General features: G+C 45.6%; 2 protein-coding genes across 17 annotated transcripts; both read right to left on the bottom strand.

Annotated features, from left to right (window-relative positions):
• Positions 1-33,034: 33,034 nt before the first annotated feature.
• On the bottom strand, positions 33,035-88,182 carry SEC16B (SEC16 homolog B, endoplasmic reticulum export factor). Of its 6 annotated transcripts, XM_040446687.1 has the most exons (27): positions 74,615-75,093; positions 73,579-73,676; positions 72,176-72,529; positions 70,471-70,583; positions 69,364-69,454; positions 68,512-68,620; positions 66,776-66,920; positions 65,720-65,871; positions 65,288-65,349; positions 63,852-63,987; positions 63,153-63,383; positions 57,475-57,572; positions 55,483-55,564; positions 51,122-51,239; positions 49,810-49,921; positions 47,558-47,663; positions 45,769-45,909; positions 44,609-44,719; positions 43,285-43,357; positions 41,679-41,951; positions 40,876-40,940; positions 37,721-37,873; positions 37,454-37,549; positions 37,014-37,119; positions 36,805-36,884; positions 34,753-34,851; positions 33,035-34,117 (listed from the first exon to the last, which is right to left on the bottom strand). In XM_040446687.1, the coding sequence occupies exons 3-27, from the start codon at positions 72,469-72,471 to the stop codon at positions 34,049-34,051; spliced, it is 3,117 nt and encodes a 1,038-aa protein (XP_040302621.1). In that variant the 5' UTR covers positions 72,472-72,529; positions 73,579-73,676; positions 74,615-75,093; the 3' UTR covers positions 33,035-34,048. The 6 variants fall into 6 exon arrangements, with proteins under 6 accessions (XP_040302621.1, XP_040302620.1, XP_040302624.1 ...); XM_040446686.1 differs by lacking the exons at positions 73,579-73,676; positions 74,615-75,093 and adding an exon at positions 87,872-88,182; XM_040446690.1 differs by lacking the exons at positions 73,579-73,676; positions 74,615-75,093 and adding an exon at positions 87,872-88,182 and having other exon boundaries at positions 43,285-43,354.
• A 14,277-nt stretch (positions 88,183-102,459) lies between these two features.
• LOC121011889 (quinone oxidoreductase-like protein 2) lies at positions 102,460-132,858 on the bottom strand. Of its 11 annotated transcripts, none has more exons than XR_005781832.1 (12): positions 132,727-132,856; positions 132,530-132,638; positions 130,355-130,451; positions 128,336-128,394; positions 127,712-127,777; positions 126,823-126,932; positions 125,961-126,042; positions 120,946-121,127; positions 116,649-116,877; positions 106,284-106,331; positions 102,725-103,165; positions 102,460-102,595 (listed from the first exon to the last, which is right to left on the bottom strand). XR_005781832.1 is itself a non-coding variant. In XM_040446680.1 (11 exons), exons 1-11 carry the CDS (start codon positions 132,774-132,776, stop codon positions 102,935-102,937), a joined length of 1,263 nt encoding a protein of 420 aa, XP_040302614.1. In that variant the 5' UTR covers positions 132,777-132,856; the 3' UTR covers positions 102,460-102,934. The 11 variants fall into 11 exon arrangements, 5 of the variants coding, with proteins under 5 accessions (XP_040302614.1, XP_040302618.1, XP_040302617.1 ...); XR_005781837.1 differs by lacking the exon at positions 102,460-102,595 and adding an exon at positions 115,293-115,731 and having other exon boundaries at positions 102,858-102,885; XR_005781836.1 differs by lacking the exon at positions 102,460-102,595 and adding an exon at positions 115,293-115,731 and having other exon boundaries at positions 103,110-103,165.
• Between the last annotated feature and the right edge of the window lie 10,836 nt (positions 132,859-143,694).

Genomic DNA, 143,694 nt, shown 5'->3' with positions numbered 1-143,694 from the left:
AATAGAATATGGAAAGGAAAAAATTTTGACCTTACAATGGAGAAAACTAGCAGACGTCACCGAGTGTTCAAGGTTAACATTTACCAGTGATAAGTCATGCTGATATTGCTACATGATGAGAAGCACACTTTACTTCTGGGGTGTTCTCCCAAGAAATGCATAAGCCCAGTCCGATCATAAGAAAATAGCAGTCAAACCCAAATTGCGAGACGTTCTACAAAATGTTTGACCGGTACTCTTCAAAACTAAGAAGGTCATGAAAAACGAGGAAAGGCTGAGAAATTGTCACAGATCAAAAGAGACCAAGAAAAAAAGAGAGAGACTAAGAAGAGAAGGCAATTGACCACAATGTGGTATCCCGACTGGATCCTGGAACAGTAGAAGGACATCAATGGTGAAAAAACGTGTGCAATCTGAATAAATCTGTGGTTTGTTAACAGTATTATACCAATGTTAATTTCTTGGTTTTGACAGATGTGCCAAGTTATATAAGATGTTAACATTAGCAGAAGCTTGGTTAAGGGGCCATGGGAACTCTCTGTAGTGTCTTTACAAATTTTAGTAAACCTGAAATTATTCCAAAATAAAACATTTGCCATTTACAAAACAATTTCAAGGAAAGCTATCAGAGTAAACTCGTATCAACTAAAACTGACAGAAATTAATGTCTAAAATATACATGGAATTCTAGGGGTGCCTGGGTGCTCGGTTGGTTAAAGGTCTGACTCTTGATTTTGGCTCAGTTGTGAGCCAATCTCGCAGTTGTGACATTGAGCCCTGAGTCAGGCTCTGCACTAGGCGTGGAGCTTGCTTGAAGTTCTCCCTCTCTCTCTCTGCCCTTTCTGCTATTCATGAGCTCTCTCTCTCTAAAATTACAAAGAATAATAATAATAATAATAATAATAATAATAATAAATTACTCTGAAAAATTATACAGAGTAGAAGCAGTAAAACCAAAAGGCATATACTAAAGTACCCTCATGTAAATCTAAAGATCAGACATTTCGGGGCGCCTGGGTGGCTCAATTGGTTAAATGTCTGGCTTCGGATCAGGTCGTGATCTCGCAGTTCATGAGTTCAAGCCCCATGTCAGGCTCTGTGCTGACAGTTCGGAGCCTGGAGCCTGCCTCAGAATCTGTGTCTCCCTGTCTCTCTGCCCCTCCCCTGTTCACTCTCTGTCTCTGTTTCTCTCTCTCAAAAATAAAGAAACATTAAAAAAACTGTTAAAGATCATACATTTCAATGACATATTGTCAACACATTAGGATGCATGTTTACTATACATGAAGGAGACAATAGGCGTACAGATGGGCATGAAGGGGAGAAAGACTATAATAAACTAACCCAAGTGAGAGACCATGAACAGGTGCATGCCATGAGCTCCTCAGGATGATGGCTGCAATTCTTTGCATCTAAGGCCCAAACTAAAGAGAAAAGGGCAGAGGGCAATTCTGAACACGGACTTGAGGAGATTACCTTTGAGCTAACGGCATGAGTTTTAGTGTGGATAGATGTGGGAACACCTATATTATCTGCTCGGCAGCACCCTTTTATTTTTACAGACTGATTACAAAATAAGTCATTTCTTAATGTCCAGATAAGGAGGGCATCGCAGAACTTGTTTTCATTAGAGTAAGATATACCCCACAGCATAGCCTGACACTCAAGCGTAATTGTTTCCAAGACCTTTACAAATCTCCCCAATTCACTATATCACATAAGCTCCCCCATAACATGCATACACAATGGGGGAAAAACACTTTCTTTGAGCGGCTGGGGGCAGGGTGTTAGACTCATTCACCAACACTACACTCCAGCATCCCGGCCAGCAAGTGCAATTTTAATTCATGCTTCAACAAAAATACAAATCATAATATATTTTGAACCTGGAGGGTCATTTGCAAATAATGAGAAATGCAAATTCTACATCAATGAAAGTCCAGAGAGTGCTATACCATCATGACCACTCCGGTGCCCTGGAAGAGTTACTGCAGCTTTTTTTAAGTGTTTAATATAATTTCTGAAACAACAGAGGCCGTGAGCAAACCCTGCTCATTTTGATTGACCATTTGGCCTGTGGCTCAGACCACTGCAGCACTGACTCGAAGCAAATCACAGAAGATTGAAATTCTAAAAGAAGCTGTTGATTTCAAAGCTCTTAATGATTCAAATTTTCAATCAGCAGTTTTTTTCCCAGTTCATTACCCACAGACTCTGTGGATCAACCAATGTGTGCAGCCCATCTCCTCCTTAATTCCTCTTGTAATACAATCCTGTCCATCACGTTACCCGGCTCCGAAAAACAAAGCCAAGATATACATGTTAATTTGACCTTCATTTGCTTTGGCAGGGTTCCAAAAGCATGGGAAAGAAGGAAAAACACCCCACCATCTCAGAAAGCTTCTAAAATGAAGCTGATCAAAGCCACTGATTCCTTAACACAACTGGACTGGTGGGAAATTGAACGTGAGCTGGCAGCTCCAGGTGAGACAGATGAGAGATGCATGAGAAAAAAAGAGGGGAAGAGGAGAGAATCTTCAGTCAGAATCGTGTCCATCCCATGGTGACATCCTGTCTCGGGAGTCTGGAGATGAAAATCACTTGGCTTTGAAACACACACATGCTATTCAGGAAAGCAGTCGACAATTCCAAGTATAAAGGGGGATACGGGAATGGGTTCCTACTGTGTAAAATTACATGTTATTGAGTTGATTGAGTTGTCATTCAGAAAAGGTGATTTTGGAAATGAAGCTAGCGAGGAAATAAATAAAGTAGAAATTCAGATAAGATTCACTCAAGTCTTGCCGCTGGTATCTGTGAAATCAAAGGGTTGCAGCTTGTGAAATAATATGATTAAACAATGGGGCTGAAGGTCATTCCTTATTACCCTTTTCTGTAAATTATCCCATTTCCTCTTTGGCTCAGTGACTGTCACCCAGCAGAGTGGCTTGCTCACTGACTCACCTGGAGTTACAACCAGCCAGACCTTGGTAATATTAAGAAATCCCCACGTTGTCTTAAAGGTCTCCTAGAACCCATTTCCCATGTTCCATCCCCAACCATCACCTACCATGACCTCCAGCCTTCTCAGTGTCCCCCCCAAGCTGTCAGGCCCTGTGGGTTGACAGTGAATGGGAGATGGAGGGACCCATGGCCCAGCCTTAGGGCATCTGGTGAGCTAGTCAACAATAGCACACAGCACAGTTTCTAAAGGTGGGTGACAAACTCCTATTTCGGTGGGATTACCTTGAGAGCCATGGGAAATCAACTCCAGACTGTGTCTTGTATGTAGTAGGTACTCCATAAAAATGAGTTCAGGGAATGAAGGAACTGGTAGTTCCTGAAAAAGCAGGAGTCAAAGGGAAAAGGCAACAATCAGCATCCAATTCTGACAGATTTGTCCAGAGAAATGAAATCCCAGCTGAGGGTGAGAGCAGAAGGAATGAAGCTTAGCTTCCTGGGGGAGAGAACTGGCAAGGAAGTGGCAGGTTTCCAGGACTTTATCCAAGGACCTGAGGGTTGGAGCGGGGCTCTGGTCCCAGTAGGGACTGTGAACGTGGGATGAGGTGAGCTCAGCAAGCTTGGAGGAAGTGCATATGCACACTCATGGTCTGCTGGGGCAATGGGCAGGGCCAACCGGGGAACGGGCAAGGGGCACTGCACAGGAGGGGACCTCAGCGCCTGCCCCAGCTGAGTAGGGCCCAGGAAGACTGCTGACCCAATGCTCCCGTTTACATCTCCACCTTTCACAACTGGCTCTCAGGCTCGTATGCATTTAAGTCGTGGACTTCCTCCTGTAAGGTATTTAACGCAAGAGGCTTGCTCTCGTGGAAACATCACGAAGGAGGCAGTTCTGCCATGCCCTTCATGTGCCCTCAGACAAAGCCACTTAACTTCTCCAACTCACAGGACCCTCCTCATAATTGAGGGCAATGATCCAACTTATTGGAGTGTTTGAGGATAAAGAGGCCACTATGCAAGCGCTCCCCAAAGAATGCAGCTATTTGTGTATTTCATGTTGATTTCGATGTTGAATTGGTCAAATTGAATTTTCCGTAATTCTAAGAATAAAGCTTTCCTTTCAAGAAATGTGAAGCATCAAGCAAGCAAAATGAGTTTTGGAGGGAGCCAGAGAGGCCTTCTCTGAGCCCCTAAAATCACACTGCAATTGACGTCTACCCAATCCGGCACAACTTAATCAGGCTCTGCTTGAAGCCTGTGATCGGCAGATTCGTAAGAAGTACAGTTAAGTATCTGCTGGAGGGCATGTAAATAAAACCTTCACTGAGGTAAACAGTTGTTCAGTTTTACAGCCTATTCACCTGTAACTTTTACGCTCCATTATGATATATGACTTCTATGCATTTGGAAGTCTTGAAACATCGTTCTGTGTGGTGTCCTTTAAGTGACTGGCTGATAAACGGATATTTTCTCACTAGTTTTCAAGGCCCATGAAAGCCCTGAAACTGGAATGCCACCCCTAACTACCCATTAGTGATCACGGTAATTCCTCCTAACAGGATGTGAGCCGGTTACCCTGACAGCCTTAATCGCTCAGGGCAGAAGGTTGGGTGGGCAGAGGAGGGGCCCATGATTCCATCACGTCTAAACCAAAGGCCGTGTCTGCCACTGGTGTGTCACATGGTGACAAAACATGGCATGGCTGCACTCTTAGCACATGGCCCGCGTCACAAATACAAAGAGGTTCCAGGAAAGAACTTGGGTGCTATAAACAGCACCTGTTACCGAATCAAGTGACTGAACCCTCAGTACTCACCTTCTGCTGGTTTCACACCAAAATGACTGTGCTCAGCTGCTCGACACAATTCTAAGGCACAGACAAGAAAGTCAAGTGTGTTTGTTCCCCTTCCTGCTGTCACCTGTGAATGCTTCTGTGATGGAAGGCGAGCCCCTTCTCCATTCTGGGGGAAGAAGCAGTCCACGGCTCAATAACAAGTTGGATCCAAATTTGACCTGAGAGACTGTCGGTTGGAATCTGCAAAGGGTTTTTAATAGAAGTAACGTTATAAATCAGAGTTTGAAATTGTTACCATGTTTATCATAATAACAATAGTCCCCCAAATGTTGAGGGCTTTTTACTTGTAAGAAACTGTGCTAAACATTTTCCATGTAATATTCATGAGATACAGCAAGCCCACAACATGAAGCTTACCCCTTCCATTCACAGATGAGAATACTAAGGCTCAGAGAGGCTAAGGAACTTGCCCAACATTACGTGCTCTTGAGCACTCCTCCATACTCAGTGGAGACCCTTGTGTTCTTCAGCCTTCCATATTTCCCAAATTTAAAAATGAACAGTTTAAATTGTACAATCAGGAAGATATTTTGTCAGCTTTCCAGGGTAGCCCTCAAAAATCAGTGTTTATTATATATAGGTGATTTGTGAGGACACGAGTCTGTGCAGAGGACCAAGTGACAGATGAGAAAGAATGTGGAAACCTGGGGTACAGGAAGAAGTCAGAGACAAAGGAAAAGAGAGAAAGCGAATGGAAATGGAAGAGAAGAGCACTTCGTGGAAGAGAACGTGGACACATGACACATGAAGATAAAGGGAAGGGCATTCCAGGCAGGGGGTGGGGGGGCGCTGGTTGACTGAAAATGGGGAGAAGAAAGCTGGAGAGTAGAGATCATGAAAAGGATCTGCGGAAGGAGGTTGGAGGTGGATGGTGAAAGCTTTGTGTGTCAAATCCAGAATGTGGGTGGGAGGAGGTGGGGGCACCTGGGTGGCTCAGTCGGTTAAGCGTCCGACTTCGGCTCAGGTCATGATCTCACGGTCCGTGAGTTCGAGTCCCGCGTCAGGTTCTGTGCTGACAGCTCAGAGCCCGGAGCCTGTTTCAGATTCTGTGTCTCCCTCTCTCTCTGTCCCTCCCCCACTAGCACTCTGTCTCTCAAAAATAAATAAACACTTTTTACAAATCCAGAATGTTGGAGTCTATTCCATCTCCTGACCAGTGCCACTTTCCACCTCACGTGAACTCCGTTAACACAAAAATATAATGAATGTTAGAACTGCTGTCAACAGAAAGACCAAAGAAGAAATCATTGGCATCTACCCAGACCAGATTTTTTTAAATGGTGAAATTACTCAAAAGTTATATTAAGAATCATCTTTTCCTTTGAAGTAATGAAAAAGACGATTTTCACATTCTCCAAATACTGACGGTAATCCAGTACATTAAATTATTACAAACACTCAGTGTGCGTGGTCACAGGCCAGGTCTTCCGGTGTGATTATTTCTTATTCTGCATGCCACCCTCAACATCCTGACACTGTGCACTCAGCAGGTACTCAGTAAACACTAGGGACTGGAGTTTCTGGGCAAATCTCCAACCTTAGCAGGTAACTGGAATATTAAGCAGGGAAACTGAGGCAGGAGCCCAATTATGAACTCAGCGGCATTTGGAAAGGCTTCCACTTGGAGCTTTCTCAGGTATTCAGAGCTCAGCCCACCACAACAAAGAATCGAATGCCACAGGGGCTCCTGGGTGGCTCAATCAGTTGAGTGTCCAACCTCAGCTCAGGTCATGAGCTCACAGTTTGTGGGTTCGAGCCCCGCGTCGGGCTCTGTGCTGACAGCTCGGAGCCTGGAGCCCCGCTTCAGATTCTGTGTCTCCCTCTCTCTCTGCCCCTCCCCCTGCTCACACTCTTTCTCTGGCTCTCTCAAAAATAAATAAACATTAAAAAAGAAAGTTTAAAAGAATTGAATGCCAGGCACTCCTTCTGGTGCCGCAGAAACACACACTTGCTGAGTGTCCTGTATGCCAGGCTCTTGAAAAACTTAGTCTCCTAGCACTTCCTTCATGGTCAAAATTAACCCAGGAGGAGTGGAGCAAAGCTTATAGGTCAAGGGCATCCATGAGGCCTGTGCTAAGAGGCTGATGGGAAAGGAAGGGAGAGGCAGCAGGGACGAGGGCAGGGACCCTCCTAGACAGGACACACGTGGTCGTCACCGGTCCTCCACAACACCTAGTCCTGAGAAACAAGACAGGATGTTTATTTCAGCTCTGATTTGTTTTGACCTTGTGCTAAGGGAACATGTGATCACTTGCTAGCCCAAAAAGGCCAAGCCCAAACTACTACCGGACTTCATCCAATCCCAGCTGCAGGAGTCATGGACAATTTTCATCTTTTGTTTTTTGTTTTTTTTTCTTTCAAAAACTCCACATTCCTTCCACTTTGGTCCTCTGTGCAGTCTCCTCCTTCTGAGGGACGCATTCTTCCCACCCTGTTCCCCTGTCCGCCTTCACCTGGCTTACTCAGTTCAGCATTCGCCTGCTGGCTTAAATAGGACTTCCCAAGAGAAGCCTTTTTCTCCCAGATCAGGTCGAATATCTTGCTCTATACAACCCATAGGACCTGTTTCTCTCCTTTTTTGTAACTCTTTGCACTCTTGTAATTATTTGTCGTCTCCCACCCCACTAGACCTTGAGCTTTATAAAGCAGGGCTTGTGTCTGTCTTGTTTCCCACTATATCCTTTGTATCAAGCCCAGGACCAGGAATAGAGCAGGTGCTCAGTAAAATACCTGAATGAGTTTGTGAGTCTGAGTCCCATCTCTGTGGAAGGTCAAGTTTCTGGGAATTTGCGTCAGTCCGTTGTGAGTTCCTAGAGGCTGGGACAGAGCCTGATCCACTGTGTAACTACAGTGCCTGGCCTTGCTTATAAAACATTAGAGAAACTCAACTTAAATGTGGGGGGCTGGGGGCCACCTGGATGGTTCAGTTGGTTGGGCATCTGGCTCTTGGTTTTGGCACAAGTCATGATTTCGAGGTTCAGCTCCATGCTGCCAGGGTGGAGCCTACTTGGGATTTCCTCTCTCTCTCTCTCTCTCTCTCTGTGCCTCTCCCCTTGCTCTCTCTTTCAGAATAAATGGATAAACATTTTTTTAAAAAGTGGGGGACAGGGGAAGGGAGGACATAGGATGAGATTTCCACACACCAATGCTCCCCTCTGCCCAACCCCAGAAGACCAACTCGAATTTCACCCCTACAGGAAATCTTCCCCTTCCTGCCCCCACCCAGGAGGCCCAAATCAGCATCCTCTTCCCAACTCCTACAGGCTTTCATGGCTGTGCCATATTCGTTTGGCACTTGTCACTCCATCTTTTTATGTCTCTCTCACGAGCTCCTTAAAAGCAGAAGCTGTGTTTTCTCCTCTTTCCTTGGCTCCTAATTCCCTGCACAAAGTCTGTGCTCGATATATGTTCATTGAGAGTTAATGAGAAATTGAATTTGCTTCCAAAGAGATTTTTATAAACTCCTTCCCAGGCAGATTGGAAAAATAAGGTAGATTTTTAGGTGTGTGGGAAAGCTGAGTGAAGGGCTTTCCGGAAACAGAAAGGTGAACTATGTGAGCCCCTCTCCAAGCCTTCAGTTCTATGAAAATAAGTGTCCTATCGATACTACAAAAATGAGAAAATGCTCTTTTTGTCTTCCTTCATTTTAGACAAAGCCTGGCCTGTTAGGTATACTTAGGTTTCCAAGCGCTCTGGAACAACAGGCCGCATTCTTCACTCTGACTTCAAGCAAACACAGCAGACTCTTGCCCTACTGAAGACAGATGAGCAGCCTACTTGGGAAAGCGGAGGACGGGTTCCCAGTGGCCCAGGAAGGGTCAGCAGCACCCCAGAGGTGATCCTGTTGCTTCACAGGTGGGGTTTGGCTTCCATAAGGATCCTTCCCTGAGGTTCTGTCCCCACACCTACCGACTCGCTGCCCTGGCCCAGGGATGATGCAGGAAATCTTGCTTGGCCTTTGCACCACGGTTCCCCACCTTACAGGGCTCGGCAAAGCTTCTCTCTGCCTTCCCTCATGGGCAGAAACAGGAAAGGCCCCCTCTGGGGGACCCCTGGGTGTGTTGCTAATCCATTCGCCGGCTTCCATGTCACATTTAATTACTCACTCAATACAGAATTATGTGTCCTGCTACTCCAGGCTAATGAGATGCTGCAAAGCCCTCAAATTGAGGATTACAGAGTGCAACGTGTTGTGCCAAGGTCGGCGGAGATTGTTCTAAAGCTCTGATTACTACACGATCGCCTTCTCTTTAACCTGAAAACCTTTAGTTCTCATTTTTCAAATGGATAAAATTATAGAGTACTTTGGAGGAACCAAAGGGTGTTGCCCGGTTGTTTGTTTTAACTACACGAAAGCCTTAGTGATCAATACCTAAATCCTCCAAGCTGCATCAAGACGAACTCGCCCTCATGCTCATCTCCCAATGGGGTAGGCTGACCTTTGCCTCAGGAGAGTGAGAAACTATAACCTCTTGATGGCATGCTGTAGGGAAGTAATGCCGGGAGTCAGATAGATGCTGTTGGAAACATATCGAACAACGCCTGCATGCCTACCGAGCTTAATAATCAGAGACCCCGCGCAACCCTTTTATTTCAATTCCTCACCGTGTGATTCTGTCACAGGGGGCAGAACCTTGCATCTTACCCAGAGGACCTTGCGTCTCGGCATATTTGCCCTGCCCACGAAACCAGAGTCGTGGAGAGGCGCCGGGGTTTTACTGTGCACCCCCTACACCTGTGCCTTAGCCGCCAGGTACGTGTGACGGTTGAGCAGTTGAGACATGACTGCCCTGCACTGAGATGTATTATAAGCATAAAATACACGCCAGATTTTACAACTTAGGACTTTAAAATGGCAAGCTCTCAGATTCATGATTTTTTAAATATTTGATGATGTATTGAAATGAAACATTTTGGATATATTGGGTTAAATCAGGGTTTCTCAACCTTGGCACTCAACCTTGGGGCCACAACAAAGGCTGTCCTGTGCCTCACAGGAGATGTAGCTACATCCTGGGCTTCTCCCCACTAGAGGCCATCAGTACCCTCCCAGTTGTGACAACCAAAAGTTGCCTAATGACATTGTCAAGTGCCATTACTAGATATTAGGAAGTGCCCCCTGGGGGGAAAAATCTTCCCTGGATGAGAACTACTGGGATAAGTAAAATATATTATTAAAATTAATATCTATTTTCCATTTGACTTTTTTTAACGTCATTTCTAGGAAACTTAGAATGACACACCTGGCTTGCATTTGTGGCTTGTATTGTATTTATGCTGCATAGTGCTGCCTCTAGACGGAGCACCTGGAGAACAAGGCTCTCATCTTTCCATTGCTGCAACACCAATGCTGAGAACAGAGACCCCCCCCCAGGGCCCAGCAGGGGGCAGAGGGGCAGGGGCAGACCCACAGTGGGTAATGCTTCCAGGTATGGTTGGCAGGAATTGGCCCACAGAAGACACCCGGGAGAGTAAGAGGAAGGAAGTGGGACAAACACCAGAAAGGTCAGGTCAAGCCTACAGGTGATTGAAGGACACATTTGCAACATGTCCTAGAGTTTGAGGAAAACAGAATTCTTAGTAACTATTGTGATATCACTGGCTGCCTCAGATAACGTATATCCCACTGGATAAAGGCCACTTCAGGACCCCATGCTCTCTTTTAACTGAGAAAATCTTTACTGGTGTCAAAACAGCAGAAAATAATGTATCATTTGGGGACATAACATCTCATTGAGCACACAAGCTCTCAAGTCCCCTTGCCATGTTTTCATTTTCTGTTTTCCATTTCTGACCCACCTCGCCTGCCTTTCTTCAGCTGTCGTTTTCAAGTCTGGGTTCCCCTTCCCACCCATGGCCTACTCAGACCATGAAGTCCTCAAAAGTGTGTTGTTCTTAAGGCACCCAGCATACCTCTCCACCTACCATGTGCTCCCATGCTATTCTGATATGGCCGGTCACATCTCACAGCCTGTGAGCCCTTCTCTCTCACTACCTCCTCCCCTCCCTAAAATCGTTCCCTTCTGACTCTTCTCCTGTTAGAACTTGACATAGGTACATGGCTCATGGATGACTACAATTGCTAGTGCCAGGACCTCCCATCACCTCTAACAAGGTTCAGGACTCCTGTCACATAACCTACCCGGATGTCCCCATGAAGGGAAAGAAAGTATAACATCATCACTTTTTCCATTAAGTTCCCTTTGACTGAAAGTAACAGAGAACTCCAACTCAAAGTGTCTCAACAAATAAGACAGGTATAGCTCCAGTTATTTGGGCAACATAATGACATTATTAAGGACGCAGAAGCTTTCTACCTTTTTTGCTCCGTCATTCTCAGAGTGCCCACTTTGTCCTTAGGGTTGCTTCCTTCATAATCCCAAATATCTAGTAGTCCCAGGTGTTCCATCCAGAGACAAGGTCCAGAGGTAAAAAGGAAGCCATCTCTTCCCCATGTTGCGTTTGAAGAGTGGAGAAACCTCTCCTGTAAGCCCCCAGGGGACTTATAACACCTCATTGGTTAGCACTGTACCATGTATCTGTGTCTAACCAATGACTAGCAAGGAGAATGGGATCACCATGACTGATTTAGACAGTAGCGCTCAAGGTATGGTTCTCAGACCAGCCGTATCAGCATCATGTGATGCAAATTCTCGCTCATCCCATCCAGACATACTAAAGCAGAAACTCTGAGGGTAGACCCCAGCAACTGGTGTTTCAACAATCCCTCCAGATGATTCTGGTTCACATTAAAGTTTAGGAACCACTGGCTGAGACCAAGCAAGATTTGCTTCTTAAAGCTCACCTCCCTAGAAACCTGTGGTTATGATGAAGGAGGGTGTATGTGTAAACAAAATCAGGGTTCTTTGGCCAAGGAGAAAGGGGCAAAGAATTGATAGCCATCTGCTATCATCACCAAGGCAATTTTTCCCCTTTGACTGGAAAAGTACCCTTCCTATACTATAAGCTTTAAGTGCACATACCCAGTAACCATTTTATGGGTGGTTCAAAGAACGTTCTTGGAGATCCTGAGAAGAAACTTGACTAACTCTGTTTCTGTACAATATCCAGCAAACCAACAACCCTTTGGCAATGCAGATGTTTCATACTATCCTCAGGACAATTCTCTAAATTATTTTCATTTTCATGTTACAGATGGGAAGACGGAAGATCAAAAAGGACAGAATCACACAGCTGGCAACTTTCAGGACCAGGATTCACTCTGTATATCTTCTGGCTCGAACTCATTCACTCCTTTCACCGTGACACCAAGTGAGACTTGGTACTTACTCCCAAGTAAACGTTGCTAGGCAGAAACAGCTGTAACCCAAAGCAACCTGGGTCAGAACTCTGAAGGGGAGAGGTCTCCTGCAATCAAGTCTTTTAGAGAGAAAGCATGACTGTCTCCATGACTTTCATTGGTATGGTCTGCTCTGATGTGAGACATTGGAACTCCAACTACAGGAAAATCTGACAGAAGAAATGGCAGATATTTTCCCACCACTGTTAATTGTACTGCAGAGAGATTTTGCATGCTTCTGCCCGAGAAAATGAGCATTTTCATTAATACCATAGATTTGATGAGTGACCTAAAGTTCAGCAAAACAGATGCTGCCTTGATCACATTGAAATTACCTAAGAAGACATTTTTCTCTAGAAAATCCAAAAGATTTTTTAAATTTTATTTCTTTGAGCTACAGATATGGATGATCTTTAAATCCTGAATCTTAAAAAAGCACACACAATACACATTAAAATAAATTTCAACAGTGGCTTTTCAGCTAGGGGACCCAAGCTGTAGTGTTCTTGACTAGCCATCAAACCAGGAGCCCAACCCCCAAAGATCACATGGGGTTCCTGGGGCAACAGAACCCAAGAAACAGGGCGGTCATGTTTCTCAACCCCAGGGACTCCAATCTCCTCGCACTGTAACCATTCTACAACCCTTCTGGGAATTCCCTTCAGATCCAGGGAGCACTTTTTACTAGAACAGCACTGCCTGAGACAGAAATCCTATGAACTCTTTTACAGCCTGGATCAACCCTATGCGATCCTCAACAGGCATCCAGAGACCCAGAGAGCACAAAATGCCATGTATTGGGGCAGTTCCAGAAGAAAAGGACTTTCACTGAGAAGACATGTAACAAATTTCAATGGAAACCCTGAATAAATGTCAAGAGTGACACTGTCCTGATGTCCCTTGTCCTAGGATTCTCAAAGGAAAACGGTCACCTCCAGAGTCTCTAATCCTGGCCCTGCTGCTGACTTCCCTCTTCTTTCTGTGGCCTCAGTTGACCCAACATGATGGTCTCTGAGCTTTGCTGTTCTCTGAATCTGTGCTGGACCAGCTCTCCAGCTCTGGATTCCAGCATCACTCCAACCTGAGGCGGCTTAGATCAAATGCACCTGCTCTCCAAGATGCTGTCAACAAGGAGAACTTTCTTTTTGATAAAGAGAAATCCCTGCTCCAGCTGCACTGGGTCCTGGCACATCTGCCAGGTCCTGTCCCTGACAGAAGTCCAACATCTTCATGCCGGACCCCAGGTGGAGGAGAGCACATTCGGCACCTCAGCCCCACAGGAGCACAGGAGTTCAAAGCCCCAGAAAGAGCTCTGCGTAAGCTGGGTTCATGAATGCTTTATCATTGTTCTGCTGAGCAGTTACCCCCATACCAGGCAAGTCAGAACAAGCCTTCTAAGCCGTGGTGATGGATGTTCGCAGGAAACCCATGGGAGTTATTAATATTCATGTTCCCGTCATACTTTCGCAAGTAACAGAAGCTTGTTTTCTGTAACACATCATTAGGTGAGGAAGACAAGTGACCTCCTAGAGTTTTGAAGCACAAAGGGTGGTCACCCAAGACCCAGAAGGGATTGAGGAGAACGCAGGCAAGGTGAGAAGGTTGAAGGTGTTCAACTTTCTCATTTTGGAAACTCCCAAAAGACCCTTTGGGCAAATGCAGACCTTGGTGGGCCCCTGCAGAGCGAGCCCTTGTGGAATCTGGGGCCGTTCATGGTCTCTCCCCTCGCACAGAGGATACTAGGAATCGGTACGGGGTGTCTAAGGTCACAAGCTTTGAGAGCACAAAGTGGGGAATTGGAATACCTGGGCTCAGCCATCATCCTGCCTGCTCTAACGCCCCGGAGGGGCCCCAGACTCAGATCAAAATAGCGGGGAGTCATGACGGTCAGAGTAGAGCATTTAATGAGCTCAGGGGAGACCAGGTTCCCACCCCCCCCACCCCCCCGCCCAGCCCCTCAGCAGGAACGGGAGTGCAGGGAAGCAGGAGGGGAGAACCGTCCAGCAACTAAAAGAGCCGGTCAGTGGAGATGGGCAGCCGAGCGGGGTTACCCAAGGTCTCTCAGAGCTGCCCGCTGCCCCTCCCCACGCCGGGAATGCCTTAAAACGTAAGCTGTTTCCACACACCCATTCCCACCTCACAACACTTCCCACACTGCTCTGTAATTGGGGGTGTGGCCTCTTTGTGCCTCTGTTCCCTCATCTGCCAAAGGGGCAAAAGAGCAATGCCTCGTTTTGTTGTGAGCAGTAGGAGAGTTAATGCTGTGTATGTGGACGTGCCTCAATGGCACCTGGCACACAGCTGTGTGCTCCCTTAAATGTGAGCCATCACCATTATGACTATATTCCTACGATTTACGCGTCCTTTTCCCTCAGCAGACTGGGTTCTCTGGAGGCAGGAGCCAGGTCTCGTTGTATCTGTGGCCCCAAAGCCCAGCACGGTACCAGGCACAATAAAGACCCGAATCAATGAATGAGTGGTACATGCCCTAACCCTGCCATGGTAAGAAAGGCCTCACTCCACCCTCAGGCAGCCCAGAGGCCTCGCTTCCTAATAGCATCCGGTTAATTCATTCAACAGATAATTATTGATCACGGGCTCCGAGCCAGGCGCTATCCTGGGTCCTGAAAAGACAGCAGGGGACAGACATCAGAAGACTCCTGGGCCTCATGAAGCTTGCCTCTTATGGGAACACAAATGAAACCACAAAATGAATTTGTAAAACGCAGCACGTTAAATGTGAATCTACACTATGGAGAAAAACTGAATGGCAAGAATGTTGGGGAGCAGGGATATTCAGTGTAACCGTAGCTCCCGGGGGAGACCTGAGAGGGGTATCCTTGCAGTCAGCCAGGGAAGGAAGGATGTGCCAGCCGCGAGGATGCTGGGGAACAGCCTTCCGGGTAGAGGGAACCGAAAGTGCAAAGATCAGCTCATTGTCACCGTGTTCTGACAGGTGACGCCTCAGCTATCACAGTCCTAACGAAAGTGGAGAGTGTTTCCTTCAGCGCCTGAGTGGTCAAAGTCAGATTATGGTACGGAGTTTTCCCGCAAAGTCGAGGCACAAATAGAAACAGCCCTTTATTAACTAATGCGTGTTTGTAGAGTGAAATAGGGTTTCTCAGTCTGATGAGGAAGGGACACTCCTGAAAATTCCAGATGTTTCCACCTACAGGTCATAAATCTCTTTTTCCTTCCAGATATACCATATATACATATTTAACTGATATATATTTTTACATATAGCCTAGTGCCAAACCTGGCACATTATAATTGCTTTAAACGCTTATTCTTGTTATTCCAATCTCATTCCCTCAACTTCCTCAACTCCCACTCTTCCAAAATGCCACAAAGAAGGAAAAACACCCGAGGAGGCTGTTGCCCCATTGCTACTTGGGAGCATGGGTGGGGAGGGGGAGGAAAGGGATCCTTGGCCACTAATGTACGTTTTCTGTACCCGACTGTGAGCAGCTTGAGCGTACCAATCTCCAAGTTTGTGATGATGCCCAGCAAAGGATTGCCACTAGTAGGAATTCAGTAAATGCCTGATGAAAGAATAAACGGAAATGACAGTGCGGGAACTGACATGTAACGGGGCACAGTGCTGTCGCGGGCTTGTTTCGAGGAACCCCACCAGGCTCCTGCGCCAGCACGAGCCCGTGGCTCCCACAGAGCGAGCCTTGATGGCGACCCAACATCTCAGGGGCTTAACTCTCTCTCAGTCTCGTGTGCACCCTCCCTCAAGTGCCACCTGGCATTTCGGGTGGTGAATGAGTGGCAGCCCACAGAGGGGGGTTTGGGTGATTTTACTGCTGTTTAGCTTTGTTGGCATTTAGATAAATCATCCCTTTCTGTAATTTTAAACTTTAGCTCCGTGTTCTCAGAGAAGATGTAAATTATTAAACAAAGGAAAGCAACTCTGGCTTCAGATCAGATGGCAATTAGCATCACCTAGCGCTGAGAAAAGTCCCTTCCTGGGGTCCGTGTGTCAGCGTAAGGAGCTCACGGTTTGGCAACCACGCTCAAGTTCTGGCTGATATTAATCTCAGATGTGCCTGCAACCCAAAAAAAACTCATTGACATTCACGCTGAGTAAAAGAGGGGGGAAAAAAGAAGAAGAAGAAAGGAAATCTTGGTGTAAGAGCAGAGAGAACTCGCGTGAACCGCTCATCTTCTGTGTACCATGTATGGTACAGATGTCTCATTTTCACGTTTACATCGTGAGGAAAGTGCACAATCTTGGGTTTGCATGCAGTGAAACGGGGTTCACGAAAGCTGAGAAACCCACCCAAAAGTACCCAGAAGGGTACCCAGCCGGTGGAAGAGCTGGGAGTGGAACCCAGATCTGCTCATGCTCAGCTGCCTCATGGGAGAAGATGGCACGGGACCCCACAGGCGGCCACAGGGTCACCTCGAAGGGCTGGCGGGCAGCAAGCAGCAATGTCCCGGGCAGAGTCTACGTATGGGCCACCCCCTCCGAACGAGCACTCTAGGAAGGAGAAATGAGCCTTCACACATCTTAGTGACATCAGAATTCTTTCCTCCCTGTGAGGAAAGGAAAAGATGTCCTTCAAACTGAGCAAAAGTCCCGAGGTCCTCGAGCACTGTGTCTCAGTCTTTTCTTCACTCTGGTCTCCCCACTTTTGCATGTATTGTGTCTTCCCTATTAGATCGTAATCTCTATTAAATGTGTAGGCATAGAGATGGAAATATACATCTGATATTCCCCTTCAGTGTTCGAACCAGCCTCATCCCCAACAGTTAGTAAATATTTGTTGAATGAATATTCTTATGTAAAACATATCATAGAAATAAAAGATTATAACTGATCCACCTAAATAGGGTTCAAAAAAGAGAAGCCTTTAAGCATTGATTTTGTTTTTCTGATTCCAAAATTAAATCCCCTCTTGGAATTCAGAAAGTGACAGGAGATATTGACACTGGAATATGGGGAGGGGGGGTTGAATTAATCAGATATCAAAACAAAAATCTGTATGTACTTAAGAATCCCTCTGCCCCTGTCAGCTGCCTCTTATGATGAACGATGATCCTCATAGAAACGGGGGGAAGCGTGGTTTAAAAAGGTAAATAGAAGAATTCAAAGGACACCATCAGAAAGGCATGCAGGACTTCCACATCAGAGTTCTAATTGGCCAGACAAATGTTAACAGGAAGAAGACCAAAAGCCTGCATGGCAAAAGACCCTCAAACTACCCAGATGGAAATGAAATTCTGAACCATGAAAGCCAGAAAAACTGGGAAGAAAATACTGCTTCAGAGATTCCTGGTAAGATCCTTTTTTACCCATCTGGAGAGGCCACACACACAGACTGATGAGAGTGTGCCTGGGCCTTGGTAACCTTCCAACGCCCATTGCTGCCAACTGCTGTGCCCTTGGTCCTAGACCACCTGCCTGGTGTGACACAAGCCAGAGACGCCAGCTGAGCATCCCACGACCATCAAAGTTCACATTAACCAGGTGACTTCTGAGCCTGAGGAAGGAGCCAGCTCAAACATTTCACTTGGGATCATGCCAAAAAGCAGCTGTCTAAATAACAGCCCCATAACCAGCTCCAATAAGATTTCCCTCTGGATGAGAAGGGTCATTCAAGCTGCCAAGAAATAGGCTGCGTGGCAGTGAGAAATATTCAGGTAAGAGACATGGACGACGTGATAAAGTATCTTTCTTCCTTAGAAGTTTCAAACCTCCTTAAAACAGATTTAGAGAGGTGCTCTGACATAGCTACCCTCTGCCATTCTATAACTAACTCGCTTTTATGAAATAGTTAGAATAGCTATGACTATTGGTTAGTCACTATGTGCCCAGCACTGTTTTAAGTATTGAGAAATGTTAACTCATTTAATGCAAAAAAAACAAAACAAAACAAACAAAAAAACAAAAACAAAAAACGAAAAAGATCCTATGATGTGAGAAATGGCATCACTTCCATTTATGGATGAGCAAACTGAGGCCCTGGAAGGTTAACTTGTCCAAGATCACAGAGCTCCAGAGCCCTCACTCTTTCCCACTACATTATCCCATATCTTATATTAGGATCTCAGGGAAAGCCTCTTACATTTTCACCGCACTTGCTGTTATTGACGCAGACTAACCGTTCTTTCCTTTGGGAACATGCCTGTGTTCTGAGGATTTACCCAATTCAGCAAATCCAACGAAACCTTATTCAGCGTTTGCCAGGAGAAAAATCAGGGTTAGATGCAAGGACAGGCTCCACCTGGTGGTGGGACTCAGGGCTGTCCTCACTGCAGCTCATGCGGGACATGGCTTGGGACACTACGGAATCATGGAAAGTGGAATGGCCCGTGCAGTGAGCAAGAAGTTAGATGCCCTTGCATCCCCGACCCACTCTCGCTCCTCCTTATTTAGTCCCTGATTTTATTTCCAGATCGTGTCCTCATATCTGGTTAGCGTGATGAGTTATGCCTCTGGCTTCCTACCAACTCTCCTCTCCCAAGTCTCTCATGGACATGACTCAAGCCAGCTGTGCTCTGGGCTATATTTCCCTAGATCTTCTCCCTGTGAGATTCAATTGTCCTTGCCCTCTTACCTTCACAGAGAGTGGTCAAGACTTGTGGGTGGGCATCAGGGAAAGGGACCCAGGAAGCCAGTTTGAAGTCCAGCCTTTGAGCTCTTCAGGAGGCAAAGACAACACTGTGACTCGCATGTTGAAGCCAGCTCCCCCAGGCCATGAGTTCCACATGGAGATTTTGACCAACCCCTGTAGGAATCAATAGTGTGCTACTGTCTGGCCATGTCCTCCACACAAGTCTACCTCGAAACCAGTAGTGGTGAAGAGTGACTGATTGGGGATTATGGTTTTTAGGATCCCACACCCATGTCCACCTCCATCATGGAGATGTCTTAGAGATATGAGGATCAGTGAACCATGGTCCTTCTCTACCATTAAGGAACTTACAATCTAGAGGGGATATAGACTTAAGTGTGAGTAGTCAAATATAAGTAGACAGGGAACACAGTCTACCTGGGAACACAGGGGAGGGCATGGTGGATTTCAGCTAAAGCAATCAGAAGAAGCAATCAGGATTAACAGGATTTTGAAGGCAAGGGAGGGAAGCACATTCCAGGTCAAGGGCACAACACAAGTGGAGACTATGAAGCATGAAAAGCATAATAGGGTTTGGAGATTATCAGTGATTGAAGCATTGGGTGTAGGAGAAGCTCAATGAGAGAAGAAAGTGACCCCAGCCCATAGAAAACCTTAAATGTCATATTAAAGGACTTGGTCTTTGCCCTTTGACAAATAAGCAGACATGATAGGTTTTAAGTATGTATTCTCTGAAGAATTTTTACCTACTTCTCCCTTGAACTTGGGACTAGCAAATCTAGCTGCATAGACTTGACACATCTCCACTTATAATTCCCACACACATCTCAGACCGAATATGTCCAGACCAAACTCGATCTTTTTCCCACATCTGCTCTTCCTGTGGCCTTCCCCCAGTTTCCTCCTTCTAGACCCAAAAATCTAGGTTGTACGCCTTTGTTCCTCTCACACCCCAATAGCCAACCCATCAGCAAATTCTGATAGTTCGACCCTGAACATGTATACAGAATTCCACCACTTCCTACCACCATCCCCACAGCCACCACCTCGATCCTGCCACCATGTTCTATTACCTGGATGGTCACAGTCTCCACCCAGCAACCAGAGTGGTCCTCGGAAAATGTAGGTCAGATCATGGCAGTCACTCCTCTGCTCAAAGCCAGTAGGAGTTTCCCTCTCCTGTGGAACAGAGGCCAAGGATCTTACACTGACCTCTATGTCCTATATGACCTGCCCTTGCCCCCATCTCTGAGCTCTTCTACTGCCCCTTCCCTTTGCATCACCCTCAGCATCCTGACTTCTCAACTGTTACTCATACACCAAGCATGCCCTACCTCAGGACCCTTACACTTGGCATTTTCTCGGCCAATATATCAAAGACTCCTTATAAGGAGGAGGCAGAGAGAGAGAGAGAGAGAGAGAGAGATTTGACAGAGAAGAGAAGACCATGCAATAATGGAAGCAAGGCTGGAGCAATGTGGCCACAAGCCAAGGAATGCGGGCTGTCCCCAGAACCTGGAAGAGACAAGGAACAGGGTCTCCCTGGAGCCTCCAGAAGGAACCAGCTCTGCTAACATTTGATTTTAGCCCCCTAAGATTCATCAGGCTTTTGCTTCCAGAACTGTAAGATAATAGATTTGTATTGGTTCAAGCCACTAAGTTTGTGATCATTTTTTTACAGCGGCAACAGGAAACATACCACCAGGGAGCCACAAATGTCTGTCACAAGTAGAAAGGACACTGGACAAGGATTACAGGATCTACAAGAATCCTTTTACTCTTAAAATTCTAAAAACCTAAAGGAGCTTAGGGGTGCCTGGGTGGCGCAGTCGGTTAAGCGTCCGACTTCAGCCAGGTCACGATCTCGCGGTCCGTGAGTTCGAGCCCCGCGTCGGGCTCTGGGCTGATGGCTCAGAGCCTGGACCCTGTTTCTGATTCTGTGTCTCCCTCTCTCCCTGCCCCTCCCCCGTTCATGCTCTGTCTCTCTCTGTCCCAAAAAAATAAATAAACGTTAAAAAAAAAAAAAAAAACCTAAAGGAGCTTAAAAAAAAAAAAAAATCTTATGACCTCTCCTGCTTCTGGCTCCTTCCATGGCAAGATGGTAAAGGCAGAGGCCAGCTCTGTGGCAATTCCTGTCTACTCAGCTGGGCTACTTTTGTAGCAGCAACTTTAGCAAACACTATTTCCAGACCTGACATAGAGAAATCGTCTTATTTTTTTAAGAGCATTAGCTTTCCTAGCTTTTTCTTTCTTTCTTTTTTCCCTGATGGGAGGAGGAGAAAGAAAAGACTTCATGCCCCGAAGTAGAAATAATTACCTTCAGGACTTCAAGACCACATTCCCACTGGTTATGCCATCCTGATCAAAGTCAGTCATAAATGAAGCACAAACGGTAGCCTTCTATTCACTATTTCTTTAAATAATCTTTCTGCCTCTCCCCTTTGAGGAAAAACATTTAAAAACTGAAGACTAGTATTACCCATAATGATAATGTTTCACATTTATATTCTCAAAGAGCATTAGCATCATTAGGCAGTTAATGCATAGGACACTTCTCGCAGCGAGGCAGGTCAGGACTGTCATTTCCTCTTAGGACAGGGCTCTGGAGTCCGTGAGATTCAGCACTCACTCGTACAGTGTCATCCATCAGTCACAGAGCCAGCGCAGGAAACCGGGTCAACAGAATCTCACATCTCTCCGACATGTGTAGAACCATGAGTGGCCAACCGCCTCCAGAAAAGATTGTGTTTTCAAGAAAAGGAAAAAACCAAACAAACCGGTTTCTCAATCAGGAACAGGATTCAAGTCGTCTGTTCCTATCCTTTAGGGGAGGTAAGAATAATAAACACGGCACAGACGACAATATGAAAAAGCCAGGGCTGTGCTTTGTGGCGTAGACGGTAAGAGCCGTGGGAATTCAGAGAAAGGAGGCGTGACTGTGCAGGTGTGCCTACGCAGCGCTTTCTTTTCCCACAATTCACACCAGCTAGAGTGCTCAGAGCTCAGAGAGGTGCTCTGTATTTTCACCACGGGGCACGTGTATGTCCCGCCGAAAGGCAATGCAGCAACTACATGTGCAGCAGAAAAGAAAGCATGAGACATGAATCTACTGGCCTCTTGGCTCCTCTCTTAGAGCGACTGACCTGGATTTCAGAAATCTCTCATAGCTTAGTGATGGCATTCCCACAAGATTCATGTGATCCTGCCCGGATGCCTGCTCTGAAGAGACAGGACAGAGACGTACTTTAGCACTTGACAGGTCTTAGCATTCGCTGAAATGAGCCAGTTTTTCCCCCCAACCAAAAAAAAAAAAAAAAAAAAAAACCCAAAAAAGTGAGAGACTCAGGAAGTTTTTGTTTTGCCAAGTTAAAGCATAAGTTAAAATTTTTTTAACTTTTTTAATTTATTTTTGAGACAGAGAGAGACAGAGCATGAACGGGGGAGGGGCAGAGAGAGAGGGAGACACAGAATCAGAAGCAGGCTCCAGGCTCTGAGCCATCAGCCCAGAGCCCGATGCGGGGCTCGAACTCGCGGACCGCGAGATCGTGACCTGAGCTGAGGTTGGACGCTTAACCGACTGAGCCACCCAGGCGCCCCAGGGCATTTTTTAAAATGCCAGTGTCCATTACCATTATTTTAAAAAAGAAATGGCATTTCAATGTCAAATAATGGAGAAGGACCCAATCTCAGAAATCTGAGAGAATTCATGTTAGCTCTATGAAAACTCACCGCTTCTTTTTCTCTTTTCACTGAAGAAGGGCTAAAACTTTGCAACGCTCTGGCCACAGCAGCAGACCTGTGTTTGGGAATCTCTGTGTTAAAGGCTCCTACGTCTCTGACAGTTCTTGGTTTAGAGACCTCATTTGCCATTGCGCCATCTGTATGCAAATTCAAGGAAAGCCACGCGTTATACGCATTTTGCGTCTTGAAGCCACAGTGACAGGTGATGGGTGCCTGCAGAGGGTGGCCACTGAGAAAACACTTTCTTTTCTATTCTTTTTTGAAGTATAGTTGAAGGAACACTTTCATCCATCTACCTGGCCACTCATTCATTCCTTCATTCAACATTTATGGAGCACCTACTGAATGCCAGGGACTATTTTGGGAAACCCATGGGAAAGCAACTGAGGAATTTTCAAGGCTTACTGACACATAAATCATGAAACAAGGAGCCAACGTTGCAAAATTCCCAAATGCCACAAAAGCAGCGCAGAGATGAGCAGATTCAGAGATGAGGGGGTTTGGGACCCAGGGAAGGAGGGGTCGGGCAGCACCCACCAAAACTCCATTCCCATTGTGCACACCCTGGTAACGACGCTGACAGCAGGCGCATCTTCAGATAAGGCAGACAATGATACATCCCACTGTTCTAATTCTGGAACTGCTATGCCGCCTCATTAATATGTGAAAATGTGTTAAAAAGCTGCTGATAAACAGCTGCACAGAGGCAGAAATAGTGGCTCCCATCACATTTGCAAGCTTTATTGGCTTTCAAACATGGCATGAGAAGCAAAGCTTTGCCTGCATGTATAAACTGGGTAATTTGCTGTAATACTCCACTTTATTGGTAGACGTTTTGCCATATCATGTCTCCCCAACCACAGTTTCAGGACCCTTCTGATTTACACAGCTCTGTTAACTGCCTCTTTCTTAGACAGAACTGTCATACCGACCAGCATAGTTGTTTTAACCTTCCAATTTATCAATAAAACGGAAGACTGACTGGCTTCCATGCATTGCACAATTTCTAATAACAGAATTTCTATTCACTCGAAGAGCATTTGATTAAGGAATTAGATGCAAGTTATATATAAATCAGTGCGGGCTTTGAGTCAGCTGAGGCCACGGAAAGTGCATTTCTCGGGCGGGAGGAGTAAAATTTTGTCCCAGCCCAGAAGCAGACCACGAGTTAGCAAAGAGGCTCGTCTGAAATGCTACAGCCAGAGTGGATTTTCCTTTCTTACCACGCTGCTCCCCAAAGCCGGGGCTAAAGCTCCAGTTTGCCTTACCTGGGGATGTCTCTGTCCTGTATTTCTCTAGCTACACTTCCCGCTGGAGAAGTCCCCAGTCAAGCTGACTTCCAATTACCTCCTTTCTCCCCCCACCCCTCCCCTTTCACATGACCGATTGATGGCCTCTTCAGGGGCCTCCTGAATGCACCCATAACAGGGGACAGCCACACGGAGCTCGCTGAATTGATTTCCACCGTGTCCCCATTTGGGCCGGGCCCATACAGGTGATTTTCATCACTGACCTCCCCTCAGCCTCCCCCATCCCACAGAGGAATTTCAGTCTGTTGGGGCACCTTCCCTTCTGGATAAATATTACACCGCCAGCTGGCAGATGCTCCTTTCCTTCTGGGTTGGGGATTATGTATTTGTGTCATTTTTATATTGTGTTTGTTTTCTTGGCAAATGGCTTACTTCTCATTATTGGGTGGCATGGTGGGGAGAGGAAGGCTATAACTCTAGGGGCGTGTTCTGCTTGATAAAAGGCAGATAATAAAAAGGTGGCTTTTTTTTTTTTAACGCACAGAGTGCCAAACTATATAATTTAACTAAACACGAAGAGCCTTGGATCCTGCAATTATCCAAGCAATATCCAAACAGTGCTTAGAACAGGGCGACTTAGAAAGGGGATTTTTTTCTTAGGGTGCCTGGATGGCTCAGTCAGTTAAGCGTCCGACTTCGGCTCAGGGCATGATCTCACAGTCCATGAGTTTGAGCCCCGCGTCAGACTCTGTGCTGACAGCTCGGAGCCTGCTTTGGATTCTGTGTCTCCCTCTCTCTCTGCCCCTCCCCTGCTTGTGCTCTCTCTCTGTCTCAAAAATAAATAAAAACATTAAAATAAATTTTAAAGAAGTGGGATTTTCTTTTTTAGAAGAATTTAGATGATTCGCTTGGCACATTCATCTCCTTTCCCCTAGCTCCCCTGGACCCCGTCTGCACCCCCGGAAGAGTGCAAAAACAGGCTCTAGGGCAGAGTGTCCCCCCCACCCCATCTAGAAAATGGGAACGCTTCCTGGCAATGCCAAGAGTAGGGAACCTTAGAATTGCAGATACGGGAGGCCTAAGTTAAAGCCCGGGGTATGAAATCTGACCTAATTAAGACACTGCTGGGGCAAAGCATTGCAACAGCAATTATACCGGCTGTAAAGGGGTGAAGTACCTTTTAAAGCCAAGACATTCTTCTGCCAAAATTTGGCACCCCTGAGGGCCAAATGAAGAGTCGTAAATGCAGGACATCCCTTCCCTTGACCTCAAACGGGGGCACCTTTCTTCCATCAGCTGCCACAGAGGCTGCCTGCGTGGGGGGTCTCTGCAAGGGGCCCCGGGCTCCTCCTTCCAAACATCTATCATCTCTCCTGTAGACAGTTTCCCAAAAGCTTCGGCGATCCTCTCATTTGGCCTCCCTTACAAAGCCATTCATTCATTCACAGATTTTTTTTTCACATGTATTATATACCAAGACCTGTCCCAGCTTCTAAAGATGCAGAAATGGATCAAATTCTAACAATAAGATGACCCCATATGGCAACCTCTAGGTCAGACATAATTTGTGGGCATTTCCTTACAAACAGTTCTGAGGTTCTCGTGATGAGAAACGATTCATTCAGGTCTATTTTGAATTTTGAGCCTGGATTAGGTACCGGCATTGTGCAAGGTGCTGGACATACAAAGATGGGTAAGTTACATCACCCTGTCCCTGAAAAGTCACAAGTCTAACGTTCAAAACAGACATACGCATAAACACTCAAGATAATGAGTAATATTCCTCAGCTGCACATGGGAAACAGAAGAACAGAGTTTTACCCTGGCTGAGACAGCACTGGAAGGCTGGGAACGAGGGTCAGTGGTCCTGTTTGGGTTTGCAGAACAGGTGCAACCACCTTAAACTAGGTGAACAAGAGGTAAGAGCCTCGGCTCTGGGGCCAGAGTACATAGGTGCAAATCCCAGCTCCTCCACTTATTGTGTGATATTGAGGAAGTTACTAAACTCTCTGTGCCTTTATTTCCTCTTCTGGGCAGTGAGATTAATAAATCCACCTCGATGAGTTGTTTTAAAGATTAAAGAAGAGGCACCTACCACAATGCTTCCCAGCTCCATCACTGACTGTGCGATGTTATGCAAATTACTTGAACTCCGTGCTCAGTTTCTTCAGAATACCCACTTCATTGTTTTTTTTTTTTAATTTTTTTTTCAACATTTATTTATTTTTGGGACAGAGAGAGACAGAGCATGAACGGGGGAGGGGCAGAGAGAGAGGGAGACACAGAATCGGAAACAGGCTCCAGGCTCCGAGCCATCAGCCCAGAACCTGACGCGGGGCTCGAACTCACAGACCGCGAGATCGTGACCTGGCTGAAGTCGGACGCTTAACCGACTGCGCCACCCAGGCGCCCCCCCACTTCATTGTTAAGAGAATGTAATGACAGGGGCGCCAGGGTGGCTCAGTCGGTGGAGCGTCCGACTTCGGCTCAGGTCATGATCTCACAGCTTGTGTGTTCGAGCCCCGCGTCAGGCTCTGTGCTAACAGCTCGGAGCCTGGAGCCTGCTTCGGATTCTGTGCCTCCCTCTCTCTCTGCCCCACCCCACTTGCATTCTGTCTCTGTCTCTCTCAAAAATAAATAAACATTAAAAAATTAAAAAAAAAGAATTTAATGGCAAACACATGTAAACTTACACTCTTGTATCAATACTTAGCACAAAATATTATTATTATTATTATCAATGCTTTTATTACTAGACACACACACTCAGGGCGCCTGGGTGGCTCAGTCTGTTGAGCTACTGACCCTTGATTTCTGCTCAGGTCATGATCCCAGGGTGGGGATTGAGCCTGCTTGGGATTCTCTCTCTCTTTTTCCCTCTTCCCCTCCCCCCTCACGCATGCTCTCTCTCTTTAAAGAAAACAAACAAACAAAAAACAAAAACAAACAAAAAAACCCCACACCCTCATTGCAACAATAAAAAGCTTTGCATTTTAAATTGTGTTTTCATATTCAAAGGAAGAGCTCATCAGCCTGAAAATCAGAACTTTAACTAAGGGGATTTGGGAAAATTGATTAACCTCTCTGGGCCATGGTCTTTTCATGGATAAAGTTACCCCTCCAGAACCTTCCCAACCACCTCCTTCCAGGTAGGCAGCACCAGAGTGCAATACATCAATAGCACCTGGGACAACTCTGTGCACTCTGAGAGCTAGCATGTCACTTTCATTTCTCTATCCCATGGAAGGTGCTAAAAAATGTTTGTTGAATGAGTGGATCCAAGTTTTTGACTGACAAGTTTGGGGACACTGAGAAATTCAATTAACTTACTTCAGGTCACCAGTTCAGCTACTGGGGTGGGAACCTAGAATGAAAATCTTCTTTTTTTTTTTTTAATTTTTTTTAATGTTTATTTTATTTTTGAGACAGGGAGAGACAGCATGAACAGGGGAGGGTCAGAGAAAGAGGGAGACACAGAATCGGAAACAGGCTCCAGGCTCTGAGCCATCAGCCCAGAGCCTGATGCGGGGCTCGAACTCCCGGACCGCGAGATCGTGACCTGGCTGAAGTCGGACGCTTAACCGACTGCGCCACCCAGGCGCCCCACATCCACTGCTTTTAAATTGCAAACTACTCTAGTGCATTTAAAAACCGATTTAGCAAGTGTCAATGTATCTCAGGTTGTCGGCAATGTACCTGTTAGACAAGCTCCTTCAATTGGATCCTGACTCAAGATATTAACTGATGTGCGTTATTGGGATGGCTAACACCATCTGTGGCGGGAGGGGTGGGGGCAATTGTGGCTGTCTGCAAAGAGAAGACGCTGAAAACTAACATGAAATCATGACTATGGGGCTTCCATTTCTTCCTTCATTCAAGGGTATTTATTTAACTATCCCAAAAGTGGCAATAAAATCTTGAAGCCCAAAACTCAAAATGATTTCTGCTCCAGGACAATGAGATCTTGGGACCCTAAATCATGATTGTAGAACGCAAGGACAGTGGAAAATCAAAACAAAAAACACTTGGTGATCATCTTTTACACTCCAAAATGGGCCCCTGGTACGCAGAGACAAGTTTTCAAAGTCAAGACCTTTGATTTCCAAGAACCCGGTGTGCAGGAAGGCAAGAAAGTAGCTAAACTTTCCTAGCCAAGTGTTTGGAGTTATTGACATATGATCTGTTACATCCTGTTCTAGTACGTGAGACTCCATGGATATCTACATAGTGTCAGCCACTTGGATGACGCTTAATGAAGAGGCTTCTAAGTAATCCTCTCTTGAGAGTAAACAGTAATTGTGAAGAAGAGGAAATGTAAGGCAGAGGTGGAACTTAGGTGAAGAGATACACTCAGAAGCCATCTTCACGCGATGGCCGCCCCATGTGTGCACACACACAAAATCACACACAGGCCCCACCTCGCACGCCGCCCTTCAGAAAGCGCCACTGCAATAGTCAGTCTTTTCCTGCCTCAGAATCGTGCAAAGGGCAGGAAGCAACAGGGGATTCTGGGGCAGCCTGGCAGGTCAGAATCAGATTCTCTCTCTTTCAGATGCCATTGCTCCACGGCGCTTGTGATCACAGTGCACTGTTACTCCTGTTCCCTCAGACTTCCCGCACACCCACACCTCGATGCCGCTTTAAACTTTGACCAACACATTTACTATTGTATACGCGAGCAGTGAATTTAACTTTGATCTTAGCCTACGAGAGGTGGTGCAATTTGAACATATGACGTATTGGCCCCCAAGTTCTATAAATAGATGAAACCCCTATATTATTAAGGGGTACCGAGGTACTAAGTTCCTCAAACATGATTTTTAATGTTTATTTATTTATTTTGAGAGAGAGAGAGCACGAGCGGGGGAGAGGCAGAGAGAGAATCCCAAGCAGGCTCCAAGATGTCAGCACCCAGCCTGACGCAGGGCTCAACCCCATGAACCGTGAGATCATGACCTGAGCCGAAATCAAGAGTCAGGCGCTCAACCGACTGAGCCACCCAGGTGCCCCCGAACACATTTTTAAGTCTAAAAGTTCTTATGTTATGTAGTAAATGCTGTGTCTGTATGTCTGTCTCCCTCACAAGACTAAGAGTATTTTAACGGTCGAGGCTAGCATGCTGGGAACGCAGAACAGTGCCTGAAACGTCATTCATTCAATTACTGTTTGATGAATGACTGAATGAATGTACGCATGGCCAGGGGCAATGTGGCTTCAAGCCCAGATTCTGAGGGCTGGATTCAGACTACCTGGACTCTAACCCCAGCTCCCTCCTTACTAGCTGTGTGCCTTTGGACAAATCGCTTAATCTCTCTGGAGTTTTCTATAAAATGTTGCATAATACTGGGCACTTCACGGACTGCACTTCACAGTACCCGATGCAAAGGAAACAGTCAAGAAGTATTATTGCTGTTAGTGAAATTCGGAGTGTCTGGCCATTGTAGCTACCAGGAGACTCCAAACATTTAGGTAGTTTCACCCCCAATTCTAATCAAGAAAACCCCATTTTGTGAACCTTCATTTCACAAGCTGAGGCAGGATTTAATGGCCTTCCAGAATGCGAAAGAACTCTGGGCACAGGTGGCGGCAAGCAGCTGTTCTCCCATTTCCACTGAGGACCGGCTGAGAGTCTTAAAGAGCCACATGAGTGATTTGGGTATAAAGTATTAGGAATAACTTCCTAACGTCGAGGGTGTGAAAGTCTAGGCTGCCGAGGAATCCCCCTCTCTTGAGATTCTTTAAAAATTGGATACTTAATCGGCTCTAAGGCGGATCAAGACCAGGACAGCGCCTCACGTTCAAGTAACAGGCAGTTTGTACAGGTCAGTCAGGTTTTGCTGCCGTTGACCTAGTTCCAGCGAAGAGCTGTTACCCAGAGATGCGTACAGAAAGGACGAAAGCCTGGGAAGCAGATTCCTCTACTTAATGAGGTTGTAACAGAACATTTCACTGTGCTGTTAATCCTCATTCAAAATAACTTTACATCTCATAAAGAAACCATTTCTGGAGGACCTGAATGGGCAGTGGCTGATTCAGGCGCTCACGGGGAGCCGGCAGCGTTGGGGACCACGTTTGGCTGCAACCTGGGGACCAGGTAAGTGGCCAGCACCCTGTGGCGTGCAGATCGTGATCTGTGCAATTTCCAGCTTCAGTTGGCAAACAGAAGAGGCGAACATCACTTCCATTCCACTCTCTGGGAAGGGGTGGGAAGAAATATCAGAGAAACCCCAGAGAGCGCTCAGACCGAAATTACGCCCCTATTGTTCTTTTCAAGCCGAAGACTGTTTTGCATATTTCCTCTTGGGAAGATAATATTCCGATTTTTGTGGAGAGGTGGAGGCGGTCTCTTGCCCTTCGTCTTGGTTGCCCAGAGGAAGAGACCAAAGAGAAAAAAAAAAAAAAAGATTTCTAAGGGGGAAGGAAAGCTCGAGGAGGCTTTGATCCTGCACAACCTGAAGCTTGAGTTAAGGCTGACAGGGGAGTAGATGCAGGTGACTGAGGAAGCCTGGCTGGTCTGCAGTTTTGTAGGCATGTAAGGGGATTAGACAGAAGGGCTGGAATGGCGATATGTGATAAAGACACTTAAATGGGAATTTAACGGTTTGTTCTCTTCCAAATTACTGAACATTAAGTTTAAATGTTTTCATATAAATATTAAATTGTATGTATATTGCAGGATCGCAAATTTGCACATCACCGCTCAGTTTTTTAAGGAAAACGTAGCATCTTTGTTCCCTGTAAGTATTCTTTGTCCGAGCCTACACCCCATTGAAGAACAGGGGAGGAAACACACTTGCAGGTTGATGTCTCAGGCTCTTCCCTTTGAAATAGTGTCTGTGGGTAAAGCTTTCCCTTAGAGAATTCTGCTTACTATCTCTCTCCCCGCCATGGCTCATGGTGACGGGAAGGCAGGCCTGTGGCTGATACAGTGGGCCCTCTGCAGGTGTCTGGCTGGGGCACAGCCGGCCCCTTGTGGCCTTCAGGGACACCGAGCCAACCTTCCCTGCTGGGGTCCACGTGCACCAGGCTGCAGGGCGCTAGAAGCCCTGCCTCAGACCTTGACCGTCCCTGAGGCCAAGCTGTTAGGACTCTCAAGTCATGTGGGACAAGTTGCTAGGCCAGAGCCAGCTTCCCCTCAGACCCTGCAGCCTCTCCCAAGCTACAGATAAGGAAGAGGCCACAAGCCCCACGCTCTCAGGCTCCCCAGCCCTGGAGGCATCTTTTTTTTTTTTTTTAATGCCTTTATTTTGAGAAAGAGACAGTGTGAGTGGGGGGAGGGGCAGAAGGAGAGGGAGACACAGAATCTGAAACAGGCTCAGGCTCTGAGCTGTCAGCACAGAGCCCGACCTGGGGCTCGAACCCACAAACTGCGAGATCATGACCTGAGCTGAAGTTGGACGCTTAACCGACTGAGCCTCGCAGGCGCCCCCTAGCAGCAGATTTCTATCACAACCTGCTCTGCTCCCCAAAGCTTCCACCTTCTAAAGAAGGAAACAAATACTTTCCTCTTACAGCTGCACTTGCTTTGTTTCACCAAAACTGGTTTCGGCCAGCTGAAGCTGTGAAAGAATCATGACCTTCAGCAACCTCCCCACCATCACCACGAGTAAAAAGAGCTGATAAACAACCAAGAACTCTGAGTGACCCCGGTTCATCAGACCTCACTGGACCCAGCTGAGGGCTCTTTCCTGCCCAAGAACAACAGGACTTGTTTTAACCAACCATGTACAGACTAATGGATGCACCTGACTTTGCAGAGCACAAGCTTTCAATCATGAATTAGCAAACATAGCATGACGGCCTCCCTTTCTAGTGCATAAAACCCCCTGACTTACCCTCGGAAAAGTAGTCCCTTGCTGGGTATCCCTCTGCCCAGGAAGTAACTCAGCTCAGTGCTTGCTCTGTTGATGCTTTACTCCTGGCTTTCCATGGATAACGCCAACGGGAGGAGGAAGTGAGCACACCAGCATCTGCTGTCTCTGCCTTCCTCTTCAGCCCTCACTCTCCTCCTCTCAAGAGCTTCTTTTTATGGGGTAGGACTTCCCTTAAGCCCTTGTTCCCAGGGGCACTAAGCCACAGGATCTGGCATTGGTGGCAGATAGGTGCGTGAAGAAAAACTCAGTAATAAGGACACTGAATGAAAAGTAGTTTTAAGTTCCTGTTCCATTACCTATATCACGAATGAAAAACTGACCGTTTAGGGGCATCTGGGTGGCTCAGTCGGTTAAGTGTCCAAGTTCAGCTCAGGTCATGATCTCACGGTTTGTGAGTTCGAGCCCCGTATCGGGCTCTGTGCTGACAGCTCAGAGCCTGGAGCCTGCTTCGGATTCTGTGTCTCCCTCTCTCTGCCCCTCCTCTGTTCGTGCTCTCTCTCCCAAAAATAAACATTAAAAAAATATATTAAAACAAATGACAGTTTAACTTGGTAGGCAACAGGACAGTCTAGATTTTACTTATTATATTGTTTACTAATAATTTTTTAAACCACACTTACAGAGTGCTTGGTTCGTTCCAGGTACTTTTTTTTTTTTTTTTTAAACGTTTTATTTATTTTTGAGACAGAGACAGAGCATGAACAGGGAAGGGGCAGAGAGAGAGGGAGACACAGAATCTGAAACGGGCTCCAGGCTCTGGGCTGTCAGCACAGAGCCCGACGTGGGGCTCGAACTCACGGACCGTGAGATCATGACCGGAGCCGAAGTCGGACGCTTAACCGACTGAGCCACCCAGGCACCCCTCAGGTACTTTTGTAAGACTTTGGTTCTCATTCTTGCATGTCCCTATGTGGTAGCTACTATCATAATTCTCATCCTCATTTTATAGTTGAGGGAACTGAAGCACCAGTCAGTGAAATAACCTTGCCCAAGTTTACAAGGTTGAGCTGCCTTGAGATCCGAGTCTGGGTCCTGTGAAACTCACACACGACTGCCATCGTACCGCCACTGGGTGTCAGCACACCAGAGTGAAGGAGCAGCAGTCTTTTAGGGGAAGTAAGGAAACAGCATTGACTGAGGGCCTTCTCAGTCTAGAAAACACTTATGCAGACATTTCCTAATTTAATCTGAGAGATGAATAAACTTTTTAGAGAACAGAGTATGCAATATTTAGTTAATGGAGTGACTGATTTGCATCAGAGGCGCTTTTGTCCATATTTTTTCAATTGAAAAAATAACACTAGACTTGGAAGTTAAGAGGCTCAGTCCCCAGATTCTTTGTTAACAAAGGGCTCTTTCCAGCTATACGCACCTTATCACACAATGAAACCATTATTAGAAGCACTTCAGGGATGAATGTGCTCTGGATGCTCTCTCCCTCTGCAAAAATCAGCCAGAGACAAGCATTTGCTATAAAATGATCTGGTTTAATCGCTATCATAACATCAGAACTGTACTGCATTAGAGTACAAAACCTGTATGTACAATTACACATACAAAAAATGTTCTTTGTGAGGAGCAATTTTCAGCAAATCTGACAAACAGCAAGAGTCATTCCTATTTTGGGTTTGAAAAGAGAACTGGAAGCTTCCAAGATGTTCCCCGCCTCCCTCTGGCTCCCGTGACCCTGCGAACATCAATCCGCAGAGGCCCGAGGTAGGAAGGGCGGGGTTAACACTATCAGGCACACGTTCTCCTCTCTCAGGGAAGGGGTGCATTTTTAGGAAACATCCCCCATCATTTATTATACTGATGTTCCATCCATCTGCATCACTAGGTTCAGCGGTTACCATGACAATATGATGCCTATAGCAATCTAACTTGATAGCCAGATGCCAGAATGTGAAAAAATAGGACCAGCTAAGAAAGTGAGAGAAATATAATTAATCTGAAGCACATAAAAATGTGCACAAAACTAGGACCAAGAGGGAAACTGCTGAAATGTCACTGTGGAGGGAATTATGACAGGAAGCAATAATCAAGTTTCAGTATAAAAGCTCTGCTAACTAGAGGCACGAATCGGTCCATAACTAAGACTGAGGAACCAGTCAAAGTTAGTTGCGAATATTGCTCTGAGAGCCTCCCCCAAATAATTTCCTGCCTCAGAGCCTAGTGGGTTCTCATTGATTCCAGCCAAGGGGTTCTTAACCTTGACTTTCCTGAAGATCTGAAGCCACCATCTTGAATCTCCCCCATGGCATTCTGCTCACCTCCGGTCTGCTATTCTACCCGACTACTCTCCATCATTCTGAAGCCAATGTTAAGAGACTGGACTGAGCTGTGTCCTAGAAGACCCTGTCCTCTTGCCTTCTTCGTGACAGGGGAGGCAACAGGCCAGCACAACCCTCTTGGGGACCCCAATATGGCAGAGGGGCTGGAGATCAAGGAAGGAGACCAGCTTGGAATGGGTGTGGTTTTCATCACGGCTGGGTTGGATAGCGGCGCTGGGCTAGGCGATTCGGCCGGTTCAAGCTAGTAGCCATGGAGAGCTGGAAAAGAATAATCGTCACATGAGATTATAGCCCCAAGCAGGACTCCATCCAGGGCTGGCTAGCAGGACTGAGCTAGGGGATCCTGAACACGCGAGCTGTATGTGGCTTCCTTTTGTGATAATCTAATTAGTTACTTTCACCCAATACCTCTTGGATGTGGCAGAAGAAATTCAATTTTATGAAGGGGGGAGGCCAACTCAGCACATTAGAGGATCGGTCTGCCCCAGGTCCCTGAAGAGCAGGAAGTTTAGCTTCTCTCAAAGGTTGCAATGATCCCCTCACCCCCCGGTTGGAGTAATGGTATTTCCATACCACCGGTACCAACACCAATGTGTCTCTCAAAGTCTCAAGACCTGTGAAAGGTCAAGAGTCGTATCACTAATAACGACACCGATTGACCATTTTCTGTGTGCGGTCCTTCACATACATGCTCCCATTTAATCCTCACACCTACCCTGCAAGGTAGCTACTACCAACCCCACTTTATAGATGCAGAAACTGAGGCTTACAGAGGGCAAGTAAGGCATTGCTCAAGAACTCACACATGGCAAGTGGTAAACTAGGATTATAAACCTGGATCACCTTCATCCAAAATTTGTGCTCCTAACCCGTCTCCTTCGGGGCTTCCTTACCTGGGGGACCTGAGATGGGTTGTAGAGAGGAACACTTCCTTTCAAGGGGGGTGGGGGGAGCAGAACACCAGGGTTGTAGAAAAACTCAGAGGAAACACCCTGTGATGGAAATCAATAGAAAATCCTATCAATCACCATTTCTGATTCCAGAAAATCAAGGGCTTCCCTGCACATCAACTTTGGTCAAGAGATGCAGATAGAAAGGGATTCTTGCTAGAACTCAGGTAATTCAAGCAAACAGCCATCACCCACGTGGGCACAGCCAACCCTGGATGTAATGTCATATTCTCTGAGAGGCCTAAAATACTACAAGAGTGCTCTAACCCAACCACAGGAAATAAAAATGGTTTCCTGGCAATTAGCATGAAATTTGTACCGTGTGCAAGATTTATCAAGAATTTACAGCCCTCATTAAAAAAAAAAAAAAAAAAAAAAAAAAGAAGGGGGGGGGGGAGCACCTGGGTGGCTCAGTCAGTTAACCATCCAACTTCAGCTCAGGTCATGATCTTGTGGTTCGTGGGTTTGAGCCCCGCATCGGGCTCTGTGCTGACCGCTCAGAGCCTGGATCCTGCTTTGGATTCTGTGTCTCCCTCTTTCTCTTCCCCTCCCTTGCTCTGGTTCAGCCTCTCTCTCTCTCTCTCTCTCTCTCTCAAAAATAAACATTAAAAAAAAAAAAGAATTGTGTACAGCCCTTGCCAAAGACACTAATGAGCTCTGGGGAAGGGAAAGAGGCAGTTCTCTAGATCTCACCTGAGGAAGTTGATATGGGAAGTTGATATTGTGTCCCCTTGAAACTTCGTGTGTTGAAATTCTAACCCTCCCAGTACTTCAGAATGTATTTGGAAGCACTGTCTTTTTTTTTTTTTTTTTTTTAGGTTTATTTGTTTACTTTGAGAGAGACAGAGTCCAAGTGCAGGAGGGGCAGAGAGAGAAAATCCCAAGCAGGCTCCATGTGTCAACACAGAGCCCCCAACAAGGGGCTCAAACCCACAAAACTATGAGATCGTGACCTGAGCTGAAATCAAGAATCAGACGCTTAGCTGACTGAGCTACCCAGGTGCCCCTGAGGTAGTGTCTTTAAAGAGGTGATTAAGGCAGTGCCTGGCTGGCTCAGGTGGTAGATTATCTGACTCTTGATCTTGGGGTTGTGGGTTCAAGCCCCACCATGGGTGTAGAGATTATTTAAAAATAAAACCTTTAAAGGGGACCTGGGTGGCTCATCGGTTAAGCATCTGACCTCCGTTCAGGTCATGATCTCATGGCTCGCGAGTTCGAGCCTTGCATCAGGCTCTGTGCTGACAGCTCAGAGCCTGGAGCCTGCTTCAGATTCTGTGTCTCCCTCTCTCTCTGCCCCTCCCCCACTCACACTCTGTCTCTCTCTCTCTCAAAAATAAATAAACATTAACTTTTTTTTTTAAATAAATAAAACCTTTAAAGGGGCACCTGGGTGGCTCAGTCGGTTAAGTGTCTGCCTTCAGCTCAGGTCATGATCTCACAGTTCATGGGTTCGTGGGTTCGCGGAGCCTGCTAAGGATTCTGTGTGTCTGCCTCGCTCTCTGCCCCTCCCCCACTCATGCTCTGTGTCTGTCTCAAAAATAAAGAAACATTAAAAAAAGTCTAATAAAACCTTTAAAAAATTAAAAATAAAATTAAAAAATAGGTGATTAAGGTAAGATGAGGTCACTAGGGTGGGCCCTGAGTCAGTATGACGGGTGTCCTTGTAAGAAGAGAAAATCTGGACACCAACACACACAGAAGAGCCACCATGTGAAACCACTGCCATCTAACAAGCCGAGAAAGAGGTCTCCGGAGAAACCACCTCTGCCCACACCTCCATCTCAGACTTGCAGCCTCCAGAACCGTGAGGAAGTAACTGTTTAAGCTGCTCAGTCCGGGACATTTGTTACGGTGGCCCTAGCAAACTGGTGCAGAAGTTCTCTCTGATTCCCCAAGTCAGACCCTCACAAGATGGCGCCTCCAGCCCACCCCGAGTGTGCAGTCCTCACACAGGCATCTGGTGGGGCCCCAGGCTCCAGCCCCAAGACAGCTCACCTCAGGCCCAGACAAGCGTCCACTGCCCGTGCCCTCGGCCGCTCCCTCACCGGACGCAGGTCCTTGCACTCCGCCCTCGCCTAGAAGACAACGAGTGGGAGCTGTGTCCACTGCCCAGGGCTGAGGAGTCCCACTCCCAGAGGCACCCCCAATGGCCAAGGAGCACAGAGAGCCCACAGACAGCCCAGAGGGCATGCGGTTGGCGGTACCTGTGGCCCCAGAGAAGGGGCCTCCTGGCAGAGACTGGGGCTCTGGGAGAGATGTCAGTGAGAGGCCGGGCCCGGCCTGAGGGGGAGAAGATTCTCCGGAGGTCTCCTGTTTAGTGGAGAAAGAAAGGCAGTGTTGGTGATGCCAGTGGTTAACAAACTCATGCCGGCGGCTGTATCCCCACCATGCCCTCAACAGCGGCCTCAACCTGTGACCTGCGGCCGGGCACTCACCCCAAAACTCCACTTTCTTCCTGCCACTGCTCTGTTCAATGATCAGACAACCACTGGCCCCCTAAAGTTAATATTCTTCGTCCTAATTTTTAAGACCCTTCATCATCTGCCTTTGCCAATTGCCAGATGAGACCTCCGGGCCTCAGAGGTTCTGAGGAAACTTCCTCCAAAGGGCGGAAGCGTCCCTGCCCTCACACCCTCGTGCTCACCTCAGAGTCGGGACTGTCGGACGAGTCTTCTCCAGAAGGGGATGCGTTGCTTCTGGGCTTAGAGCGAAACCAGCTGAACCAGCCAAACCCTGAGCTCTGGAAGGGAAGGGGGGAGATTTAAGGCCTGTGGTGCGCTCCTCCGGCCGAATAGATTAGCCGACCCCAGTCTGATGGTGGGTTGTCAGAGGCCCGGCCAAAGCCCAGATTCCCAACCCTGCCCCCCAGTTGGGGGTGGGGGGAATGATGGCAACAGGACAAGACCGCCACCTTTGTGTTCTCTTTCACATCTCCTAGCTTTTCCGTCTGTGCTGGATTTAGGGAGGATTTTTTATCTGCCTCCTCGGAGGATTCCTCCTCATCCTCCTTGACTGAAACGGTGGAACTCTCAGAAACGTTTCGTGATCTGGGAATCAGCGGCACCTAGAATTAAAGAAGATAAGAACTAATATTTTCATAGCACTTGACAGGCCACAAAGGCAAATTACCAGCCCCGCTCAGTACATCAGCAGGCAGGCCTTCCAGGATCACACCTGACTGATGAGGACACACAGGGCTGAGAAGTGGTTTGCGGAAGGTCTTAGGACAAGGCCAGAGCCCAGTCCCAGTCCCCGTGGTGTCCCTAACTGGATGGACTTTTGGCTGCCATGCTACCTCCCCACATCAGATTTCCACAACGATGCCGAGGCCTGGAGCAGAAGATATGGAATGCTACCGCTGGAGATGAAGAGAACAGGAAACCCCCCGTGGGGACCCACACACCCAAGAGGACAGAGACCGTAATACACTGGCCCTAACTCATCCTAGAGCTCATTCCTGGCAGACTTGCTCAAGATCAACCGTGAACAAATGCACCAGAGGGCAGCAAAACGTGTCCATGCGCCTTTCTATTCGTGTGCGTGGTAAAATATACATAGCATGAAGTTTACCAATTTAAGTATTTTTAAGCATACAATTCAGTGACGTGAGTACATTCACACAATGTTGGCTAACCACCACCAATATCCATTTCCAGAACATCGGATCAACCTCAACAGAAACTCTGTGCCCATTAAACACTCCTCACTCTCTCCTCCCCCAACCCGCTAATAGCCTCTACTCTTTTTGTCCATTAATTTGCTTGTTCTAAGTACCTCATATAAGTAGAACCATATAACGTTTGTCCCTTTGTGTTATATTTACATTTTGTATTCAAAAAAAGGCATAGCTGGTACAACCTTTGGAAAATGCTTTGGCAAATCTAGAAAAAGCTTCATTTTTTAATTCTGAATATAGAATTTACTGTGTAGTAAATACCGTTTCCAAGCACTTTACATACAGTGTTTCATTTAATCCTTACAATTGTCCCACGAGGTGGGTACTATTGTTATCATCCCATTTATATAGGAGAAAACTAAGACACAGAAAGATTAAGCAACCTAAGGCCACAGAGCTAGCAATTGGCAGAGCAAAGATTCCAACCTAAGCAGCCTCTCCTTCTAGAAATTTCTCCTGACTGAATAATTCAAGAAATAGACCAGGCTTACACGTCCATCACTAGAATGTCCACTGCTGTGTTTTACATGTGAAGAGAAGGGAAGGGGAGGCAATATGCAGTGAGAGAGAGAGGAGGAAAGAAAGAAAAGGAAGCGACGCACACTTGAAATGTTTAACAATGCGGGAGTGGTGAGCGAAACTTGGGGCTCCTTCCTGTGGCCTACAAAGCCGTGTTGGTCTGGCCTCTATTTCCCTGGCCTTGCTCTCAGCCCCTTGCCCCCCACTGTCTACACACAGTGAGTCCCTTGCTCCTTCCTTCGCCTACCAAGTGAGTCCCATTTGACTTGCTACTCCCTCTTCCTTGAAGGATCATTCCCTAGACACCTCCCTGGCTCAGGTCGGCCCCCCATTCTGACCTGTGCTCCAGGCCTCCCCAGAGGTACCCTTGCTGGACACCCCATCTCAGGTAAAATCCATTATGCATACAGCGTTCATCTGCAGTCACCTCCACTAAACCGAAAGTAGGATTTGTCTGGTTCCCTGCGTCTCCCCAACCCTGTGATAGTGCTACAGATACGACAGGATCTCGGGATTTGTGAACAAAGGAACCAATGAACGATGGTGCTTTCACACAATGGACTTTATCATACCAATATTAGAAATCATTTATGGGTGCTTGAGTTGGTTAAGCATCCGACTCTTGATTTCGGCTCAGGTTATGATCTCATGAACCATGAGTTCAAGCCCTGCATCAGGCTCTCTGCTGACATTGTGGAGCCTGCTTGAGATTCTCTCTCCCTCTCTCTCAATCCCTCCCTCACTCATACTTTCCCTCTCTCTCAAAATAAATAAACAAATAAAACTTTAAAAACCATTTATGAATGACCTGGAAAACCTCATTTTATAGTATTAAATAACAAATAGGAAATAAAATTTCATATACGCATTTAAGAACACATGAGCGATATTTGGTTATTTATATGATACTTTCTCTTTACTTTTCAAGTTTTCTGTAACAATAATGTACTACTTTTTCAGTCAGAAAAAAAAAAGTAAAGCATAAAAGTTTTTAAGTCCTGTGGCCAAGTACCTACTTGAGACATTTTTAGGTATAACCACTACGTATATGCTCAAACGTATACAATGTAAGCCTCCAACCAGGCAAAGCTGAAGAACATCTTAAGTTTGGGACCAGCAATGGCCATTGTTGGGGGAAGGGCACATTCGACAGCTAGATAGAATGGTCAATTAGACATGGCCACCTCCAAGACCTCCCAGCCTAACTGAGGAGAAAAGACACAGCTGACAAAGGTCCCTCTTGGGGAAAAAAGCAAGGTAAACATTACAATAAAGAAATAAACATCAGGGGCGCCTGGGTGGCTCAGTCGGTTGGGCGTCCAACTTCGGCTCAGGTCATGATCTCACAGTGTGTGAGTTCGAGCCCCATGTCGGACTCTGTGCTGACAGCTCGGAGCCTGGAGCCTGCTTTGGATTCTGTGTCTCCCTCTCTCTCTGCCCCTAACCCACCCCACTCGCATTCTGTCTCTGTCCCTCTCAAAAATAAATAAACATTAAAAAAAAAATTTAAAGAAATAAGCATCAGAGTCTCCCATGACAGGGCAGGGCGTGGTGAGTGTGTGGTGGGACAGTGAGGGAGGTGTCAGAGATCTCAGAGGCCAAAACTAAACTCAGCCCTGCCACCCCTCCCCCCATGGACACCGGTTGGCAGGATTGAACAGAAACAAGAACACGGCCCTCCTTCCCACCGCTAGGATTTGGTATAGCAAGAAACAAGGAGAAACAAGTTGCATTGTGGAAGGGAGAGCTGGGGCCAGGCAGAAGAAGGAGTTTGCACATGGCTAAGAAATCTGGGCAAATGGAAAAAACCCGAAGCATTAGAAGCATTCGAGGAGGTAGGCGTCAGCATCTCCTGTGCTTTGTCCTCTCACCTGGGGTTTGGAAACAGCGTTTTGACCATCCAGATGCTGGAAACTTCCTTCAGATACTATATTCTCTGTTATGGCACAAAACACAAACATAGTGATGTGAACTTGTGCTTTTCCCATCTAATCTGAAGAAGGAACGTGGCTACTGTCGGCTTTTCTAACTGCAAAGCAGCTGGAGGTCCCAGCCTATCCAGTCCAAACCAATTGGATCGCGTAAATGCGAATCCACGGGCACAACCCTCTTCCAGCTGCCCCAGGACATGCTGGTCACCTGACCTCTACCCTGAACCAAGGCTGTTCCTTAGGAATCCTGGAAACCTGGGTCACGTGGAGCTAGTTCACAGGGTTCCTCCCTGACCTTCCCCTCCGTTTGAGTCTCCTGTTTTGGACAGGACCTTATCTTAGAAGGTCTACGATGTAATCCCCCTGTCTGGCCGCCAGCATTCGCTTGGTGACTCAGCACTGCTCACCACACTTGGGTGCAAGTGGCATTTTCCTCCCTTCTCCACCCTGCAGCCTCTCTCTTAGGAACTCTGCATCCAAGGGGAGGGCAGGAGTGACCGCTGTGAGCCTCACTATGCTTGTCCAGTTGGAGAGGCAGGCTGCAATGGAAGGGCAAGCCCTCGGAGGCACGCAGAGTCCCAGCCCCAGGGCTACCACAGAGCAGGCCCTCAGTCAGGTGCACACCAACCATTCAGGGCTTGATCAGCTCTGACCCCACCTCTGACCCCGCCCACCTCCATCATCTGCTTCCTCCCCTTCGACCCTCCTCACCCCAGGCTTCCAGCCTGGCTGGCAGGTCTTACCAGGAGGTGGATATATCTGCTGGGTTTCTTCCCAGGCTTCTCCTCCAGGAGGGCCTGTCACGGCCATACAGCCACCAGTCCCTGGCAGACAGACCTCAGGAACCGAGTAAAGAGGCACGGGGACCCCCATCTGCCCCACACCTCCTCCTGCTGGACAGGCACTGGGCTGGTGGGGAATGGGGTGTTGTGAGCTGGGCTGGCCTGGCCCCATCTGCTCCAGTGTTGGCCACAAGGCTCTGCGGTCCCCAAGGGCTTCTGAGTGGCTCTGACGTCCTAAAAGATCATGGTAGAAAGTGTTTCCTAAGGACATAGGGCAAAGAAGAAGGACTGAGACCTGCAATGTGACATTAGCGTGGACCCATCACACCAGGGTCATTCCTGCCATGTCCTCTTTGAAAAGCAGTCACAAGGACAGGCCGCTTGATGTGGCTGCCATTAACGTGATGACAAATACAACACAGCAGTGATTGTAACACCTGTCACTGCTTGTGACTTAGAGTTTACAAAATTATTTCCCTCACTGCCTTGTATGATCTCTGAGCCTTGAACCAGCACATCAGGAGGATAGAAATTACCTTCCTTGTTTCACTCCACACTTTTTTATTTGGGGGTAAACTTTCTCCTTTAAGGATTTCCTAATGGACTTGGGTGTTTGAAGCTTAGAAAGTTTCCATTAAAACCCAAATCAGAACCACAGAAATGAACCAGAGCATCGGTCCCGGAAGCGAGTGTGATGGGATTCCTTCTGGCTCTCCCACTTTGCTAATGAGATGGGCTGTGGTGTGGATGACTGGCTGATGGTCACGGGGCCAGTGGGGCTACTGACCCACATGCTCAATTGGGTGACAAGGGACAGGGCTGCTTGCCGGCGGAAGCAGCACTCAAGAAGCCCTGGCCTGGTTCCCCTCCAGGCCTCTGCCTGGAAGGTGCTGGAATACAGCAGCAAAGCTGAGAAACAGAAAGCAGGGCCCGCATTCCTCGCCTTCCCCCAGCTCATCCTCTGTGAGGAAGACGCCCGCGGGTGGGAAACGGCTGGAAATCAAGAGATGACACCCTGTCCTGACCCCACCACAGGGCAGAGGGCTGTGGTCACTTGGGGAAAGGGCCCAGGGCTAACTGGGGGTAATAATGCTGGCTGGACCCAGCACTCAGGGGCATCCTGAGCGGAAAGGAGGGATGTGCTGGCAACATTTTGAAACATTTGTCACATGTCTATAGCAATTGTTAGCTCAAAAATCGAAACTGATAGCTCAAAAAAATCTTCCGATGTTTCCAACACCTACATGAAACACAAGACAATCCACCCTCTCTGGCCTCAAGAAACTCATCAGCTGGGGAGAAGGCACGGAGGCAGGTGAAACAATGAGATCACGATACAACATGGTGAGTATTAAAACCTGAATGTGAGGCAGAAACTCTAAACATGTGGGAACTTCGAAGTGTCAGGATGGCTCTGGTCAGACAGAGCTGTGGGGACAAGGTCAGATTTGTACAGGCAAGGAAGTACCCCCCAGGAAGGGCCAGGCGAATATTTTCTAAGTTCTGTTATCTCTACGATCAGGCCCAGAGAGTCAGCCATTTGCACTCAGGTCATCAGCACGGGTACCTGTTGTTCCTCCGACTCCAGAAGCATCTGAGTGAGCAGGACAAAGATCCCCAGTGTCTCCTGTGACCTTCTGCTATTAAACACAAAGTAAAATCGTTTTAAACTACACAAAGAAAAGCAAGAACAGGGAACAATGGTTTAAAATTAAGTCAAGGGGCTCCTGGGTGGCTCAGTCCATTAAACATCCAACTTTGGCTCAGGTTTGTGAGTTTGAGCCCCGCATTGGGCTCTGTGCTGACAGCACAGAGACTGGAGCCTGTTTCAAATACTGTGTCTCCCTCTCTCTCTCTCTCTGCCCCTCCCCTGCTCACTCTCTGTCTCTCAAAAATAAATAAACATTTAAAAAATTTTTTTTTTCACGTTTATTTATTTTTTTGGGACAGAGAGAGACAGAGCACGAACGGGCGAGGGGCAGAGAGAGAGGGAGACACAGAATCGGAAACAGGCTCCAGGCTCTGAGCCATCAGCCCAGAGCCCGACGCAGGGCTCGAACTCACGGACCGCGAGATCGTGACCTGGCTGAAGTCGGACGCTTAACCGACTGCGCCACCCAGGCGCCCCTGAAAAAATTTTTTAAATAAAAAAATAAAAATTAAGTCAAAAAGAAACTTCAGAGGGAGTGACGAGGTGTGAGAATCTGGACCGGATGCTGAGGGCTGGTGGGGGAGGGGCAAGGGCAAGGCCTCAGCCCTGCATCTCTCCTGGGTGTGCTCAGAGCAGGCAGGGACCAGGAGACCAGCATCTCCCAGCGTCTCCCCACAGAAGGGGCAATGGGAAGGGCCCCAGGGCCCCGTGCTTGCAGCCCATGGGAGTCAGGGCTGTGTGTGCCTTGAAAAATCCACCCTCTCCCGTCGTTATAGAGATTGGAAGAAAGAAAATGGAGGCAGCCCTGTTCGAATTACTGGTACAATTACTACCAGCAGCTTCTGCAGTTGTCAGAACAAAAAAGGAAAGGTCTGGAAATCTTTTAAGCAATTGCCCTACATTACATGAAAGTGACACGAGTCCACTGTGATCCATTGTTCCTAACAGAGAGATGAAAGCTTTAATGCTCATAAATGTAGCTTCTAGGACCACAGACAAGGGTGATTGGCAAGAGGGCCCCAGGGCCTCACAGGCAAGCCCACGAGACCATCTCTGCCCGAGGGACGGGCAACAGCTGGGGGGCTGAGCGCCACCCCCTCCCGGGTCAACCTGTGTCTCGCGGATGGGGGACTTCATGCCCTCCGTGGGGTCGGGGACTTGCCAAGGTCAGTGTTCTGTTCCAGGGGAGCGGAGAGAGAAACAGAGGTCTCACCACCGTCCCGGCTCCAACCCCGCTCACCCCCAGCTCCTTGAGCCGCCTCCGAAGCTGCACCAGCCAGTCTGGCTCCAGGTCCCGGTCTCTGCGTCTGTCTACAACCAAGGGATCTGACAGCTTCAGTTTCTCCGCTAGCTGTGCCCGGTTCCCAGCCGGGTCAGGGGCGAAGGTAAGAGAGGGGAAAGCAGACATAGATGATGGGGAAAGAGGCAACAGGGGAATAGGAGAAAGACAGTCTTAACTCCCTTGCAAATTAGATTACCAAGAATAATTGATTAGCAAATCCAGAAGATACCTTCCTGAAGCTGCAACATAAATAAACAATTAACCCATCTTGGTGTTAGATATGCAATAAAATATAAGAAGAAACTGTTACCCAGCTTTGTGTCTCTGCAAAGTTGTATCCTCTAGTACTGCTTCTCAAGTACTGCTTCTCAAGTACTGCACTTGGGTGCTCCTAGGAATCACCTGGACTGTTACTAAAATGCTAATTCCAATCCCAGAATTCCATGGGGCGGGGACAGCACCTCCATTCTGAGTCCCCGAGCGCCCTACATTTTTCAGGGGCAGGGGGCTCAGCACCACAGATTTTATTGGCTGCTGAATCCAACAGTTGGACCTTGTCTAAAGCAAAGCAAAAATTGACAACAGGCTGTCTTTTTACTCTCCAGCTAATGGATTTTTCTTCAATTAATTGGCACTATTTGCCCGATCATTTTCTTCCCCTGGAACTAAACGTTGATATGTTATGTTGTCGTTTTTAAACGTACCCCACATGTGATAAAGTATTCCATGCATTTAAAAGCATTTTAATAAGGCTCATTTCCTGTTTTAATCACTAAAATATATACTCTAAGTCCAGCATTTATAATTAGAACGGCTGACCGGAACATGTGGTTTTACTGTCCCAGAAAAGCGGATGCAAGAATAAATTCCTGGCACAGCACACGCCTGCTTTCCAGCCCCCCGATCCCACCAACCCCCGCCCACTGCCTGCTTCTTTGTGTGGTGTCAGGACTCTGCTTATCATGCCTGGGCATGCGTACGTGGTCAAAGACAGCCATGGGCTCCAATTTTCCAGCATGTTCAAAGGAGATGGGCTGTGGAGTCTAAGCCGCTTTCACAATAGCTTTCTCTGAACACCGAAGATAAAACACCTGCAGAGAACCCTTTGAGAAACTCACCTTGATGAGTTCCACTAATAGCACAGGGTGATCGCTCTCTCCTTGGCTAAGGAGGGCCGTGCCAATGGCTTCGCAGTAATGCAAGGCTGGGGACGCAAGGCCATAATCTGCCAGACGGGAAGCATAAAGGAGCTTATACACCTGTGGAGAGGAGCGGGGCCAGTGACTAGTCCATCCGGGCAGGATAGAAGGAGAGACATGTAGATAAGTCAGCTGACTGCCAGCTTCCGCTAACTCTGCCATCCAAAATATCAAGGAGGGCCTCGTGACATTTGGTTTACTCTGTCTGCCTAGGGGCACAGTTGCAAATCCAGCCTGCAGGTCACACATCGCTGAGAAAGGGATGGGAGTCACATCAGTTCAGTCTCTGGAGACCGAGTCACCACGGGAATGCACCAGACTAGTTACTTCTGATAAGCAAGCCCACGTAATCTGGAAAGCCTGGCATTTGTGGAGCATAGGACCAGGCACCGGGGGAGACACAGGAAAGAAGAAGAAATGACTCTGACGCAGGCAGACAGCTATCTACAGAAGCATGAGGGGCACAGCAAGGTAGAGCCATGAGGGTTTGGAAATCAGACAGGCCCAACTTCAAATCCCAGCTCTACACTGGGTGCGCCACATTGCGCTGGTTACCGCACCTCCCTGTGCCTCAGTTTCCTCACTACAGCACGGGGACAATACTGTTCACCCCTTGGTTGTTGTAAAGATTAAATGAGACAATCCATGTAAAGTTCTTGGAACAAATGGCAGGCAAGAGCTAGGAGCCCACAGCATGTGACTCCTCTCTTCAGTTTCCCGTTTGGCAAAAGGAAGGGAGTCACGCCCACCTCGCGGGGTTAGAAATAATAACTCAAAGCACAATAGCGCCCTGCTGGCACATAGAACACACTCGCTAAAGCTAACTTCCTTCCTGTCTGCCCAAAGGTGACTGAAAGGTGGAATGACCAAAGGAGAGAGAGAGAGAGAGAGAGAGAAGAGAGACCTGTTCCCAAAGGAGCTCATCTGCTCGGCTTTGCTGGGGAGGGAGAGTCTTCGGTAAAACAATGAAGGAAGCTACTATACATGAAGGCGGTCATTTTCGAGCATTTTTGTGCTTTTTGTGTTGTGGGCTGTGAGTGTGCGTGCGCGTGTTGTGTTGCCAGGCATACTCTCCACATGGGCACTGAAGGAGTCCCGATGAATTGCAGGTGTAACATCAGGTCATCAAGCAGAGAAGCTGAGAGAAGAGTAGAACCTGCAGGGCCCCCCCCCCCCCACCCCGGCACAGCGGAAGCCCCGAGGGGAAGACAGAAGGGCGAGGGCAGGGGCGGAGTGGGAAGGAATTTGCGCAGCTAGGAGACTCACAGAGATGGGAGGAGCGCGTCGGAAGGAGGGAGCAGGCTGGGCAAACCCCCCTGGGCTGGGCCTTCCCGCTCCAGCCCCCCCCCCCCCAGGCCGCCTGGCCAGAGGGGAGGAGGAGAAAGGAGAGCTGTTTGCGGGGAGAGCGAGAGCGGCACTTGCTGCGGAGCAGGTGCGACAGGACGCGGGCCAATTTCCATTGGTTCCGGGGCAAGGCAGGAGCCTCCGGCAACAGGGGCTGCTGCATTGATTTGCTTTCGTATCTTGAAATGCAGACTTTTAGGGGACCTAGAAAGAAATCCTAATTCTTCCCACGCTCAAGCTAACGAGGAAAAGTGCTGTAGATGAGTTCGCCCAGCTACCCTGTGCCAAATAGCAACTCTGGAAACCCAGCTGCTCGCGGCCATGTGACGCAGCTAAGGCGGTGCCCTCGGGTGGGTTCAGTTACCTGGAAAGAAGGGATGAAGGATTTGGGGCGGCCCAGCATCTGACAATACTCGAAGATTTCCGTCCTCTGGATAGCCTCAGTTGTTGCAAATTTCAAAAACTCTTGACTACAGCCAGGGAATAACAATAAAAAAAATTGAGGGGGGATTGGGAGGGAGGAACTTAAATCCTAGTAGACAAGCACCAGCTGCATCCGAACAAGGTAGATAGAGTTCCTGCCCTGGGCTGATCCCTGGGGCGACTCCAAGACGGGAAAGAGACTGGGGGCCTCCGGAGTGAATGTTTTGCCTCCTCTTTCCCCTCCTTCTTGGGGCTGGGGAAGGAACAGAGCAGAGCCCTGCACCAGAAGTGCAGAAAGGGGGGTCCTCCACCTTCTTTGCTGGAGGGTCACCTAAGGCAAACTGACCTTCCTCCTCCTCAGAAGGGCACTAGGCGCTGCTCTTTAACATGCTGAGAGCTCACCTTAGTACCCTGAAGGCCTAGAACGTGCATCTATGCAAGGCCACTCCTGGCCCCAACAAAACAGCATAAGAGGGTGCTCTCGAGAGCACCCAGAAAAGAAGGCATGGCCAAGAATGGGGACAACAGCTGAGCCAAAAATCAAAGGACAGTCCCTATGCTGGGTGTTCGTTCAGCCAATGAGGCAATGAGGAAGTGGGCTGGCCAAATGTGATCCCAGGGGCTACCAGACCCCTCCACGGGCCCTGACGGCTTGGCGTGCTTCTTTTTTTTTTTCCAACGTTTTTTTTTTTGTTTGTTTGTTTTGTTTTTTATTTTTGGGACAGAGAGAGACAGAGCATGAATGGGGGAGGGGCAGAGAGAGAGGGAGACACAGAATCGGAAACAGGCTCCAGGCTCCGAGCCATCAGCCCAGAGCCTGACGCGGGGCTCGAACTCACGGACCGCGAGATCGTGACCTGGCTGAAGTCGGACGCTTAACCGACTGCGCCACCCAGGCGCCCCTTGGCGTGCTTCTTAATCTCGATCACCACAGGTTATCTCCAGAAATGTCCTTGTACCATATAAACATAGGAGGGAGACGAATTAACCCGTGCACATGTATTGTCACATTTGGCACAGGTGGTCTTCTCTGACAAGCCCACTATATGCTGTCAGAGACCACGACCCAGAGAGAGCTGGCCACGACTGTACATTTCCACAGAGGTAGGCAGTTTTGCGCAACAGTTGAAAGGACCTCACAGCCTCACAGCCTGGATTCCAAGTCCCACGTGACTGCACACTAGCTGTGCTATCTTAGATAAGTTATTTAACCTCTCTGTGCCTTGGTTTCCCTCCTCTATAAAGTTAAGATTAAACATATACTTTATTCATAGGATAAATTTTTACTGATTAAAGGAAACAGTGCAAATAAAATGACTGGCACAATGTAAGAGTTTAGGGTATGTTAAGTGGGGGGGGCGGGGAAGAGAGATCCAGAACATGGAGAACTGCTGGGAAGCAAACCGATCTTTTTTGTCCATTTACTCATTGTCTACAGGCTTATTAAGATCCTTCCGTGTGAAGGGGAGTCTGGGAGGCTCAGCTGGTTAAGCGTCCAACTCTTATTTCAGCTCAGGTCATGATCTCGCAGTTCCGTGAGTTCGAGCCTTGCATCGGGCTCTGCGTTGATGGTGCGGAGCCTGCTTGAGACGCTCCCTTTCTCTCTGCCCCTCCCCCACTCCGCACTCTGTCTCTCTCAAAATAAATAAATAAACTTAAAAAAAAAAAAAGATCCTTCTGTGTGAAAACGCTAACGTTATGGCCAACAAAGAATAAGTAACAGGCTGGACTTTGAGTAGCTTGTGCACCGTCAGTGTAGGGGTGTAAGGAGTAAACATAAACTTCTTGCAATTTCCAATTCTGCCCAGGGCTGACTCTGAGACAAGCCCAGGGCTGCCTAATACAGAACCTCAAGCCACCCCGATCGATCGCACTGACAGTTCTTAAGAGATGATGTCTGGTCGTGGAGCCAGGGCGCCACCAAGTGATCAGAAGGGGGCAATACACCTCAAAGACCCACACGCAGTTTTGGGGAGCCGGGCTGGGGCCTGAGGCCCCCTGGAGGTGTGATGCGGCTCCCACCGGGCACACCTCCCTGCCCAGATCTGTGCAGAAGCCCCGGAGGAGGGGAGCAGCAGTAGGTGAAATGCATACAAGAAAATGGAAAGTAGAGCCGTGAGACCCAACAAGGCCTCCCTCAAACAATTCCCTGGAAACCGTCCTTCCCGTTCCCTTTCCCCCCGGAGACCCTACCTGTGGCTACTGCCAAGCAAGGCCAGATGATCTGTCTTCACGGTGTAGTGGCCGAACGGCACGTGAGCCACGAGGTAGCAGAAGTGGGCTGCCTCCACCAGCCCCTTCCCAGCTGCAGGAGGAGGAGAGCAAGGCCCAGTTACGGAACATGGCTGTGTGGGGACCCACCATCGGGGTGGGTGAGAGAGAGATGGCAGAGGGGGCTCGGGGTCCGAGGGGAGAATCCCCCGGGGAGGGAAGGCCAGAGTCGCTGGCCCTAAACCACACTGTCCCCTCCCACCAGCATTTTTGGCTTCGGACATTACATTTCAATTCTTTTCAGCCAGAATACATCACTGATTCGTGTTTTCCTAGTATATTCGTGATTAGGAATTTTCTAAGCATTTTAAGTCCTTCCTGAGGGTGAAAAGAGAGCAGATGCCTACACCTGAGCAAAGAAGTAGCTGTTTTTAAATTAGACTCCTTGGGGGCACTAATGCTTCCTCTGCTAAAATCAAACAATAGAAAACTTTTCGCAGGGCTCATAAAAACTACCACTAATGACCAGCCTGTTCCCATGTTCAGAATGTTCTCCCATACATGTTCCATTACCTCAAAATTGAATTAATTCAAGTAGGTGACGTACTCAGCACAGGGCCAGGTGCCCAGGAAGGACTAAACAAAACCCGCCTCCCTTTCTAACCATCGGCCGCTGACCCCCCTGCCGTCTGACTTGGCGCTACCTTGCGCATCACTCTTTTCCGTTTAACAGAGCAATATTTCACAAAGTTGACGAAGAGTATCATGATTTCTAGGCATTCAGCCCCTTGACCAAATTTGAGAACCTCCGGTCTGGAACATTCTGCAACCCTTGGTGTTTATAAGGCAACGTTCACTGAGAGATGATAAAGGCAAAGCCTACACAATTACTCAGGGTAGTTCAGGCAAAAATAGAAGTTCCTCTCTGGCTGAGCTGGGTCGCCGTGCGGCTAACCATAACAAGAGGCGGGGTTCCCTGTGTGTTAGCTCCATCCTGGGGGGAATCTGACCAGGGATAGAAAACCAGCTGCTGAGGGGAGCCTCCGCAGCAGCCCAGCCCGAGTCTCAGGGGCCTGGACTGCATTGCAGCAGAAAATCTGGGAAACGGAGAGACAAGAACGACACTCCTTTCTCTGGAGTTTCCGACCCCCAAACACTGAGGCCCCTGGGTCAGAGGAAAGCCTGAGGCACAGACGCAGGCCCTGCACAGAACCTAAAAGCCTGAGGATAGACGTGTAAAGTGGCCTGGACACAGCCTAGAGGAGAGGAGGGGGCAGGGCTGGCTTCTGCTTACCCAGAGTGTCCCCCATGGTGACAATTGTGCGCTGATGCAGCTCCAGGTCCCCACTCTGATTTGACAGAATCACGGCCAAGTGAGGCCTCCAGTCTCCCCACTGCTTGTCCCCACAGCACTGGAAGGCAGCAGACAAAATGGAAGATTTACTGGCTGAAGGATCACGGGCCACAACGTGGATGGAGAACGTTGTTGTCTGTCTCCTGGTTTCGAGGAGTTCGGGGAAGGCCGGCTTCCGCCACCTGCATTGCTGCCAGTCACTGATTTCCAGATCTCCTTTTAAAAAGCAAGACTTGGGGCTCCTGGGTGGCTCAGTCGGTTAAGCATCTGACTCGTGACTTCAGCTCAGGTCATGATCTCACGGTTCATGAGTTCAAGCCCTGCTTGGGTTCTGCACTCACAGGGCAGAGCCTGCTTGGGATTCTCTCTCCCTCTCTCTCTCTCTCTGCCCCTCCTGTGCCCTCTCTCTCAAAATAAATAAATAAGTAAACTTAAAACAAACAAACAAAAAGACAAGACTGCTGGAAGGATGGGCAGGCAGACAGACACGGACGCATACATGCATTCGTAGGAACCTTAGGCGATAGGTAAATAAAATGACACTTTTGATCACTTACTGATTTTCAAATTTCTTCCTGGTACCCCTGGCCCCAACAGCTAGGGACAAATCCAGAAAAAGAAAACAAAACAAACCCTGATGTTTCAGTGGGAGAAGGAAGACCAAACATCCTTGGCTCATATGAAGAATCCACATTAGCCTGTTAGAAGCCAGGGCAACCCTAGGCCCCTTGATACCTTACCAAATGGCTTGTGTTTTCTGGTTTTACAAAGGCCTTTCACACACATGACCTCAGTTAATTTTCACAACCCTATTAAGCTGAATTCCCATGGCTGGAGAAAAGCAGGCCAAGTGGCCCAGCCCCGCACCCAGTCCCCGTTCCTCTTGCTCCCAGCTGTGGGCTCTGCCCGCTCCCTCTGGTGACAATGCAGGGGCAGCAGAGCTCCACCAGGGGGCAGCAGCGTGCACACAGAACCCTGGAAGTGGGGAAATGCCCCACACAAATGGTGGGGCTTGGGCTTCCCTTCTCCCGAATGAAGGGGAATTTTAGGACAGGAAATATCGATAAAGAAGCAATAGAACATCACAGAAACAACCCAGGCCCTGGATTCAACTGGCATCCCGCCTTTTTACTAGCTGTGTGACCTTGAGCACGTTTCTCAAAACCTTTTTTCCTCATCTCTTAAGTGGAGATCATAATATGAGTTATATTCTACATAACAGTTATTGTTGATAATGAAATAAGATAGCTAGGTGAAGCACATAGCATAGTGCTTTGCACTTAGTTTGTTTGCCCTTTATAAATTATACATAGGTGCATATACACAGATGTACACACACACACACACACACACACACACACACACACGGAAGCCCAGCAAAAGGAAGGAGGTGATTTGTAGACCAGTCCATCTTCCAGTTTGTTATTGGAATGGGTAGAGCAAGAGATCGATAGTAATAGCTAAGATTTGGAAGTCAAAACAATCCTTAATTATTTGGTCTTTGTAGTTATCCCCAGGAACAAAAGATGCTTTATCCAACTCCACTTTATAGTTACTCTTTGTTTATCTGGGCGATGCAGTGTGAATGAGGGTGATGATGATGATAAATCACAAGAAGAGCAGTTCTTACTCACTGCACTCTGGCCGTGAACCATACCCGCTGCTAGGCGTTTCTCCTAGAACGGTCACACGCATTGGGTACTATTATTATCCCCGCATAAGCCAGGCCCTTTCTCGCTCTAACGAAAGGAACGTGCAAAAGAAAAATCCTTGCTGAAAAGAACAAGCATTTAGAAGTCATTCTTCTATCTCTTCCCTAGATGATTTGAAAAAAATCACTGTAAAGCAGATGTATGGAGAGAAAGAGTGTGCAAGAGAGAGCATACACCTGACTAACTTCAACGGGTCAAGCATGGTCGTTGATCTGCTCAGATATCCTCTCTCCTTTACTCTTCACAATAACTCTCTTGGTTAGGCATCAAAATTCCCACAAAGAGGAAAACCTGAGGCTCTGAGATTAGGTAACAAAGCCAAGCTCACAGAGCAGCAAGGAGCAGGCTCTGGTTAGACTTGTGATAGAAGCCTACATCTGGGTTTTCCGGCCGCCGTGTCTTTTCCACTCATTCCAAGTAACTAACAGCCAGCCTTTTCCTGGGTGCCAGATGCTAGGTCACTCTCAAACACTGAGATCAAATACCGCCTTGGCACATCACCTCCTGCTCCTCAGTTTTCTCACCTAAACACAGGGAACATTTAGTTAACTCTACCACTGCAGTGAGACCCAGTGGACCAAACGTTGATTGCATAATTTCCTGCATTTAGTGCTTTGTGACATGATGCACCGTCATGGCGGTGTGCGGCATTCCGCTGAACTGTGAGCACTCCATGTTCCAGTATAACCAGTGGGTTTGATGATGGGGCATGAAAGTCATCATCTCTCTTTTCCTTTCTAGGAATCGTCCCCAAGCAATAAGAACAGAAAAGCAAAAATGTGAAGTCCATTTTCATTAAAACCGGGTGACATTGGGGCGCCTGGGTGGCGCAGTCAGTTAAGCAAGCGTCCGACTTCAGCCAGGTCACGATCTCGCGGTCCGTGAGTTCGAGCCCCGCGTCGGGCTCTGGGCTGATGGCTCGGAGCCTGGAGCCTGTTTCCGATTCTGTGTCTCCCTCTCTCTCTGCCCCTCCCCCGTTCATGCTCTGTCTCTCTCTGTCCCAAAAATAAATAAACGTTGAAAAAAAAAAAAAAACCAAAACCGGGTGACAGCAAAAACCCAAATTTTAAAATATAAGAAAAGGCTGCCAAAGGTAGTGGAAATTGAACAGAGTGCAGGAGGGAGCAGAGAGAGAATTCCAGAAGGAGAGGATCCCACAGCCATCTCTGCCGACTTAGGAGAAGGAAAGGCTACACAGATACCCACAGAAAACTCCAGATCGTGTGGGAAATGCCAGATAGCTTGCAATGTGGCCCTGGCACCTCCCCAGCACAAACCTACCAGAAACTACTGGCCCAGGGAAGACTCAACTCCTGTCAAGGAACAAGCACAAAATCTGTACAAATACACTGTAAAGATAGAAGGAAGGAAGTAATATGAAAAACTAATGGAAGGTAGAAAGAACATTCACTGGGAAAATGTTACCACACAACAAAGAGATATCACCAAACATTTCATCACGAATTTAAGTAAAATCACGAAACAATGTCTTCTATGAAGCAAGGGCATTATCACTAATGCTAAGTGATAAGAGCTCAGGAAGAAGACAATGAACAACAGGAAGAGGCCAATGTGACCTGCAGATCTCAGGGAAGAAGTGAGAGAAAAATCAGAGACATCAAGTTAAAACTGGCACCAAAATTAAGAGACAGTGTCTCTTACATCAATATGGAAACACAGGAAGGGACACATAGGATGGCAATGAGAAGAGCAAAAAAAAAAAAAAAAAAAGAAGAAGAAGAAGAAGAAGAGGAGGAAGAAGAAAAAGAAGAAAAGGAAGGAAGGATGGAAAGAAAGAAAGAAATTTTAATTAAAGAGAATATAATCTGTACATGTATATGTATATAGTTCGTATCTATATGAAATGTGCACATATGGAATTCCTGAAAAAAAAAAATAATGGAACAAAACAAATATCGAAGGATATAACGCAAGAAAACTTCCTTGAACGGTAAAATATGAATGCACGTATTAAAACAGTATGCTGTGTCCCAAGGAAAAAAAAACAAAACAAAACTGCCCTGACAGCACCAATACATCCTGGTAAAGTTACTAGACTTCAAAGGTAAAGAAGGATACTTTGGGGAAAAAAGATACTTTCCTAGGGAACTATCAAGCTGGCCTCAGACTTGAGCCATCTCCAACTCTAGACAGCATGTAAGACCAAATATGTCCAACTTTGCAGGATGGATGTGCAGGGGGGAGAAAGAACGGTGGCCTTACTGCAGGAAGCCTGGGGACAGTCTGGCTCTTTCGCTATTTACGCACACTGAGCAGGCAGCTATGGTATTGTGAAAATCACAAGGTTTTTGGAATCAGACAGACGGAGCCAATCCTGGCTCCACGACTCCTCGCTCAGTGATCTATGGTCATATGACACCTTTGCACCTTAGTTCCCACCTCTGTAAAACGGGGGTAGGAATTCCTTCCTCTGTGTATTAAATGAAATCATATGAATGAATTGGGCCAGGTGCAATTACCACTTATTTTTAATCTTTAAAGTCATCACCTCGTTCCTGAGCTGTCCCCACCCCCCCCCCCAAACCTTAGGACACTGGGGTATTGAAGGAGGTCTGTCACAAAGAATACCGTGGCTGCCTGTGGGATCCTCCCCGACATGAACTGGAAGAGGGTCTGCAGTGGGTCATTGGACGCCAGCGTGCTGGTAAAGCTGCGGAGAGAGACGACCGTTAGTGGGGACCAAGCCGAGAGAGCCTTTGACCCATTGCCAGCGGGGCAAACCCCCCGTAGATCTCTATTTGACTTCAGCAGCTTCTTTCAGAACATGAACTTCTCTTTGCTTTTCTGCCGCACCTCTGCTTGGCTCCCACTTTGGGGGGATCGGCAGGATCTTGATCCCACCCCAGATGGGGCTCTCTGTTGGGGGGTATTTTCTGCACTTTGGCACTGATGCCCCAACTCTCCAGTAACCATTTCTATAGGTCTTCTTTGTCACGGAAATGCCCCACATCTCAGAGATCCCTAGAGAGCCCCAGCAGTTAACCCAAACATCTTCTCTGCGGGCCCCTCCTACCCAGTCACCCTCAACTTCTAGTCCCCTGAAGCAGTTCCCCCTCGTGCCACGCCCACAGCCTCCAGGGCTGGTTTTCTGGCTCGTGACTAGCCTGGGTCTTTTACTCACATGCACTAAATAGCCATTTTCAGTAACCAAAGAGGCGTAGAACAGGGACCAGAAATGATCTTCCTGATGACAAACCGTGGGATACGCTTAACAAGGATATAATAAGCTCTAGAGCTGATTTGAGATTTAAGCATACTCAGTAAGAGATATTTTTCACAATTCACTGGACCCCATCAAAAATCAATGGCCCAAGGCAAAAATCTGTCGCAGAGATGTATGCTACAATGTGGGATTGTGGGATGTTCATTTCCAAAACCCAGAGGAAAATCGTCCCTCAGAACAGGCTTTATAGGACGGGGGAAGAACGCGGTCTTTTATTTAATAGCACCCTTGCCTCGGGAGCTCAGAGCGCTTATCATAATAAAACTCCAGGGTTCCTCACCATCCTGAACATAATGAAGTGCACAGAGGTGTTACCAGTCCCTGGGAAGACTGAGGGTTACAGTAGAAGAGAGACTCCACAGAGGCCGTGGTGGAGAAGGGTAGTGTGGCAGCCTTGAAGGGAGGTACCATCTTCTCAGCCATCTGCCCGACAGCCAATTTATGGCCAATTTAAACTTAAGTCAAGCTGAGAGGTTCACAGCTTCACAGCTTCGACTAACACAGGAAGATGAACATTTTGAGGGAGCATCCTTCTCACGGTCTGATCCAATCCTGCCCCTTATGGGAGGGCCCCCCGGCCCTCCCCACCCCTACCACATGTCTATCCCTGCCAACCCACAGATCTGGCTGCAGCTGGAGGGGCTTACTCAGGAACCCTTCTCCAGCACCCCCCACCCCCCATTTAATTCCCCTTATTCCAAACTCCTGGCTATGTGGTCAGCCTCCATTCCTGTCTCATCCTGGTTTGGGCATTCTTCCCGGTCTCGGTGTGCTGGCATGATCTCTGACTAAACACATTCCTTCAGTCTCGTCATGTCCCCTGCCCTAGATGAAGACTTCTGGTTGTAATCCCCCGTCCTATAAAGCCTGTTCCTAGCACAGCTCCTGCTCCCCCATATCCCGACCTTCCTCTCAGCGCCCACATCCCCCACTGCAAGACTCAGTGGTAGACAGCTACTAACTCTCAGACCCAAAGCTCTGTCAGTTAACCCTAAGTGGTCACCTATTCCCTCACTGATGGAACTATCTAGAACAGCCCCTCCCAAAAAGAACTACCGGATTGCAGAAACCCATGCAATTTTTGGAAACTCAGACCCTGAGAAATATTACTAAACTGAATATTTAACATAGCAGGTAGAAAGAATGTGTCCATGTCTAGCTTGTAAGAATCTGGAGAAGCGATATGCTAGGTCCAGGTCAGAAGAGAAAAACTGGAAGGATGCTTGGTGCGTGGGGCTTCCCAGCACATCCTGCATTTGCCTCCCAACACTCCCTCCCTTGGCGGGCCTCTCTCTGCTCTCTGCTCCTTAGGTCTTCTTTGCCAGTGGCCTGCTCACCCACTCATAACCCAGCTGTAGGTCCTTGGGTCCATCTTGCTGGCGAGGAACAAAGCGTGGCCCCACAAGTGGTTCTTCATGGCCCACTCCAAGGCTTCCTGAAAACAAAAGCATGTCACAGTCAGCATGGCCCTATTCACCTTCCCACAAACAACAAATGTCGATGGTTGGGTACTGCTGCCCTTGAGCTGTACAAGCTGGGCTCCCAGGAAGGCTCGGAGCCTCATCTGTGAGAGGGACAAAGGAAGAGCGGGTGTCTATTTCTCTCTAAGATGTCCCTTCTCCAGCCTTCACTTTATCAAATACATTCTGCTATTTCATCATCTGCCCCTCAAACGTAGCTTCCAGTCAGCCTTAGCTCTTTAGCAGAAGTCACATGACACTTTTACCAACCTAAGCACCGAACACGAGAGAAGCACCGCACCCCCAGGACTGAGTCTCAAAGTACAGGTAGCAAGATGACATTCATGGGGGCGTGTTACAGGAACGGTTTCTTTTTTAACAACTGTGGCAGAGACTGTTCGCTCCCCACCAAAAGCCATTGCCCCCTTCCTGGGCAAAGAACTGCACCGCATTTTCCCACCTCCCATGCACCTAGAAGTGACTGAGTTCCAGGCTCTACAGTGGCAACAGAAATGGTTATATTGTGTCCAGATCTGGTGCATAGAAGTCCTGTGCCCGGTCCCCCATGCCCTTTTCCCCATCTGGCTGGCTGGAATGAAGATGGCTTCTCATTCCACATAGACTATATGCTCAGATGGTACAGCCTCCTCCATGCCTTGAACTACTCCGGGAAGAAGGGCTGACCCACCGTTCTGCTCACCTGCCCAGGATGCCCACATGAATAGAAAGTAGCTGCTACCATGTTTGAGCCAGTTTGCATAGCAGTCGACCTGCCCACCTAATATTATAACTAATTGCTCGTTAACTATCAAGTGCTTGTTATCTATCAACTTCATGTGCCAAATTAATGACACCGTTAACTTGGTGAGATGGGTTAGAGGCTGTAAGTTTTAACACACACACACTCACACTCATCTTTTCATTCAATTTTCAGAATTATGTATTTGAGGTTTTGACCTGGTATTAATAATTTCTTTAGTGCCCTCAAATAATGCGTTTTTTTGGACAAGAAGTCACTAATGAGGTAACTCCACTTCCAAGCACAAATTTCCTTGATCATCCTGACATCTCCCATGCTATCTTATTTGAAAAGGGAGAGAACAAATTTAAACAACAACCACCATTAGGAAATTCAACTTCACGTCCACTACAAGCAAAAATGACATTGAGTTACTCTTTACATAGGTTAAACTAATTCACAACAGTATTTTTTTTATAAATATAGCTTTTCTATTTTTTCAATTTATTTTTGAGAGAGAGAAAGCGTGAGTGAGCAAGGGGCAGAGGGAAAGAGAGAGAATCCCACAAGGGGCAGAGAGAGGGAGAGAGAAGGAGAGACAGAACATCCCCAAAGAGGGCTCTAGCTCACCCAATATGGGACTCGAACTCACAAACCGTGAGACCATGACCTGAGCTGAAGTCGGATACTCAACCTACTGAGCCACCAGGTGCCCCCACAACAGTATTTTTTTAAGGGAATTACTAATAATTGGTTGGGAATCACCACTTTGCTCAAAAATTTGCATCTCCAAAAATATAATTTAGGAATAAGTGAACTGAGAACTTACATTGAGGATATTAATCTGACACAGTGCCAGAAATGAGACCCCAGTCAATATTAATAAAGGTTTTAAAGACATTTTGGTCTCCAGTTCCTCATGAACCACTCTGAGCCCCCAGAGTACTCCTTCTATCCCCTGCTCACCTCTGGGGCTATAGGTATGGCAGGTGGTGCAGTGGATGGTCAGAAGCCCAAGTTCAGACATCAGGCTGCCTAGATCTGAACCCTGGTTTTGTTACTTACTAACTCTCCTCACTTGTCAGTACATAAAACAAGAATAGAACGTAACCCACAGGGCTTCTATGAAGATAAATGAGACAATGCATATAAGATGTTAAGTAAGTGCCTGGTACATAGAAAGTATTTTTTAAATATTTGCTTTTGGGGCGCCTGGGTGGCTCAGTCAGTTAAGTGTCCGACTTTGGCTCAGGTCACAATCTCGCGGTTTGTGGATTTGAGCCCCGCGTCGGGCTCTGTGCTGACAGCTCAGAGCCGGGAGCTTGCTTCAGATTCTGTGTCTCCCTCTCTTTCTGCCCCTCCCCCATTCACACTCTGTCTCTCTCTCTCAAAAATGAATAAACATTAACAAATAATAATGATAAATAAATATTTGCTTTTGTTATTGTTATTGCTATGGTCATTACTTAATCTTTCTTAAGGAAAGAGATTTTTACTGATTTATTTCTGTATCCCCCACTGGATTCAATGCCTTAGAAGTTGTGGCTGTTTGACAAATGTTTGCTGAATAAATAAATTGTGAAACTTCAGGTCCCTACTATATAGTGAACAAGGGGATGGTTATCATATGATCCCACTGATTTTCACTGACTATCATGTCTACCACTCATTTAAAATATAATATCACATGAATGCAGGGTGTTATATGTATAAGTGATGAATTACTGGGTTCTACTCCTGAAGCCAATATTACACTGAATGCTAACTGACTAGAATTTAAATAAAATTTTGGAAAAAAATAAAATAAAATATAACATCATATACAGATAAACAGAGATTAAAGATTCAAATGTAAAGGTGAAGTCACAAAAGTATTTGAACCTTATTTTCATAAATTAGTTTTAAAGTAGGAAAGCCTTTCTAAATATCACCCCACAAAAGTAATTTCGTACAGAAAGTCCTTAAAAAGTAAAGAGCTCTTACAAATCAATAAATAGAGATCAAACACCCAACAGAACAATGTAGAAGATCCATGACAAAATAATTCACAGATTAGGGGCACCTGGGTGGCTCAGTCAGTTAAGTGGTTAAGTGTCCGACTTCAGCTCAGGTCATGATCTCACAGTTCATGGGTTTGGGCCCCCCGTCAGGGTCTGTGCTGACAGCTCAGAACCTGGATCCTGCTTCAGATTCTGTGTCTCTGTCTCTCTCTGCCCCTCCCCCACTCACACGCACATGCATACTCTCTCTCTCTCCAAAATAAATAAATATTTTTAAAATTTTTAATTCACAGATTAAAACATATTCAACTTCATTTATAACAAGAGAAAAGGAACAACTCCACTAAATTTTATATATGTGTATATATATATATATATATATATTTTTTTTTTTTTTAACCTTTCAGATTAGCACATACGAAAAGCTTGGAAACACTAAATTAGTTAAGAGTAGAGAAACAGGAACTCTCATATATTGTTCATTGAGTAATTGGTACAACCTCTAAAAAAGGCAATTTGTTGATATTTCTCAAAATTTCCAGCCATGTACCCTTTGACTCAACACTTCCATTTCCAGAAGCTATTCTAGAAATCATATGTATATTCTCCTACATGGCAAACGACATTGGTCCTTATCACAGTGCTATTTGTAGTAGCAAAAGACTATTAATAATCTGTCAATCTATCGGGGTTTTATTACATAAATTATGATTTATCTTTAGAAATCTATGCAGCCATAAAAATAAGGAGGAAGACATTTATATATTATAAAGAACAGGGTTCAGAAAAATGTGACCTGAAGGCCAAATTCAGCCCACTGCCCATTTTGGTACAGCCCACAAACTAAGAATAACTTTTCACGTTTTTAAATGATTGGTAAAAAATTAAAGAAATGATAACACTGGGGCACTTGGATGGCTCAGTCAGTTAAGCATCAGATTCTTCATTTCGGATCAGGTCATGATCTCACGGTTGGTACGTTGAGCCCCCCGCCCCCCCATTAGCACAGAGCCTGCTTACGATTCTCTTCCTCTCCCTCTCTCTCTGCCCCTCCCCCATGTGCCCTCTCTCTCTCTCTCTCTCTCTCTCTCTCTGAAGATAAACTTAAAAAAAAGGATAACACCTCATTACGCATGAAAATTATGTATAACTCAAATGTCTATGTATACAAATAAAGCACAGCCACACCCATTCATTTACATATTGTCTGTGGCTGCTTTTATCAGACAATAGCAGATATGAGTAGTGGCAACAGAGACCCCATGGCCTGCAAAACCTAATATACTTACTGTCTGTCCTTTTACAGAAAACAACTGCAACCATGTTATAGAGTGTTTTCTAGGATATTTTGTTAAATGGAAAAAGGAAGGTGAAGAAATGGTATATGGGAGCGCCTGGCTGGTTCAGTCACTAGAGTGTCTGACTCTTGATCTCAGGATTGTTAAGTATGAGCCCCATGCTGGGAGTAGAGATTACTTAAAATAAAATCTTTATTTTTTAAACTAAAATATTAAAAAAAGAAATAATATATGGTAAGCTATAAGGAACAAAAGGAGAACATAATCTTACATGCAAAAAACATCTCTGGATATTTTGGAGACAGCCTGTTTTAGAGACAGGCTGAGAGGGTGGGGGCATCATCTCTTCTCTTACATGCTTTTATCTTTTGAGTTTTGAATCATAGTGATTCAAATTGATTTCAATTATATATTCCAGTATTTAAACTCTCTTTAAGACTTCTGTAAAATGTGAGTTCAGCTTCAAAATTAAACAAGGCATAAAAAAATAGGTAAGTATATGAGGTGATTAATGTTATTCACTCCATGGGGAAAATCGTTTTACAATGTATTTGTACATCAAATCATCGCATTGTGCACTTTAAATATCTTGCAATTTTGTCACATGTACCTCAATTAAATTTTTTGAATAAATAACATAAGAATAAAAATCATCTAATTTACATATCAAAAAAACAAGGCATCTCTTCATCTGTTGAATTAAAGTATTCAATATTGGTAGGCATACCTGAGATATAGCTGGTGAGGATAACGTTTATAAACAGACTTTCTGGAAACTAATTTAGTGTATATGTGAAGAAGCTTTTAAAAGTGCGTACCCTTTAACTTATAGTTCCATTCTAGGAATCTATCCTAAAAAAATAAGAAGATAATCCAAAGATTTATATAACAAGATGTTCAAATTGTGTAATTTATAATGGGTGACAAAATTATAAATAGCCTATATATTCGAAAACAGTGAATTAGATCAATAAAATATTTAAAATTCATATCATAGAATATTGTCCATTTGTTAAAATGGTACGTTTTAATACCATGGGAATATTACACTATATAATCTTAACTGAAAAAGTAGAAATAATTGCATATGTAATTTAATTCTATCTTTAATATATGTGCATAGAAAAATGCTAGAATTAAGTATATCAAGATGTTAACAGATTTTTTTTTAATGTTTATTTACTTTTGAGAGAGAGCAAGGGAGGGGCAGGGAGAGAGAGGGGGACAGAGGATCCAAAGCAGGCTCTGTGCTGAGAGCAGACAGCCAGATGTGGGGCTTGAACTCATGACCTGTGAGATCATGACCTGAGCCGAGGTCGACCACTTAACCAACTGAGCCATCCAGGCGCCCCCAGATGTTAGCTTTTAATGGTAAGTCTATATAATTTTTTTCTTTGCACCTTTCTGAGCTTCTTAGGTGCTATAAAATGAGTATAAATTACTCCTATGATTGGAGGAGGGGTGAGTGATGGGGGCATAGTTACTTTTTAAAAACAAGCATGGAAGGGCCACACCTGCCTTCTTCCTGCCGTAGTAGAGCAGTTTAGTGAATTTCTCTACGATCTGTGCAGGCGTCTCCACGCTGGGGGGAATCTCCCCGGTGAGCAGGTTCGGGGTCCCTGAGCTCAGCACCGGCCAGTCCTCGTCGGTCAGGTTGATGAGGTTGGCCACTGGCGGCTGCCTCTTGTACTTCTCCAGCTTCTTACAGTCTTGCATCAGCAGCTCCGCGATGTCAGATCCCACCATGGACTGCGAGGCAAAGAGGGTCATCCTGAGGGAGAATCCTATTGTCCTCGGGCCGGCAGCCCCTGCTGAAGAAGGAGGGCACCAGAGCACCTGCCGTCTTCATGAGGAGGTCGACTTCCAAACACAAGACAGCCCTTTCTTGGACTATTGTACTTCACACTTCAGCTTCACTTTCTCATGGTGATTTTCTGCCTGTCAGGAGCCACCAAGATTACCAGAAATAGGCCCACTCTTACAGTTGTGTTATGTGGTTGGTACAGTAACCCCAGGCCAGGGAGAAGGGCAGAGAAAAGACCATCTTTAGCAAACTGCGTTGACATCTGACCAATTTTTTCCCACTTAGGGCCATTTGTTGCTTCTTTAACATTATCTTTTATAATCATGTCATAAGCCGAATCCTCTCTATCCCTGAAAGACTTAAATTTCAATCCAGCCTGCACCTGCTCACCCGTCAGAGTGATAATACTTTACCCCATTCTGTCGACAAAGGAGAACCAACAACTGCCACAGTAGAGCTGAGTCTCTGCTCCTCTGTGTCTCAGATTTTCGGCTCTGAGCTGCTTTCTGCTGGCAAAATGTCATGATGTCCACCTTGTGTACGTCTTCCCTATGGAGAGATTTCAGGGAGCAAAGGGTGAGGGGCAGACTCTTTTGCTGCACAGCACTGCAGGCTCCTTGTACGGAGGGAGGGTGCTAGCAGACGGTGGGGGGACTGAGATAGAAGCCTGACAACCCAGGGCTGGGGTACTGAGTCCGTAGTTTCCTTGATGAACAGAAAGGGACTTCAGAAATTCTCTCACACACCCTCCCCATTTTACAGATGAGGAAACTGAGGCCCACAGGGTACCTGCCCAGGGTAGCAGGCAAGGGCACAGACTTTGGAGTCAGACCACCTTGCGTTTAAATCTAGCCTGCCACGTCTCACCTTATAAAACTACCTCCATATAAAAGGAATTAACAATGTATATTAAGTGCTCAATAAATGGGCAATGTTATTTGCTCCAGGTCGTCCAAATAAAATCAATCAAATTGGGACCAGCACCCCCAGTGTCCACACAGCCAGCTCAACGTTCTATCCCCCATCTGTATACCTGTGTGTAAGAAATAGATTTGACACTCACTTTTACTTGAAGGAACCGTCAAAATACTGTGGGCTTTTCTTGGAGGGGGAAGCTTCAGGATAAGTTTATAGAATAGTGATGATGATACATAAAGGGCTTCCATATGCATTATCTCACTTGCGTCTCAAAGCCACCACTTAAAGTGGGCACAACCAGTGTTACATCATTTCCGAAAGAGAAAACTAAGGCTCAAAGAAGATTAGCTGATCTGTCTGCCCTGAGACCTCTAGTTAGTAGGATGCGTGGGCCAAGGACCCAGCTCCTCTTGACTCCAGCCAGGACTCTCTCCACCAGAGTGCCCTAAATATTTATCAGAAACTTGACTAAGAATTTAAAAGCAGTTCTAGCTCAGTCCTGCAGAGGGCAGACTTGCACACTGTCCAATAACTCAACACAGACTATGCTAGTCCTCTCTAGAAAAAGGCAAGAATTTTTTTTTCCACTGTGATCCACTTGTCTATGATTTCCCAGGCTGTGCTCCACTTTTCTGCCAGTACCTGTTAAGTGCGGAGAATGTTAAAACCTACCACGTAGCTCCTGCAAAATAGAACTGTTTTCAGATTTTTAATCTTAATTTTTCTTTCTGCCCTTCAGCTAGCAAATTGTTTGTCAAAATGGCCCAGGCCACATTTGTCTCAATCTTGTTGCACAGAGTATTCTACTCCAAGGGGGATAGACATTTTCTTTTAAGGAAGCCAAGAACAAATCCCCCAAGTGCTGATCTGGGCAGGCAGATTTTGTAAGTTTGTTCAAAAGCCCTACTTGGCAGCTCATAAGATAATTTACCTGATCAGGGGTCCTGAGAAAGTCCTCATCTCTTCTTGTTCTTCAGAGTCACTAAGAATAATCTGGAACAAAAAAAATCATATTTGGTGTCCCAGACTATATCTACCCAAAGCCCCTGTCAGTCAAGTCCAATATCAGAACCCATGGCTATGGCCCTGGGCTGTGGCTCAGTGCCTTGTGGAGAACACAGGAGGACAAAAGTGAGTTCTCCAGTTGTCGAAAATGAGCCAATAGCATCTCAGGAAAAACACAAATCTAGCATCACTCCTTTGAGAGAAGATCCCTACCTTTCTTTCACAAAACATACCCCAAACCACGGAATGCCTGATTCAGTTCCCCACAAGGGCAGCCCATTCCTGGAGATGTCCAGACTCAGGTCAGGGAAAGCAGAAGTCAGAATGCCAGCTTTCCGGGACACAGAATCTCGTTTACCTCCATGCTGTGCAGTTCAACAAGGGCCGTCTGTCCATCACTGGGAGAGCTGGGACCCACGCGCACCAGCTGACCTCCTGGCCCAAAGCTCACAGGCACATGAGAGATGTAGAACTTCATGGGTGCCTTGGGACCAGCTGCTGAGACAGCCTCTGACCGACAGACACAGGTGGACACTGTTAGCATTACTGCCGCTGCTTTTCTTTACTTTAGAAGTACACCACCGACATATTTCTCTCCAAATTCCACCTGGGCCAGGATAAGACTCAGGGCAGGTGACATAATTAGAAGAAGCCCAGGCGGGGGCATCTGGGTGGCTCAGTCGGTCCGACTTCAGACCTATGATCTCATAGGTCATGAGTTCAAGCCCTGCATAAAGCTGTCTGCTGTCAGCACAGAGCCTGCTTTGGATCCTCTGTCTCCCTCTCTCTCTCTTTCTCTCTCTGCCCCTCCCTACTCACACTCTCTCTTTCAAAAATGAATAAACATTTACTTAAAAAAGAAGAAGAAGAAGAAGAAGAGGAAGAAGCAGCCCATGCTACAAGTCAGATTTAAGCCTCTAAGAATATGGCAGAATATAATGTGAGAATCTGCTGGTTTGGTCCAAATGGCAAAACACTAGGCCCAGACTCCCAGCGATGGCGAGATGCTGGGGACTCTGGCTCTCAGAGTCGAATACTCATGACATGTATCCTACATCCAGACAAAGCAACTATGCTTTGTGGCCTGCCCTTGCTTTACCAAACTGACTCTTGCCTTCGCTTTCTTCACCTGTTATACAAAAGTACATCTGGGCGCCTCCCCTCCCAGCCTGATCCTGACGCCTACGAGCCGGGTTCCCTTCCAAGAATCAGCTATGATGCAATCTCCAGTACAAGAAAAAAGGTGAGAAATGGAGCCACAGTGGCCTCTCTGCCCAGGAGAAGCTACACAAGTAAACGGGGCAGCCGCAGTCCACTCTTGGAAGTGCAGGGGAAGGGTGACTTTCCAAGAGGTTGTCATCCAGCCCTCTTCTCACAAGACTCAACCAGTTGCTTAGATCATTGCAGTACCCACCAGCCTGAATTGGACTCCAAGCTGCCGACGCCACGGGATCATAGGGCTCCGAGTCAGCTCCCATGTACTGACTGAGTTCGTAGGCGCTAGAGCTGAGACCAGACTCATGCTGCCGGAGAAGGCTGGACTCATTGGCCAGTGATGGCTGGAAGTTAAAGATAATAAAAACACACAGGAAGGATCAGAAGCACTTTCAGAGAAATGGTCCTCTCGAGTGTTCCTTCAAAGCAACAAAACTGAAACTTTCAAATAAATACACCACATGTGGATGTGTTGAAAGGAAAAAAAGTGATCATTTAATTGACAGGTGTTGGCGAAAAAAAATGAATTAAGGCCTAGTGGGAAGAGTGTAGGCTCTGAGGCCACGGGACCTGAATTCAAATCTCAGTTTTGTCGCGATGCCTGGCTGGTTCAGTTGGTAGAGCATAAGACTCCTGATCTTGGGGTTGTGAGGTCAAGCCGCACTCTGCACGTGTCGAGATTACTTAAAAATAAAAAAATAGGGGTGCCTGGGTGGCTCGGTCGGTTAAGCGTCCGACTTCGGCTCAGGTCAAGATCTCGCAGTCCGTGAGTTCGAGCCCCGCGTCGGGCTCTGTGCTGACTGCTCAGAGCCTGGAGCCTGTTTCAGATTCTGTGTCTCCCTCTGTCTCTGACCCTCCCCCGTTCATGCTCTGTCTCTCTCTGTCTCGAAAATAAATAAACGTTAAAAAAATTCTTAAAAAAAAATTAAAAATTAAAAAAAATTAAAAAATAAATCTTCAAATCCCAGTTTTATCGATACCTACCTGCTGTGACCTTGGACAAATGATTTAGGCTCTCTGATGATACCATGGGCATATATCACATAGTCTGTACCCTGCACTGTTAAGCCTTAGGTATACAGGAGAAAATGTTCTCAAAAATCATACATATCTAATCGTGGAAACAAAATTGATATAGGACTGTCAAAAATCAATAGCTTGTCTCTACAGTATCTTTGCAACTTTTCCAAAAATCTAAAATTATTCTGGGGTGCCTGGGTGGCTCAGTCGGTTAAGCGTCTGACTTTGGCTCAGGTCATGATCTCACGGTCCGTGAGTTCGAGCCCCGCGTCGGGCTCTCTGCTGACAGCTCAGAGCCTGGAGCCTGTTTCCGATTCTGTGTCTCCCTCTCTCTCTGGCCCTCCCCTGTTCATGCTCTGTCTCTCTCTGTCTCAAAAATAAATAAACATTAAAAAAAAAAATCTAAAATTATTCTAAAATTAAAAGTTTATTTTTAAAATATATAAGAACGCCACTGAGTGGCCCAGCTGGTATAGGCAGTAAGATATCAGAAGCGAGCACTGGAAGAGTCAAGAGAGGTTTCAAGCTCTGCTTTTCAGACCGGAATTCGGAGAGTCTAGCAACTCCCCACTTGCTGGGTAAACCAAATTGCCAGTCCACTGGGGTACCGGTGGCAGCCTCTCCTCTTTGCCAGCACCTCAGAGTGACCTGGGTGACATTTCCTGATCCAGCCACACACACACACACACACACACACACACACACACACACACGCCAAAGGGTCAGATCAGGGCCCCAGGAAGGCAAGGAAAGGAGGAGGTATGAGTGGAGGCTCCATAGAGAGGGGACGATGTCACCGCTCAGACCTCTGGCCACTGGCCACCCCCACTCCCAAGGGCCCTGCCCTGCCCCTATTTCATTGTCTGCTATGATGCACTGTCACAGTCCACCAGCCCCCGTGTCCCTTCAGAATACCTCATTCTTCTGGGTTCCTGTTAGCAGACTCTCCGGAAACAGGTCCCCAGGCCTCTCCGGCCTAGTGTTAGAAGCAGGACTGTCTTTATGAGAGTTCCGACTCTTGGATCTACAGAAAATCACAGGAGCAGGTGAGGGGGGTCCTGGGCAAGCCAGCCACAGTGAGCTGCAGACTTCTGCTTCACAGCGTGGGCAGTGTCAGGTGGCCTGTGTGCCATAGGGAAGAGCATTGTCCTCCCTCGGCCACCCCAATCTATCAATTCCAGAGAAACGGGAGCTCCTGGGTTCCACAGGGCAGTTACTGGAAGTAACCCAAACGCTGTGGAGAAAGGCTGGTCTCTGCAGCCTGACACCCTGCAATGACTCAAAGCAGAGCAGCTGGGTTGGTGAGTTGGTCAGACACGGTCAAGGCACCAGGCCGAAGGACACCAGAACAGGTGTTTGTGTAAAATGCTCCTCTCTGCTCACTGCTTCCCAGGGACCATTCCATTCTCTGCGCACAGGAGTGGGCAGAGGAGAGACAGCCCAGCCTCGGGCAGGACCCGATTCTGCAAACTTCAGCCAAGCCGCATCTGTTCTGAGGCCAATAAGGAATCCAGGCTCTCGTGTAGGGTGGACCTCAAGTAACCTCACAGGACTCAGCTGACCCCAAGTTTGGGAGCTGCCTCTCAGAATTAAGACTCCACTGACAGCTGGCCTGGGCCACCCTGGGCTACTCCCACAACCCCGTGGCCAGAGTAGGAGCAGACGGGGGTTCTGGAGACAGAGACGAGCACCCGATTCCATAGACTTGCCTAACACAGTGTGAGTTTGGCTGGATCGTGTTGAGCTGGCCTCTCCTTTCACACTTACAGACTATTCTGGTTTTCGTGATGATGCTCACTGAGGTACTTTTGATCTCGGTGATCGTCCTGCCACATATAAGGACTCTCTCGCCTTGGCACTGCACCCTCAGAGAAAACAAGATCAAGACAGGTCATTTCCCATTCCTAAAAGTTTAGGAAGACAGCAGCGAGCTGTGAGGCTGAGTCACCGGAGCACCAGAGATATAAAAACATGTTTGCCAGATTGAATAAAATTGAGACGTGAGCGCCAACAATGGGAGTCAACAGAACGCTCCTCAGTCCTTCCTGAATCAACCACCTTGGCTCCATACAATTGTCTCATCGTGGGGATCATGTGTGTGCATTTTCAGTTTTGAAACAGATTTCTCTTTGCAGGCAGGCCAGAAGCTGCCATCGACACATACCTAAAGCCTCAGTATTGGCAGGGTATAAATTCCTGTGGGTGCATATCTGCCACCCTCAAGGTAAATGACGGTCAGACTCATCCCAGCCCAGCCACACACTTGACAACTTCATTGTTAAGAGCTGACTTCATGGGGCGCCTGGGTGGCGCAGTCGGTTAAGCGTCCGACTTCAACCAGGTCACGATCTCACGGTCCATGAGTTCGAGCCCCGCGTCGGGCTCTGGGCTGATGGCTCAGAGCCTGGAGCCTGTTTCCGATTCTGTGTCTCCCTCTCTCTCTGCCCCTCGCCCGTTCATGCTCTGTCTCTCTCTGTCCCAAAAATAAATAAACGTTGAAAAAGAAAAATTAAAAAAAAAAAAAAAAAAGAACTGACTTCACTGTTACTTGGTCAGAGACTGTAATCTTGGCTGTAACGAGGAGTGGAGGAAAAAATGCGGACGAAGTACGAACTAGCCATAATACTGGCAACATAATGATAGTTTCAGGGCTATCACTGACACATACAAAGGAAAATGACTCCTTTCTGTCTCTTCCCCTCAAGACATCTAGCAGTAGTGTCTTTGCTGTGGCCTCATCTGGCCAAGGAAGAAGTGGGTGAGGACAGGGGTTCTACCTCAGCCAAGTAGGATGGCCAAGACGAGGCTCTGAGCACGCCCTGTCTACCAGAGCAGCTACACCACCCCAAAGGCTCTTCGGAGATTATTCCATACCTCTTTCTTCCTGTAGCTGCTGCGGGGGTCTGTGGTAGTAATAATCTCCATAAGCATATTCTTCCCTCAGGGTTGGAGAATGATAGCTCTGATACGGATCCTCAATGCCTGGCCTAAAATATCACAAAGGTCAGTCATTCAAGGATGAGTGTGGTAAAAAGAGAAACCAATGGAGGACTTGACAAACTAAATAACTTCAGAGGACAAATCTGTGACCTCAGTCTAGAACCCGCTTTAAAATTGCAGTTAATTCTAGATCCTATAAACAGAAGATCCAGAATCAGCAGGAGGAGGGCCTTTATTTCAGAACAAGGCTGGGATTTTTAGAGCAAAATCAAGTGTCTCATTCTCTTTGATTTCCCCTGCTCCTCAAATACATACATCCAACAGTACATGATGTTATTTTAGAAAACATAACATCTTGCCCTGAAATTATCTTAGAATACCCCTTCCTGGGGCACCTGGGTGGCTCAGTCAGTTAAGCCTCTGAGTCTTGATTTTTGCTTGGGTCACAACCTCGGTTCCTGAGTTCGAGCCCCATGTCAGGCTCTGTGCTGTCAGTGCGGAGCCTGCTTGGGATTCTCTCTCTCTCCCTCTCTCTCTCCACCCCTCCCCCATGTGTTCTCTCTCTCTCTGTGTCCCTCTATATATCTGTCTCTGTCTCTTTCTCTCTCTCTCTCAAAATAAATAAATATGCTCTAAAAAAAAAAAAAAGAATATCCTTTCCTGGGATGACTGTGTAGGTACCCAACACGCCATTGTAAGTCCCATGCATATTACAGATGGAAATGAGATGAAGAAGTCACATTGGACTCTCTTAAATCTGACTGCTTCCATTGCCTCTGTCCTCAACATACCTTCTTTGAGAAGTCAACAATACAAAACAGATTGAGGAAAGAATGTCACATTGTTAGTCTTTTTATTAACTAATAATTCTTTAGTATTTCATGGAGCAAAGGCTTACAGTAATCGTCATAATTTCAACCCGAAATCTGTAGGCAGGTAAATACCACTCCACCAGGAAAAGCTGAAGTAAAACATACATGACTTCCAATATTCCATAAAATATTAAATCCTATGTTATCAATCAGGATTCACGAACAGGAATTCCAGAATCTCCTAGCATTACCTCACGGGGACCTCTTCATTCTGAACTTGGAGACTACAAGCTTGTACGTGCTTTCTCTCAGGTCAATTTCATTTTTTTTTAAATGTTCCCATTTACTCATCCCATGGATATTTTTTCTGTATGCCAGTCACACCCTGAGTACTGCTCTAGGCACTGAGTCTCTTCTTGGTGCTGGTGGTGTCAGTGCAAACAACACTGAGAAGTTTTTACAAGGAACTCTAAGACAAACTTTCCATAATCTACCAATATTGCCTTTTGCCGTCCCCAAGTCAAAGGGTCTCATCTCCTATCTTGGATCCACCATTCTTTCTACTTTCCGCCCTGGCCCCAACACCCAGTCACGCTGTGATTGCCTCTTTAAGAAGCCCCACCAGAGAACAAAAAGGAGGGAAGTACTATTTCCAGTTACCTAAATCCAATTTGGGAGGGGAAAGTGTTTGGCGAAGTCAATGTAACAGGGTGGAGAAGGAAAAAGAAGAAAAAGAGGAAGAGTAAAAGGAAAAGGAAGAAGGAAGAGAACGATCTACTGAGAAGCACGTAGGAGAGCTGGGTGAACTCCAAGCGTGAGAGCCATACCTTGAATACAACTGACGGGGATAACCACCTTCATAATAGTCAACTCCCAAAACAGGCTGACGCCTTTCCCCAGGCCTGGATGCATAATGGGGCTGCTGGTGGTCTGTCCTGGGGTCCTGCTGCGGCTGGGGGCTCCCGTGTTTGTCTTGCCACTGATGGTACCTCTCTCCATTGTACCAAGAGCGAGGAACGGGCCGATGGGTTCCATCTCTCTGAAGCCCTCGGTCTGGATCCTTTGATGGTGCTGTGGACCTCCCCCATGGCTGAGGTGGCCACTGAGGAGCCCAAAATTCCATCCTTGACCCTCAGAATTTCCCTCGTGTTTTTATTCAGTTATGTAATTATTTTCTGTTCCTGCAGACCAAAAAAAAAAAAAAAAATCATCATTTTAGGCTTATATCCAAACATGACGATTGATTAGGTTTTCTGAATAAAGCATCTACAGTCCTCAAAATCTTTTATCTGAAACAAAACACCTGGGCAGTGATATAGAGATATCTGGGGGAAAATCTCAAGCAGACACATGAAAGAAATAACAGGCTAGACAATTATACTGATGTTGCTTTAAAAATTAAAAAGAATATTTGGAGCAACAAGGGGTGTAGGAGGCAGGAGAGACAGAGAACAGTCATAGATAAAGCTCCAAAACATCATCAAAGTATCCCAACTAAATACATGTTTGTTCATTTATCCCCACCAGCAATTATTCATTCAACAATTACCGTGGAGGTCCCCTGCTATCAGAGAAATGAGTGCGCATGGAGACAGGCCAGAGTTTAAATCCTAACTCTGCCACCTATTAGCTAGTTCATTTTTTTCAAGCTTCAGTTTCCTTGAGAAATGGAATGGGGACCATAACGACTCATTTGCAGGGTTACTGTCAGAGTCAGTGACAACTTATGAAAAGTACCCAACACACTGCCTCGTATATAGTAATTGTTCAATGAAACAAGTAGCTAGTGTTTGATATCAGAGATAACATTAGGGCAGTATGAATGGATGCAGACATTTCCTAAACAAAAAGAAGCTTAAATGGATCTCAAGAGACATCTTTTCTGAATCCTTAAATTAACCTCTTAGAAGAACTGGGCCCTATGATATGGCCCTGCCTGCCCTTCCTCTCAGGGAGACAAGTTGGGGATTGCTTTCATGGCAAGCCAGAAAGCCATGTCTCAGTGATCTTCCTGGCTGGAGACTTTTAAATCTGGAGGTCTCCTAGCATCAAACTAATTTTCCCAACTTATCCTTCAAAATGAGAAATAGCTCTGAAGACATACTGCCTTCCAAGTTCCTCCACCCCGTGTCACGGAGAAGAACCTGTATCCAGCTGCCTCCAAAGAGAAAGCACGTGTCAGCCCTTACTGGTGACTTGGGGATTCTCGTATGGCAGGAGGATATATTACCTCAATCAGACCTCATTTTTTCTCTCCTGGGAACTGTTTTAGGTTGAAAGACTTTGATCAAATATGGTTAATTTGCTCCCACTCCTGAAACTCCCAGCCTAATATAAAAAAAAAAAATCATATCGGAACAAAAGGTCAAAGGGTATATGTTGAAATCAAGATATCACTCTGCTTGAATGCCATGGAGCCAGGGTCCACAGCTCTGAGCCAAGAGCTGTAAGCAGAACATACCAGAAGAGCAAGGCACAGAAGTGCCTTCCACCTCAGATCTATCACAGCTCAGAAAAACTCCCACCTTCCTTCCTAAAGTGTCAGCCCCCTCCCTTGAAAACAGTCAGGTGCAATGAAAGCTTTTTCCAAAAAATCCCAGCAAAATCCAAGGGCCCCAACACAGTGAAAGGGCACCTGGGTCCTCCCTGAAGGTTTATAGAACTCAATACTATTTGGACACAAGTAAACTCAACAAGAGGAAAGCCTCTTTTGCCTGTCTTGTCCCCAGATATTTTCACTAGACAGCCCTTCTCCAACCACGAAGGCACAAAACCCAATCTCTTCACTGAAATCACATCATTCTATTATTGAGATATCAACTCCCATAGGTTAGACCTCAGGTTATAATTATGGACACCAAATGAGGGGCGCCTGGGTGGCCCAGTCAGTTGGGCATCTGACTTTGACTCAGGTCATGATCTCACAGTTCGTGGGTTCGAACCCCGCGTCAGGCTCTGTGCTGACAGCTCAGAGCCTGGAGCCTGCTTCGGATTCTATGTCTCCCTCCCTCTCTTTCTGCCCCTCCCCTGCTCACGCTCTCTCCTTCTCAAAAATAAAATAAACATTAAAAAAAAAACAAAGGACTTCAAATGAAAGGCACCCAAGATTCTCAAAGTGAAGGCATCACATCTCCAGTGACAAGCCACACTTCCACATTCACATAAGTGACCCTCCTGGCCCCAGCAAGGGTGATATTGACTTTCCCATTCTGACAGTACAGCTGAGCCAAGAGAAAGAAAGCAAGGGAACGAGCATCCCCACACACCTGCTCAGACGGCTTCCCACCTTCCGTCAGCGTGGCTTCCTTCAGCTCTCTCCAGGCCCGCAAGTGTCTCTCTCCTCTTGGAGAATGTCAAAGTCCAGGCGCCACATCTACCAAGACTTACCTGGCCTTCAGACCTACAGCCAGTCAGTTATCTGTTGCAACCACCTGGCCTCCATGGAGCTGATTCACTAGGGCAAAGTACAGCCCAGATACCCCAGCCTGGGACAGGCCTGACTTGGCGTATTTGCTCGGAACCCTGTCGGAGGCTGGTGCTTCTGTTTGCCTGGTCATGGGCTGAGCCAGACTGACTTACATCCAAATCCCAGAGCAAACAAGGAACCGAAAAAGCAGGGAGAGGAAATCCAGAAAGCCTGAGGCCGCCTGGCCTGTGAGAAGAGCACCACCTTTGGGGCAATGACTCATGACACTGCAACTGTCGGTCCTAATGCTCAACCTCTCGGAGTCTCAGTTTCTTCCTCTCTAAAAGGGACTTGAGACACTTAACTACGAAAGACACAGGCCTTGACTTCAAAAAGCAAGAGCAGGTTAACCTCTCCTGTTGTTAGGGAAGACCACCTGGGTGGATCTCATGGTCAGATAAGGCAATCAATGTCCCTAAACTATACGATTTTGTCTCAGACCCTCAGCCGACTCCTAGGGCCTGCCAACGAACTGGGTGTAGAATTCTCTGACCCTGGTGATGGTTTCTTACTCCCACTGGTGAGCTGTTGGCTGTACTGCCATTTTTAACCCTCCTAAAAAGAAATACTAGCGAAGGACATACACATTAACAGCAGGAAGCGGAAGAGGTTTGATTATGACACAGACCCAGGTATCAAATTATGTGTTCCAGCACATCACAATAGCATTCATGAAAATCTGATGTAACTCTTTTGGCTTATGACACGATGATAGTCCTACCTTTAACACCAGCTACATTACTGGAATGCCAACTCTGGAAGGGACCTTGAGGTTATTTTAGTGACTTCACTTCACTGATAATAAAACTGAGATCCTGAGAAGTGAACTGATTTACCCAAGATCACAAAGCTAACTGGACGCTCGGTCAGGATTACAATGGTCTGTTGGGAGTTCCCTTGCACCAGGCTTCCAAGAGCTGATTCTTAAATATTCAGGAATTGTGTGAGCCAGTAGTTAAACCGTTGGTAATCTAGAATCCACCCTGGTGGGAAATTTTACACAGAAACTCCCAAATGCTACAAAGCAAGGTGGTTGCTGTTGATTTCAGAGAGCCAGTTTAACAGCATACGGAGAACAGCCCCCAAGTCCTCCTTCCTGATTCAGTGCTCTTCCAACTACAAAATTATCATTCTGTTACTAGCTTTCATTGCACATCTCTGGTTTAAACATCTAGCCCAGTTATTCCAAATGCTCCTTTTGTGACATCCCAAAGCATCTCTAATTATCTCAAGAGTTATTATGAAACTCTTCAAACACTCACCAACCAAAATTAATTTTAATTAGCTTTAATTATTTTATATCGACATATGGCATATAACAGCTATATGGGTCATAGAATGAAATAGATCATAGAATGAAATAGATCTCACCGCTCCAAAGGTTTGGGATTTATCAATCCCTGCTTTTACCAGCCCCACATACCTACAGTTACTAAGTCTCTCAACCTGGCTGCTCAATTCCTCCTGGTTTCTAACCAGATTTGTCCAGCTTGACAGTACATTAGCATCTCGTCCCCACCAGGAGGTGGGCTAAAATTAGTCCTGACACCCCAAGTCCTTGGCAATGCCCTTGCATCATCCCGTAGTCTTCCTCATGCTGGAACAGCTACAGATTTCACATTATCCCTTCCCCACGTGTCCTGTCCTCATGTCTGATTCCTGCTCTTCATTCCTACTATCCACTGGAATTGGAGCCCGGGCTGCTTGCTAATTTATGTGGATTTCCTTTCCCAGTCTCTGTTCCCCATTCCAAATGCCAGACCACTGATGAAAATCTTGCTTTTCACAGGAATAACTACCCTGGTTTGACATCTAACAAAAGTATCATCACTGCTAATAATGCTATTAATCTCTACCCACCAGATTAGTGCTGATGGATGTGAACACCCACCTAGATCCAGGTCAGATTTGCCACGAAGCTGTGTACACTATGATTTAATTACTGCTTACTCTTGCACGGGACAACTCAGTGGCTGAGACATGCCTCGGGCTTGACCCAATTTCTTTACTCAAAGTGAAAATTTAGAAAACAAACTGAGAGGTCCTATGTCAACAGATTAACAGTAACTGTTTGTCTGGATAATGGAATTGTGGATGATGTTCTTTTTCTCTTCTAACTTTTCTACAATAAACATGTTATTTTTAAGGAAAAAAATCAACTAACATTATTTTTAATCAGTGCTATGCCCAAATGTGTCATTGTAATGTCAGCAATAATTATGCACCCCTATGCAACAGTTACGCTAAAATGGGGCAGTGTCCAAGTTTGGTTAACTGTGCTCAGTCTTCTCTTCTGGAAAGAAAATTCCAGAAGTCATTCATTTACTACACAAATGTTTATTAAACATCCACTGCATGTTCAGCATTGTCATATTCATAGGAGATAAAGATAAATAACATATAATCCCTGCCCTATAGAAGCTTTCAGTCCAGTGGAGCAGTAGACATCCAAACATGGAGAAGAGGAGAGAAATACAATGGATATACATATATACATATATATGTATTTATATTTATAAAATAGAATCCACATGAAATGATACTCTGTTGAATATATGAAATGAAGAAAGAGAAGTAAAGCACGATTCCAAGTTTCTAGGCCATAGAGAGGGGACCACACTGTCTTTTTTGGGGGGATAATAATCTTGGAAGAGGAGCCAGCTTGGTAAGGAGATGATGACTTCAGTGTCGGACTTGCTAACTGAGGGGCCCGTGGGCAGAGGTAATCAGTGGTCAAGAACTAGGAGACACTAAGAGTCTAGAGCTCAAGAGAGAGGTCTGAGGAGGGAGACATGGTGATTGAAGCCATAGGCATGGGTAGTATTGCCTTAAAAATGCTTAGAATTAGAAGACAGGTCCTAGAAAGGAGCTCTGAGGAACACCAACCCCCCACAGCTGGATACAGAAGAGGAGCCCATGAAGAAGAATAAGGAGAGTCAGAACAGTAGGCAGACAGCCAGGGGTAGATGGTGTCTCAGGAGCCAGGGGAGGGGATGGCTTCAAAAGTAGGAGAGCGGTCGACAATGCCAAACTTCAGGGAAATGTGGGAAAAGGCAACAGGCGGAAGTGTTCTTGGCATCAGTGGATTTAACCAGGGGATTTGATGATCATAACACGGCCAACTTCGGTAGAACTCTGGTCAAGGGAGTGAGGTATTCGACACAGAAGTCACTCATACAGAGAGTGGAGAGTAAGAAGAAGGAGACTGAAAGTCAAATCAGTGTATGTAGAAGACTGGATGCGAAGAAAAGGGGCAAAAGCTGGGGCTGCTGTGGGCACTCAGCTCTGAAGAGCTGTTGTAATGTGGACAAGACCAAAGAGAGTTATATGCTGATTCCCATAGAGACAGAGAAAGGAACCACGCTTTCTAAAGGAATAAATCCCCAAAGAGGCTGCTCATATGGGATCCAGAGTATAGGAGCACAAAGTGAACTTGCTAGGAGGAAGGACACCTCTTCCTTGAGAAAGGGATGGGGGGTGGAGATGGGCACACATGGGGAGAGGCTTGTGCATAAAGGCACCAGATATGGAGAATTCTCTGTGGAACGGACTGCCAAGTTCCATTGGCTGGAGATCAGGGAGGATTTGGTAACAGACTCGAGAAACTTTAGGAGGGTTTGCGTCAGCCAGTGTGGAAAGTGGGAGTGGGCTTTAACAGGGACATGGGCTCAGAGCAACAAGTGCATTGGAAATGCAGCTGTCATTAGACCTGAAGCTCCACGGGCACACTGACCAGCTGGGCTCCATTCCACGTGACAATCCACGTGCCTAGCATGGTGCCTGACACATGACACGAGCTCAGTCAAGAGTTTCTTTGTATATGAGTGGACACCTTAAACCGACGGCAGCAGTAGTCTAACCGTCAGATTCCACCCAGTAGTTTCCACCTCCTGAATAGAGGACTAAACTCTGGGACAGGCTTTCTAGAAAAAGGAAAAGAGAACGTTGAGGCAGTGAGTTAAGGGGACTGACCAGAGAGTGGTTAAAGGGCTGGCATGTGGGACACAAAGGAGACAGAAACCGATGCCAATCATCTACACGCCTTGTTAAAATGAGGTCCCTGCAGATGCTTAAGAGACGTGCTCCAAGGGGGAGGTGGAAAAAAAAAAAAAAAAAGAACATTAAATCACAATAATAAAAACAAACAAAAAACCCTCTTCGTAACAGCGGGAATAACTGGATAATGTCCACACCTGCATCCCCAACACCTGAGACGCCGAGGCTCTCCTCGCAGGCATCTCCTGGCTGTGACTCTAAGAATGAGTCCAGGGGCGAAGGTTGGACACAGAGCAGCCCCCTGACTGCGGCAAAGCTACCGCCTGGAGCCAGCCTTGGAGATGTGGGCCTCGTGGCCGCGGCCGGTCATTGGCTGCCAAGGCTTTGACCCCTTCCTTCAGCACAGCACGTGCCAGTCAGCAGTTCCAGTTACCAGGAAGGCCGCGTGCCAGGAAAGCGTGGTCCAAGGGCCAGAGACAATTAGCCTGGCACGGGCACCGTGAGCCACCTGCCAACCCCGGGACTGTTGCTGTTGCTCTTACCACAAGGAAAGTGAAGGTTTGGGCACAAAGCAGATTTCCTACAGGAGCGAGGAACACTGTGTACAAGAGCTCCTTTAAATGCCACCTGCCCGGCTGCCTGCAAACTGGCCCTCCCTACATCCACCTCCGCTGCCAAGAGCCAAGAAGTACATCACGCAAGAAAAAGAATGACTCCATTCTTCCCTATGAGCCTGGGCTGGCGGAGGTGGTCCACCTTCCCCTCTCTCCAACCCTCCACCCAGTTTTGTTGATGCCCCCAATCCCAGGGGGCAGATGGATCTGTGACTGCTGACCTCACACCAAGTGCCAACAGGCTGAGGTGACTCACACAGCCACTAACGAGAAGAAAGGGCTGTACTATGCTCAGGGTGTTCTCCGAGCCAGCAAGGCTAACAGGACCCGAATTCCCCAGAGGAGCAGGACAACTTATTCCGGTGACCCCAGAATAACAAGCCTGCCTGGGAAGTGAATCTCAGCTCCAGCTCCCCTACCTCCTGGCTGCGTGAACTCAGCAAGTTATTCTGTCTCCTTTTCATCATCTGTGAGATGGGGATAATAACAGAAGCTATCTCACAGAGGTATTATAAGGGTTTGATGAGATTAAAACCTACAAAATGTTTGGCGTATAGTAAATGCTCAATAAATGTTATTTTCCTGGAAGTGCTGTAAAGTGCCTAGGAACTGTTATGCACAAATCATTAGTAAGGGATTAATTGAGTATCTATTACCACTGGGAAATCTACAGGTTCTTAATCCAGTGCGCCCGCCCCCCCCCCCCCCATTGAGCCAGGAGATCAGGGGAAAATAGAGAAATGATGTCAAATACTGCATAGGACAAAAGGAATGAGTTAAAGCAAAAATCATCAGAATTAGAAACTTCAACAATGTACAGCCCAGTGCTTCTCACACCGCAGCACAGTACTTGCAGCCCCAGCGACGGTGCAGGATGCCACAGGATAAGCACCAATTTTAAGTTATAAGCCATTTTAAAACATATCTTAGAGGCACCTGGGTGGCTCAGTCAGTTTCATCCGACTTCAGCTCAGATCATGATTTCACAGTTCGTGGGTTCGAGCCCCGCGTCTGGCTCTGTGCTGACAGCTCGGAGCCTGAAGGCTGCTTCGGATTCTGTGTCTCCCTCTCTCTCTCTGTACCTCCCTTGCTCGCGCTGTCTCTCTCTCTCTCAAAAATAAATAAACATTAAAAAAAATGTTTTAATAAAATAAAGTGTATTTTTAAGTTTGAGCAAATACAAATATTGTATTATTGAATATCAAGGAATAAAACTCACATTTGTATTACTTTTTACTATGAAGCATGAGACTCCAAAGAAATTTCACACTTGCAGTAGGACAAATAGACACATGCACGCACGCTCACACATTTCCATGCACATGCCCTGCACCCCCAGATCGCTCCCTGCCATTTACTGGAAACGTTTGAGAGACACATTCTGAACAAGAACAGACATCCAAACACACACTGATGAGCTGGAAAGAATCTCTAGGAGGCATCCATCCCTGCAGGTGAAGCAGTATCCGAGCCAGGGAGACTCAGGCCAAGTCCTCACTCACAGCGCAGACCCTTGGCCCCCCCAAGCTCCATGGCTGGATTCAGATTCTCTACCACGTAAGACTCTATAGGGTGCCCAGGAGTTCCGCGACTCTCTCGGTTTACCTGGGGCAGGAAGAGTTGGCTCTCCAATGAAGGTAGGTCCTCAGGCTCTTTATGGAAACACACCCCAATATTTTAGAGTCAAGATGCCCTTCCTGATGTAGAACACACATGTGTGATTCAAACTCTCCTTTGAACTCTTTGAACCAGGGAAAGCAGTCATGCTGCTCAGCCCCCCCGTCTCCTCTCCAGGTTACACAGCCCCAGTCCCACTGATGTTTCCTGATTAAATTTCCTTCCCTCAATCATTTTGAGTAGCAAAGGCCCAGCGGAAAGAAAATAGGAATTGAAATTTGGATTTAGGTTTAATTATGCCAGTTCCCAGCCATGTGTCTCAGGGGGGGAAAAATCACTGATTATCTATGAGACCCAGTTTCCTCATCTTTAAAACGAAGTCTAGAAAGTACATCACAGGGCTGTAATGTGCATGAAATGAAATGAACTCTGGACAGACACCAAAGTGATTGTTAAAGGGGGAAGTGGGTTTTCAAAAAATCTTTGCCGTTCCCCTTTCCAGGTTCCTTACATTTGTTAAAGGTGTGACATGCCATGCTTGTGACTATGGTGCAGTCAAGAGCCCAGGCTTTGTGGTCAGAGTTGGGTTTGAGTCCCAAAACCTCCATGACTCGCTGGAAGACGTCAAGCCAATTACTTAACCTCTCAGGCTAAGCATCCTCATTTGTTAAATGATTGCATAATAATAGATATCTTCACAAGGTTGTGGCGGGCTAAATGAGATAATGTACAGCCCATTGTATGTCATAGGTGTTCAATTAATATTTGATGAATAAATACATGCATGATCTAGGAAAAGCACGTAGCGCAGCACCTACATGTATGAATTGTTCAACAAATGCTTGTTGTTAATGTCATTGTTTCAGAGAGCACAGCAGTAGAGTTAGTCTCTACGCTCTTCAGGGTATATGTTCTTACTGAGTCTTCATTACTGCAGTTCATATTTAGTTTTTTATCTTAACTGTTCTTTATTATTGGCTTTGAATCGAATCTGAGACTATTGGTTTCTATTTGTATTCCTCCCTCTCTCTCTCACCGTAATTATCCATTACATTCATAACGTGTTTTCCCCAGAGATGCCCATCTTTGGTTCATTGTTTTCATTACCCAGTGGCATCAGTAGAGAGTCTGTTGGTTTGAGGACAATAAAAGCAAAACCAGAAAGTGTAGGAGATTTCACCAAACTTACATAGTGTGAGCACATCATCAAGTGGAGGAAAATCAACCACAGGACTTCTAGTCAAAGTTTTGCTCGGGGAAGCAAACTGGTTAGAGGGCGCCTGGGTGGCTCAGTTGGTCAAGAATCCACCTCTTGATTTCGGCTCAGGTTATGATCTCATGGTTTGTGGGTTTGAGGCCCACATCTGCACTGAGAGCGCAGAGCCTCTGCTTGGGATTCTGTCTCTCCCTCCCTGTCTTCCCCTCCCCTGCTCGTTCTTGCTCATGCTCTCTCTCTAAATAAACAAATAAACATTTTTTAAATGAAAAGCATGCTGGTTAGGAACAGCCTTGTGACATATTTAACACAAAAATGCAATTATTCAGAAATCTATTCCATGGAAATACAATGATTACAATCTTCAAAGCTATCTATCCGTGTAAATAGGTTCATTCAACCTGTTATAGATATAGTCATAAAAATAAGAACTCAAAGATTAATTCCTGTATTTTCTCCTCGTCCCATTTGTTAGTCAGCAAAGGGGCATAACACTTTGCTGGTTCTCCTCCTCTGCCCACTGTTCCATGGACAGAAATAGCCTCTGCCTGTACAGAGCGTGAGTGCACACACGTATTTTGGTGGCGCTCATGTCCCTGTTCTCTCAGTTTGGAATAAGTGACTGCAGATATAGCAAAGATCCCCAGGAGTGCTGTTCTAATGCTCAATTTAGCACATCAGGGCAATTTCCAGAGGAGCCACTTATGATGCCAAAAAACAAAGTTCAAACTTCAGTTTCTGGAGGGCATTGAAGGGCATGTCAAGATGATGGAGAAGTTTCTTTTCTAAGCATAAATGTCTGCAGGTATCACAAGGGAGATGGCCAAAGTTCATTATTTTCTGGGAGGATCCCATAAATGAGCATTAGAGAGTCTTGGCATGCTGAGTAAATACTTACTGCCTTTCCCGACATTGTTTCTGTGATGTAGTTTCCGTACAAGCTTCCTGAGAATATTTCCTTTCTCACTAAAGATGCAAACACCATGACATTGACAGTATGACACCATGACCTCATGCTGGTCCCCGTGGCATTTGTTGAATGAATGATGTCATTAAATGAAACTGACTGGAGTATATAGCCTTACCCCTAGAGTGAAAATAATTATTTCCATCATTCAACAAATAATATGTGAGACAAATACGAGTTCATTATTTATTGTAATAAAAATGTTTTTTCCTATATCAGCCGCCTCTACATAGTTTCTCTAATAAAACAGAAGGACTAGGCCAAAGGAACCCAAAAGAGTCCCTGCTCCTATTTAATAACCAGGAAATGGGTGAGAAACTGAGTACATTAGCCTGGAAGTAGGGGAAGGAGAGCAAGAGAGAATGTGTTCCCCACAGAAGGAGGGATATTAAAATGGCTCCGAGACAAAGGAGGGCCTGTGTCTTCAGCATATCATCAGTGGGTTTTATGTGTAGTGTGGTTGGAGCCTAGAACACAAAAATAAGTTGCTGAGGACTATGCCTGTGTCTTCCCAAAATTCGTATGTTGAAATCTAATCCCCAGTGAGATGGTATTAGGAGGTAGAGCCTTGGAGGTGATTAGGCCACAGGATAAAGCTCTCTTGAATGGGATTAGGATTCTTCTAAAAGAAGCCCCAGAGAGCTCCCTGGCCCCTTCTGCCATGTGAAGACACAGTGCACACAAAGACTCAGAGGACCCAGGTCGCCTATGAACCAGGAAACAGACCCTCACCGGACACCGAATCTGCCAGCACCTTGATCTTAGTTTTCCCAGCCTCCAAAACTGTGAGGAATAATTTCCCATTGTTCATAACCCACCCATATGTTTATAATCCACCATCTAATGGTGGAGCAGACTAAGACAGCAGTGATACGAGCTGAGACTGAAGAGACTCTCTTAGCTGCCTCAGCCAGCCACATGGAGCAAAGTGTAGCCCCGGCTCTCCCCAATACCTAGACTGTCTGCACACAATACGGCGAACATGGGCTATACCTGCCGAGCATCCTATCCTCTGGCTTCTGGTAATAAATCATCAGTTTTTCTGTGATGAACTTCCCTGCCTCTATCAGTGTATATAGCATGCATGGGACTGACCATATCCCTCTCTCTAACAATGAACAAAATTCATACCTAGATAGTAAGAGTCTCGCAGCTCCCTGGCTACAGTGATTAATTCAGCAATTAGCACATGACCAGGGACACATCCAAGAAGCATCCTCCCCAAACTTACACTTGGACTATTGAGAAAGAAATGTGTTTCCCATTGAGTTGACTGAGATAATAGAATATCAGCTTAAAGCCACAGACAGCCATCTGTCCACCATTCATTCATTTAATAATAGTTTACTGAAGAACAATTATGTGCCTCATGCTGTTGTAGGCATTAGGGATACAGAAATAAGACACAATTCTATTTCTTAGATTTCTACCATCAACTGAAAAGGCAAATAAAGTAAATTAATCACTTTAATAAAATATGATAATTGTTACAAAAGTTATTATATGATCCGGGAAAGACAGCCAACTCAGGCAAGGCTTCCTGAGATAGAAACATTCACGGAACCTTAATGGATAATTAGCACTTAACAGGGTGAATTGGGGCATGGGGGTGGTTCCAGAAGAGGAATCAGTAGGTACAAGGACATGGAGGGGATGTTCAGCTGGGCAGGCTCTGGTGACCCACCATATTCAATCGGACTAGAGGGTAATGCCTATTCAGGAAAATGGAAGAAAGGAGTCCGTATGGCCAAGCTGGGAATGAGTCATGAAGGTCTGGGATTTTTTGCTGAATACTATGAGGAGCATTTTTAAAAAATCACACAAGTCACAATGTAAAGAATGGTTTGGGGAGCGCCAGACTGAAGGCAGGGTGAGCCTTAAGAGGCAGTTGCCAACATCCTTCTTTTTAAAGTCCAGACAAACCAAACTAAAGCGCTGGTGGAAAGGCATGTGTGAGCAGGGGTGGGTGTCAGATTCGAGAGGGAATGAGGAAGCAGAATAAATGAATTTTAGAGGTTAGTTGAATTTACACAGCTCTGGCTTGGTGATGTCCCTGATGAAGACTGAAATGTATTTAACTGGAAGAAGCAGGTTTTGTGTGGAAAGGAAAGTTGAGGTGGCCATGGCAAGTGGAGCTGCCTGCCGGACAATGTCCTCGAGGTGTTTCAGGCAGTGAATGAGTCAGGAGCTCCTGAGAGAAGTCTGCAGGAACTCACATTTGTGGTGGGTGAGATTTGTTTGTTTGTATGTTGCTTCTTTCCTAAAGATTTGTATGTGCTTTGATTTAGGTGTTATCAGCACCCAAGTCATAATTAAAATCATGGATATGGATGAGATTGTTGAGGAAGAGCACAGATTTCAAATAATAATAATCATAATAATAATAACTTAACGTAAAATCAGAGAAAAAGAAGTCCGTGTGGACTGAGAAGATATAAGTTAGAACAGCATCAAGAAAATCAAGGAAGGATGGCATGTCAAGAAAGAGGAAGAGGTAAAGAGAAAAAATGCAGTAAGAGATCAAGTTCTATAAGAACTTGAAAGCATTCCCTGGATTCCATGGGGTGGGCAGAATGGTCTGAAAAGGGTAGATGGTGAGGAGAAACCCTGAGGGGCTGTTCACTGGGCTGATTGGTTGGATGGTTGGTATAAAATGGGAGACAGTATAGTGGAAAGCCAATTAGACAAGAGACAGAAGAGATGGGGTAATAAAGGGAATGACTGATGGATGTGGTCCCCTAGGAGGCCAATGGGTATGGAGTTCATAGCCCAAGAGAAGGGATTACTCAGGGGTCAGGAAGTATACTTACGCCATTGAGGAGAGAGAGGGCAGTGAGGGACATAAGAATGACCATGTGGCTAATTTTGTGAGTGAGGCTAGGCAAAGCTGATGGGGGCGGGGGGGGGGGGGAGTATGCATACTAATTATATCAAAGAAATTGATTTTTTAAAAAAAGAAATTGATGTTATCCATCATTCTATTAAAACATGTTAATGAAACTCCCACAACTTCCAAGGCCAAAACTGACTGAGCTGATGGTGATAGATTTCAGGAAGCCAAGGATGCACTGCATAGTCACCAATGGTGGATATTTTCTATTTTTTTCTTTCTTCTTTTTTTTTAATGGTATTTTTTCTATTTTATTTGAAACCACAGCCTGGCTTATTTTTCACTCAGTTTAACTTCTTTCAAGCTGTAGCCTGTGAATCAAACCTATTTCAAGCAGTTTTCGTTTTCCTTCGTGTCAGGCTTTTGTGTCTTTTCCCCCTCAAAGATCAGCAGCAGTTGAAAAGGTAACTCGTCCCAATCAATAACCATTTGAAAATAGAAACTCAGATATTTAAGATGAATCTGTATGGAATTGCTACCTTTAGGACTTCTTTCTTGGAAGCAACCTTTCCTCCTACCAATATCACATCGTAAGTGGGTCCATCCAGGAGGCTCCTTCAAGTTTCTATTACATAACAATCACAATCTAATAAAGCCTGGTTGGTGATAAGTGAGGCCTGTTTCATAAATAAAGGCCCTCCCAGCCCTGTTCCCAAATTAGATGTGGAGCAAATTTAAGGCCGTGTGAAAATCTGTTCAGCAAGGGAAAACTCACACTAGGTGAGGAATCAGTTACTGAAGAGGTTATCCTTTCCAGCCCACTCATTTTATAGTGCACAAACTGAAGCCCAGAGTGCCATATGGTTAATTGGGATCGAGGCCAGGACCCGATTCCAGGTCTCCTGACTCCCCACCCACTATTCTTTTGTCCTCTCCTAACATCTGTTTCTCCCGCTGGGCAGCAAACTCCGCAGGGCCAGGAACCTCTTTCACATAGTTCGCTTAGATATCCCCAGCAGAGAGGTGACAAGCAAAACTGTGTTAGTCAGTTAGCCACACTCAGGGTGGATCGCTGTTGGTCATCTGTGAGATATGCAGAGGTCATGCAGAGATAAACGTCAGAGTAAAAGGTCTCAACAGAACAGAAAGAAAAAAAAAAAATCACCAACCCATGAACACATGGTTTATGAACTCTGCAAATACCAGAGACTCTGGACACGCCTTCCAGGATGGAAGCCTTGGGAACAGCAACTGTAGAGCCACTTCTTGCTAAGGGGTCCATGCCAGGGTTTCATTTGTCATTGGGTTGGCAGACACCCCACCCCAAGTCATCTATAGAGCTTGAGAACAGAAGTTTCCACATTGCGTCCAAGTCAGCCCTAACCAACCTGAATCCTCCTTAAAATATTTAACAGGCTCCCTTCTCTGCCCCAAACACTGTAACTGCTGAGGGCTCCTTCCATCTCCCCACAATCAAACCTGCCTAAAACTTTTCTGCAAGTCGAAATCCCGTGTTCTCTTTGCACATTAGCAATGCATGCCATCCCACAGGGGACAGCCCCTGCGGCAGTATGCAGGCACTTTAAGGAGTTTGAAAGCAGCGTTAGCCACAGTTGAAGTTTGTTTTGTAAGACAAGACCCTGTGAGGTTCTTCATTTTGCTGAAAACCATGTGCCAGCTTGATGCCTTTCTACTCTGGTTGAGACCAAATGCTTCTCAAATGAATCTGCCAGAAGAGTCTCTCGTGGGAATTGTATTCCCCCTTAGCATTCTTCAGTTTGAGTTTGGTTTGGTTAATGGTGAAAATAAGTACTTACATCTCTTGCCCCTAAACCAGGAGCGGCTGCTGTTGCTGCTTCTGCCATATCCCATCAAGACAGCCTGCTGTTACTCACAGCTGGCAGACAGTGTGAACTGATGCCACGTCAGCCGCCCAGAACCTTTCTGCTTCAGCAGCAGTTTCCCAACGGAATGATTTTCTATGTAGATCCTGAGGCTGGAAACATGATCTGACCACCATATTGAGAAGGTCTTAGTAAAAGACGCCACTACCTGAAATCAGAGAAAGAAAGTGCACGTCCTCTTTCGTGCGTCTAAATATTAGGTTGACTTTCTAAACACTCGTGAAAGCGAGTTCATCACTGACCAAAAAAAAAAAAAAAAAAAAAAAAAAATCAGGATTAGAAACTGAAAAAGTAAAATTTAGAGACTTTGAATCAGTATTATAGAGTTTAGTTCGTTTAAACATCATGAGCTTGGAGTGAAGTGAATTTCATTTCAAAAAAATGAAAAAGTGAATGCTCATCAATAGGGAAATGGTTGAATATATTATGAAACACTTATGTCATGGCCTATTAGGATATCTAGTAACAAATAAGTTAGAGATACAGCAGTTGACTTGAAGGGGTTTCTATGGCATTTTAACCAAGCAAAAAAAAAGTATATATTATCCCATTTCGGGTTGTTATGACACCTTTGAGATGATATTATCCCATATGCTATCACTGAATCTCCCTTCCCAGGACCATATATATATATATATATATATATATATATATATATATATATATATAATTATATGAGTATTTGTGTATCTGCATAGATAAAAGTATATAAAAGACACATACCAGGCAGTTAAAACATTTCCTTTGCTTGAGGGAGAGAATTTGCATGGGCAATGGATGAGGGCTCAAATAACTTTTTGCAAGCCTTCACAATAAGCAGCATTTGTTACATCCCATTCCTATAAAATTATCTGTATGCGAATGGTGTGTGTGCTTAAAGAGAAGCACATGTTAAGTTTACGGAAGTGTTCATTAGATGTCTCCAGGTGCTGGAATGCCATCTGACTTTGATTTTTATTCTCCATCATTTTATGTATGCTTCAACTTTTTTCAAGGAAACATTTTTATTTACGTAACAAAAAGAAACAATAAAGCTCTTTCTATTATGTAAAAATTATTGACAAGTGGTGACTTGCCTGGACTCTTATGCTTCTGAACCCCTGTGCTGAATCTTAAACAGATTTTATTTTTTCCTCTGTGTGTTCCCAAAACACTTCAGAATTCTAAAGATGTTCTCGGGCTTATGTGGAACAGACAAGCCATGCCAAAGAGAAATGTAAAACACTTTTCGAGCCCAGACCTCACACAGCCCTCCTGTCCTTGAGGTTGGCGTCAGAGGCGGGTCACTTCTTCACCCTTCTGTGATATGCAGAGGAAAGACCCCACAGCAATGTTGCCAAGAGGGCAGTAATCCATCGTGTCTCAGATGGCGCCTGAGGGTGACCACAGATCACTTGGGGAAATGCCAATCGGGGAAAAGAGAGAAGTTGGAAGCCACCAACCAATCCCTACACTCCAGCAACAGAGCCTAAAATTGGGAAATTAGCTCTCATTGATCAGTGACCCAGTAACCAACACAATCTACATAATTAAAACACAGGAAAGGTCACTGTGTATTCCCTGACCACATTTTCTGAATTGAAATGAAGTGAGATAGATGAATACACTTGGAGGTTAACTTATCTTAATTATGTAAACAACAAGATGGAAGTTTTTTTGAACTGGGGCAATCATAAAAAATTCACGACGTCCCATCACCATAAGGGCTGTGTATCAAGCAGATATGTGTATTAATCAGAAGGCATATATTGTATGTGTTTATTCATTACCCTGGAAGTGGGGAAGGTCCTGATTTTAAACTTAAATGAGGAAAATGACTGATTAGGTAAAATTTCTGAATTATAGAACTGTCTTAAAAACAACCTTTTAAAAAGAAGTGTTGTTCTTTTAGTTGAAAAACTACAAAAATAATCCAAAGTAAAGTCCAAAATTTTTTAATTCTAAAAGGATTTTTAATTCAACCCATCATTTTAGATAGAAGCCCAAAGACATACAGGTAGAATTTAAGGCTTTGGCTCTCAGAGACCATCCCACAACATTGTGCTGTAAATATTAAGAATAGATCCTGCCTGGGTGGCTCAGTTGGTTAAGCGTCTGACTTTGGCTCAGGTTCATGAGTTCAAGCCTCATGTCTGGAGCCTGCTTCAGATTCTGTGTCTCCCGTTCTCTCTCTACCCCTCCCCTGCTCTCTCTCTCTCTCTCTCTCTCTCTCTCTCTCTCTCTCTCTCTTTCCAAAATAAATAAACATTAAAAAAAGATTTTATATTTTTTTAATTTTTTTTTTAACGTTTATTTATTTTTGAGACAGAGGGAGACGGAGCATGAACGGGGGAGGGTCAGAGAGAGGGAGACACAGAATCTGAAACAGGCTCCAGGCTCTGAGCGGTCAGCACAGAGCCCGACGCGGGGCTCAAACTCACGGACCGCGAGATCATGACCCGAGCCGAAGTCGGCCGCCCAACCAACTGAGCCACCCAGGCGCCCCTAGAAAAAGATTTTAAAAAAGGATAGATCCTGCCTAATTGACTTGTAATAACTAGAGAAGACACTCTTAATTATGTTCTTGCTTTGTATGCAAAGATCACCTCCTTAGATTTATGCAAAGAATAGTTAAATATGAACTGCATTTGCTATCTTGCCTGATGATTAGTTTACTCTCTTTCATCTTGATAGTAATCACTCAACTAGACAAAATGAAGGATACATATAAACGTCCACAAAAAGCAGAATGTAAATAAATGCCAAACGCGGAATGCCAGTAATAAATGTTATAACAGATCAGGAGAGGAAGAGGCAAATATGGTAATTTTGAAAAATTACCATGGTAAAAGTGATGGAAGAAAATATTCAAAATACAAGCCTTCTTACTTGAGAATACTTATACTATTTAGGCTGTTATTGACAATATTGGGCCTTAACTGACATGGGACTCACGACTCTGATCTGAAGACAATCTTGTAGTCTCATTTTCCCTTACTTAAAAAAGACACGTTTGGAAAATGTGCGAAAGCATACATCCATATATTCATAAACCTGCATTTTGCTTAGCTCAGACATCTTGGAGAAATTGGGGAAGTTCTAGACTTACCTGTATGTAACTACACAACTAATAGAAAGTGGAAAATGCAAAGATTGTTAGGCTCCCGAACACAGACCTTCTGGCTCTCATAGGCACATTCATTCAAATATCATCAGCAGATTGGAGGTATTGGCTCAGTTTGCTGAGCCAAAATTCATGGCCAAAAACAAGTACAAATGTTTCTCCTTGAAAGAATTACAAGCTCCACCCCTTCAACTAAATTACTTACAAACAGCAGACCAAGATTCTCATGTTGACCCACCAGAAGACTGAGTCAAGTGATGGAAAAGCATCTTGAATTCCCCAAGAGACACACAGGGCAAAAAGACTGAGCAGAGGTGGTATATCACAATAGTTACGTGTGTGGGCTCGGGGACCACACTACCAGGCTGGGGTCCTGGCTTGGCCATTCTCTGGATCCATTGATGTCAGATAAATCACTGAATCTCCCTTCCCTCGACTTCAGTTTCTATACCTATAAAACAGAGTTAATAGTAACTGCCTCCAGGATTGTCGTGAAGAGTACAGTAGGACTTTGAAGAACATGGATGGGGGTTGCAGCAACCACTCCCCCGCCCCCCATGTAGTCGAAAATCCCTGTGTAACTTTGGACTCCCCCAAAATACTTAACTACTAATAGCCTACCATTGACCAGAAACCTTACTGATAGCATAGTCAATTAACGTGTATTCTGTATGGTATATGTATTGTATACTGTTCTCTTACAATAAAGTAAGCTAGAAAAAGAAACTCATAAGGAAAATACATTTATAGTACTATACTGTATTTATCTAAAAATCCACATACAAGTGAACTCATGCAGTTCAAACTCATGTTCAAGAGTCAACTGTAATTGAATCATTACAGGTAAAGCACTTAGAAGAGTGCTTCAGGCCATGGTTTATACCTGTACCCTAATAATATTTATTATTATTATTATTATTATTATTATTATTATTATTATTCCATGCCCTCTCCCTGTATGCCACTCTCCTTGTATCTGTACATGTTCACCAACCAAGAAGATCCTCTCCTCTTTACAAATAAGCAAACCAAAGCCCAGAGAGAGTGAGTAATGCACTTTAAACCTCACAGCTAGCAAGAGTCAAATCAGACACTTGTATGGCTCAGTTGGTTGAGTGTCTGACTTCGGCTCAGGTCATGATCTCATAGTTCACGAGTTCGAGTCCCACATTGGGCTCACTGATCTCAGCACAGAGCCAGCTTTGGATCCTTTGTCTCATCTCTCTCTGCCTCTCCCCCACTCATGCTCTCTCTTGCTCTCTCACAAAACATAAAACATTAAAAAAAAAATACGCAACACAGACCTATCCCTTTGTTCATTCATTCATGCATTCATTCACTCATTCATTCACTGTCAGCTTACTGTGCACAAGTCAGTGTACCTGGTGTTGGGGATTCAGATGCAAACTAGGCAGACCAGAAGGGAACTGCCTTCATAAAGCCTGCGTGCTTGTGGGGGAGACAGATAAGCAAACAAAAATAAATCCATCATTTAATATCAGACTGTGGTAAGTGCTGTAAAGAAAACAAGAAGGAATCAGAGGATGGAGTGTCAGGGTGGAGGTGGGAGGCGTATTTTAGGTAGATGAGTCAGGGAATACTCCCTGAGAAGCTAAGATAAATCCAGGGAGGGGTGTTCTATGGAAAGATCCGGGGAAAAGTGTGGAAGGCACAGTGAACTGTAAGTGCAAATGTCTTGAGACAGGAACAAGTGAGAAGGCTGGATACTGGAGGGAGCTGGTTTGGAGACAGAAGGTGCAAAGAGCCTCTTAAAAACAGGGAAGCGAATTAACTAGGGAAATGTGGGCAGGGTTGCCGGGCAGCACTGAGAGTCCACTTGAGCTCTGAGTTCATAAAATTAAGACCAGGAAGCCTGCTGTGTATTTTTATCCAGCCGCTTTTGGAGGTTTGGTGCTTGGATGCAGACATGAGCAGGTGAGGCAGAGAGTGTTGTCAGATCTGGGGACTCACCAGGTAAAGGCAGGAGAGGGGAGAGGGGCAAGGGAGCCTGCTCCAGGGACTCAGGTGAGTGAGGTGGAAGGCAAGGCCCTTGAGGGCCATGATGGACAGTGACAAGGTACAGGGATGATGGCCTGGTGGACCTAGTGAAACCAAACAATGGCTGGAGTGGGGTTCCGGCGAAGTGAGAAGGTAGTGGCCACAGAGGGGTGCCAGAAATCGACAAGTATTAGTACAAGTGTTAATCATGAAGAACACAGCATTACTGTTAGGCTAGTCGGCTGAGGTGGGAGAATGACCTGGGGAGCTCTTAAAACATACACAAGCCTCCAATCCTCTCATTCAGGCTCCATGGGTTGGGAGGGTGGGGAAGGGTTAGAAGTGCCTGAGCTTTTTAAGTTTCCCAGGGGCACCTGGGTGGCTCAGTTGGCTGGGTATCCTACGCTTGATTTCAGCTCGGGCCATGATCTCATGGTTTGTGGGTTTGACCCCACGTCAGAGGCTCTTCCCTGGTGGTACAGAGCCTGCTAAGGATTCTCTCTCTCCCTCTATCTCTCTGTCCCTCCCCCACTTGTGCACTCTCTTTCTCTCTCTAAATAAACGTTTAAACATAAAAGTTTCCCACATAATTTTATTTTTTTAATTTTTTAAAATGTTTATTTATTTTTGAGAGAGAAAGACAGACAGAACACGAGCGGGTGAGAGGCAGAGAGAGAGGGAGACACAGAATCTGACACAGGCTCCAGACTGAGCTGTCTGCACAGAGCCTGACCCAGGGCTCCCACTCACGAGCCATGAGATCATGACCCGAGCCGAAGTCAGAGGCTTAACTGACTGAGCCACCCAGGTGCCCCACCCCGAATAATTTTAAAGTGCAGCCAGGGCTGGGACTGACCCATCTAATCAGGCCAACCAGCAAGAGTGAGGACAGGAGAGGTGAAAAGCCGGGACGTGAGCCAGCAGGGTCCTGGGCTGCACTGGAGGAGTGACTGCTTGTCAGTGGCTGACCCAGCATGGGAGGTTTACGGAGAATGGATGGCCTGTCCTTCAGAGCTGCTGGGGAAGGGTCAGGGAGGAACAATGGGCTGAAAGTGGCCGTGAGGAGCAAAGCAGACACCTACCCCACCATCAGGCCCTGGGGCTCTTGCAGGGTATCTCCATCCTCAGGAGTGAGTCAGGTATCAGAGCAGAATGGTGTGGAGGACATTTAGAGACGTGGCTGAGGACAGAGGGTGGGAGATAAAGTCAAATAAGGATAGGACAGCACTGTGTGGAGGAGGAGGCCCAGGGGTGTTAAACTGAGGGAGTCACAAGAGTAATCACAAGGCATGATGGGATTAGTACCAAGGCCTTTCAGGGGAAGATGCGTAATTGATTGTAATTAAAGCCTCCCTTCTGTATTGTATTTAGACTCCAAGGCAGTGTGTTAGTTTCCTGAGACTGCCATAACAAGTTGTCACAAACTTGGTGGCTTAAAGTAACAGGAGTTTATGGGGTGCCTGGGTGGCTCAGTCGGTTAAGCATCCGACTTCGGCTCAGGTCATGATCTCGTGGTCCGTGAGTTCGAGCCCCGTGTCAGGCTCTGTGCTGACAGCTCAGAGCCTGGAGCCTGCTTCGGATTCTGTCTCCTTCTCTCTCTGACCCTCCCCCGTTCATGCTGTCTCTCCCTGTCTCAAAAATAAATAAACGTTAAAAAAAAAAAAAAAGTAACAGGAGTTTATTTTCTCATAGTTCTGAAGGCTGCAGTCTGAAATCAAGTTGTCAGCAGGGCCACGCACCCTCTGAAGACTCTAGGGGAGAATCCTTCCCTGCCTTTTCCCAGGTCCTGGTGGCTCCCTCCATCCCAGGCATCCTTTGGCTTGTGGCTGCATCAACCCAATTTCTGTGTCTGTCTCCACATGGCCATCCTCCTCTGTGCCCAAATCTCTCTCTACTTATTAGGGTGATAGTCATTGGATTAGGGCCATCCTAATCCAGTCTGACCTCTTCTTAACTTGATTACATTTACAAAGACCCCAGCTCCAGATAAGGTCACGGTCGTGGGTACCGAAAGCTAGGATTTCAACATACCTTTTTGTTGGGGGAACACAACTCAACCCACAACCATTCATGGGGTAATCTGTGGAGGTGATGTGACAGCCAGGGCACTGTTGTCACCCAAAGAATACAGGCATTTGGGACTGCTATTAAATCCACTGAAAGCCAGTCACTGCAGAAGAAGGCAAGCTATAGGCCTGCTTTAGAGACCTCAGTTCCAGGACAGGGAAAGGGAGGTCTCACCAGGCACACAGTGGGCTGTCCTCAATCCTGCCTAAGTGAGAAAACAAAGCTGACTTAGTGGAAACCTATCCTTACAGTGGATAAGCAATTCAAATCAACTTTGTGTTCATGGCAGGTCAGCAATATCTTGAACACATGAATAGCACATATTTGATGAGAAGCTACAAATTGACAAGATAATGAAAGCCTAAAAGATTTCCTACTCTCTCACCATTAGCATTAGGCAGTGAAACTGGAGAGATAAAGACAAAGAAAATAACCTCTATTGTGCTACAGAACTCAAATTTAGTAAGATGGGTAATATACTCTATCAATCAATTATCAGGGATTAAGTGCCTAGTATTGCAACATTGACAAGAGAAAAATAAAAAGGCGCCATCCTGCAAAGAACCTACCCACCAGCTGAGGATTGAAAACACACATTAAAGACAAAGTATAGTTAACTGTTGAATTCTATAGTGTAGATAGAGTCAATAATACAGAAATCCAAAAATAGGAGAGATTAATGATTCCAGGATTACTCAAAATGGGCTTTCTGGAGTTTGATAAGTATTTCCTTGGGGCCTGTTCTGTGTACCACAGTCACTGAGCTGGGCCCGAAGCCTTCAACTTTCCCTCTATGAGATCATTAGCATCTGGGTTTTCCAGAGGAAGAAACCAAGGTCCACACACATAAAGTGACCTGCCCAAGGTCAGATGGCTTGAAGGTTTCCAAGCTAGGAATTGAACCCAAGTCTTTTATCCTCAAGTCCATGGCTTTTTGTACAGTGCCTTGAAGGGTGAGTAGGGTTTGGATAGGCAAGGAAAAAAAACAAGGAGAGTGTTTTATGTGTGGGAAATAGGATTAATATTTTATTATTACATTTAGCTAATTGGCTCCTGAGAGCCAGCCTATGTCCCCAGATGAGAGGCTGCTGTCAGTCCTCCAGCTCTTAAAATATCTGGGTCAGTGAGAAGAGGATCACAAGGTCTCCTTATGGTTATTTTTAACTTAAAAATAACCTTTAAAGAAAAGGAGAGGATAAAAATGAAAACATATCAGAAATTTTACAAGCTGAAGTCAAAAGGGAACTATTCAATGGGAACAGCTAGGTTACTGACCCTCACTTGGAAGCTGCAGCAAGGGGGTCCCCGGTGGACCACAGTGGTTCCTGACTCCATGAGAACTGAGAAAGGTGGCCCGAATCTACATCAGAAAGTGAGCCTAAGACGTGAGCAGAAACCGAAGGCGGGAGACAAGGACGTGCGAGTGCTACTTCCCCACACCTGCCTTCAAAAAGACATCGCCCTTGATCCTTTCTTAGAGAAGTAATGGAGAAAGAAACTCAGTAGACCTGGTCCAGCTTCCGCCACTGGCGTTTGCATATTGCAGAACAAAAGGAAAGGAAGAGGAATCTTTCAATCACCTGCAATGTGAAATTGGCACCGATTGACATGCGAATGCTGTTCTCAAGAGGAAAAAAAACATCCTGAGTATCGCTTTACGCTTTTTTGAGACAAATGAGCAGTAATCCAAACCCCCTGCACAGCTTTCCCATCAACTCGAGATAACAGGAATGAAGAAACTGCAATTGCCAGAAAATATGTCTCCCAGGACCTCAAAAGGAGAGGTTCCTGCAAAGCGTTCCCACTGTGTCATGTGTCCAGAGCAGCAGATGAGAACAGCAAGATGGATGCTGTCCTACACTGGGTCCCCTGTCAAATATAGGTCCTGAGACTAAGGAACTTATTCCCTAGTTGCATCTCTAACCCAAGGCCATCATCATAGCAAATGTTCACTAAATTGTTGAATGTCGTTGAAGGCTAAGCCTAATATATACAAATGCAACAGACGACTATGCAAATCCATGGCTCTCTAAGGGCTGAACTGTGTGCTATGGGAATTCCTACGAGAGTGAGATCAATCCGAGCTGGTTTCACAGAGGAAATGAGCCTTCAGCGGGCCCTGAATGGATATAACTTGCACAGAAAAGGAATGACGGTGCTTGGTGCAGAGAAATTCACAATGCACACCCGGTTCCCGCATTCACAGAGCTCATTATCTAGCAATCCATCTCCTTAGAGTAGAAGGTACTAATGGGTCATGACAGAGGCTGACATTTATTTAGGGCCCATGAAGTGCCAGGCACTATGCTAAGTGCTTCACAAATATAACCTCATTTTGACCTCATTGCAACTCAAGGACAAGGGGGTTACTATTACCACCATTTTATGGACTAGAAGCAGAGCCCACAGCTAATTAGTGCTGAGGCCACAATTCAAATCGTTGGCTGCCTTGGCTAGTGGACCATTCTCCTTTCACTCTTCTCCATGGGACATGAGGTCAGGGGAAGTTGTACGGTGGGGTGCTTGGAAGCCTGGCAAAGCCGTTCATATTTGCTATGGAGGAAATAAAAGACTATTTGTCATCAGTCCTCTCTTCCTGCTGTTCCTGAATCTCCTCTGGTGAAGTTGGATTCCTTAGGGATACACGTCATATGCAGAGTGTGTCCAGGCAAGACACATTCTTTCCCTCCAGATCTCCATCGGCTTTCCAGAATAGCAAACTGCAGTGGCCATCTTGAAAGGAAATTTCAGTCATATTTTTGTCTCTCCCTTAAATCCCAAACCTATAGATGCCATTAAGAAACCAATCCCAGGGCGGCACCTGGGTGACTCACTCGGTTAAGTGTCCAGCTTCGGCTCAGGTCACGATCTCTCAGTCCGTGAGTTCAAGCCCTGCATCGGGCTCTGTGCTGACAGTTCAGAGCCTGGAGCCTGCTTCGGATTCTGTGTCTCCCTCTCTTTCTGCCCTCTTCCGCTCGTGCTCTGTCTCTGTCTCTCTCTCAAAAATAAATAAACATTAAAAAAAAAAAAAAAAAAGAAACCAATCCCCGTGGTTTTTCCTCCTCCAGCCCTGTACCCCCCTTTTTTAGTTTTCCTAAGATCTGTGAGAACACTTGAAGTTGCCCAGAGACCAGAATACCCCAGTTTTTGGGTGGCATCTCACCACCCAAAACATCCAAAGAAGAGAGATGCTTTCAAAGTTCTTATCTTTTTAAATAATGTTTGTTTGTTTGTTTGAGAGAGAGAGAACGTGTTTGCGTGTGTGAGCAGGAGAGGGGAGGAGAGAGAATCCCAAGCAGCCTCCACATTCAGTGTGGAGCCCAACTCAGGGTGGATCCCATGACTGCAAGATCATGAGATCACAACCTGAGCTGATATCGAGAGTCAGATGCTAGGAGCACCTGAGTGGTTCAGTCAGTTAAGCATCTCTCTGCCCCTCCCCCCCTTCATTCTCTCTCTCTCTCTCTCTCTCTCTCTCTCTCTCTCTCTCTCTCTCTCTTAAAATAAATAAACATTAAAAAGAGACAAAGAGAGAGTCGGACACTTAACTGACTGACCCAGGCACCCCTCTCCTTACCTCCTCACCTTTATTTCTCTACCTTCGCAAGGAAGAACAAGGGATGAAGGAAGAGATGTCTGCATTCTCTCTACCTCCCTCCCTAGAGGACCAGGGAGTGTCCCTATCCTCAGTGTTCTCCTTCATTTCTGAGCTGGCAAATATTGCTCCCCAGCAAGGCCAGGTTCAGGAAGGACAAGGTGAAGGTCAACCCACCTAAAGGAGATAGAATTGGAAATGCAACAATAAAAGTGGCAATTCTCATGCCCCTGCGGCTAATATGTTTACCAACTACAAAACACTGCCACAGACATCCCTTCAGTTGAATCTCTTACAATAGTGCAGCAGGTTTTAATGTTGATATTACCTTTTTTTCTTCTTTTTGCAGATGAAGAAATGGAGGTACATAAAAAAGAAGTGATTCCCGGGGCGCCTGGGTGGCTGTTGGTTAAGCGTCTGACTTCGGCTCAGGTCACAATCTCGCAGTTTGGGGGTTTGAGCCCCGCGAGCCCCGCGTCGGGCTCTGTGCTGACAGCTCAGAGCCTGGAGCCTGCTTCAGATTCTGTGTCTCTCCATCTCTCGGCCCCTCTCCTGCTCATGCTCTATGTCTCTCTGTCTCTCAATAATAAATAAACGTTAAATAAATAAATAAAAATAAATAAAGTAAATAAAAAGACGTGATTCCCGAGAGTCACTTGCAGCCAGGCCCTCTGAGCTCAAATTCTGTGCTCTGTCCTCTCTGGCACATCCACTCAGGAATCTTGATCTGGACAAGGATGCCAGATGGAAACAAGAAAGCTTCATGGCCACTCTCCATGGTGCCATAGTCCAAAATTGGGGAGACTTACCCAAACTGTTTTTAATTTCATTTTATAATCTATGAATCTATCTTCCAGAAATACATGTCTTTCTCTTATAATATTTGATTTTGGTCCTAGCAATCTTTGAGAGTAGTAAGTTCCATGTGCTTAGTATTCCTGTGTAAAGAAGTACTATTTTTACTTTGCCCTAAAGCTATTTCTTTAAAATGATAAAGTTGTCCCTAGTTCTTGTGCTCTGGGATTTAATACGTTCATATTTTTATCCTATGATTTTCATTATTTTACAAATTTCAATCATATTCCCCTCTCAGCCTGCGTCTTTCCAGAACGAAGAGCCCCAATTCTTTCATCATCCCTCACAAAAGAACCCCCTCTGCCCTCTGGATCAATTTAGGTGTCCTTCTTTAGACCTTGTCTGGTTCTGTATGTCTTTGAGGTACGTCGGATCATGGGGCTCCCATCGCTTTGTCCATTATTCCGTATAAAAGAGCACAATGACTTCAGCTACAATAGAGTGTAGAAATACTTGAGAGACACTTTTAAAAATCAAACAATTCCTTTGCTCCATATCAGCCCAGCAGATGCCAAAAAAATACACATTTTTGCTCCACTCTGAAATGAACTTGAACACACTGGTGCTAGACGACCTCACAATCTATTACGAAAATGACAATTAGAAAGTGCTTTCACACATTATCATACATTATCTCATTTGACCCTCACAGGAACCACGCAAGGTAGAAAAAACATATTATGATCTTCATTGTTTTACCTGAGAAAATTAAAAAGAGGAGTCTAGCCCAAGGCCGAACAGCTGGACTTAAGAGCCCCAGTCGCCGGTCCTCTACTGAGAGAACGGTGCTTTATTCCCTGTGCAATACAGCCTTCCTGATAACCTCTTGCGGTTCATGTGAAATCACCAGACTATCCCTGTCCAAGTCTCTCTGAGTGGTCCACAGAGCAGTCACGATATTCTACAGTCCTACGGAGAGGAAAGATGTTTACAGTCAGTCTAGACCCTCTTCCCTTCTCTCTCCGCGCTGTCTCTACAATCTCATCACAGGTACCGATGGTACCTCCAAGCAAATGACGCCCAAATTCGTATCTCTAGGCCACACCTCTCTCCTGAGCATGAGACAGGTACAGAAAACTGCACAGCTCACATCTCCTGGATGTCTCAATATACGCACAACCTCACCTTCTAACCCCATCATATCCCCTGCCACTGCCACAACTCGGTTCTCTTCTGATGTTCCTCCTCTCAAATACCTATCCAGGAAGCTAGGAGACATCTTGACATTTCCCTCCCTCCCCCGCCCCCAGCCCTGCCTGTTCTTTTGCTTTTCCCTCCCGCAGAGCTCTCTGTCCTGTCGATTTCTCTCCCTTCCCCTCATCACCACCTTAGTCCCGGATACCCTCCTCTCCCATTGGGATTTTCATGGACTCCTCGTTGTTCTGTTCATCTCTAAAACTTTCTCCCCACTATAGCTAGGAGGATTCTTCCAAAAATGCTGTGCTGCTCATGCCGCCCCCCCCCCCACCCCTCCCTAGAGCACCTCATGGCATCCCATCCTTTTAAGGTAAGGGCACAAACCATACCTGGCCCACAGGTCCCCGCCTAATCTGGGCCTGTCTGCAGCCTCATGTTACAATACCTGCCTCCATTGCTCCCCCGCCAGCCCTACTCCTCTTCTCTCAGCCCCTCTCACTCACAGACTTTCATTTGCCATGGGGCCCTAGAACATTCCTCCCTTCCTTCCCTATTTAAATTCCTAGAATTCAATGTTCCAGAAGCCTCCGTCTTCAGCGTTTCAAGGATCTCTCCTCAGGGAAACCTTTCCTGACCTGCCTGAGTTAGATCCCCCCATTATACTTTATGCGACACTAATTTGGCATGGTTTTGTGGTTTTAATTCACGTCCATCTCCCCCGCTAAATTTGTAAACTTCTGCCCACCATGGTGTACATTCCCTGTGCTGTGCTGAGCTTGTCACACAGAGGCACAGCCACGTGTATCACATCAAGGTGAATAAATGAATAAGCCCACTAATAAGGAAGTGGTTGCATATGATACATATCCTCATTTTGGAGCACTAAACAGCTGTTAAAAAAAAAAGATGAAAAAAAAAAAGAACGAGATGTCTATTTTACTAATATGGAATGATGTCTATGACATACTGATTAAAAACAGTACAATACAGAACAGTGTGCATACTATGATCAATTAATTCGTTTATATATTTTGACAGAGAGCGCACGCGTGTGCCTGAGCGGGGTGGGGGTGGCAGAGAGAGGGAGGGAGGGAGAGAATCCCAGGCAGGCCCCACACTCCAGCACAGAGCCCGTTGTGGGGCTCGAACTTACAAACTGGGAGATCATGGCCTGAGTTGAAACCAAGAGTCAGACACTTGACGGACTGAGTCGCCCAGGTGCCCTGATGATTGGTTATTTTTAAAAACTATGTATGTCTTTATTTAAAAACAAAAACAAAACCTCTGTGTGTATGCATCGTGTGTACGTGTTTAAAGGATCTACCAAAGCAGCACCAAACTGCTTCCTGTGGTTTCCCTGGAGAAAGGGAGTAAGACAGGCAGGTTAGATGGGGCACCTGGGTGGCTCAGTTGGTTGAGCATCTGACTTCAGCTCAGGTCATGATCTCACAGTTCCTGACTTTAAGCCCCGCATCGGGCTCTGGGCTGACAGCTCAGAGCCTGGAGCCTGCTTCGGATTCTGTGTCTCCCTCTCTCTCTGCCCCTCCCCTGCTCGCACTCTGTCTCTGTCTCTCTCTCTCTCTCTCAAAAATAAATAAGCATTAAAAAAAAAAAAAAAGGCAGGCAGGTTAGAGAAAAATAGGATAACAACTTCTACTCATAAACTTTTTGCTGCTTTGATTTTTTTCAATGATTGTTTTGTGATCATTTTAACAACACCGTTTTTAAAATAACGAGGCAATTCACTGAAGTTTAAGAAACTATTTCTACATACAGCACAAATTTTCTAAAAATAATAATCACTCTGTATAGGATTTCTCAACAATAGCAAAGTTCCAGAAGTCGGCATCCTTCCACCTCAGGGCTTCCATCTAGCAATAAGCTGTGACAAAGAAGCCAGGGGAAGAGAACAGTTAGACATGCCAGCATTTGTTTCATTTGGGCCTTCCCTTCCCATGACTTTTATAAACAATAACTATTTTGAAAACTCACTGCTCTTTGATTCACTTACAAAATCCGAGAAGAAAAATGAAGTGGAAGAAATAATAGTGCAAATTTTTCTTCCTTTATTTAATTTTGTTGTTGTTGTTGTTGAACACAAGCGATGACGTGAGGACACCTTTATTTCTCTTCGCTTGCTACGTAACAAATCTTTCGAGGTCTTTGCCACAGCTGCAGAGGAAGGAGCGGGGACAAATATCCTGACGATGTAGAGACAAGGTCATCCCTTAGTTAATACCTCACTTGAGTTGTTGAGAGAAGTGTATGCAGGTGGACAGACCCACAGCTGGTGAAAAAGAAGAGGTAGGTGTGTGGGAGAGATTTCTCCGGCAGCCAGCCGGCGGGGAAGAGCTGGGGAAAATCTTGAATATCGAATAAATACGTTCACTCGGAGCTGCATTGATTCTTTTTTCAGGCTAATGGTTAAGACGCTGGGACGGCCAAACAGTGACTAAAATATGAGTCAAATGCTTTCAAATCGAATCATCCCAAAGAAGCAGGAACACGGCGAGCGAGCAGGGAGCAGGTCATTAGGGCTTCTAACCAATACTTGTTCAACCTGAAGAAACTCGCTCTCTTTAATGACTGCCTCTTTCAATCTAAGTCATTTGGACGTTAGTGAGCTGAGAGCAATCGATCTTTATTACTGGTGACACCTACTGATCAGCTCTGAACAGAAGGAAAGGTAGCTCCCCGCTGGGCTTGCACACTTTTCCCAACCCTGATCTTTCGTGCTTCTCTCTGCCAAGCAAGTCTTTGATTATCCCAAAGGGTGACAGAAAATTTTTTTAATTAGCCTCAAAGTTGGTGTCTTGATATTTTTGAAGACCAACTGTCATTTAAATACAAACTAGCTCAGGTTAAGAGGAAGTAAGGTTGGGAGCGCCTGGGTGGCTCAGTCAGTTGAGCGCCTGACTTGGGCTCAGGTTGTGATCTCTCAGTTTTGTGAGTTCTAGCCCCACATCGGGCTCGATGCTGTCAGCACAGAGCCTGCTTCAGATCCTCTGTCCTGCCCCCCCCCCCACACCCCTCCCCTGCTTGCAGGAAGAGGTGCAGCGTGGGCTCTGGCCCTCACAGAAGCACCACAAGGTCCCACAACAGACACAGGGGTGGCTTCCCTGACACCCGCCCCCCCACCTTCTGCTACTTTCTCGGTTTTCAATTCTTTCCCCAAATGTTCACTCCCGATTTTACAATTCAGTCCTTCCAAGAGCTCTTTTGGTGAGGAGATCCTGAGAAGATAGGTGTTTCCAAATGGCCTGAAGGACTTATCAGAAAACAAAGCAGCATTTATTGGAACAAACAAAAGTACTTATTCTCCTCAAGAATGAGTAAAAGTACCCCCATCCCTGTGGTGTCAGGCGTCTGTTTTACCCCCACCCCACCACTCACTTTTTTGGGAATTATCACTCATAGAGTAGGATGAGTAGAGAACAACAAACAAATGTAGAGGACCTCGCCACGCAGACCGGCCATGGGCAGAGACTGGGGCTCACATCAACCTAAGCTGGGCACTCAACTCACACTGTGCTCTCTTCTCTGCATGGATTCACTTAGATGTGAGGTAATATGTTGTGGGGCTTTTTGTGGGTTGTTTTTTTTTTTACATTTTTTGTTGTAGTAAAACATACGTAACATAAAATTCATCATTGTAACCATTTTTACATGTACGGTTCGGTGACATTATATTCTTCATTGTTGGGCAACCATCACCACTATCTATCCCTCAAACGTTTTCATCTTCCCAAACTGAAACTCTGTACTCACTAAACAATAACCCCCCCAGTCTGTCCTCCCCCCAGCCCCTGGCAACCACTATTCTACTTCCTATCTCTATGAATTTGACTACCCTCGATACTTCCTAGGAGTAAAATCACACCATGTTTGTCCTCTTGTGACTGGCTTACGTCACTTAGCATAACGTCTTCAAGGTTCATCATGTGGCAGCATGGGTCGGAATTTCATTCCTTTTTAAGGATGGATAATATTCCTGTTGTGTGTATACACCACATTTCTTCTACCCATTCATCTGTTGATGGACATTTGGTTTGTTTCCAGGCTGGCGCATTCTTAACTTACTCCCACAATTTAAGACTTGTAGACAATTTACCGGGGCGCCTGGGTGGCGCAGTCGGTTAAGCATCCGACTTCAGCCAGGTCACGATCTCGCGGTCCGTGAGTTCGAGCCCCGCGTCGGGCTCTGGGCTGATGGCTCAGAGCCTGGAGCCTGCTTCCGATTCTGTGACTCCCTCTCTCTCTGCCCCTCCCCGCTTCATGCTCTGTCTCTCTCTGTCCCAAAAATAAATAAACGTTGAAAAAAAAAATTAAAAAAAAAAAAAAGACTTGTAGACGATTTAAAATCAATTCCATGTATGGCGTATTTACTACTCATTGTGATAGGAATTGTGGGAGGTACAAAGGTGAATCAGACATGGTACCCGCTTTCAAAAAACTTATGCTACCTTGGGAAAGGAGGAAAGAAAGAAGTAAAAGTAACCAGCATTTGCTAATAGCTCACCACGCACCGGATAATTTGCCCAATTGCTGCATGTGTTGCCCACGACAACATTGTGAGGTAGATATTGTAATATGAGAAAATGGAGGCTCACAGACCTTAAGTAACCACCTCCGAAGTGGTAAGACCAGGATGTGAACCCACATCTTAGATTCAGAATCCTGTGTTCATTCTACTAGACATGCTGCTCCCTCTGGTGCCAGGCAGAATGTGACAAATCCCAGGGGAAAAGCTACAGGAAGGTAGAAGGGAAGAAATGACCAGCCTCCTGAGGGGGCAGGCTCATGGCAGAGGTCGGTCTTGGAAGTTAGAAAGGTTCGTGTTTGACAGGGACAAGGGAGCAGAGGAAAGTGTTTGAGCAGAGAAAAGGGGGGTTGGCAGGAAATCTAAGTACACATGGAGGGACCGGAGGCGTTGTGTAACTTGAGGCTGCAGAGCGTGGCAAGGTCATGGACACAAAGAAATGCTAGCTTGAGGAGTCTGGACTCCACCATGTAGACCAAGGGGAGCCATTGCAGGTTTTCTGAGAAGAGACACAGTCACAGCTGTACTTTAGGAAGGTCACCATGGCAACAATGTATAACAAGGACGGAGGGGTGGGGGACGTTTAAAGGTTGGAAAGCCAGTCAGAAAGTTACTGGAATTAGCAGATGAAACATAATTGGTTGGAATGGAAAAGAGGATACGGAGGTGAGACATATCTTGAGAGGTGGGGATGACAGAACCCGGCCACTGAGGCATTGTGAACAGAACGGCCATACATCCTGCTTTGCCTAGGACACCTTGCTTGCCTGGTGTAATTACTAACAGCCTCCTTTCCCTCTCCAATACGGACAAACTAGGACTATACAGTATGTGTCACACTATTTACTAGGAATAAGAAAACAGAATCGAAGATGCCTCTAAAAGATTCTGAACCTGGATTAATCAGGAAAGCGGTCACACCTTTGGAAACACTGGAGGTAAAGGAGGTTTTTTGGAAAGATGAGGAGCTTAGATTTGGACATGCTGAATTTGCTGCTGAGGTCAGGGTTTATTTCAGGGAGATAAGCACCTTGCCCATGGATTTGCGCTGTATCACATGAAGGAAGGCATCATTGACCTAAAAAAAATTCAAAAATATACGGTCACGGTTGCATATTTCAATAAGCATTCTCTGGTAGGTCGAGTCTTAAAATAGCTAAAATATTAAGACGTATCTCCAATGAACTGTATACAACTAACTATGCAATACTAGCTGAACAATCACCATAAACTGAAAGGAAAATAATAATATTTAAGAGTAACCCAGCTTCAGAATTTTTCTGTCCAAACTAACAATTTTCAACGTCGTCAGATAAGTGACAGCAGGTAAAAAGTCCTCAGGCCGCTCCATACTCTATTGTAATATTTCTGTGTGTTCTAGCTCTTGAAAGAATGCAGCCACTGCTAGAAGAATCAATCGTTTAATATTTTACAATTTTTATCTTATTAAAATTGTCCTGTTTCCGGTGTAACCGAAATTGCAATCTATCTCAAATCCTATTTTTTTTTTAGAAGTACAAGGCTATAAAACATAAATTAAAAATCAGCCACAGTAATAAAAACAGTGCGATACTGGTGAGAGAATAAGTGCATCGACGGAACACACGAGAGCTCAAAACAGGCCCACACGAAGACGGTCAACTGAGCCTTAACAAAGGAGCAAAGCAAACTCAGTGCAGAAGGGACGGTCGTTTCAAGAAATGGCACGAGCGGGATGCCTGGGTGGCTCCGTCAGTTAAGCATCCGGCTTTGGCTCAGGTCATGATCTCGCGGTCCGTGGGATGAAGCCCCGCGTCGGGCTCTGTGCTGACAGTGTGGAGCCTGCTTGGGATTTCCCTTCACTCTCCCTCTGCTACCCTCCCTCACGCTTGCTCTGTCTCTCTCTTCTTCTCCCTCTCAAGAATAAATAAACATTTAAAAAAATTAAGAAGAAGAAATGAGCTATCAAGCCACAAAAAGACAAGGGAGAACATTAAATGCATATTGGGTTTTTTAAAAAAAATTTTTTTAATGTTTATTTATTTTTGAGAGAGAGAGAGAGAGAGACAGAGTGTGAGCAGGGGTGGGGAGGGGCAGAGAGAGAGGAAGACACAGAACTCGAAGCAGGCTCCAGGCTCTGAGTTGTCAGCACAGAGCCAGACGCAGGGCTCGAACTCACGCACTGTGAGACCATGACCTGAACCAGAGTAGGATGCTTAACTGACTGAGTCACCCAGGCGCCCCTAAATGCATATTGTTAAGTAAGAGAAGCCAGTCTCAAAAGTCTGCATACTATACGATCCCAACCACATGACATTCTGTAAAAGCTAAAACTGTAGGGGCGCCTGGGTGGCGCAGTCGGTTGAGCGTCCGACTTCGGCCAGGTCACGATCTCGCGGTCCGTGAGTTCGAGCCCCGCGTCAGGCTCTGGGCTGATGGCTCAGAGCCTGGAGCCTGTTTCCGATTCTGTGTCTCCCTCTCTCTCTGCCCCTCCCCCGTTCATGCTCTGTCTCTCTCTGTCCCAAAAATAAATAAACGTTGAAAAAAAAAATTAAAAAAAAAAAAAAAAAAAAGCTAAAACTGTAGAGACAGTAAGAAGATCCGTGGCTGTCAGGGGTTGGGGTTGGGAGCAGGGGTGAATACATGGAGCCCAGGGGATTCTTTAGAGCAGTGAAGCTGTTCTGTATGATACCGTAATGATGGATACATGACAGTATACATTCGTTTTGGTAAAACGTATAGACCTGTACAGCACAAGAGTGATCCCTAATGTAAACCATGGACTTCAGTTAATAATAATGTATCAACATGGGCTTATCACTTGTAGCAAATGTACCACACCAATGCAATATGTTAATACTAGTGGAAACTGGGTGGTGGGAGAAGGAATATATGTGAATGCTACACACTTTCTGTGAAATTTTTCTGTAAACCTAAAACTGCTGAAAAAGTAAGTAAAGTCTACTGATTTTTAATAAAATAAATAACAAATGCACAAAATTAAAACTGAAAAAAGCAAACAGTAGAAGATAATAGAAGTGTCATTATTTGCATAGAATGTAATAATCTACATAGAAAAGCTAATCAAAGCAACAGATAAGCAAATGAGAAAGGCCAGCATATTGTGAGATAGAGATCAGCTAACAAAAATTACTGACATCTATATAAAAAATAATCAAGTAGGAAATATAACAGAAATAAAATAGTGTTCTCAAAGGCAACAAAAGCAGTAAAGTACTTATAATTAACATAATTAAGAACAGCCCACAGACTTTATGGAGAAAAACTTTGAAATCTATTTACAAACATGAAACATCTGAATAAATGGCAATATATCCCTCTTCACAAATGAGACAACATTGTAAAAACATCAGTACCTCCCCCAAATTAATCTATAATGTCGATGCAACTCCAATGTCAGTCAGATATTTTTCAGGAACTAAACAAATCTCTTCCAAAATTTACCTAAAAGGATAAAGATTCACAAAGAATCTTTAGGAGTTTAAGAAAGAACAAAGGTTGGAATAGTGGCCCTTCAGATAGGAAAACATACTTCACAACTATAAAGACAACAACAGTATGATACTGTTATAGGAACAGATATCTGAACCAAGGGAATAGAAGAGAAAACAGAGTATATCTGGGAACTTGAAATAAGATGAAGGTAGCAACATAAATCAATGGAGAAACAATGAACTATTTGGTCTGAGAAAACTAGGTCACTGTAAGTAGAAAAATAAAAATTGCTTACCTAACGTATACCCAATACAGAGGTGACTTCAGATGGATTAAAAGCATGAAATAGTGTGAAATAAAAGTACAAAGTTAGTAGAGAAAAATAGAGAAGATCACTGTGACCCAGATATAACAAAGGACTTTTTAAATATGTCCCAAATAGCACTAACCCACAAGGCAAAATATTGATGTGTTTGATTACATTAAATCTAGACAAAGATGACAGAGCAATGACAAATTTGGAGAGACAGACTTCTGCAAAGTCTCAAATTAGCATCTAGAACCTTGCTACTCACAGGGTGGTTCAAGGACCTGAGGCTTCTGTATCATCTGGGAGCTTATTAGAAATGCACCATCTTGAGCCCTTTCCTACCTTGACTGAATCATAATCTGCATCTTAACAAGATCCCCAGGTGATTCATACTCACATTAAAATTTGAGAACTGCAGATTACACAAGGAAATTTTGCAAATTAGTAAGAAAGAGACAGGAAGCCCTGCAGAAAATCTCATGAAGGGCTTAAAATGCTATTCAAAGAAGTGGAAACCTGAATGTTTACCAAATCTATAAAGAGATGCTTACATTGATTAGAAATCAGGGAGATGCAAATTAAAATAATAAGATGCCACTTTACACCCGTCAGTTTGGCAAAAATCAGAAAGTAGGACAATGCTACATATCAATGGGCTGGCGAAAGAAGAATCCGCGTGCACTGCTGGTGAGAGCGTGAACCAGTTGAGTCATCCTGGAGAGCGGTTTGCTGTCATACATCCTATGACCCAACAACCCTACTCCTGGGAAAATGCTCCCAAAGCAACATTGCACAGTCCCGACTGTGAGACCGTGTGACTGTGTATTATAGTGCTGATTATGGTGGCAGGGAATCAGGTCAAGGCCAGAGTGCATCACTAGGAAGCCGGTCTGTAAACTATGGCAGGTGCACACCGCTCTCTTCTAGGCAGCAGTGAGAAGCAATGAACCGGGTACAGCACCAGCAACATCGGTAGCGCTTAAAAAGACAGCACTGAGTGAAAAATGGAGAAACGGAACAAGGTCTACCGCACAACCTTATGCGGTTAGGTATTTGTGTCACTTGCAAATCAACTAACACACAAAAAATTGTATGTTTTACAAGGAAATATAATCCAAGCATACGTATCAAACACATTATAGAGACTGACTCTGAGGAGGAAAACAAGAGTAGAGAACAGTAGTGGGCAACGAGAATAAAGGGAATAAGTAAATGCAGATATCCAGAAATACACAGACCTAAAAGCAGAAGACGGCCCAACAATGAAAATGTGCTTTGATTTTTGGGATGAGCACTGGGTGTTGTATGTAAGCCAATTCGACAATAAATCATATTCATTAAAAAAATAAAATGTAAAAAAAAATAGTAATAAAAAGAAACTGGGCTTTGAAATGAGGAATATGAATATAGCCAACCTTCCCACGGAAACTCTTCCCAAAAAGCATAGAAAAAATAAGCAGAAAAACAAATCGATCAATCAAACAAATCAATTCTCTGCAGCATGAAATCTCTGGTTTCAAAAACATCTGTCTTGCAGGGCTTTGTGCCTTACAGAGACCTTTCCAATCCACGTAAATTTAGACATACTCAAAGGAGGTAGAAAAGGTAGAAGAGGTCTAAGACACGTGTTTTGAAACATGCATCCCTGCCCTGTCGATCACTCAGAGGTACAGCTCCAGGCAACTTACAGCTGTATCTCACCGTCAGTTTGAAGCTGCCTGTTCCCGGAGATCTGTCTCAGCCCAAAGATAGGAAATACTCCGAAAGCAAGCACGATTCGAGATAGCGATACCTCTTTTACTGGCTTCCTAGAGAAATGAGGAATCTCCTACAGATTAATGTTGACATACAAAGAAAGTTATCCGTTTAAGTGCTAAAGCTTGTTTTTAATCACTTGGCTTATGTATGTATGTATAGAACTGTAGCACATATTTACCTAACTTCTTTAAAAGATAATATTGGTGGGAAACACAAACTTTTTGTTCCGTGATTTGGGGATCTCATAATTTTGAACATCTGTGATTTTCCCTTCTGTTTTTCTGGGCTTCTATGTCCATTTGCCACTTCTGCTGTGATTGTAGCTACTTCTAAGAATAATCCAACTCTGTCTCCTTTCTACCTTCTGGTTTCTATCCAGGCAACCAGTGGTGTTCCGGACTGGATGCTCAGAGTGTGATAAGGCTCTGAGTGAGAAACTAAGAGGGAAAGTGCATGGCATCAGACCAGACTCTTTTGATAGCTAATTCAGATGCCTGGGGACATTTTCCCTCTGTATTCTACAGGCTGCCCCCAGAGAGGGAGGCTGTTCCATACCGCTCCCTACATAGACACCCAGGCTGTTCCCAGAACCCTCCCTCGCACAGGGTGAAGCCATAATTAAATCTGTCTCTGGAGATATGCAACTCAGAATAATATGGGGGCAGGGTGAGGATATTGCTTTTGTCTTAGGTTCTGCTCTTAGAATTTTTAATTAGCTTATCAAGCATGAATAATCAAAATAAGCTATAGTTCCCTAAATATATCATGCTGATTCATACCTCCTTAGAATCCAGCTCTTTCCCCCTATTGTAACCCTGTCCTGAGATCTTCCCAACAAAACAAACGCATAAAGTCTGTTTTTATTGACTGGCATACACACGGTACCCAGTGAATGCTGATGAAGAAAATAAACTCATGAGTGAATGACCATATCTAGGACTGAGTGGGATTGTTTTCAAAAGGTAAAAATGCTTAGTTAGTGATATGTCGTCAGAGTTGCATTATACTCCTCATGTCATTGCTCTAATACATGTTCATCTGAATCTTCTTTTAACAGTCAGCCGATACATTTTACCAAAAAAGAGGTAGATGACAAATGAGCATGTGAAAACATACTCAAGATCAATAGAGCAATGCAAATGAAACCCACAGTCAGATACCACTATAAACCTACCTGGGACAGCCACCATTAAAGAAAACAGGTGACAATACAAAGTTCTGGCAGATGGCAAACAACTAGACTCTCCCATATTGTTGGTGGGAATGCAAAAGAATACAACCATTCTCATAAACGTTTGGTCATTTATTAAAAGTTAAACATAGGGGAGCCTGGGTGGTGCAGTCAGTTAAGCATCTGACTTCGGTTCAGGTCAATGATCTCACGGTTCGTGAGTTAGAGCCCCGTGTTGGGCTCTGTGCTGACAGCTCAGAGCCTGGAGGTTGCTTCGGATTCTGTGTCCCCCTCTCTCTCTGCCCCACTCCTGGTTGCACTCTGTCTCTCTCTGTCTCTCAAAAATGAATAAATGTTAAAAAAATTTTTTTTAAACTTAAAGAGTAATTTAATTTTTAAGAATATTCCACAGATATGGGGCACCTGGGTGGCTCAGTTGGTTAAGTGTAAAACTCTTGGTTTCAGCTCAGGTCATGATCTCACAGTTCATGAGTTTGAGCCCCACATCACACAGGCGGTGTGGAGCCTGCTCAGGATTCTTTCTCTCTCCTTTTCGCTCTGGCCCTCCACTGCTCATGCTCTCTCTCTCACTCTCTCCCTCTCTCTCTCTCTCAAAATTAACAAATAAAAAAAGGAGAATAGCCCACAGATAGGAGTGTCTGGGTGGCTCAGTCTGTTAAGCATCCAACTCTTGATCTCAGCTCAGGTCTTGATCTCAGGGTTGTGAGTTCAAGCCCCATGTTGGGATCTATGCTGGGCATGAAAGTCTACCTTAAAATAAAAAAGAATATTCCACACATACACTCAGGAAACTTCAAGTAAACAATTTCTATCTGTCAAATCTATTCATGTAGTAACCTCACCTGACCTTGGTATAATAATCAAGCTCAGATCTCTAGGATTTAAATATTGTCTAGTTGAGATGTGTGTGAGCTTCTCCCTACAGAACACAGACTTGGCACATCTAAATCAGGCCATCCTGTGAACAGATCACGGGACACATTCATGGCCCACCCATCACGGCACGGGTGCAACCCTTCAGCAAATAATACATTAAAATTCAAAATCTAAAGGCTGTTTCTCTAATCCTGCCCATGAAATGTCAACATATGTGTTACAGTTCATGGGACGTGAAAAAGCTCAACTCTAACCGTTTTATGATGGCGAGGTATTTTGCCTTAAACAATATATTAAGAGTTTGCTATGTGCTTTTACACGCGTTATCTTATGTGATCTCCATAACCACCTCAGTATGCAGAGTATATTGCTGTCCCTATCACACATGAGGAAACTAAGGCACAGAGATGTGAGTAATTTGCCCATAGCCAGTTAAGAGGTAGGGCCAGGATCTGAACCCAGGTGGTCTAACCCTATAGCCCCCTCCTCTCAATCAGTCATTCAACAGATACAGGAGTACCTGACAGAATCTGGAGACAAAGAGATGCATGGCCCCTGCCCACGTGGAGTTCATAGTCTATAGGAATGACAAGTATCGAGTAATTACGAGTAGATGAACAAAAAGCACAGAGGGCTACGGAAGTTCATACCCATGCCTACTAAAAAGACGATGGTACAAAGTATGTGGTCATATTAATATCAACTACCAAGGTCAAATCTATAAGCCCACATATTCAGGAGAAAACACAAACTAGGAAACACTAGCATCTCTGATATTGTATGTATATACTGGTGTATATACGTACAGAGGTCATTTTCCAAGCCCAGGCAGGTTCTGATAAATAATTTTTTTCTAATACATTAACTGATTTACATAAAAAATATTGCCCAGGCTTTACAGTTAGGTCAAATTAACAACATATATTCATTTAATCATCTTCATTTTAAAAGAATAAAACCTGAGTTCCTGGGTGGCTCAGTTGGTTCAATGTCTGACTCTTGGTTTCAGCTCAGGTCGTGATCTCCCAGTTTGTGGGATCGAGCCCTGATTTGGGCTCTGTGCTGACAGGGCAGAACCTGCTTGAGATTCTCTTTCTCCCTCTCTCTGCCTCTCCCCAACTCACATTCTTTCACTCTCTCTCAAAATAAATTTAAAAAGTAAATTAAATTAAATTAAAAACCTAAAATCTATAAATTCCGGTACTGCTTGGAAAAATCCAAGATTCCTGGTTGTTTTAACTATAAGATAGCTCTTGCACATAATAATTCTCTGATAGATGAACATTATACTCTAGAATAGGTTTCTCTGATAGATGAACAAACTTTATACTCTAGAATAGGTTTCTAAGAAGCAGCTTCCTCGTTTGTATGAGGAAAGGGTCTGCCTTAGCCATAAGGAGCCCAGAATCTGGCTTCAAACCAACCTGGACTGGATTCCAGGTCTGTCACTTACTATATAATATCGAGCAGGTTTCTTAGCTCCTACAAGTCTTGATTTCTTCATCTGTAAAACGTGATAAAAATGGCTCACACGTCAAGGGAGCATCACAAAGATGAAATGAGAAAATACATGTAAAAGTGTTTAGCACCGTTCTTGACCCATAGTATACACCTAACCTACGGGAGCTGCCATTATTATATTATTACTATCCCTCTATGTGGTTTGAATATTGAAAAAAAGAGACAGAGAAAGAGAAGAAATAGTAAAGGGACGGTGTGTGAATGAAATGTTTGAAATTGTTAGGGAGAATGGTCTCAGAGGGCCCGGTGATAGCAGGAAGGTCAGCAGTGTGGGAAGAATCAGAAAAACCCTACATGTGGAGCCCTCATTGGAAAGGAGAGGACAAGCTGATAGGAGGGCAGTAATTAGATAGCTAATTTGTGTTTAAGAGAAGAGAGAACTTCGGGCACGTGGGGGGCTCAGTCAGTTAAGCGTCTGATTCTCAGTTTCAGTTCAGGTCATGATCTCAAGTTTTGTGGCTTCACACCCCACATCTGGCTCTGTGCTGACAGTGTGGAGCCTGCTTGGGATTCTCTCTCTCTCCCCCTGTCTCTGCACCTCCCCTGCTCACTCTCTGTCTCTCTCAAAATAAATAAGTAAACTTTAAAAAAAGAGAGAACAGAGGGGCACGTGGGTGGCGCATTCAGTTAAGCATCTGACTTCAGCTCAGGTCATGATCTCACAGTTTGTGGGTTTGAGCCCCATGTCGAGCTCTGTGCTGACAACTTGGAGCCTGGAGCCCGCTTCAGATTCTGTGTCTCCCTCTCTGCCCCTTCCCCGCTCACACTCTATCTCCCCAAAATAAGTAAACATTAAAAAAATTTTTTTAATTAAAAAAAAGAACAGAGAACTTCAGTGTGAGTGATTAAAACAATAATCCAACTCTGGTTTTCTCTCATGCCTGAGCAGCACTTAGAACACGTCAGTGGAGAGAAGAGACTGTTTAAACTAGCAAGTGTTTCCGTACCTGTCCTAACTGTCCTCATCTTCTATCGACAGGTATACATGAGCTTTAGGTAAAGCAAACCTCGGTTCACAGGCACATGATAAAAGTCACAAGACGGAAGGGGACTCGGCAATTCTGGAAACTGGTGGTTTGCAAGTTTTTTAAGCCACAGAACCTTTTAACACAAGAAACAGATGAACAAAAAGGTAAAAATGTGCAGCTACTCAGACCCCAGCAGAGATGGGGTCCCAGAGGCCAGGCAGCTCGGGTCACCTGCCCACCCCCGCACACTGCCACCCCTGAAGTACATAACCTGCTGCAGAGGCGTGGAGACTGATGGTCGAAGGGCAGAGGAGACTTCCACGAAGGAGCAACTGAAGGCACAGGTGGAAACAGAATCCGACCAGTTTTCCCATGGCCAGTCAGGTTCTCTTTTTACCACCAAATGCTACCCTCTTGACTGACGTACCAAAAAGGAGAAGAAGAAAGTAAACCATGTTTGAGAAGAATATGCCCCAGCACAGGAAAAAATAAAAATAAATATGGAAGGCTGGTGAGCACTAAAGCCTGGCACTGACAGCTTGGGCTCAACTAATCTGCACGGGAACAAAACGCTGCCCCATCCAGGGCCGACTCAAGCTACCAAAACAGTTTTTTGAATGTTAAAACAAATTAAGCCAAAAAAAAAAAAAAAAAAAAAAATGGAAAAGAAAAGGCTTCGCAGTGAATTCACAGTGAATACCTAACAGATTCACATTTACAACTATATTGCATATGCATGCACACAATTATAGGGGAGGAAGTCTAAGCCACATTAATGGGACTGAGGGGGAATGAAAGAAGGGAGTGAACAGCCAACAAAATTAACTACAGTGACTAATGGATGAATTACAGTCTTATGATGCTGGGCATGATACAGTGTTTTGTTCTCAGAACCTCGGCTTAGATCATTTGTACTTTAAAGCGTCTGTATGCTAAAATCAAAGGTCAAGTTAAATGCTTGCTTCTTAGACTTGTATGTTGTGGAGTTCAGAGTTCATTTAAACACGGGTAAATTATTTTCTAAAGCACCATCACTTCCCCCTGTTTAAGAAACCCATGACATACATACAGTCTCAATAGCCAGCTTCTTCATGGCCTGTGCAAATTCGGTTTCCCAGGTGGCTCACTAGGCCTGAGGCTACGGCCGTACAAACCAGAAGATGGGGAGAAATCCTGTGGCCCTGCAGCCCATGAGACTCCATTATTCTTCATTGCAGTTTCACCTTTTCATTGCATAAAAGGAGGATTTATGGGCTCCAGAGAGAAACTACCCAGTCGTTCGACACAGATTATGTGCTGGCATTAGGCACATCACATCCCTTAAGAGCATCTCACCTCCTCCAGCTTAAAAACCGCTCCGATGTGTGGCTGGATGCGCCCTTGCTGGCAGTACTGAAGAGCAGAGGACAGGATTCTGGAGAAGATGGGAAAGTTCTGCTCTTTGTATCGGCCCCAGTACAGCCCCATAGCAGAGACATTCTTCAGGAGCAGAAGGTTGGCCGGCACAGAAGCAATGGTTCCTCCAGCAAAACCCACCACCACAATCCTGCCCTCCCAGGCCAGGCTGAGGGAAGAAAAGAGAAGAAGAAGAAATTATACAAAGCAATGTATATTCACATTCATTGGAATGGCTACTATAAAAAACAACAACAACAACAGGAAATAACAAGTGTTAGCAAGGATGTCGAGAAACTGGAACCCTCGTGTACTGTGGGTGGGACTGTGAAATGGTTCAAGGGGAAAACAGTATGGAGGTTCCTCAGATAACTAAAAATGGAACTTACCATACAATCAGGCAATGCCATTCTGGGTCTCTATCCAAAATAATCGAAAACAGGGTCTTTTTCTTAAACTTTTTTTAAAGTTTAGTTATTTACTAGAGAGAAAGAGAGAGCATAAGCGGGGAAGGGACAGAGAGAGGGAGACGCAGAATCTAAAACAGGCTCTAGGCTCTCAGCTGTCAGCACAGAGCCCGACGCGGGGCTTGAACTCACGAAATCCGAGATCATGACCTGAATCGAACTTGGACACTTAACTGACTGAGCCACCAGGCACCTTGAAAATAGGATCTTGAAGAGATAGTTTTACTCCCACATTCATAGCAGTACTATCTACAATAGCCAAGAGGTAGAAACAACCCAAATGTCCCTGAACTGATAGATGGATAAACAAAATGTGTTATATACATACAACAGAATATTATTCAGCTTTAAAAAGGAAGGAAATCCTGGGGCACCTGGGTGGCTCAGTCGGTTGGGTGTCCGACTTCGGCTCAGGTCACGATCTCGTAGTTTGTGAGTTCGAGACCCGTGTCGGGCTCTGTGCTGACAGCTCAGAGCCTGAAGCCTGCTTTAGATTCTGTGTCTCCCTCTCTCTCTGCCCCTCCCCTACTCACACTCTGTCTCTCTCTTTCTTTCTCTCTCTCAAAAATAAATAAACATTAAAAAAAATTAAAAAAAAAAAAAGGAAGGAAATCCTGTCACATGCTATGTCATAGATGAACCTTGAGGACATCATGCTAAATGAGATAAGCGAGTTACAGAAAGACAAATACTGTAGGCTTCCACTATTTTGAGGGATCTAAAGTAGTCAAAGTCATAAAAACAGAAAATAAAGTGGTGGTTACCAGGGGCTGGGTGGAGGGAGAAATAGGAATTGTTTAATGGGTAAAGAATTTCAGATTTGCAAGATGAAAAAAATTGTGGAGATCTACCTTGCAACAATATAAATATACTTTACGCTATGGGACTATATACTTAAAAATGGTTAATATAAAAAATAGCCACTATAGCAAATTTTATGTTATTTTTTTTTTTTTTTTTTTAAGCAAAAAAAAAAGAATTAAAAAAAAAAAAAAAAGCAATCTACATTAATTCATAGAGATAAAAAGTAGAAGTTATCAGGGAGGTGGGGGGAGGGGGAGAGGGACAGTTATTATTTAACAGGTATAGAGTATTAGTTGGGGACAGTTACACAACATTGGGAGCATACTTAATGTCACTGAATTGTACATTTACAAGTGTTTAAAATGATAAGTACTAAGTTATGTATATTTTACCACAACTTAAAAAAGCAGCATGCATTAAGCCCCCAGCTAGGAATTCCTCTTAACTTTATACAAACTGGCAGAGGTGACCCGCCCTGTATCGCTCTGCATTCTTCAGTAGAAACCATAAAAATAAGTCATAAGCAAGACAGTAGGAGGCCAGAGGAATGAGCCAGTTTTATAAGAGGACCGACTTTAGAATTAAGGCTAGGGGAGCACGTAGGTGGCTCAGTCAGTTGAGGGTCTGACTTCAGCTCAGGTCATGATCTCACAGTTCCTGGGTTCGAGCCTTACGTCGGGCCCTGTGCTGATAGTTCGGAGCCTGGAGCCTGCTTCTGATTCTGTGTTTCCCTCTCTTTCTGTCCCTCCCCTGCTCATCCTCTAACTCTCAAAAAAAAATAAAATAAAATAAAATAAAAATAAAAAAAAAAAGAATTAAGGCTATCTATTTAACTACTCCTCTACTTCATAAAAGGAAACATTCTATATGCTATACTTCAAGACAACTCAGGGATGTCTGGGTGGCTCAGTCAGTTAAGCATCTGACTCTTGATTTCTGCTCAGGTCACGATCTCACGGTTCATGGGATCGAGTCCCACCTCTGGCTCTACACTGTCAGCACAGAGCCTGCTGGGGATTCTCTCTCTCCCTCCCTCTCTACCTCTCCCCTGCTTGCTTGCTTTCTCTCAAATAAAAATAAATAAATTAATTAATAAAAAATAAAAAATAAAAAAGACAACTCAGTTTGAAGATCTTGAACTTAGGAACAGTAATAAAAAGATAGGTACCTTAATGAAACATCATTTGCTTTGTAAAAAAGAAAACTAAAAAAAAAAAAAAAAAAAAAAATTAAAAAAAAAAAAGGGGTGCCTGGGTGGAGCAGTCGGTTAAGCGTCTGACTTCAGCCAGGTCACGATCTCGCGGTCTGTGAGTTCGAGCCCCGCGTCAGGCTCTGGGCTGATGGCTCAGAGCCTGGAGCCTGTTTCCGATTCTGTGTCTCCCTCTCTCTCTGCCCCTCCCCCATTCATGCTCTGTCTCTCTCTGTCCCAAAAATAAATAAACGTTGAAAAAAAAAATTTTTTTTTAAATAAAAAAGAAAACTTACTTTAGGAGTCCTTTAAGTTATGTGCTTCTCTAGAGAATTTTGAATAATCTATAAAAATTCACACAAGTTTTCTGCAGCCCATTCTGAGAAGCACGATACAGTTTCACACTAAGCAAGAAGTTATAAAAATGCATTTTATAAACATCTTTGATCCAAAATGCATATATATTTGTTTGGCTTTTGCTTTTTGCTTTTCTTCATTAGAGGGAAGTAAGAAGTCATTGGCACAACACTTTTACCCATTACCTAGAAGGCAAGAGAAAGGTAAGAGTTAGGAGCTCTCTGTCCTGGCTCTCCATTGAGTCAACACACCTCTTCCTTTGCTTCTGTAAGCACAGTACCCAGCACAGTGCAGTGATGCTCAGGGGCTATAGAACCAACTGGTTCCCTTCTGCGAGTAAGGTATTCTCTCTGCTTCTGTTTCCTCAACTTTAAAATGAGATAAACCAGGGATGCCCGGGTGCCTCGGTTGGTTGAACGTCCAACTTAGGCTCAGGTCGTGATCTCACAGTCCGTGAGTTCGAGCCCAGCATCGGGCTCTGTGCTGACAGCTCAGAGCCTAGAGCCTGCTTTGGATTCTGTGTCTCCCTCTCTCTCTGTCCCTCCCCTGTTCACACTCTGTCTCTCTCTCTCTCAAAATTAAACATTAAAATAATAATAATAATAAAAACAAATAAAAACAGAAGGACAATTGGTGTGGATACAACAGTCCCACTTTAACTCCAATGATTTTCTTTTAATAAAACAAGCCAAGGGGCGCCTGGGTGGCTTGGTCGGTTAAGCGGCCGACTTCAGCTCAGGTCACGATCTCGCGGTCCGTGAGTTCGAGCCCCGAGTTGGGCTCTGTGCTGACAGCTCAGAGCCTGGAGCCTGTTTCAGATTCTGTGTCTCCCTCTCTCTCTGCCCTTCCCCTGTTCATGCTCTGTCTCTCTCTGTCTCAAAAAAAAACAAAAACAAAAACAAAAAGAAGTTTAAAAAAAAAAACAAAACAAAACAAAAAAACAAGCCAAGGAGACACCTAGATTGCTGGCTGCTTCTGAAACCAGTGAGATCAAAAGAGTCCGCACTTGGGTGCACAGATAGCTAGGGAACGGCCACGCCAGTCATTCTAACATCCAAACGATGATCTCAAGAATTACCCACACTATGTATATAAAGTAGTTAATGGGGGCCGGCATAGCTGAATTTAACACATGAATAATTTCTAAAGCATTCGATATTGCTAACTAGAGAGTCTACAGTCATTTTTTGGATATTTTCCAGTTGGATATCTTGTTTTTCTATATTTAAGCATTTCCTGATTTTCCCTCTGCTTCTATTGCTTTTCACCCTCCCACTCAGCTGTTCTCGTTGATGCCAATGCCTATAGGAAAAGTGAGCAGCAAAAATGGAAAAGAAGCAAGGCCAGAAGGAAGACAGGTCTAGAAAGGTTTCAGCAGATCCCCAGGTCCAGCCCCCTCTGGGAAGACCACTACATGCACCTGCGGAGAGCCTCCAGGAAGACATCTCCTCCCACAGCGTCGATGACCACGTTCACCCCATCACTGCCCACCAGCTTCCTCACTGCCTCCTTCAGGCTGCCCTGACTATAGTTCACGATGGACTGTGCACCCTTCCGCATCGCCAGCCTGCACTTCTCGTCACTTCCGGCTGCAGCTATTACCTGCAGAAAGAATACAAAGCTTTCGATGATCCAGAATATGTATCAAAAGGGGTTCACCCCACCCACCCAGCCTCCAACCACAAAGAGTACTAAACAAGGAAGCCAACGTCACCTTGCTACGCTAGCACCAGCCTCAATCCCACACGTCAGGGCCAACAGACAGCACCATCACACTGGCCCCTCTGTCCCCCCCACTCCCACTGGCCATGGGATCCACATTTCCTGGAATCCTGGAACGCCAATGAGTCTGGCTAGGAGATGGTTCAGGGGACACTCAGAAAGTCTTACCCAATGGGGCGCCTGGGTGGCTCAGTAGGTTAAGCGTCCAACTCTTGATTTCAGCTCAGGTCATGATCTCACGGTTCATGAGTTGCAGCCCCATATCAGACTCATGCTGACAGTGCGGACCCTTCTTGGGATTCTCTCTCTCCCTCCCTCTCTCTCCCCACCCCGCCCTCAAGTGCTCTATCTCAAAAAAAAGAAAAAAAAAAAAGTCTGAAAGTCTTCTCCAAATATGAATTAAACCACCTTTTAATGAATACCTACTATGAGTCAAGTAATAAAGATACCCAAGCTTAGAGTCAAGGTAGCAAGATAAAGCAGTATGATGATGGAGAAGTACAGACAGCTTCAGAAGTGCAGAGGAGAGGTATCCAATCTAGACCTAGATCACGAAAGGCTTCCCAGAGAGTAAAACATGACTCAGTGGAAAGATCTTGAAGCTGGAAAGACCTGAATTCAAATCCTGACTCTGCTACTAACTAGCAGTGTTACCTAAGACAAATTACTTAGCAAGAAATAATACTTACTTAATGTTACTATGTGCCAGGTACTATCCTAAATGCTTTATGTATATTAATAACTCACTTAGTCTTATCTTAATAGCCCAATGATACACACGCTATTAGCATCCCCATTTTAGAGATAAAGAAACAAAGGCAAAAGAAGTTCAGTAACTTGCCCAAGGTCACAGAGTTAATGGGAGGCAGAACTGGGATCCAACCCCAAGTAATCCATCTCCAGAGTTCATGCTTTTAACCTCTATTCTGTCCACCAGCTTCCCTAAACTTACCCATCTATAAAACAAGATTTATTTTTAAAATCAAATGGGGGGCACCCGAGTGGCTCAGTCGGTTAAGGGTCCGACTTCGGCTCAGGTCATGATCTCACGACTCGTGAGTTTGAGCCCCACATCAGGCTCTGTGCTGACAGCTCAGAGCCTGGAGCCTGTTTCAAGTTCTGTTGTCTCCCTCTCTCTCTCTGCCCCTCCCCTGCTCATGCTCTGTCTCTCTCTCAAAAATAAATAAACATTAAAAAGAATTTTTAATCAAATGGAATACTGTACATAAAGCACTTGGAAAACAAAGTGTTAGATAAATTGACTCTATTGTTACACATACACAATCACTTATTCTATTTAAACCTCATAAGAACATTATGGGGGAGGTATAATTCCTCCCATTCTATAGATGGAGACCCAGATCTAGAGGTTGAGTAATTAACCCAGAATTAGCCAGGCAGTTAAGTGGTAGAACAATTATGCAAACCCAATGCTGCCTGCCTCCAAAGCCCACGCTTTTCCACTCCACCACTCTGGGAGAAAGCCATGCTGAAAGCCTGGCAAAGATGGCCATGGGCCACACTGTGAGGAGGCTGGGGTTTGGAAGTCTCCAGAAGTCCTTCTAACACGTAAGTACCGCCTAAAAGTGCCTCATCACTGGATAGCACCCACCAGCCTGAGCAGTTTGGCCCCAAGGTGACATCCAGAACATGTATTCAAACACACAAGGACATCAATGCCCTTAAGATATTTCACACTCACCCATGACTCTTTGAAACTAAAAGCTACGCTCAGATACTCCCCAGGGGAACCCTCAAGTAGCTGCAAATTCACTGACGGTCTTCAGCACACAGTGCCACAGAGGGCTGACACCAGCCTAGGGTCTGGGACTTGAGGCCAATCTCGCTTCTCACAAGGTGCCAGGGAGGCCTGACACGAATCATGGTCTCCCCTGGTGGCTCACCTTCTTTATCTGTGAAATAGGGGTAATAAACACATTACCCATCTCCCAGGGGTGTGTTAGGATCCAAGGAAAGATAATTGGTGTGGAGGCACTTTGAAAGCAACATGAAATGCTGTGAATGGAAGGTGTTCTCAAAACAACCCGTTAGAAGTAGGTGGCCTGATGAGATTTCTAAAGTTGCTTTTATTATTTTGCTGTTGTTTGCATTTGCTTAAAACAGTTATGGCTGCTAAAGAAAATACAGCTTGGGTTAATTTTAATATCTGAATCAAAATGAGTTTTTCTCTCTACTTAACCTACTATAATGATCTAAACAAATGGTGCAATTTTATCTTCCACGAAATGTTAAATAGTCAGTGGTTCTAGACAATGAGACTAATTTTGGTCTCCCCACTGAGAGGTGCTAAAAGCCCTAGCTTTGACATGAAATGTGTTAATATTCCATGGAGAGCCTCCTGGTGCCTAAGATTGCTTTCAGAACTCACATGTGCTTCCCCAAAAGAACCTAAAGCGAGAAAGGAGAGGGGCCACCAGAAGAAATTCCAAGGCAATCCAGTTATCTCCAAACCTGTGTATCTTGGTGCCTTCTGGATACCCCAACTGCACGTTCCACAGAAACCTCACATTTAATGCCTCCAAACCTGAGCTCACCAGTTCCTCCTGTCTTCTCAACTGCAATAAATGGCAAATCCACACGTTAACCTAGTTTGCTCCTTCCCACTCAATGTCTAATAATAACCGGATCCCTTTTTAAGAGATTCTCGCAGACATGCCGTGCCCTCTAATAGGCGTGCTGCACGTGTAATTTCAATATTCCCACAACGACCCTATGAGGAAAGCTTTATTTTACCAATGAGGAAACTGAAGCAATTAAGCGAGAGGCAGAGTTGGAATTTGAACCTAGGTCAGACTAATTTCAAAGTCCTTGTTCCCTCAACTGTATTAGGGAATGCTCTCCCGGCATCAAACTCTATTCTTTTCTACTTCAATATCTCTCAACTCATTGCTTCCAGTGCCTCGGTTCCAGTATCATCACCTGTGGCTTGGATCACCCCCAAGAGGCTGCTCTACATGCCTCCAGACCACCCCTGACTTTGCCGCATTCCTCATCCCCCCTGCTACCAGAATGAACTTTGCAAAATGCAAATACAATCATGGTACTTCCTAGTTTAAAGTCTTTAATAGCTCTCGATGGCTTCCAATAAATGTTCAAATTCTTCAGCAGTGCATGATCTGGTCTCTGCCCACCTCCCTGGAGTCACCTCCCACCATTCCCCACACAGACCCTTTGTTCCACAGATGCTACCCGCAATTCCCTGAATGCAACATGTGACATTCCATGTCTCTGTCCTCTGATCTGCCCTTCCACCACTAAAATGGTCCTCACTTCCCTTCTTCCTCTGTTCAACTGCTACCAGTCCTTCAAAAGTCAGCTTAAATGTCTACTCTCTCCAAGAAATCCTCCTTATCTGATACCCACAGCCTCAGAATGATACCCCTACAGGGACTTGGGTCTTTGGTTCCTTTGTTTATTCTTTCATTTAAGAAATAGTTATTCGGGGTGCCTGGGTGGCTCAGTTGGTTACGTGGCTGACTCTCCATTTCAGCGCAGGTCTTGATCTCAAGGTGGTAAGATCAAGTGCGTCAGGCTCAGTGCTAAGCGTAAAGCCTGCTTAAGATTCTCTCTCTCCCTCTCTCTCTCTGACCCTTCCATGTGCACTCATGTGGTCACTTGCTCTCTCTCAAAAAAAAAAAATTATAGGGGCACCTGGGTGGCTCGTTCGGTTAAGCGTCCAACTTCGGCTCAGGTCATGATATCGCGGTCCATGAGTTCGAGCCCGGTGTCGGGCTCTGTGCTGACCACTCAGAGACTGGAGCCTGTTTCAGATTCTGTGTCTCCCTCTCTCTCTGACCCTCCCCCGTTCATGCCCTGTCTCTCTCTGTCTCAAAAATAAACGTTAAAAAAAAATTTTTTTTTTAAATATGTAAGAAATAGCTATTGAGTGCCTGCTATGGTCTAGGTACCATGCCAGGTGCTAGGACTACAATAATGAGCCAAAAAGACACTATTCCTGCCTTCATGGGGATTACAGTCAAGTAGGAAGGAGGCACTAATCCAAAAATGACAAAAGTAAAGGCTAGACCACACACTGAGTGTACCATGAAAGAGACGTACAGGATGCTATGAGACCATATACAAACAGCCAGGGGCTGGGATGTGGGGACAGATTACCATCTCCTGAGGGACAAAGAATACTTCCCTGAAAATATGACATCTGAGTTTAAATTTGAAGTGCGGGGGCAGACAGTTCACAAGAGCATTACAGGTAGAGGAAATGGAATCTGCAGAAGCCACGGGGCAAGTCAGGCCTTGCCAGGTTTTGGTAACCAGAAGGAAGAGTGATCTACTCCAAGGTCCCCTCATCAGTCTGCAGGCAAACAGATGGCAAGACCCTAATCTGAGTTACTTTATCTCCTCAGTGCCTTGCGCGTGATACTCATGGATGAACGAATGAATATATTCCATCTAGGTTTGAAAACTGGAGGAATGATTTTTTTTTTTAATGTTTATTCATTTCTCAAGAGAGAGAGTGGAAGCAGGAGAGTGGCAGAGAGAGAGGGAGACACAGAGTCGGAAGCAGGCTCCAGGCTCTGAGCTGTCAGCACAGAGCCCGACGTGGGGCTCAAACTCACGGACTGCGAGATTGTGACCTGAGTGGAAGTTGGACACTTAACCGACTGAGCCACCCAGGCACCCCAGGGATGACATTTTTTTTTTTTTTTAACAGAGAATCTAACATGCAAATACCTTAGCCTGAAGAACATTTGTTGCCACATCTATCACTGCAAGGCCTGTGGCTCCAGCTGCTGCTGTCACTAAAACAGTTTCTCTGCCAGAGAAAGATGAATATTACTTCGGAAAGCTTCAAAAATCATGCAACCATATGATTTCATGAACATTTTAAAGCCAGAAGAGAACTTCAAGACCATTTCACTCAACCCTTCACGGACACCCACTCTCCAGACTTTGGAGATGGGTTATGTATGTGACTGCTTGACCTGTGCGAATTTGGTCTGGTTGAAGACTTCCCAGGAAAAATATTCCTTAATCTCTCTAGAGGTTTCTCTCCAGAAATTCTGCCCTAGAATCATTCTCACGTTAAACGTTGCTGAATTTTAGAAGGCGTCGATCATGTAATGGTCACTGCTCAATTCAATGCTCAGGCTCTCTAAAAAGGGCAAGAGGCATATTATTTCAGGTAAAGTGAAATAAATTCTGTACGTTTGAGTTTGAAATACCCCAGGTAGGCACACACAACCAAGCTTCACAGAAACAAATGCCACAGGACTCTGTTAAAACCAGACTGGAGCGAGTTTACATAAACCAACTCTAAAATTTAAGGTTTGCTAGGAGGTGATCTCGAGTGGCCAGGTTTGAAAGACAGATCTCTCCCAATTCCTATTGGCCAAGTTCACAGTCTACCATTCCATCTCAGACAAAAGGATATCCCCACTATCAACAGACCCTTCTCTTGGGTCACTACCTTCCTTTGGCCCTTCCTCACATAGACTGGACAGGGAGCAGAGAGGAAGGGGCAAGGCCTTGGTGGGCACTTCTCATATCAGACAGAGACACCACCTAGCCCTCTGTTGTCTACGTAGTCTCTTACCCAGGCCGAGTACAGGCCCGATGCTCCAAGGCCAAAATAGCAGTGACATAAGATACAGGCAAGGTAGCAGCTTCTCGGAGGGGGACCCCTTCTGGAATCTGCCACAGTGTCTATAAAAAGAGATAACAGTAACTTAGGGATTAAGCACATGTACCTGTTCACAGAGGCTTCTCAGTAAATATTATGATCTGATTGACTGACTGATTCGCAAGGAAACCAAGCTTGTCAGGAACCATGCCCAGGGTAGAAGTTAAAACCAAGCAAGCTGCGACAGAGTTCAGAACTTGGGTGTACGAGTCTTCGAAGATCCTAAGGCTGGCATCTGGCTCAGGAAGGAACCCACTTTCAAAGAATGGAACCACACTGTCATGGGGATGAACTGGAAGGTTCTATACAAATTTTACCTGAATAAAGCTGTGAAAAAAAGTGTATGCTATTCACCACTAGGGGCCACCGTTCCCATCCTGTACAACCCTACCCCTCCACCCTGGCTGGCTCCATGCCCAGGACTCTTTCACAAGCTTCACGCAGGGGAGAAAGCTATTGTATCAAGCTCAATGCCTCAAACCAGTTTTTCTACCCAAACTACCTATGGTCCGATTGGACAGCCAACCAGCTGCTCCAGGCAGGCCTCAGAAAACAAAATGCCCTTCTTCCTTACACCACTCCACACAAACAAAGCTCTGTGCAAGGGTTGTCACACCAATATAGAAAATGGGTTTAGCATTCGAAAGAAAGAAGTGCTTGGCTGAGAAATACAAATACAAAAGAGAATACAAATACAAAAAAGAGGGAAAGAAGGCTAACAAGAAATGAGAGCTAGGTGGAAATTAAAGAGAAGAAAGGAGGAAAAAAATCTCCAAACATGAATATTGAGAGGTGGGGATACCTTGTGATCAATGATGCATTCTTCAGCCATTCCATTAAAGCCACTCACGCCAATAACTCGATCTCCCTGAAGAGAAAATACCATTAAGGGTACGTTCAAATGCACGGCCTTGCCATTTACCTCTTCCCAAATGCACCAAAACAAAAAAGAAAATCTTTCTTTCTGACCCCATAAGACACAGATTTGCCTGAATCATCTATTCAGAGTTAATGTTTAGTAAATAATTCAGCCACCTCCTCAATATCCCCACCAGGATGCCAAGACAGTAGGAGCACATTTTGGACAATGACAGGACAGTGTAAGGAAAAAGTTGATAGGAATTAGCATCCCAGGGTTATTTTTTTTTTTTTTCCACAAGAGGCTGAAACTTGAGAATTTTCTCTCCTCTCAGTAACTGAAGCCTGAGGTGCTGCCTTCTTTAGTAATAAAAAGTTTTACGAAGCCAGGAACTTCCACTGGCTTCCTGCCTCCAATTCAGAATTAGCTTCTTCCCCCTCCATCTCATTTTCGCTTTGGTGTCTGTTGGCGAAGGCCAAGAGAAGCAAGACCCTTCAGCTACAAATGAGGTTAGCACGTTTCTCACAGCTACACACACATCAATTCCCTGGATTTCAACTTATTTACCTCTTTCACTGTGCTGACATCCGTGCCTGTCTCCAATACTGTCCCCGAAAACTCCATTCCTAAGACAAATTGTTTAAACACTAGGTTATCTATAAAGCCTGGCACCATGGAGATGAAAAAAGCGTGATCAACAGGCCATCCTGTCAGCTTTCTAGAGCTGAGAGGGCTTAAGTGTTCCCCCACCACCCAGGCTAGAGGGGAAGAGCTTCATACCCAAGGCACAGGAAAGTGAACTTAAGATTTCATGATCACAACCTGAAAAGCTATGGCAGTCCTATTCTTACCAGACACAAAGGAAAATTTCAAGAATGGGCAAAAGCACAGAGAATCACAGGTACACAAGTACTTTTTCTCTTTTTAACATTTAGGGGCACCTAGTGGCTCAGTCGGTTAAACGTTTTTTTCGGCTCAGGTCATGATCTTGCGGTTTGTGAGCTCAAGCCCCGCGTCGGGCTCTGTGCTGACAGCTCGGAGCCTGGAGCCAGCTTGGGAATCTGTGACTCCCTCTCTCTCTGCCCCTCCCTGGCCAATGCTCTGTCTCTCAAAAAACAAATAAACCTTAAAAAAAATTTTTTTAACAGTTATTCATTTTTTGAGAGACACGGTGAGTGGGGGAGGGGCAGAGCGAGAGGGAGACACAGCATGTAAAGCAGGCTCCAGGCTCTGAGCTGTCAGCACAGAACCCGACACGGGGCTCGAAACCACGAACTGTGAGATCATGACCTGAGCTGAAGTCGGACACCTAACCGACTGAGCCACCCAGGTGCCTCTAGCACACAAGTACTTTTGATCTTGCTCACTGGGGCTTTGGGCTCCCTATAGCACCCCCCTTACAATGTTCATCAGATTGTATTTATCTGTTTCCAGTTCTCCTCTTGAGGGCTATGAGGACATGAACTATATTTATTCATAAGTACTTGGCTCAATTTGGATGAACTGATGTAGTCTGCTCTTTCCTCTTCCACCTCCAAAATTTCTGAATTTAATGATCACATATTTCCCACTTGAGCTTCAAGAGGAATAACTCAGTTGAGTATGACATTCCCCACCCCCATCCAGCATGTCAGCAAATGCAAACAGAGGGAAATGGTTCCAAATGTTGAGACACAACCAAACACCCCAAGGCCAAAACACAGCAACTATTTTGCAATCGCTGTATCCTTAACAGTATATGTCTATATAAAATATACATGTACTCTATACACAGTGAGCTATACTTCTATCTCTTTAAATAAATTTCAACAACAAAAAGCAGTCATTTGTCCACATATTCAGGATCTAAATGTAATCAGATTGGGCGTAATTAAAATCAGACAGTGGACTGCTAGAAATGTATAAACTCTTTTTTTTTTATTTCTGATTCTTTGATACTAGATTTCTTTAGGAATGTGTTTGTGAGGACTGAGAGCTTTAGCTGCAAACAGATGTTTATGATCCTTCAGTGAAAAAACAGAGGCACTAACAAGGAATGAAAGGGAATGATGAGGGCCAGTGAGGATTCTGATCAGAATTCTGGTGGACATGGTAAAACTTCATTTGTTCATTTCCTCATTTTTAACGTTTTTATTGAGGATCTACAATGAGCCAGGCACAATGAGCTAAAAACAGGGATATAACTGGGGGGCAAAACAGGTATAGAACCTTCCCTCAAGGAGCTCACTATCCAGAGCTCCTTTTTTTTTTTTTTTTTAATGTTTATTTTTGAGAGAGAGAGAGAGAGAGAGAGCACATGCACGGGAGGGACAGAGAGAGAGAGGGACAGAGGATCTGACAGCGCAGAGCCCGATGCGGGGCTCAAACTCACAAAATGAGATCATGACCTGAGCCAAAGTCAGATAATTAACCGTCTGAGGCACCCAGGTGCCCCCAGAGCTTCTTAATTAGTGGTGAGGCTGACATATCAGAGGCATCACTGCCGTCAGGCAAGCACCACCGGGGGTCGTACCCGAGGTGAAGCACATGGTTCTGAAAACTCTGTATCTTCTTTCCCAACCGGTCACTTGGTCCCTTCAGACTCACCAGGTGTGAAGGGAAGTTGAGGCTTTTCCTGATACTGACCACGGCAGACCAAAATATCAGCAAAGTTAACTCCACAGAAATGGACGTCCACTCTGACCTACAAAGGAAACGCAGCGGCAAAGTGGAGCGGTGTGCATCCATGGAGACAGAGTTCGGTCAATTACACCAAAATATCTTCTGAATGTCTACTGTATGCCAAGAATATATGCGAAGTGCCAGTGTGCAGTCATGAGACAACCCGGACAAGGTTCTTGCCTTCGTGGAGCTAGGAGTATGGTAGAGAAGACAGATATCAAACAAATAATTGTGATGATTTATTTGCTAAATTACAACTCCTACAAAAAAAATGTTATAGAAACATATGGTGCTATGAAAATGCATCATGGTGTGGTTTGACCTTTTGGAGACGTCAGGAAAAACATCTCTGAGTAAGTAACGCTGGAACTAGGAACAGCTAAGAGTTAACCATTCAAAAGAGGAGAGGGAAAGCCTGACACGACCAAAAGCGACGGCATGTGCAAAGGCCCTGTGATGGGAACAAAAGAAAAACCAGTGAGCTTAGAGCACAAAGAAGAGAAAGAGATGGGGCTACAGAGCAGGGACCACACACACCATCCAAGGGTCCACAGTCTTTACTGAGGATCTTAGTCTTCACAGTAGGAGCAGTGGGCAGCCATTAAAGGATTTGAAGCGGAAGGATGACATGACCAGCTGTTGTGGGGATCAGCAATTACCCTGGAGGCTGGTTCTAGATCCCCAGCTTCTGTGTTTCATGACCGTGCTAGAGCAGAGGCAGGCCTGAAGCAGTGTAGCCCACACTCTTGTAAGCCGGCGGTTCTCCAAGTCTGGTTCCAGAACCACCAGCTTTACTGCTACCTGGGAACTTAGGAATTGAAATTCTCAGGCCTCACCCCAACCTAGGGAATCAGCAACTCTGGGGACAAAGCCTAGCAATCTGCTTTAACAAGTCCCAGGTGATTTTGACACCGGCTGAAGTTAGAGAACAGGGCCAAGAAACAGGAGGAAACAAAGGCTGTGAGACAGAATCGCTGACATCTGTCTACGTGCTTGCTTCCATTTCCAGTTTAGTGCAGAGGTGGCCATGTTGGTGAGAAGGCGTCTCCATGGGCAAAATGCATCCATTCAACAATGTGTTGAGCGCCTGCCGTGTGCCAGGCACCATTCCAGAGTATGAGGATTTAACGGTGAGTAAACTCACATAGACCCAACTCTCATGAGCTAATTCCTTCCCAGGCAGTGTCTGGGCAAATAACAGAACAAAGGAGCCCAGCTTTCAGCCCGCCCACACTGCGTGCATGACACATCAGTTGTTGACATGCATGCCACTCTTAGGTCCTCAAGCCACTCCACCTTGCTTCGGGGATGAGTCAAGAATAAATGTCTTTCAGCACCCAAATCCCAGGGAGCAGGCTGCCATCACACACCCGCCCAAATAATCCATTTGGCAACAGGGTCCCTGTTAGTGATGCTTCTGGGCTGCAGCCGCATTTCTGCCTCTCACCAGGGATCCCTGACAGTAAGGCTCACTGTTCGCTCCACCTTGTCAGAGGTTCTCATTCTCCATTAGAGATGACACTGTGTCACCAGAGTGGTCACCGTGGTCACCCGGCAGGGCCAAAGTGACTTCCACATTTCGCCGGAAACGCCCACAATCCTAAACTAACCCCACCCCAAATCACTGCGCTACACCGAAGGAGGGCACAAGGCACATGGTTAGGAAGAATTATAGGACAGATGTTACCGGACTGGTCTGGGGGAGGAGAAAGGACAGATCAGGAAATGCTTAACGCTGAAGAGGAAGCCATTGATGGGGTCCATTTATGTTTGTTAAACCAATAACCTGATGCGGTCATGAAAAGTCGTGTGCAAATCAGAATTGTATCTTTCTAAGGCAACAGCTCTGGAGCCTTCAGAAAGAGGCCTGCGTTTGAATTTGGGGGAGCAATCTTCCTTCAGCACTTGTGGCCTTTTTGTGAACCCTGAAAGGGCCCTTCCCGCCCAGGACAGAGTTGCGCTCCAGTCTCCCGGCCTCCCCCTAGCTGAGCACTTGGGAACTCCGTTCAGGACGGAAGCCTGCGGAGCGTGTGGTGGCTGCCAAGCGGAGGGCGAAAGTGGGTGTCAGGCATCCCGGGGACAGGCCAGTCACCATCCTACCTCGTGAGGCCGGACGGGGCGGGAGGCGACCTCCTCGATGGCCAGGGGCTGCTTCAGCTCGGCGCAGAGCGCGGCGCGGTAGTGGCGGCCGCAGCCAGGCCCGGCCCTCCTGCAACACAGAGCAAGGGTCGGTTACTACCCACCCCCCGCCCCCGGTTGTCTGACTTTCGGAGCGCAGGGGGAAGTCGGGGCACCACCTGCGAAGCCACACCCGAGGGAGGCACCGTCCCCAAGCCACGGCCGCCATGGCCCGGAGCGGAGAGGCGCGGAGGGGTGGCCCGGGGTGGCAGGAAGCGCGGGACAGCGCCGGCCCCGCCCTGGCCCCCGGGATCGCGCGAGAGCGTCCCACCCGGCTGACCCCTGTGGCCGGAACCGCGCCCGGGCCACCCCTGGGCCACCCCACCCGCGGGGCGCCGTGCGTCCCCAAGTGTCTGAGCGGGGTGCGCGGACCCCGGGGCGCCCGAGCCCCTAAGGCCCCTGGCTCCCTGGTGGTGGAGCCCGCTGGAGAGGAGAGAAAACAGTAAAAGCAATAGATCATCCGACCTTAAGCTATTGTTCACATTTTGCTAGCAAATTTGGGAGACTTTTAAAACCACACTTGGTGACATTTAAATAGCGGTTGTTGGGTCCTCTGCACTTGGGAAATCCTAAATGCGCAGGTAAAGGCTTTAATGTCTGCATCAGCACTTTACTGGAGTTCAATTCTTGTTACTAATTTTCTCACACTTGCACGACTATTAACATAAAACTGTATGGTTAGTAGTTGATCCATTGTTGAATGATCATGCACAGATCCAAGAAATATTTTCGATTAAAGTCAGGCCCAAAGCTGGTCGTTTTTTATGTTCCTGATGCCTGTATTATGCCTGGCACATAGATGGTCAATAATTGACCCAGTGACTACAGAATTCCTAAGTGAACAGGAATACTCTGGAAAAACTGAAAACTTAACAATATGATCGGTGAAATATTATAAAACTGGGTAGATTTCTAACAGTAACCAAATAGCAAGAGAAGCACGTTTTCCTGGGAAGAATATTTCATTTGACAGGTGGCTTTTAAACACAGCTCGATGTCTTTCGAAGAGATCTGGTCAAGGAACACAGCCTCTCAGTTTCAAGCCCGGCTCTAGCACCTGTCTGTGGTTTCATGCCACCTTTGGCAGGACACCTGATGGCTGTGGGCCCCAGTATCCTCCGCTACAAAGGGAAAGCATGGGACCGGATAATTCCCAAATTCCTAAATCCTCTTTCTATGTTTTGGTGAAAATAATGGTCCAAGATAGCAAATGACCTGGAAGGAATGATCAGGAATGGAATAAAGGGAAAATAGCCAACATGAAGTAGCAATGAACTTCTGAGATTATGGCCTAGAAGCTTTGGTGGGAAAGGAATCCAAGAACTAGATCCCTAATGTAGTAGCGACTCACTGTTATTTTAAGAGCACTCACAGAGAATTTGAAAAGTCATTTTAGCCTCTGGCCGCCTCAGGAGGAAACTCAGGCCGAAGAGGAGCGAGGACGACAAAGTGAGAAGACGAGAAAGCATTCTGGTTGCCAAATAACAGTGAGCAACAGGAAATCTCAAGTCTACGAAGTGCGAAACAAGCGTCGATTGTTCTGAGGACAAAATGAGTTGTTACATATGGAAAATGTTTTGTAAAATATTAGGTATTTATATGAGATATAAAGCAAGCAATTTTTAGTTGAACTCCTTGAAAGCAGCAACCGTTTCTTCATATCCTTTATGTTTGAAGTACTTTGCACACGCAACCCTTTTAGGCATTTAACACATGTTTATCTAATGAATTGTTGGATGAGCGTTCAATTATCTTGTGTCAATATTCCAGATAATTGAAAATATCTTTAAGCATCAAGTCTTTTCTTTTCGATTAAGTATTTTTATGGAGATTTTTCTCTATTGTGCTTTTCATGATATCCTTGTCATTCTCAGAGAATATGAAAATTAGTGAGTTTTGGGGAAATCTATCAATACTGCCTTCTACATTTCTAACGGTATCTGAAGAAAATAGTGAAAGTCCCTTTAAGAAGACTCTTGAAGGGAGATGAAAGTATCTTAACTAATTGAGGTGATTTGAAGCATTTATATGCAAAATCACTTTCACATTTCCAAAGAGCTTCAAAGGTAAGTGACAGGGCAGCAACAGTAGTTGCTATAGTAGCAAAAGAAATATTTAGCCTATCCATCAAAGTGCTGCCATCACACCATTCCGTCTAGTTTTGTTATCATTTCTGGTTATTTTGTTTTAATTGAGGGTACAGCGGAAGAGTGGACAGGAAGAATAAAATTTGAGCCCTGAGGAAGACTAAGACCAAGCAGCTATATCTGAGCCGATCGGTCCTCTGAGAAGAAAAAATCCATAGCTGCCCTGCAAACCAGTTTGAGGGGCTCATTAGGAAGTAAAAGAGTAACAGATGACTCTTCCTTCTGGTACAACTCACATGAAGAGATAATATTTAACATCCAGAAGCTGCTGGAGGACAGAGGAGGGAGAAGAAAGCCAGAGCTGAATACACAAACAGCTATATTTTCACAGAATAATGGACAAATCATATACAAACAATATAAAGCACTGAACAGGACTATGCTGAAGATGTAAAAGTATCCCCAGAGTTAAAATGCTTTCTCCAGGAGCACCTGGGTGGCTCAGTTGGTTAGGCCTCTGACTTCGGCTCAGGCCATAATCTTGAAGGCCATGAGTTCGAGCCCCGCGTCGGGCCCTGTGCTGACAGCTCAGAGGCCGGAGCCTGCTTCGGAATCTGTGTCCCCTTCTCTCTCTGCTCCTCCCCCGCTCGCACTCTGTCTCTCAAAAATGAACAAATGGTAAAAAAAAAAAAAAAAATTTAAAAATTTTTTTTAATCTTTATTTATTTTTGAGAGAGAGACAGCATGTGAGCAGGGGAAGAGCAGAGAGAGAGGGAGACACAGAACCCGAAGCAGGCTCCGGCCTCTGAGCTGTCAGCACAGGGCCTGACGTGGGGCTCGAACTCATGAATTGTGAGATCATGACCTGAGCCGAAGTCGGACGCTCAATTGACTGAGTCACCCAGGTGCCCCCCCGCCAAATTTTTTTTAAATAGATATAAATCATTACCTTCTGCCACAAGTACGTCCTCCAAGATTCCTGAAGTGTGTGGGAGTAGTTTGCCTTCTCACTGAATTCCTGCAGACTGTTCTTTCTGATTGTTGCAGTTGGGATTAACTTTTATCAACCACAGGGATGAACTTTGGTTATTGATACACATAATACATATTGACCTTCCTTTCTATTCCAAGAACTGTGTAAGATTTGCTATGTCACTTACTTGCTCCAACATTCGTGGAGTCATAGAATTTCAGAGCTGGGATTGATCTTGGAGATAATTCAATCCAACTGCTTCATTTACAAGCGAGAAAGAGGAGGCTAAGGGAGAGACTGGTCCAAGGTCACGCTGCGAGTTAGTGGCAAGAGTAGTGTCAGGATCTGGCTGTCCTGATTTCCTGTTTGCTTCTCTTTCTACTGAGCTTTTTGGAATTCACTTGGCATTATACATCATCATCATAATATTTCACATTTTCATAGCATTTCATAGGTTGCGAATCACTGTCGCCCAAATTGTTTCACCCTGCCGTTCTTAACTGGTAACATTACAAACCAGTCGCTAAGTGCTTTTGCATTATTTCATTAGCTCTCACAATAGTCCTACTACTGGTATACTGTTTTCCCTCTCTTATGGATCAGGAATGTAGGCTTAAGGAGGTTAAGTAAGTAACTTGCCCAAGGCCACGCAGTTAGGAAATGGAGCCATTTAGAAGCCTCCTAATTGCCTGATGCTGGAGCTACAACACGGTATCCGGGTATCCAGCTGCCCACTGTGCCTCCCCTCACAACCACCCTCCAGAGCAGACGAAGGAGGTTTTGTACGATACGTTTTAAAGCCATGCTTTGTTTGTAGTTTTAAGCTTAATTGTATGGGAATTTTACAGTAGTTCCAGCCTAGAAAATGGACGAATTCCCTGAGGGAGAGAATATAGAGAAAGCTGCCTCCAGGGATGCCTGGAGTTAAGAGACAAGAGCAGGAAGAGAACATATAATTAGGAGTTACTACCCTATTCCGTGTAGCCATAAGCTTGAAAATGCATTGATTTCATTTAAATTTATAGCATGTGAGATAAAAACTGTGACTATGTGAAGTAGTTTTTACTCACACACACACACACAGGATTTTAACGAAACAATGTGCTGACTAGGTTGCCATCGCTTAGGCAGGTACCAGCAGGCATTTGGGCTAAATTCCTGGCACCCGGATGGACCAATCTGGAAGCAGTGATGACGTGGACAATGGCTGCCATGGCCCCGCAAACTAACCACCGGTGCTTGACGCAGGGATCTATTTTCCACCTTCAACCATAATTATGGAACCAGTTTACAAGTTCCCAAGCATTCTGGCAACTTTATGAAACTTTTCCAACCCCTCCTCCCCCAGAGAGAACAAATTCTTCCCTTCCATATGTCTTCCCAAAGAACTTTGTAGAAACCTGTATTAGCTTGCTAATTTCATTGTTCGGGTAGTATTTATTTGTCTTTCTATTCCAGCAGCTAAGCTGTGAGCATCGTGGATGGTTGTGAGACCAGCAGAGCAAAAATAATTTGGGCCTTGGAATCACGTGTACCTACGTGTGATTCCTGGCTTAGCTATGTACTTATTGTGACCTTGGGCAAGTTATTTCATCTCTCTGGGCTTCCATACACTCATGTGTAAAGTGAGCATAGTAATCCCCACCTCAGGTGGTACTTGTGAGAATTAAACAAGGTAAGAGAGGACATGGCAGCACCCAATAAATGGCAGCTCCTACTATGAAGACAGTCCCTGCCCTTGAACCTCTCACCATCTAATGGAGTGAGGCACATTTAATTAGGCATCAGAGATGCCAGTGATAGGTACTGTGACAGAGGGCTACAAAGGGGGCTGGGACAGCACAGGGGAAGGTCAACCTCCCCCAGCTGGAGACCATCATTTCAAGAGAACCTCCCAGAGGAAAGATGAGGAAGAATTCAGCAGACAGTAGGCACAGCTAAGTGAGTCCCAAGCAAAGGAGTGCAGGAGAGAGAATGTAGCACGTTCAAGAAATTGTAAGTGGTCAGCTGTGACTGAAGTTATGGCTTGAGCTGGCTGGTGAGTGTTGAGAGACCAGGCTGCAGAAGCAGATAGTGATGTAGAAAGGGCATAGGTTTTGGAGTGAGGCAGTCGGGAATCCCAGCTTCACCCACTTCCCAGCCACATATCCTCATCCAAGTCTCTGTTGCCCCATTTGAAAAGTGATTGTGATTACATGAGCTAATGTATGTAAAGTACCCGACTGAGAATATACATTTAAGTGATAGCAAGTATTACTTACCACTATTTACCTAGAATGAACTTGGTGGTTGGTCCAAAGGACACCCTCATTTTGATTGAATCAATGAAAGGATGAATGAATGGGCGAATTCATTCACTTTATACATATTTATTAGATACCATCAATGTGCCAGACACTATTCTAGGCCCTGGGGATACAGCACTAAACATAACAGACAAAAATCTCTGCCCTAGTGGAACTTGCAGCTCATAAATGAAGAAGGAAGGAGAGCCTGGGGGGCTCAGTCAGTTAAGTGTCTGACTCTTGGTTTCGGGTCAGGTCATGATCTCGAGGTTTGTTCGAGTTTGAGCCCCACATTGGGTTCTGTGCTGACGTCACAGAGCCTGCTTAGGATTCTCTCTGTCCCTCTGTCTCTGCCCCTCCCCTGTTCGCTTACTCTCTCTCCCAAATAAATAAAAAACAATAATAATAATAAATGAGGAAGGAAAAGGGGGCCACTGGTCATCACTGGTTGATGAAAAGCTGATCAACTGACAAAGCAAGGTTCCAAGAGGTCTGGATGTGAGCCCCACCTCCTAACAATAAGAAGGCTTGTGCCCCTGCCTTACTGCTTCTCACTTATCAGCCCCCGGCTTCCTGTTGTGATCCAGGAGGACTGGTGAGTCGTGTTGTTGGCAGGAAGAAATGTCAAGGAGGGCTCATTCATCCCTGGGCTCTAAGTCTAAAGCTGTGGCAAGAGGAAGTAGGAAAGCAGCACACACACAAAAAGGCTATGGAGAGGGAGACTTGCCTATCAGAGCCTCCAAGTGATAAGGGAGATAAGGGAGATTTGCCCAACTCAGCAGCCTTGTGACGTGTGGAGATTTTATTTCAATAGCAGGATAATCATATTTCACCGTGTGTATCTCTTTACAAAAAGGGTTCACCCAGGGGGATCTCATTTAATCCTCAGAAGAACTCTACTTGGTAGGAATTAACCCTATTTAATCCCATCTCTCGCCTTTAACTGCTCCCTCTCCACTGCCTCGTGCCCTGGGGTATAGAACCACGCCCAAGTTCAATTACAGACAAAAACAACAATGACCTTCCTTCATCCCTCATCCCTCTCCAGCTGACACCCTATTCAATCTCCTCCCCACAGTCAAGAAAGCAGCTCCGTTACTCTCCTTGCATTCGGTCTCCTCTGGGATCTTCCCCTAAGTGCCCTGAAGTTCTTGCTGCAGTCACTATTGATGCCCAGTCAGTCCAATGGATGCCAGTCATCAGCCTCCAGTAGCATTTGGTCTCTGTGAGTTCCCTCCTACTTAGCCCTCTCCTTCTCAGTCTTGCCCTTTCCACCTCCCACCACCCTTCTCTCTCTCTCTCTCTCTCTCTCTCTACGTGAACTCTCTTTTCTTCTTCAAGATCCTGCTCAAACTTCCCATCTGTGGGGCCTCCCTAACCACAGTATCCCCACCTCTCACCTTCTTGGTTTTCTCCCCCAACTCAGAAAGACGCATAGTCCCCTCCTCTTGGTCTCTTGGCTCCAGCCAAGCTCCGGCAAAGCATAGATCACGTCGTGTTGGGACTGTTCGTGTGGCTCTGCTCCCCAGGAAACTATGAGCAACTTCAGGACAGAGCCAGTGACTTCCCCATTTCTGCGTTCTCAGGGCCTGGCCCAGGGCCTGGCACATGGTAGACATGTAAACTCCTTGGGTTTAGAGGAGTTTTGCAAATTCTCAAGAATCAAACAGCTAACACGTGATAAACCCGAGTCTTCTGACTTTATTTTTTTTTAAAGCTTTTTTTTTTTAATTTTTCTTTTTTTAACGTTTATTTATTTTTGAGACAGAGAGAGAGCATGAACGGGGCGGGGCAGAGAGAGAGAGGGAGACACAGGATGGGAAGCAGGCTCCAGGCTCTGAGCCATCAGCCCAGAGCCCGACGCGGGGCTTGAACTCACAGACCGCGAGATCGTGACCTGAGCTGAAGTCGGACGCTTAACCGACTGAGCCACCCAGGCGCCCCGTCTTCTGACTTTAAAGGAGACAGTTTCTCTACCTCAGAGCAGAAAAGAGCCACGTTGTAAGTATGTAACTGGAAATGTTCAACCCCAGCAAATTATATAAATCAACAGGCAAGGTGGCAGGAAGGACTTCCTTTTCCCCACAAACAGTGCCTTGCTACCAGGTGTGGAAGGATTGTTTGGTGTCTGTAGCCTTCCTTTTGCAAACTACAGGATAAGAGAAGAAGGAAGGGGGAAAAAAAAACCCACCTCCCATTTCTTCCTCCCAGTGGACCGTCATCATCATCACTTCCGCTTGGGGCGGGAGGGCAGGAAGTCTTTCCTCGCTCATGAAACTCCTGATTTAAGAAGGGGTAGGGAGTGACTTAACGTGACATTTTGCAGCTGGGCCAGTCCTGAATACGATCACTACCATCCTGAAGTGAGCCTCCTGAGGAAACCTTCATAAGGTAGTCACAGATACACCTGGAAGGAAGGAACCCTCCCCCTTCACGGGGAATAAACAAGCTTTCTAGGGAGAGGCTCTGAAATCAGACAAAGCGTGCATCCAATTACAAGCTCCAGTTCCACCCAAATACACACAATCAAAGGCTTTTACCAAGGCCATCATTACACGCACGAGGCCCTCCTGCTGTTTGGGGAACATTTTAGTGCTGCGGGGAAGCAAGATAAATGTCATCAAAGCAACAAGGTAGACAAACCCATTCTGCAGTGCTTTGTTTTGACCTGATGACTCACTTGGCCTTGTCATTTATAACACCGGGAGGGGGAGAAGGAAAGGAAGAGGAAAGAGGGGACTGTGCTGTGCATGCAATTTGTTTCCCCATTTCAGACGGCTTTTTAATGAGCTTTCTCATTAAGGGCTCTGTGAGCCTATGCTTAAAGTTTTCCAGGCAAGCAAATGAGCAGGGCTGAAATCTCGTGGCGTAAGGCCAGCACCTCATGTTTTGTTTTAAAGATATAATCATGGGGGTGGGGTGTGAAAGAAAACATTGTTATTTGTGAAAAGAGAGATATGATAACTCTTTTGCCCAAGACAATTTAAAATGAATGACATGGGTTTACCAATCCCTTATGAAAGTACTAATGTTCATCAATTATTAGAATATTATGGTGGACCTGTGATAGCATTTCTCTATCAACTGGTTCCCATGGAGAGACATCATTGTTCAGTGCTATCCTAGCTCTGGGTTCATGTTTCTGGAAAGGTACTCGTTACATTGCATCAGAGGTAGTGTCCCCTCTAAGCTCTGACCCCAGTGAGGTAGGCCCTCAGCATTACCTAGCGTCCTTTATGTTTTCACAGCCCAACACACTGTCCAGACACATTGTAGACACTCTATAAACGTGGTTTTACCATTTAACTGAATTCAGTAGGTGCCATTAGTACGTGAAAAAGCACATAAAATAATTAGACTTGAGTATTAGACTGCAAATCAGAGTAATTTCTCACCTTTCAAGGTTCAACAAACATTTTAATGTGGTAACAGCCCCTAATTAAAGCAACAGCCTTCAACTGAAATTATCAAGCAGGAGGAAGTACGGGTGGGGATTCAGAGATACAATTTTTTTTTCAGTCACTGACAGACATTGTCTACTGGGTTTCTGCGCAGGAATTGGCTCTTTTTACGATAGAGAAAAGGATGGGATTGTTGCTTTATCTTTCTAGGTGTTTGCTCAATGGGGCCTAGGTACAGAACACAAGAAAGCAAATTCTAGCTGTTGACTATGCTTGAACCAGTTGTCTGGCAATCCTTCCCTCTGCTTATATGGCATAAGGAATGCTTCACTTGTGATGATTCCAGGGATTTCCAAAGACGATATGCATGAATAGTCTGATATAGTGTTGGCCATGGGACATGTGTTCAACAGAGGAAAAAAGAAAGGGCACACACACACAAAAGGGGGGCACAAAAAGAGAAGGGGGGCTTCCTTCTATTCGATTAGAGAACAGACATCAAAAGAAGGTAACACAATCCTTTCTAAGACATTTGCTCAATGGTCCAGCTAAAAATGCTGCTTCCTGCTCTTGTGTATCTGTACCCTCTCTTCCTCACTGAAGGCCACACTTGAGCAGTGAGCAAGGAGTCTGTGATACATCCCTGTAAGCAGAAGAATGAGATTGGGTGTCCTCAGATTACATATCTGGAACATTCTCTCTGCTGGGCATCACCTATTCGGTATTTCACAGTGTGATCTGAAGACTGTGCATCAGGTCCCTGAAGATGGTGATTAAAAGGATTAGTCTCCCTTCTGGCTTGGCATCCTGGCATCTCTAGTTTTATCAGCTCCCACCATAATTTGGCTTCCTGCTGAAGTTCAAGAGCCTCTGGCCCTGGCTTATGACCTAGTGGTGCCTCGGATCACTAGAGGGCACCCTGGAACAACATTTTTTCCCAGCCTGTGGCCTCTCTGCTCCTGCCAACCAAGCAGGGCTGCTGCGCCCACGGAGTTCTGGGCTACAGTTTCCAAGCCCATCCTGGAACCACAGTTTCCTTTAAGAAACTGTAGTCCAATTGCCACATCACCAAACACATCTAGCATGCGTTTCCACAATGGTGCTGTAATAAATTCAACTTGTAGAGAAAAATTAGACTTCCAATCATCCTACATTTATTCATTAAATATTTACAAATTGTGTACCACAACATTAGGGATTGGAAGAATTGATAAGACATTCTTCCTACTCTCAAGAAAAATGTGGGAAAGATGAGGCATAAATATGAAATCACTTAAAAATATTTGTAATTAATATTAATTTTTGGCTCGCCTGGGTGGCTCAGTTGGCTGAGCGTCTGACTTCAGCTCAGGTCGTGATCTCCCCGTCCTTGGGTTCGAGCCCCATGTCCGGCTCTGTGCTGACGGCTCAGAGCCTGGAGCCTCCTTCAGATTCTGTGTCCCCGTCTCTTTCTGCCCCTCCCCCACTCGTGCTCTGTCTCTCTCAAAAATAAAAATAAACATTAAAAAAATTTTTAAATATATTAATTTTCAAATTAGTAAAAAATATAGCAAATAACTTAATCTGAGACAGGTGCCAGTATATATGAGAACAAGGAACTCCACAGGGGGCCTAAGCTAGCTGAGATAACTTGGAAAGACCAAGGATCCTTGGGAAGGCATCATGGAAAAAAAGGTAGGATGGGAGAAGGAAAGGAGAATGGAGGTCCGGGCAGCCCAACTACAACATGCCTTTCTAATTCAGGGCCCTTCCTTATGTGTCAGCAGGGACTTAACTAAAATAAACATGGCCAATGCAAACATGGGAAGGACCACTGGGACTTCTATTGTCATACTGGCATAATGCCCACATATTCAACAAACACTTGTGGGGCGCTACCATGTGCCGGGCACTGGCCATGCACTGGGAAGACAGCAGTGGGCAAGGCACATGCCTTAGCACTGCCCTCGGGTGTTTACAATCCAGGAGGAGAGACAGACAAGCAAACGCGTAATTACAAAGTAGTGTGTAAGTGATAGGTTAAGTAGGAGGTCTGTGAAAGCTCCTAGAGAAAACTAATCCAGAGCTAGCGGGGTGAAGGATGGCTCCCCTGGGGTAGAAATGTTCAATGTAAAAAGTTAAGGATGAGTTAGGAGCAGCAAGAAAAGGCATGTTTGGGAGTTAGGGAAGAGAGGAAGCAGACCACATTTGAGGAACTGAAAGAAATTCGGTAGAACTGGCGGAGTGGTGGGGAAGAAGGGCGGGGGTGGGTCACAGGGCAAGCAGGGGCCAGCTCACGCACAGCCTTGTAAATCCTCATGGGGACATCCAGACATTACCCTAAGGGCCCTGGGGAGTCACT

Source organism: Herpailurus yagouaroundi, unplaced genomic scaffold, assembly GCF_014898765.1.
Source record: "Herpailurus yagouaroundi ecotype Mexico unplaced genomic scaffold, PumYag 195, whole genome shotgun sequence".
Taxonomy (NCBI): Eukaryota; Metazoa; Chordata; class Mammalia; order Carnivora; family Felidae; genus Herpailurus; species Herpailurus yagouaroundi.
This window is presented reverse-complemented; position numbering and strand designations above follow the sequence as displayed.

What these genes read in the sequence shown, in the direction of transcription:
- SEC16B (XM_040446686.1), bottom strand. Translation starts at nt 72,471, where the DNA reads ATGGAATTTTGGGCTCCTCAGTGGCCACCTCAGCCATGGGGGAGGTCC. An exon ending in TCTACTACGGCAGGAAGAAG is followed by an intron (nt 57,573 to 63,152) that starts GCAGGTGTGGCC and finishes TTTTGTTTTCAG; the next exon opens with GAAGCCTTGGAGTGGGCCAT. An exon ending in TGGAGTCGGAGGAACAACAG is followed by an intron (nt 41,952 to 43,284) that starts GTACCCGTGCTG and finishes ATGATCTTTTAG; the next exon opens with GACGTCAGAGCCACTCAGAA.
- LOC121011889 (XM_040446680.1), bottom strand. Translation starts at nt 132,776, where the DNA reads ATGGCGGCCGTGGCTTGGGGACGGTGCCTCCCTCGGGTGTGGCTTCGC. An exon ending in ATGTCAGCACAGTGAAAGAG is followed by an intron (nt 127,778 to 128,335) that starts GTAAATAAGTTG and finishes TTTTCTCTTCAG; the next exon opens with GGAGATCGAGTTATTGGCGT. An exon ending in CGGTTTTTAAGCTGGAGGAG is followed by an intron (nt 106,332 to 116,648) that starts GTGAGATGCTCT and finishes AATTTTTTTTAG; the next exon opens with GTCAATGATGCCTTCCTTCA.